Source organism: Trachurus trachurus, assembly GCF_905171665.1.
Source record: "Trachurus trachurus genome assembly, chromosome: 5".
Taxonomy (NCBI): Eukaryota; Metazoa; Chordata; class Actinopteri; order Carangiformes; family Carangidae; genus Trachurus; species Trachurus trachurus.
Window position 1 is genome coordinate 7,367,241 of NC_139896.1, and position 142,854 is coordinate 7,510,094.

At 41.3% G+C, this 142,854-nt stretch overlaps 7 protein-coding genes across 8 annotated transcripts; 3 read left to right on the forward strand and 4 right to left on the reverse strand.

Moving 5' to 3' along the window:
* Nucleotides 1-558: 558 nt before the first annotated feature.
* Nucleotides 559-40,853, reverse strand: camk1b (calcium/calmodulin-dependent protein kinase Ib). Of its 2 annotated transcripts, XM_083972742.1 has the most exons (13): nt 40,722-40,807; nt 39,217-39,229; nt 33,756-33,869; nt 15,520-15,651; nt 8,748-8,822; nt 6,718-6,856; nt 6,465-6,591; nt 6,219-6,294; nt 5,928-6,040; nt 5,142-5,220; nt 4,901-4,988; nt 3,670-3,757; nt 559-2,069 (listed from the first exon to the last, which is right to left on the reverse strand). In XM_083972742.1, exons 2-13 carry the CDS (start codon nt 39,225-39,227, stop codon nt 1,972-1,974), a joined length of 1,140 nt encoding a protein of 379 aa, XP_083828868.1. In that variant the 5' UTR covers nt 39,228-39,229; nt 40,722-40,807; the 3' UTR covers nt 559-1,971. The 2 variants fall into 2 exon arrangements, with proteins under 2 accessions (XP_083828868.1, XP_083828869.1); XM_083972743.1 differs by lacking the exon at nt 39,217-39,229 and having other exon boundaries at nt 40,722-40,853.
* A 2,791-nt stretch (nt 40,854-43,644) lies between these two features.
* nek4 (NIMA-related kinase 4) lies at nt 43,645-53,016 on the forward strand. The gene is made up of 16 exons (XM_083972059.1): nt 43,645-43,918; nt 44,685-44,951; nt 45,032-45,229; nt 45,311-45,418; nt 45,821-45,975; nt 46,202-46,349; nt 46,686-47,369; nt 47,460-47,510; nt 47,614-47,745; nt 48,637-48,801; nt 49,045-49,111; nt 49,290-49,408; nt 49,509-49,600; nt 49,684-49,874; nt 49,968-50,101; nt 52,740-53,016. Exons 1-16 carry the CDS (start codon nt 43,832-43,834, stop codon nt 52,836-52,838), a joined length of 2,697 nt encoding a protein of 898 aa, XP_083828185.1. The 5' UTR covers nt 43,645-43,831; the 3' UTR covers nt 52,839-53,016.
* A 421-nt stretch (nt 53,017-53,437) lies between these two features.
* On the reverse strand, nt 53,438-54,637 carry spcs1 (signal peptidase complex subunit 1). Its single transcript, XM_083971334.1, has 4 exons — nt 54,458-54,637; nt 54,029-54,088; nt 53,818-53,904; nt 53,438-53,716 (listed from the first exon to the last, which is right to left on the reverse strand). The coding sequence occupies exons 1-4, from the start codon at nt 54,491-54,493 to the stop codon at nt 53,591-53,593; spliced, it is 309 nt and encodes a 102-aa protein (XP_083827460.1). The 5' UTR covers nt 54,494-54,637; the 3' UTR covers nt 53,438-53,590.
* A 395-nt stretch (nt 54,638-55,032) lies between these two features.
* glt8d1 (glycosyltransferase 8 domain containing 1) lies at nt 55,033-59,309 on the forward strand. Its single transcript, XM_083971322.1, has 9 exons — nt 55,033-55,364; nt 55,584-55,682; nt 55,832-56,045; nt 56,142-56,259; nt 56,376-56,460; nt 56,713-56,825; nt 56,914-57,080; nt 57,186-57,298; nt 58,295-59,309. The coding sequence occupies exons 1-9, from the start codon at nt 55,349-55,351 to the stop codon at nt 58,477-58,479; spliced, it is 1,110 nt and encodes a 369-aa protein (XP_083827448.1). The 5' UTR covers nt 55,033-55,348; the 3' UTR covers nt 58,480-59,309.
* A 204-nt stretch (nt 59,310-59,513) lies between these two features.
* gnl3 (G protein nucleolar 3) lies at nt 59,514-65,014 on the reverse strand. The gene is made up of 15 exons (XM_083971457.1): nt 64,945-65,014; nt 64,662-64,720; nt 64,351-64,491; nt 64,070-64,189; nt 63,903-63,983; nt 63,659-63,794; nt 63,447-63,550; nt 62,965-63,115; nt 62,271-62,358; nt 61,957-62,134; nt 61,730-61,872; nt 61,369-61,505; nt 60,418-60,596; nt 60,139-60,205; nt 59,514-60,041 (listed from the first exon to the last, which is right to left on the reverse strand). Exons 1-15 carry the CDS (start codon nt 64,955-64,957, stop codon nt 59,941-59,943), a joined length of 1,698 nt encoding a protein of 565 aa, XP_083827583.1. The 5' UTR covers nt 64,958-65,014; the 3' UTR covers nt 59,514-59,940.
* Nucleotides 65,015-68,880: 3,866 nt separating this feature from the next.
* On the reverse strand, nt 68,881-70,116 carry LOC310985625 (nuclear factor 7, brain-like; the record flags this gene model as incomplete). The annotated part of the gene is made up of 1 exon (XM_083971244.1): nt 68,881-70,116. The coding sequence occupies one exon, from the start codon at nt 70,114-70,116 to the stop codon at nt 68,881-68,883; it is 1,236 nt and encodes a 411-aa protein (XP_083827370.1).
* Nucleotides 70,117-72,233: 2,117 nt separating this feature from the next.
* Nucleotides 72,234-79,024, forward strand: LOC310986698 (uncharacterized protein). The gene is made up of 2 exons (XM_083972741.1): nt 72,234-72,453; nt 76,412-79,024. The coding sequence occupies exons 1-2, from the start codon at nt 72,273-72,275 to the stop codon at nt 77,398-77,400; spliced, it is 1,170 nt and encodes a 389-aa protein (XP_083828867.1). The 5' UTR covers nt 72,234-72,272; the 3' UTR covers nt 77,401-79,024.
* The last annotated feature ends 63,830 nt before the right edge of the window (nt 79,025-142,854 follow it).

Here is a 142,854-nt window from a genome sequence, read left to right on the forward strand (position 1 = left end):
TGTGATCGGGATGGAGCGATTGGAGGATGGATGAAGCTCGTGGAAGAGTCCAGACATTCCCTCTAACAGGCCTCATAATAAAGTACAGACGATTCAAACACCTGCACCTAAAGCTCCTCCGCGTCTTTTACATGATCCAATAAAAAATTTACAGCATATGATTCTTAATAAAATCCAATAAAAGAACCAAGACTGTTGAGTGTGTGTGTGTTTCCCGACACACACCTTTAAGTAGGGTGAATAAAATAAACACAGAGAACATACTCTGTCTCTGCGTTGATTCATATTCATATGCTTTTAATCCAGGGTTTTTGTGAACAGGCTGCACGTGGAGGAGATGCACCTGCAAACGAGTGTAAAAAGAAAAAGGGACTAATGATGGCACAAGTACACAACATGGTGACAGATGCATATCAAATTCTGTTTTTTTTTTTTGCATTGACACAACCCAATCCTGCTGCGTCAGCCAGCAAGTGTTGAGAACAGCTGAGCACGCTGATCGACGCTTTTTCAGGTTTGCAAGTTTGTTTGCAAAGTTTTTTGCACAAAATGTATTTGGATACATGAAAAAGTTTTTTTATGGAGGGAGAAGGCAAAATACTAGAAAATATTTCTGAAAAGAAGATTTTTTTGATGGATTTAAAAAAAAAAGAAAAAAAAGCTCCCCAGAAAGATTTTCAAAATATCATTGTTTGCTCTAACCCATTTCATTATGTAACTGTAATGTAAGTAGTCGTTAGTATGTGTTACTGTATGTGCACAGGCCTCTTTTCAGAGATTACAGTACTGTACTTTGAGCATAAAATTCTTTTTAAAGCTGAAAATGTGATACATACAAAATATGAAGTTGCAGAAAGAGTCTGTGCTGCAACAGCTCTGCAGAAAAAGACAAAACCATGTCATCAGAAGCTATACCCGAAAATAAACCCACCATACTATATATATATATATATATATTTATATTTATATATCCTAAAGGCACCTTAGACAAAGATATATCCCTGTGCTCAAGTGGATGAAGAAGTTTGGGGTTGAAATTTAAAAAACAAAACAAAAAAAAAAACAAGAGGTAAGCCTTTGACGTTCAAAAAGCTCAAACCACTGTTTGGAAACTCTAGATCGCCACCAGAAAGGCGACATAGTAGATTGATGGAGTTTTGTAATTGCATAAACTATTGTGTCACTGATTGTCTAAAAGCACGACTTAAAGACACAGAATCCAAATCTGTGAAAACTACGAGATTTAAACCGGTTTCATTTTAAATACTGTGACAAATTTAAAATGCTCTCCGCCGTTCTGTCTCGACAACGCTCCCGTCGTTTGCATGGTGCTGTGATGCTGCATCTCTGCAACACATCTGTGTGTTTTTAAAGATAACAAAAACATGCATGGGGAAAGATTCTCTCCTTGTCATGCAGATATTGTTTCTGGATTTTACACTCCAGGAGGAGGAGGAGGAGGTTAAACAAGACAACACAAAATATATAAAACAGTAAACAATAAAACAAAACAAAGAGACAGGTTGAATGAAAAAAAAAGAAAAAAAAAGAATGAATGAATAAAAAGTGTCCAACAAGCTCTGTCCTGCTGCAGCAAAAACAATCCACCTGACAAGCTGGTGGGAGGAGGCCGTCCGTCGTCTTCTCCCCTCCTTTGAATCCTCTCCCCTCTCTTAACTCATCCCAAACCAGCCCAGTCTGTAAAAACCATCTGCTCCGGTGCTTCATCATTATCATTTTCATCAAGTCCTCCTCCTCCTCCCTCCTCCTTCTTTTCATTGCATTTTGTTTCTCGATCCCTTCTCAGGCTGGACAGGCTTGCTCCCCCTGCAGGTGAGAGGTTGGAATGACGCTGTATTCCTAACCAGATAATGGGGGGGAGATGGTTTTGCCTCTGGTTCCACCGAGGGGTTAAAATTGGAAAGTCACTGGGATTGATTAGACAGGTAAAAGTGGAGCAGGCGGCGGGCGTCACACCCTGCTGGTCGGGTGGCAGCGGTAGGTGCAGTTGGCCAGAGGATCGGCGCCGCCGTCCACGTTCGGGGAGCAGCCACCCTCCGAGCAACCCTCTGAGAGACGGAGAGAGAGAGAGTGACAAGAAGATGAACTGTCAGTCAGTGCTTTTTTCAGGACATTTTCAGCGGCTACAGTCTGACAGACATGTTATTATACATCCTCTGTCCCGTTCATGCTTTGGAGAAGTGTTCTTTTCGACAGTCGTACCTTATTTTGTACATTTTTGTTTCTATGTTTCTTCCTCTCCCAGCCCCAGAAGTCTGATTTAAAAGAATGGTTCACCCAAAATTCAAATTGCACTCATTATCTACCCACCCTCATGTCGACTAAGGGCTGGGAGAAGTTTCAGAGTCCTCCGTGGCTTCTCCGAGTTACAGGGGGTCTCGGCGTAGCAGTGCATGTCCATATAACGGTTGCAAATGGATACCAACTGTCTTCGTAACAAAAAGACACACCAAAAAACATCCAAATACCTCCATGCTGCTCGTATGTAATGTCCGTCTTGTATTGAAGCCCCGAAATGCGAAATTGTTCCGAAAGACGGACATTACATACAAGCAGCACGGAGGTATTTGGATGTTTTTTGGTGTGTCTTTTTGTTACGAAGACAGTTGGTATCCATTTGCAACCGTTATATGGACATGCACTGCTACGCCGAGACCCCCTGTAACTCAGAGAAGCCACGGAGGACTCTGAAACTTCTCCCAGCCCTTAGTCAACATGAGGGTGAGTAGATAATGAGTGAAATTTCAATTTTGAGTGAACTATTCCTTTAAAGATGTGCAGTCTGTGGCTCTAAGTTATGCAATATCCTCTTACAGTTACAGGCTTAGAAATTCCTATGAATTTATCATAGAACAACACAAACATGGGGTCCAATACTGGAAACACTCATCAACTCAAAGTCTCTAGTTTTCTCACTAGGCACTTTTTTTTTAGAAAATAAATCCTGAAAACGGCAAATAGAGCTCTGGTAGCTGATGTGGTAAATCATTTTCCAGGACAACTGAAGCTTTTCCAGGACATTTGACTTTTTTTTTCTCATTTTCCATGTGTTTTCCATGAGTGGAAAATTGGCCAACCATTTTCCAGGTTTTCCAGGATAAGTAGGAACCCTGACTAGGGGTTGCACAGACTAGTTGACTAGTCGATTAGTCGCTGATCATGTGACAGTACAGGAGAAGAGCTGCTTGAAACAACAGCTGAGTGCGCTGAATGAAAATATTTATATAGGAGTGTATGTTACAAAAAAACACAACTGATTTACATCTTGTTGTTTATATAGCCACCTGCTGTTCTGTGAAAATATGAATGACTGCTGAGGACACAATAGTGGAGTTAGAGCACGCACATCCAAACGCACTACAGGTGCAGGACCAACAAACAAAATTGACTTAGAAAAACGGAGTTAAGTCCGCACACTGTATAAAGCTCCTCTAGTGTTTATTGTGGATCAACGTTTCAATCACGGTGGATCTTCATCTGCGGACTTCACTCCTTTTTTCTAAAAATATGAATGACGTCATCAGCGACTAGTCAACATCGACTCGACTTTCATAACATTAGAGTCGACTTTAAAAAATCTGAAGTCATGCAACCCCTAGTTTACACTCCTTTAAAGCTGTGTACTTGAGATAACAACAGAACACACACCTGCCAGGGTGGGGCTGGGGCCTTCATGACTGGTTCCCAGCTGGAGACGCCGCATGTGACGAACCACCGCTGTGGCGTTGAATGCTTGCTGCAGAGGGAAGGAAAGAAGAAAGGAAGGAAGGAGGGAGGGAGACCAGAGATACAGGTGAGCATCAGTTACTGCACACACACATCTCATCATGTGACACAAACTACATCTTATTCTGGTTCCTCAATTTGTTGTTGGGGTCACGTACTGCCTGTGTTGCTTGGACTTTTATGGTACTAGGTTCCTGTGTGTCCCTGTTTTTTTGTAAAAGTTTGTAAAAAGTTTGTAACTCTTGTTTTTGGTGTCATATACACTACTCACAAAAAGTTAGGGATATTTGACTTTTGGACTAAATTTCAGAATGCAGTTAAAATGCACTATAACCTTTGCAGGTGAACTTAATTTAACCTTCTCTAAACTTTTGAATGCACATGTCCAATTGTTCAATGTTTCAGTCCTTATTGAATAACATGCTGTTCTCTAACAAGGTGATTAACCACAAAAATCACAAGCACCGTCTGATTTAGTGATTCAATTGAACCACTAAATGTTCTGGTTCAATGATAATCTGTATACAGTCCTCTTCTCTCTCCCTCTCCCTCTCCTCTCCTCTCCTCTCCTCTCCTCTCCTCTCCTCTCCTCTCCTCTCCTCTCCTCTCCTCTCCTCTCCTCTCCTCTCCTCTCCTCTCCTCTCCTCTCCTCTCTCTCCCTCTCCTCTCCACCATGTTCACATGTTGACATCATGGGACCAAGACAACACTTTGATCAAATTGATCAAGTTATTGAGACATTGAGATTTTTGTTGTGCTATAGCCACCACTGTTGTTAGCTTGTGTTTGAGATAAAGAAATGACCATTGCATCCTTCTACTTCATGATAGAATATCACTGTAGCATGAACTTTTTATAGGGATATTCTTGTCAAATATCCCTAACTTTTTGTGAGTAGTGTAAATAAAGTTATTGTCATTATCAAAGATCTGTGGTGCTTTTAAGTTCCACATACATCTGTACGTTAAAACACAACAACTTTAAAAACAAACTCTGTGATTCCTGAGGTTCAGACCAAGACCAAACTTTTTAAATGTCACTACTAAACAGTATCTCTGTGTGTGTGTGTGTGTGTCTGCTGAAAGGGAAGTTAAAAGTGCAGGACATAATAAGCACAGAGAGGAAAAACAAAGTGAATCCAACCATGACTCACCTTCCACTTGCTTTTAGCGAAATTCTTTTTGATCTGAGCGCTGACAGACTCGTGGATGTTCTTGTCCAGGGCGGTGTCTCCAGCAATCCTGACACAGAGAGAGAGAGGAGACAGGGAACATTTCACTGGCACCGTGGGCGACTTCACTTTGTTCTGCTTAATCGGCACAAATCATGATTTTAATTATAATTGTGTTAATGTTAATAATAATAATAATAATAGAGGAGTGTAGGAACGGTACCAGGGATGCTGCAGGGCCTGGTCACAGGTGTAACGTACGTTGGGGTCTTTCTCCATCAGGTGCACTATAAAGTCTTTGGCTATAATAAAATAAAATAAAATAAAAAGAGAAAAAACTCATTAATTCAAAGCAACAGCTGCGATTTGACACAGTCCATTTATTCATGAGCGCCCCAGGCTACAGACTGGATTCAGTTTATTAGTATAATAATAATATTTCAGTGTCTAACTGCTGAAAAACAACAAGATGAAGAAAAAAAAAAAAACATCTTCAGGTTTTTTTTTCCTATATGCAAGGAAACTGGCTGCTGCATCAGCTGCATAATTTGTCCTAAACGTTGGAGAGAGGCCGAGGCCGAGGCCGAGCGGGGAAACAGGGAGAACAGGCAGAGCGCCAAGACTGGATGGAAAAGAATCAGCGTGGTGGGATCGACGCCACCGCCACGACTCCGTGGGCTCAACACCTGCAAGGTGATCGGCCGGTGGACGGACAAAATATTAACTGTGTTGGAAAAACCTCATTCTGTCAAAACAAGACGGAGCTTAAGGAAAAAAAAAAGAGAAAAAAAAAGAAAAATTTACCTCGCCACTCTGTTCCCTGTTGCCACGGTGACCCTCTCTACAATACGCAGCTCACAAAAAGCTCATTTATTAGACACTATACTGTAGGTTGCGTAGTTTCTGACGAGCGTCACGAGCACATCTGAGGTCGGAGATACGTTATAATACTTGTTTGTCACATCTGGATTAATTAATTATATTAAACCGTCCGTCGATTATTAACAACCTGAGTCAGAGATGTCGTCCCAGTACGGAGAATCAAACTCGTATTCTGCCTTCAGGATCTGCTCAAACAGTTTGGCATCGTTCTCGTCGTAGAAGGGAGGGTAACCGCACAACCTGAAGACACACAGGAGAGGAGGCAGGTGTCACGTTTCCATACAGCATTAACATTAAACATCTGGATGCAAAACATACACACAGTTATGACAAAATAAAGATAATTGAACTATTAAAATATCACATCAATGCAGGATTTCTATGTATTCTACATTAGGCTGGGTGTGTGTGTACTCACAGAATATAAGATATGACGCCAATAGACCAGCAGTCCACTGCTTTGCTGTAGGGTTTCTGAGCCAACACTTCAGGGGCTGAAAGAATAAACACAAACACAGTTGGTCCCCATTTTCCAAATCTGAGTTAGTTCCAATATGTCTGACTTATTTAAATCTGTAAATTAACACCAGCAAAGTGCAAATTCTTTTTAAATCTGATCAAATACAAACAGATTTAGTAAATTTCAAGCCAGTAGCTTCTTTACCAACGTATCCAGGGGTCCCACAGGCCGTCGACATCACGCTGCCGGAGCCCTCGATCTTCGACAGACCAAAGTCACTGATCATGATTTTGGAGTCTTCGTCCATGCTGTAGTAGAGGAGATTCTCTGGCTGCAATGAGAAGAGACAAAAGAAATGGGTGTTTAGATGAAATAGTATCTTACAAACTCCTCCAAACTCCTGCACTACCGCCACAAACACACATGTAAACACACAGTATCAAAGACCTCGACCGACCTTGAGGTCGCGGTGAACGATGCCCATGTCGTGCAGATATTTGACGGCGTCCAGAATCTGCTGAATGAGCTTGCTGGCGTCTTTCTCCGTGTAGAAACCCTTCTCTATGATGCGATCGAAGAGTTCCCCACCAGACACGCTGCACAGAGAGGAGGAGGAGGGAGAGAGGTCGGTTCATAAAGGCTGAATGAGCTTAATGAAGACGTGTTGATTTGTTCAGGGACGTAAAGAGAGGAGAGAGAGAAATATGAAATGTGACGATATTAAATTGAAAGTTTGCTTGTGTGGCGCGCGCCGGCTTCTAGCCATCTTTAGCTGCTGTCCTTTTGTTTCTGGGGTTCAAACACAATAACTTTATTAACCCTAAGGCACAGAATCCACTTAAACTTTCACTTTTATTACAAAATAACAAAAAAACAGGAGCCTGTGGTAAAAAAAACTGCACTGCTTCCATTTGCTCACTTTTTATGACATAATTTCCTGGCATAAATATGATAGTTGAAAACCTCATCACTAACATAAAATATATCTAAACAGTTCAATCAAATCAAATCACCCAGTATCTATTCATTCCATAAAATTCATTGTAAAAGTCTTTCGATAATATTTTATCTTAACAAAACAGAAAAACTGCTTCAATAGCTTTAAAGTTGTTAAAAATCCAGATTCACAGAGAGAGAGACTGCTTCTGTTTTTGCTCAGATTTCAGCTTTAACTTTTCAATAATTTCATTTTGATTTATTCCATTCATGGTTTAAATACTTCACATGATTGCACATATTTACATTATGTAAATAGTCTATAGTTATAATTGCAGTAGTAAAGTAAACAAACAAGCTAAATAGCAGTGGACACAGCTTGTCTATCTTTTCTTTTTCTCTTTCTCCTTCTTCTTTTTTGTAGGCACGTATTTATTTATCTCTAATAGTTGACTGTGTAAAGACAGAGAAGTGTGAGTGAAACCGGAGGAAAGTGAAGCCGTCGTCGTGTGCCTGATGTTAAACCCTGAAGCCACTAGATGGAGACTTCACTCTACACACACACACAACATCTGCTTAGTGCTAACTGGGTGTGTTTCTTAAGCCTCCCACATCAGTCACTCTCTTACACACATACACACTCACTGGCTGCTCTTCATATATCATAAGCCGCAGACTCAATTCAGAGGAAAAGGGAGGGACAGGTGAGCAACAGGTGCAGATGATGAACAATAAAGGAAGTAAAAGTCAAATGAAATGTGACACTGAGCATTAATGTGCATTTGCGTGTTGTTTTTTAAAGCGACTCTACCTGTGTGAGGCTGATCGTCCACATACTTTTAATTTTTCTCATGATGCTTGAACTGTCTCTGATTCCTTGAAGGTTTTTTTTGGCATCTTGTTAAAATGTCATTCTGTTCTTGTTTGGTCATATTCATATTAAATAATAAGAATAATAATGAAAAAAACTGACTCATGATGTGAAGGAGTGTGGAAACCTTGAGTTAGAGGCAACACAAAACACACTGAAAAGGTCACGTCCAAACTATTATGAGGAAACACAATCGTGTTGCAGCGTTTTGGCATCGGAATTGAAAAAAACAACTTGAGAAACTAAAAAATCCTTGGCTTCATAAATACACGCCCACCCTCCTCCCTCTCTCTTTCTGTCCATGATTTACCAATGACTGTGATTACTGTATTAATAATTGATGTTTTCAGTGAATCGTGCTGATGATCCTGATCCGTCCTTCCTCTGGTTCCCTCTCCCTCTCTCTTTCCCTCTCTCTCGCTGACATTTCAGGAGTTGAGGTGGGTGGGAGGCCGACAGGCTGCAGGTGTGAGGGCGAACTCCCCACTGGTGCTCGTGAGTAGGCATAGTACAGTCTTTGCTTCTCTCTGTGTGTGTGTGTTGAGGCGCATGCAACTGTGATACAGAGTGCAATTAATGGCATGTGACATGGAGTGCGTGGGAGAGCACGAGCAGGGAGTTTGAGAAACACACGACGAAGACAAATCATCACACAAACCCACACGTATGTGAATACTCACAGTTGCATGACAAGGTAGAGGTGTGATTTACTCTCAAATATGTCCTCCAGAGACACGATGTTGGCGTGTTTGATCCTGTGAGGAGGGAGAGAGCAGAGAAACACGATGAGAAACCAACTCCTTCGTTTCATTTTTATTTTTTTTTCCTCGATGCACACACATACACACACTCGTCGTTTAGCCGCTTGTGTGTCCACAGGCAGCGTGAAACCCTCTCCTCTCTCTGTGTGTGTCGTTAAAATGACTTTAATCATGTCCAGTAGATGTGACGGGGTCGGTCGGTGTGTGTGAAGCCCCCACACAGCTGTTTCCTGGTGGTGCAGGAGGCTTCACATGCAGCTCTCTAATTGGCTGACCTCTGACCCCTGAGACCCGCGGATGAGACGATGACTCACAGGATCAAGACCGAGAAGCCTCGTTCTTCTCTGTTCAACCAGTGTGACACTGTGATAAACCTCTGTCCCACACACACACACACACACACACACACACACACACACACACACACACACACACACACACACACACACACACACACACACACACACACACACACACACACACACACACACACACACACACACACACACACACACACACACACACACACACACACAGTCTGTGTTTTTAGTGCAAGATGCGAAATAAAATGAGCCCGAGGTCACATCATGAAATTAACATGATGACATTAGAAACATTTTGTTTATTTATTATTTGCAGATTTTTACTTATTAAGAGCCACTGTGATGCATAATGAGATTTTTCATTGTCATCTTGCATTAGAAGAGGAGATCATGACCATTTAAAATGTTTATTTAATGATAGTTTCTAGTATCAATCAGACTTTAGCCTATAAAATGATGTATTGAAAAGCTTGTTTCTATTTAAATGTCATCTTTACACATAAATAATGTTATTTTCTGCTTGTGTTAAAGCCCCTGTATGTAGGAATTACCCCCATCTAGCGGTGCGGTTGCATATCGGAACGTATTCTTGATGTTGCATTCATGTGAAACCGGGCAGACGTCAGACAGACAACAGACGCTGCATGTAACAGGATAAACAAGCGTCTATGTAAACAAGTGGTCCGCCAGCACGAGGCAAAACAATACAGGCGTGACGTTTTACCGTCTTTCTCTCGTGGAGTAAAATGACATCCGGTTGGTTTGCCGACGGCCGTCTGCCTGACTGCACCTGAATGCAACACCAGTGCCTCCGTCCTTCCTCACACTACACAGTGGTGACAGTTTTAACAGGCCGAGCCGACAGCTCCGCTGAGTTTCCGTGGTTACCTACGGTCACGCTGCCACTCAACGTAAAAAAAAATGGCGATGCAACATGGCCGCCTCGGTTCGGTGCGTCGCCCCTTGTATATTTGTAACGACTTCTTTTCTTCTTTTGTAAACTTTGCAACTCATTCTAAGGTACGAGAAAGCTTTCATTTGTATTTCGGTGTGATTCGACTTCAGTGAAATACGTATTTATGAAAGCAATATTTGATTTTTGCTAATAAAAAGCCAAATAAGTTATAACTTACTATACATACTGCGACTTTAAGAGTTTTATAAAGAAACCATAATCAATAGTTAAAACAAAGATGAAGTCATATTTTATCATATCAAAACTCAAGTCACGCATCAGCATTAGTGTGAAAAAATATTGTAGGTGATAAACAGCACTTGATACATGTGTGTCTGTGTGTGTGTTTGTGTATGATTTGAATGTCATGTCCTGTGGCGTGTTAGAGTGAACAAACAGAGGTCATGTTTACTCACCAAAATGCTCCATGGGTGTAAAAACAGTTTCTTTCCTATGATGCAACTAATAATTTTTGAAAATATTTTAAATTGCACATCCATGTTTGTAATTTTCTATAAAAAGAAAGAAAAAGGAGACTCACTTGTAACAAAAACCCTGTTTCTCAGCACTATTAATCCATATTTTAACTGTGGGGTTATTTAACAGTTTGCATGTGACCACTTCCTTTATTCAACAACCTCAGCACCTGGACGTAGCTGAAGGTTACCGAGTTGACGGGAAGACAAAGACAAACACACAAAGCCACGTGTTTGGAGATGTACTGGAGGTGAGTGTGTATGTGTCGGCCTCAGCTCATACTGGATTACAGCAGCAGCAGCAGCATTGGCTCTTATCCGGATTGTAACTATGCATGGACACCTTCATTCATCTGCTTAGCTCGGCGCGGAAGGAGAGATGGACCCGGTGAAGGATGAATGATGGATTAAAGCTGCCGTGTGAGTGGACACGTGTGAACGCGTGTGAGCTCGGGCGTGCGCTTTAAGACACAATAACAGAGGGTCGGATTCATGCAGTCAAGTTGCTGCAATTTTAAAGGTGGATTTCTGTGCAGGTGTGTGTTTGTGTGTGTGTGTGTGTGTGTGTGTGTGTGTGCGTGGGCGATGAGAATAGAAATGCTGGGCAGTGGTCATGGTGACTGTCAGAGTGCTGGGAGGCTGGTGAGTCATTTTCTGACCTCTGTCAGCACCCGTAGGTCTCGCAACACACCAGGAACAGAGAAGTCAGCAAATTAGAGAAGAGTGTAAAGACGACGAGGTCTGACGGACCGACTGACTAACGACTGTGGCTGAGAAGCAGGTCGGGTTTCTCAAACAAAAAACACGTTTATTCATTAACGACCTGTTTTATTTTAACAATTTAACAGCCTTAAGGTGATCTGGCATCTCTGCTCATGTGACATTTTGAATATTATTTGTTTTTCCTTACAGCTGTGACACACTGAGTTTCTACCCCCCGAGAGCAGTTAGTGGGCTTTGAATGAATGCATGAATGAATGAATGCTTCTCACAATATCTGCAGGATCTTTTAAATTCCTGTGGTGGCGGGAGAGGAAATTTTTCCCCCTTAGGTCATAGAGGAGGAGGAGGAGGAGGAAACACATCCATTAAAGTGCAGAGAATGTTGCTTTTCCTGAAATTAAAAAAAAAAACGAAACCTAAATTTACATGCAGAAAGCGGTAGTACGGGTACAAAGGTGCTTTTGCACCATGAACACAATGATGCAGATGGTAAACTAGGTAGGTTCACCACCACATTTTCAGGATGTTGAGTAATAAATGCCCTCTGTTCTACAACCTACTTCCTAAAAGTCAAGTGTCCTGTCATGCATGACTTTTTAGAGTCAGTAAAAGTGGACATTTGGTGTTTTAAGGGGAGACACTACAGGTGAATAGGGTAAAAATCTTAAATAACAGATATCACCATGAAACTTCCCAAGTTTATGACTTACATTAAGACAAATATTTTTTGTATTACAAGTTATATCAAATTTGATGTTTAAATATGTAAATGAGGCAATATCTGATGAAATATGCCCTAATTTGCATACATTGCCAGAACCGAAATCTGAACAATGGATAAAGCCACTTTCAAAATTCTTGTTTTATTTTGTTGACATATTAGAGTCAGAAGTTTTTACAGAGGGGATTTTGGATATCTCCTTTTATCTCTCTGAAAATGAGAAAATACTGTCACTAGCCCAAAAAAATCCAATTTCGCCATGTTTTTAGGAATAAAATGTTATATAAATCAGGCTTTGAATGCTATATTGACAATCCCCTCTGTAAAAACCTTCAGAATATAGAAAGGAATAAAACTGGAAGGTTTGGTGTCTGTAAGTGCTGCTGAAGTGGAGATTTCGGGTTCAGAGTCTGAGGAAAAACTAATTTAGAGAAAACGGCCTTTAAAGACTTGTACTGTAAAATCCCATTGATTGTTAATGTAAATCGTACTTTTACGATTGGTTGCGGACACAGCACAGTTTGTCACAGTAACTTTTGGCGAGTTTAGGAGAAATATACTGATGAAAGGAGACAAAATGAAGTAAAATAACCACTTTATTGTGGATTTTCTACCATTTCTTTTGACTTTTCTGAAAGAACACATGTTAAGGAAGAAAAATAGCCCAAAATCTCAAAATTGATCAGTGCATGAAAAAACTGTGTTTTTGCCTGAGGTGTCTCGCCATAAGCTAAGAAACATTATGAGCCGTCGTCCAACATTAAATCCACTTTACATTTCCAGCACAGAAATATGCTTCAGATGTGTTTTATATCCATGTTTATGAAGCTTTTTTTCAGAAGCCTGTGCAGCCAGCAGCGTCACCGACTCTCCGGACTGGCACGGCGACAGATGACTTAGCAGAGTGTGATTACTTAGTCACTGTATTTGCAGTTGCACGTCTGTGTTTGAGTAAATGTTTGCTCTAGATAAAACAGGGAAGAGGGTGAAGAGCCAGCGAATCATCTGATCATGGTGATGATGATGATGATGATGATATCAGAAGGCTCCAGTTTACCACGGTGGCACATCCAACTACCATTAAAAAAGCCGGAGCAGGAGCTGAGGAGGACACAAGTTGAGGGGCCGATGGACTCTAGTCTGAACTGATAGTAAATTCAGTTTGTTTACATTGTTATATAAATTCTTTTACATGTTTAAGTAAATAATGATTAATCTGCAGAGAGAGACATGAAAGAAATGTCTGGATGACAGGTTCTGGCTCTGGGCCTCACAGGAAGCGACAGAAGAGACAGTCAGTGCTTCTCGTACAACAACATTAGTGTGTGCCAGCTGGAGGTTCACTGCACTGTAAATCTTCAGTGTCGTACCAACGCACACACTTCAAACAACTACAGATTAGAAAAGACAGAAGTAGAAAAGGGCACTGGGATGAGATACAGTTTCAATTCAATGTATTTCATGAAAATCCTCTAGTCACCTATTGAAAGTAGCACTCTGACCTCGTCCTGTGCTGTGTGTGTGTATGTGTGTCTCAAATACGAAGTGTTAGACTGAGTGATGACACCCTTGAATGCGTCTACACACACAAACTTCAGACGACAGCGACGACTTTGAGGCCAAGTTCGCCTCGGTTTACTCTATTTGTCAAAATTGTCACCAAAGTGCTCACTAAACTCCCACCCGCTCTCATTCCTCCATCCAAAAACCTCAGGAGGGATCATCATAGCTGTATATTGGCAAGAGTTGTGTGTGTGTGTCTCCTGTAACCCAGGCAACAAGAGGTCTAAAAATAACTTGGGACCCAATGTAGATCAGCCATTTTCACCACCGGCCTGTAAATTCCCCGTATCTAAAGAGAGATGTACGTATGTTCTAAAGCACTGCACAATTACCAGGAGAGAAATGTATTGTCTTAATATAATAATAAAACATTATGTCATCATTTGCACAGGTAGAGAGAAAACTTCTGCAAGTGCAAACGTGTGCAGCCGTTTTTGTAGGTGTGAAAATGACTGGATGTGATTAAAAAAAAAACCCATACATTTATTTCCACATGTTAAAGAGATAGTTCAACATTTTGGCAAACTGACCCATTGCCATAATCCCTATAGTCTTAGGATTACGTTTGTTAACTTTAATTGTTGGTGCAAGCTATTTTTAGAACAGCGGAGCAGAGCCGCGAGCTGCTCAGAGCTACGCTACGGAGGCTAATGGGATATCTTGGTTTCCTTCATCAAACTCATCAAATACACAATCCAACAACTCCAAAACGCTCTGGTGGACAAGTTGTGAGCTGCACATTCACCACGCTATGAGATAATAACAGAACGTTACCAGACGGAGTTGTTTTAGAGGGAAATTCAGAGACTGCTTGATGAAAAACTGCCCCCGATGGGAACGCGCATCAGTGGTTTTGCATGAATTTACCTCTAAAACAACTCTGTCTGGTAACATTCTGTTATTATCTCATAGCGTGGTGAATGTGCAGGTCACAACTTGTCCACCAGAGTGTTTTGGAGTTGTTGGATTGTGTATTTGATGAGTTTGATGAGGGAAACCAAGAAATCCCATGAGCCTCCGTAGTGTAGCTCTGAGCAATTAAACAATTAAAGTTAACAAACCTACTGCTATGACTATAGGGATTATGACAATGGGCCAATTTGCCAAAATGTTGAACTATCCCTTTAACTTCAGAAAAAAGGGTTAAAAGGTGTATTACTTGTGTGTGTGTGGTTTTTTTTAAGGCACAGCACTTTAATCTTCAAAAGATAATCTTATAAAGTTGATTATACTCAATAGGCTGATTAAAGGGATTTCATCATTATTTGTGTTAAAATTAAAATAACCAGATCTCCCAAACTCCAATAAGTAAATAAACATTTTGTCAAACTAACACAAAGGAGCTGAAAACTACTCTGTTTAAAGCAGCAGCAGCAGTGGCGGCTCTGTGCAGAAGCTGCTCGTCAGGTTAATCTGCAGAACGTGTGATTAGTTAGAAAGTAGTTCAACTGCAGCGTCTGCATACTGTAGTTATATCTCTGGTTTTTCCAGATGAACCAGGAACTTGTTTCCTGAAACTCAAGTTGTTGAAATTTTGAAAAAGTAATTTGAGCGCCAGGTGAGAAAAAGTGTAACTCACCTTTAACACCCTGAAAAAATACAAGTAAAACGACCTGGATGAACTACTGTAGACGCCAATAGTTCATGTCATTTAGCACTGGCCCTTTAAATCTATATCATGATGCAAATATGTCACATGCATCACATTAGATCATATTACAGCGGTCATATACAACATGTATGATATCTAGTAATGTGATACAACGTATATGATGCAGTAACTGGGATCCAGTGATGAAAAATTTACCATCCTGAACCTTGCAGATTGGATTTCAGATGCAGGCTGATGCTGCGGTTTCAAAAACATTTCACAGTCACAGTCTGTTACCGGTCAATTTCTCAAATCAGAAACCGAGTCCAGTCCACTTACTTGTGCAGGACTGCGATCTCATTCTCGATGCTGTTCTCTTTGCCCTCCAACGCCTTCTTGGGGATGCACTTGATGGCCACCAGCTTCTGCGTCCTCTTCTCCTCGGCGAGGACCACCTCGGAGAACGCTCCCCTTCAAACACAAACACACACACACACACAGGTCAGCCGGTCAGAGCGCAGCTGTCCATTTATCACCGGGCAGAGCGCTTCATCATGTGCATCTGTGACACTGTAAAGACTTAAAAAAGCAAACTGCTGCTTTGATGTTAAATTGGCGAAAACGTTTCTGATAACTTGGCGGCGACTTGCAGCTAAGTGCTGCTGGGAGAAATTCTCACCCGCTGATGCCAGATAAGGTTTATTTTTAACCGCAGCCTCCTCCTGAAGTCGTTGGGTTGCTGCTGAGTCAAGTTTTTGGAGATGCGACAACTTGGTGGGATGATGATTTTTGTTTTTTTTTGTTTTTTTGGGAAGAAAAACTGATTTCCAAATACTGCAGCTTTTATCTCGGAGACAGATTTTGACACCGTTTCAAGTCTGAACCACGTGATGCCCATCGATCATCGTCACTCTCTTTGTGTCTCACATTAGTTTCACTGAGGAAAATGTCTAAGATTTAAATTTAGAAGTAAATTTTTACCAAACTGCTAAATGAATGTGTGTTGTGTATGTTTTTAAACCAGCGTGTGCAATTAATTATTCATTTTCAGCACATTTGTACACTAGAAGTTCTAATAAATTCAACATGATACTCTTTTAATTTCCTCATCTAGTACTGTGTGTTGTCACATGTGCAGAGAATTTTATGCCACAGTGAGGCTGAAGTATGCACAGATGTCACGTCTTCCCTGATGGCTTCGTGATAAACCGCTTATCGTTCTGTTTTTACTCTATGTGTCTCGTTTCCCACTACAAAAAACAAAAAAACTAGTAAAGCAACAGCAGATCTCAGAACAGTTAAAAGAACTTCAGCATTTTCCCATGACCCGCTTTTTAAAAGTAGAGACAGACATTTCTTACAGGCTCTCTTACAGCGTTTTTTGGCCGAGGTCCAGAGATTTCTTTTTTTTTTTTTTTGACTCGGATCCAAATAACTGAACAATAACTACGTAGCCTACTTGTATTTGGGATTTCTGAGTCACAACAAGGAAAAGCGTTTCACAGGAAAAGTGTGAAAGCAACGCTGCTGTTTATGGCGAAGCGGCATCACAGTTAAGTGTCCCAGTTCTGCTGCAGTGTCACGGGTTCCCTCTTGTTTTCCACCTCTCTGTGTGTTTCTGTGTTTCTGTGTGTGTGTGTGTTTCTGTGTTTCTGTGTGTGTGTGTTTGGGGCACAGCGGTCTCCTCCTCCTCCTCCTCCTCCTCCTCGCTCTCTAAATCAACCCACATACCTGAAGCTCATCCAGTAATCAACGTCTACAAAAAGACCCGAGCTCTGATAACTCCTCTGCTGTAACAGAGCCACATACAGACTGACTGACTGAACCGGGTCTCGGCCTCGGCTCCAATCCCATTCACCCAGCTCCTCATCCATCTCCCAGTCCAGTTATATCCTGTCTGCCTCCCTCGCCTCATCTTATCCACATCCCCCCTCATCCCTCCCCATTCTTCCCTCGGCCTCCCGACCCGGATTTCTCCCCCCGGCCCTGCGCTCTCTCTATTGTTCTCTCTGGCTCGACTCCGAACATTTTCACCTGTTCATGTTTACAATAAATCCCAGTTTGAACTTTTTACCTTCACGTCCAAACTACGGTGGTCTCTCAGATTAATAACTTTATGGATATCATTCTTTTGTCTGCTCTAGAGGAGGAGGAGGAGGAGGAGGAGGAGGAGGAGGAGGAGGAGGAGGGGGAGTCTCCACACAGCTCGCTCTTGTTTTATTACACACATAACACTTTTTTGGCCTTAGACCTCCTGAGGCATTCAGGGCAAGCAGAGGAAAAACAAACGACCACGGTGCGTACTGTACTGTATAAAGTAATGAGGCCCAATGCAAAACATCTGTGTATCCCCACAGACAACACCTTATGTTGCAGCGTTCACGTCATTATACAGCTGGAACGTACAGATGGGAAAGATTTGTATGTTCATGACTCGCCAAACATTCATGTTGTCAGTCACCACTTCACTGGAGCTAGGTTGGTTGGTTGTGTAATTATTGCAGCGATGCCCATGTGAGGGTTAAAAATACTGTGAACCGGCCGCATATTTGTTTGCTTTCCAGGCACTTCCATATTAGTACTAAGCCGGATAAATCGAGAGATTTCAGGAGGAAAATCTCAGTCAGAAATTACAACTTAGATGTTAAAGTAAAAGCTATTTATAAGCTGGACACGACAGAGTGTGGGTGTGAGACTCACTAACAAGGAACTTAGATGGGATAAAAGTGATAACACCAAGTCAGAGTGAAGGAAGATCATTTTCTAACATAAAAATAGCAACAATGCCATAAAAAATATCATATTTCACTCAATAGATATCAATAAATCACTAAACTGTAACTGTATGACATTTACTATTTGAAGTGTACATCCTCCTCCATAGGTGCCAACCACAAGGCAAACTAATTTATTATTTACAGTACAAAGATTTCCTGCACTGGATCGATTCATAACACAACACAACTCCTGGTTTCATCAAAATCAAATGAAAACTCCAGTATTCAACTATTTAAATACATTTTTTGAGACAACTTCCCTCCCATCGAAACTTCAGGTTTGTCTCTGCTGCCAGGAGAGTCGCTGAAGCTGAAACATCAACGATCAAGTTCCTGATCATCCGATACACAAACAGGGAAGTTTTTTAGTATCAGATCTTACTCGTACTTCCTTTTCACTGTTTAATGTTCATTCTACATCAACTCGTGATGAACAGATGCATGTTTGTTTTAAAACAGATCCATTGATCGTATCAGTATTATAGGAAACCGGTTTTGCCAGCAGATGTTGGCAGCAGCAGCAGCACATTCAGACACGACTCTGTCTCCGCTGGGAAAAGTGAAGTCACAAAGGAAAGTACCGGTACCGTCATGTGTAGAAACAACCACAAAGTTATGGCATGTGCGTGTGTGTGTGGAGTTGCTATATCTATTGTGTGTGTGTGTGTGCGTGTGTGTGGGGCCTGTCAGCTGTCAGTTTGTGCCATGTTTTATCTCTGTGGCCACAGACAGCTGTACGTGTGGGCAGAGAGGAACCACAACCGTGCATTCACGAACAAGGAAGAAGTGCCAGTGTGTTGAGAGATGGACGGACGTGAGCTGATCACAGTCTCTAGCTGGTCACATATAACTATAACAAAGGAGAAAGTGATCAATATTCAGTAAAATACAGCTGAGAACAAACAGGATATTAAACTCCAAACAGCTGCAGCGACTTTTTGAATCTGAGCTAGTTCTGAACAATTTGCATCTTGTTTTTTGTTGTTCTTATTTTCTTTTCTCTACAACCATGTTTAGGTCCAACAACATGTTTGACTGCTCGTATGCAAATCATATATTACACACCGGTGTTAAACAGCTCTGAACTGGAAAATGTACTCTCTGCTCCTGGGGGCCTTTGTGTGCTTTAACAGGAAGATAAACACGTTTCAGAGCAGCTGGATGTACGTAACGCACACAATGTACATTTCTTGGTTCATTTACAGGCTTGTGTTTTAGTTCAGAGTCACTCTAACAAATTAACTAAAGTTGGATTTGGTTATTTTATAGATAAAACTCATGAAATCTATTCTTTCTTGTTCTGTTTTGATCCTCCAGTGCAGCTCAGGTCTGAAAGGTGCCATAACACAAACAGAAAGCAAAAGTAATTTCATTACTACACTAAACTTACAGTATTCAAAAACATACCTGACCTACATTTGGTCTCTGTGAAGTAATTAACTTTAAACCTGAACCCGCTGTTTGACCCAAACTGAACAATTATCCTGGGAGTGAGGCCGGGACCTCGTGGTCACAGCTAAACAAGAAAGTAAAAGTGCCACAGAAACAGAAAGGCCATTAGCTCTGGCAGGAGTCCAGATGTGTGTGTGTGTGTGTGTGTGTGTGGGGGGAGGGAGGTTTGGTTTGTCAGCGCGGCGACATTCCTCTGCAGCATCTGGAGGATTTCTCTGACATTCTCCATGCGCCCACTGACAGTGACAGGCCGAGGGGCTCTGGGGAAGTGTCAAACAGTGGTTCATGCAAACATTGAGAGAAGATCTGAGAAGGCTAATGTGTCGTCGCCTGCAGATCTGTATCGTTATTTTTTTTTTTTGCACGGAAACAGCTGCAAGAGTCGAATCTTTGTCAAGGGACATGATGGATTCCTGTATCAAATTTCCCCACGTGAAGTTTATTTTAAACATTTATGTGTGGGATCCAATGAAAAAAAAAACACCTGCCTCGTTATAATAAAGTGGGATTAAAGGGGAATTGCCGTTTTTTACAATCTGGACCTTATTTCTAACATAAAATACGATCATTCACTCACCCAGATAACTTTGGTGTCATTACAAGTCGTTCCGACAGAATTGGATCCAGCCGAGAGCCGCGTATATCCATATAATGCGAGTACACGGGGCATTCAGAGATGACATCATCCAGGTCAGAGGTTAGTAGGTCAACCTACAGACCCTGCACTAGCGTATCATAACAAAATATTGGTGAAATGAACGAGTTTCGCGGTACGACTTGTAATGACACCAAAGTTATCTGGGTGAGTAAATGATCGTATTTTATGCTAGAAATAAGGTCCAGATTGTAAAAAAACGGCAATTCCCCTTTAACTTGCAAATCAAGTGAAATACAGTAGCTATAGTTGAGCTGAACAGGAAATAATAAACAGTTTAGGTCTCGGAAGCTAATTTCCCTTCACACACTGCACATCAGAAACCTGTTGGTGAGTTTAATGCTTTTCATTTATGAGACAATAAATAATAATTACAGTAATGAATGATACTATAATTGACAACCATCTGCTCAGTTGTGCCGTCAATCTGAGATGAGAATGATTTTCCGATGACATTGATGGAGAGGAGTTGAGATGTTACAACAAAGATGTTGCTTATGTTGGTGTGGGTGTGTGATCGTGCGTTACACACCGTCTCTTCGTGGTGTGATGATGAGTTTGCCGAAAGCTTAAATCCCCCAGCAAAGGTTTCAGATGGATTAAATAGTAAACAACTCTGTTTACTGAGCTGTTCCTGCTCCTAACAGGACATTCTTATCTCCACCATGGGACCTGAGTCCAGGAAGTGGATGCAGACATACAGACACACACACACATACCACAAACACGGTATCACTGTACAGTTATTAGCCACTAAACCCTCAATAAAGACTCGGGCTTACTGCGACTATCCAAACAGAGGGGTGTGTTCTCCGAAAATTTACTCTGCAAATACTTTTTACTCCAGAGTTTAAATATTACTGTAGACACGCAGGGACCAAATTCAAATGCGTGGCGCCTCAAACTGAGTAAATATTTACATAAAGTGCAACCGCAGAAATATTTTCCTGATCAACATTGTGCTGCTTGTGTACAAAATGTGTACCTAAACACTGCGAGCCCAAGTTTCTGAGCTGCTTATTGCTGCAGTTTCATGTCGCCACAAGCAAAACTTTTCATGATCAGGGCCGTTGTATAGGGGAGAAAGGTGATGATAATTCTAGGGGCCCAGCGCCCAGTGGGGCCCATAAAAAACCCCAGTAGTCTAATCTTTGTATGACTGAATTATTCTGCGTAAGACCCTGACTAATACTCATAGTACACTGTAAAAACTCAACATCTTTCCAAGAATTTTTGTCTTATTTCTTGTCCAAATGTCTCATTTCTAGTCAAAACTAATCTCTTTCCACTTAAAATAAGACTCATCACCTAACAAATTTACTTGTTTTTAGATCATTTTCACTTGTTTCAAACAAATTTTCACTTGAAATAAGTAGAAAAATCTGCCAGTGAAAGCATGTTTTTTGTGCTTGTAATAAGGAAGAAAAACTTGTTCCACTATCAGATCTTTTCTACTTATTCCAAGTGAAAATATGCTTGAAAGGAGTAAAAAGTGTCCAAAAACAAGCTACTTTTAATATGATGTGTCTTATTTTAAGTATAATGACATTTGTTTTGACTAGAAATTACATTTTGACCAGAAATAAGACAAATATTCTTGGTAAGATACTTGAGTTTTTGCAGTGTAATGCTGCATTAGCATCAAAACAAAGTAGGCTAAATCTAAGAAAAGAAAACTGGAAAAGTTAGGGGGAGGGGCCAACTTTAGTATTCTTTAAGGGGGCCCAGAATTCCTAGCAACAGCCCTGTTCATGATGCTTCACTCATCTAGGGAGTTTAAAAACAATAAGTACATAACATGACGACATCATGCCTCATTTCCTAACAACACACACACACACAGACGCACATGATGATAAGCAAACATGTCGTAACAGACAAGTGACAAAAGACTGTGGTTACTGCAGACGGATCAAACCTGCTCAGGTGGAACCAGCGCTAATCACAACATAAAAACAGGTGTGACAGATTATTTCACATGAAGCATTCATCAACGTTTTGGCGTGCAACCACAAATTTAAACCACAAATTCAGTGCGTAAGTTTAATCATAATAGCATGAGACAGATGCAATTTTACTGATGCAATATATCACTTTTTAAAGGGATAGTTCACTCAAAATTTAAATTTCTCCTTCTCTGAGTTACAGCAGGGCTCCGTGCAGCACTGCATGTCCATATGACGGTAGCAAACGGGGCTCACTTTTCTTCGTCCAAAAAGACACACCAAAAAACATCCAAATACCTCCATACTGCTCGTCTGTAATGTCCCTCTTGTATTGAAGCCCCGACATGAGAAACTGTTCCGAAAAAAAATTAAATAAGTCTATATTTTAAGGTTGTTTGAAGCTGAATATGCAGAGCAGTGAACTGAGACACTGGGAGCTTCCACTACAAACAAGCTTAAAATCATAGACTGTAAAAAGAATGGACGTAGCGTCCGTGACGTCACCCATTGGTTTGGGGGAGTCTGTTTTGTGTCTCTACTACGGGGGTTTGAGCCGCGCCATGTTGGATTCTACTTGCCATATTTGGAGCGGTGCGGCCGTTGGCCGGCCGAGGCCCCGCCCACTGGCCTCGAAGCAGTGGTCGCCGGACCTGTCACTCAACGGTTCTGCGCCCTAATTGGCCAGAACTTTAAACCTAATAATAGTAAAACGGTAGAGTTTAAAAAAAATTCACCCCCCTCAGAGTGTGTGCGGGGGTAGAAACTATCGGTTGAGACCAAAAAAATAAGATGTACCAGGCTGTAAATATGTTTTTTTAAGCTGTAAAATCGGCTATTTTAACATGGGGCTCGATTGGAGTTGCTCCCTTCTGGAGCCAGCCCCCAGCGACAGCCGAGGGGATTGCAGCTTTTTGAACGCGGAAGTGAGCTTCACTTCTCAGACCGACAACTGCCCCCTTGCTTAAAATATAGACTTATTTAATTTTTTTCTGAACAATTTCTCATGTTGGGGCTTCAATACAAGAGGGACATTACAGACGAGCAGTATGGAGGTATTTGGATGTTTTTTGGTGTGTCTTTTTGGAGAAAGAAAAGTGAGCCCCGTTTGCTACCGTCATATGGCACTGCAGTGCTGTTGACAGAATGCACTAATAAAAGCAGGGATCAGGAGCGCCAAATCATGTGTGTGGTGACATGAACATGAACCAACATCACCCTGAAGAGACCAGGACCCGCAACACAACGGACGACAACTTCATCACAGCGTCACAGAAGCTGTTTGCTGCAAAATCAAACCAAGCTTGAACTATCTTCACATCTATTGGGACGTTTATCGCTGCAGACACACGAGGCCACACTGCACAGTGGAAGAGCCTCAGAATTACACAGGCACAAATAGGGTGCAAAGAACATTTTTATTTTTCATTTAACACCACATTATCTAATTAAGCTTTATCATAAACATACAATAAATGACTAACAGCATCTACAGATATGCCAAATTAAAATAAACTGAAATATGAGCACACTACATTTAGGAAAAATAAACAAGGAAAGCATTCCTCATATGCTGCAGTGTTTCTCAGAGGACAACCCCTTCCTTGAATGTGTATGTGCACAGTATTTGTTCTCAAAAATCCCACGTTTCTCAAACTCCGACTGATTTTTTTTCCTGTCCTGCTGAGAAATCGGTCATGAGGCTATGTAAACAGATGACAAAATAGTAACTGTGGAAAGGACAGAGAGACATAGGGAAGGACCATCTGGTCCAATCAGAGCTGAGAGATGCCCAACTGTGATACTGGCCCGGAAAAAATAGAAAGACCATCTTTTCTCTGTGAGCCCCCGAAACATGAGGCATAATTTAGTTCATCTGAAAACTCACTCGTTCTAGAAGCAATTATGTGAAAGTGCTGTAAGAGAATAACATCTTAAAGCTGGTAAGCAACGTTTTTATATTAACAATCCATCAAATAACTGTGTAATGTGAAAGGGGGCTGCTAGTTTAGATAATTATAAATCCAACAACTCAAACAACTCAACCATTAACTGAGCTCTTTGGGGCATTTTTTGTGTTTTTCATTTGTAACTTTACCGTGTTGTTTCCATCTCACGAGTCACGACTTTCATCTGCAGTTGCCAGACACGACGAGCTGCTGTTTTCTGGGAACAGCTCTGAAACTCACTGTGCCCAACCTGCATAGCAACAACTAAAAGACCCAAGACTCCTCCAATGAGGGCAGAAACACCCCATATTCCATATTCAGTAAGGTGAACGTACTAAATGGACAATTGCACATTTAAAACTCCCAATCCTCACTGGTCGATCAGCTTACACATTTGTTTGCAGGTGATATATCAAGTTTACACATGTTTTTACACACAAACCTTCAGTAAATGAGATCCTAAACAGCTTCTGCACCGGCTTCACTTGCCAGTCCTGCAGCCAATGCCACGTCAAGTCAAGTCAGGTCAATTTTATTTATATAGCGCCAATTTAAAACAAAGTTATCCCAAGGCAAGGTGTAGAAGACCTTCTTTTCATAACAGTATTCACAGACAGAGACCCAACAGTTCTCACCAAGAACAAGCACACAGAAGGAAAAACTACAACAGTCTGTGATCTGAAGCCCCACAGAGAAAAACTGACACATGTCATCACCTGAAGCGTTATGAAGCAAAAAGGGGGGATTAATCGAGTTAACTGACAACAAATATAATCTTCTGGCATCATAATGTTTTTGTTCACTTTCATCTTAATAATCCCTTAATAATAGGGGTGTTGCCATGGCGCTGGTATGTTTGACTCCCTGCCAGGAAGACTATTGTTTGGCCGATCTCTCCACACTGTTCCTCACCAAGAGGACATTTCTCAGAAAACTGAAGATCTACAACCTCCCAAACCTCCTGCATAAACATGTTTATGTCTGAATGTGTGTGTGTCACAAACAATTAACATATGACACATCTTTACATTTTACTGTGCAAACACCTTTAAATCTACATATTGAGCAATGTTTGCGCAGTGTGTGACAAAAATTGTTGTCGTGATCTGCATGCTCTACAACCAAACTCTCAGGATGTTTCAGGATGCTACTTAGGGATCCGCCCAACAAAAAAATGGAAGAAAACTGATAATGTCCAGACAACTGTCTGCTCAAAACAAAGTAGAGCTTAGAGGCCTGAGGTCAGTTAATGCAACTGGAAGTGGTTTAACCTCCATGTAGAAGAGGAACAGATCTGTCTTTCCTCTGCTTATTGAGAGGATTTTTGGTAAAACGCACTTAAAAAAAAGAAAAAAAGACTAAACCAGACCCCAAACCAATTTGTACAGTGGATTGTAATTAAGCTGCAGAGCAAAGAGCACGCTTCCCTGAGGATTTCTGGGACCAGAGATAAAAAGCACCGGCTGGGCTGCTGATATGTATGTGGGCAGCTTGTCGAGTTGGGAATAATATGGGCAATCAGGGATTTTAACAATGGAGAAAGACTGTGGGAAGATGTACATGATAAACACACAAGTTTACTTCAAACTGTCAGGAGGAGGAGGAGGAGGAGGAGGGGGTCGTGTTCCTGTGTGCAGATGGAGATGCATAAGTGGGCCAGACAGTGGGCATATATGCGTTTGTGTGCGCATGTGTGTGTCAGTGTGTGTGTGTGTGTGTGTGCATATTCCAGGAAACTGCAGGCTATGCCATGCTGAGCTGTGCTGTGCTGTGCTGAGACGAATTAGGTCAGGACAGGGCTGAAGGGCTGAGGGCGCTATAAGCAGGGATGGATTTTCAGGATTGGGTGGAACTCGGGAAACGGTCGAACCTGGACACAGTCACACAAGTTGTCATTTTTCAAAAGAAGTAGTTAAACTCGGGCCCGAGTGTCAGAATGAGTGTGTGTTGAATCGGTAGCTCTCTGGGTTGTTATTTCTGGCATGTGTCTTTATTACTCTATCTTGACAATTTAAAGCTTTAAAGGTGCAGCAGCAGCAGCACACGGCAAAAACTCAAAATCTTTCCAAGAATATTTGTCTTATTTCTTGTCAAAATGTCTAATTTCTAGTCAAAACTAATCTCTTTTCACTTAAAATAAGACTCATCACCTAAAAATGAACTTGTTTTTAGATAATTTCAATTTGTTTAAAACAAATTTTCACTTGAAATAAGTAGAAAAATCTGCCAATGAAAGGAAGTTTTTTTGTGCTTGTAATAATAAGAAAGAAAAACTTGCTCCACTATCAGATTTTTCTACTTATTTCAAGTGAAAATATGCTTGAAAGAAGTAAAAAGTGTCTAAAAACAATCTACTTTTTAATGTGATTAGTCTTATCTTAAGTATAATGAGATTTGTTTTGACTAGAAATGACATTTTGACAAGAAATAAGACAAATATTCTTGGTAAGATTTGGACTTTTTGCAGTGTAGTGGTGTCTCTGCTGCTGCACACAGGTCTATGTGCACCGCATCAAACAGAGGACGCGAGAGGAAGACAGAGCAGCGAGCGTGCCACGAGCTTTACTCCTGCACGGTCTTATCAGCGGCTGAGACAGAATTACAAGGGCAGGCACAGTAACATGTCGTTCCCGTGCAGGACAGGAGCACCGTCTCCCTCCCCCTGTCATGAGGGGACGTCTTAGCTCTTCCTTTATCCTGCAGCTTGGACACAATGAAACCTCAGCTGAGCAAGGAAAAGGGTGATTTCTTTTCCCCCTGAACTGTACAGACTAGAGGCCATTGTAGTGGTGGTGTTGTATACAGTAGGCTACATGCAGGACAAAGCTGGAGGAGGAGAAACAGAGACATGATGATTACGGGAAGATAAAGTCAGCCGAGACTGTAATGAGAGAATTCACAGGGAGGCGATGGGATAAATATGATAAAGTGTGTGTTGGAGGGGGAGTTACTGTAGGACAGAGACAGAAAAAGAGAAGCCTGGAGTGAGACACAGATGAAAAATAGATGAGGTGGGACAGCTCTCACGCTGGGAGACTCATCTGGTTCATAAAGGTGGTCGTTTCCTTTTGTGTGAATTACTGTTTATAAATCGTCATTTGATTCTCAGAGTACAAAACGCCTGAATGATGAAGTCAGGGTCAAAACAGTAAAAAAATAAAAGTCTGAATTCCTCCAGGGTTCGTTTCTAAACTCTACACTGAGATGACACCTCAACAAAAATTTTTTTTGAACTGCATGTTGATATTAAAACGTGGTGACAGGGGGACGGACCGGTGGCCACGGGCTCAAAAAAAGAGAAAAAAACGAGCAAATACAGCAGCAGCATTTTCGAAAATAATGTAGTTTGAAAACACAGCAGATGCTTAATAATTAAATATAAGCCACAGTAGCTATAACGACTTCTTAAAACTTGCTTCCAACGGATAAAACTGAACGAATGTGGAACTGTGCTGTGCTGTCACACCTTTAATATTTGACGTGTTGCATAATTTGCGCTCGTCTCTTTCCCAGAGACTCCAGGCGCTCGGAGATGGTGCAACACACTGGTTTTAATGAAGTCAAATGTAAAACGAGGTCAGACACAGACCCAGCTGCATTAAATACATCACAATTCTCCTTTGAAGATTATGTGACTCACTGCAAAATGCTACTGTCTTGCACCTCAGCTTAGTGACTGTAACATCAAATATCTGGTTGTTTTCATGTATTTTACATAGTTTATTAAAAAAAAGGACCCGGGTCCCACAGCTTCAATAAACTTTCACAACACTGGCAGCTTTTATAAGATATTTTTTTCCCTGGAGTCTCTAAATAATGAGTCATGTTCAGTTTAATTCAAGTGCATTTGACACCGAAGCAGCTTCACATAACCTATAGCCTTTCAAAATGCATCTGCAATTCAAGCACACATGCCAACACACACACACACACACACACACACACACACACACACACACACACACACACACACACACACACACACACACACACACAGTCCAGTGAGTGTGGAGTTATTGAACCTTTCCACTTAGACGCAGAGAGCCCTCAGACAGAGTGGCAAATCAGTGTTAAAACCCATGTAATGTAGCCGAGAGCCACGAGTGTGAGTGAGGGAACAAGTGGAGCAAAAGGTTCATGGTTTGACTAACAGATTGTTGTTCCCCTGGCCCCCCCCCCACCCCCAACCCGGCCCACCGCCCACAGCCCGAGCTGCAACAACAACAACAACTTCTGTATCATGAAATCAAGAAAAACATCTATTTACATACCGGTGTGGTGATATCACGGCGCACTAAAGTATTTCATCTTTGTTGTTTGTTTTTATCCACTGAATTATCACTCAGTCTGAAGTTATGAAGAAGGCGAGACGGCTCTTTGCCTCGGATAACTTGGTTTTATCATTCAAAGTTTTTGTGTTTGTGTGTTTTTTCCACTTCTGTGAATGAAACAAGGTGCCGATTCATCTCGTATCTCTTCCTTTCACTGCAAAAACTCAAAATCTTTCCAAGAATATTTGTCTAATTTCTAGTCAAAACTAATCTCTTTCCACTTAAAATAAGACTAACCACTTAAAAATTGAACTTGTTTTTAGATAATTTTCACTTGTTTCAAACTAATTTTCAACTGAAATAAGTAGAAAAATCTGCCAGTGAAAGCAAGTTTTTTGTGCTTGTAATAAGAAAGAAAAACTTGCTCCACTATCAGATTTTTCTACTTATTTCATATACTTGAAAGAAGTAAAAAAGTGTCTAAAAACAAGCTACTTTTTAAATGTGATGAGTCTTATTTTAAGCAGAATTAGATCTGTTTTTGACTAGAAATGACATTTTGACTAGAAATAAGACAATCTTCTTGGTAAGATTTTGAGTTTTTGCAGTGGAGGACAAGATACAAGATGAATCGACACCTTGTTTCATTCACAGAAGTGGAAAGAACACACAAACACAAAAACTCTGAATGATAAAACCAAAACAAGTTGTTATTTTTGTTCTTCACACACATGGTTCTCTCCAAATCAATATCGATCAATAACTGGACCATATGACCACAGAGGGCATGGACCACTGGGCCGGGCCGGGGCCGATCCATCAGCCCTAATGATTTTAAACGATTACGTCACACCCGTCCCCCTCTACTCTTCCGCTTGTTCGCTCCATCCCGTCTGCATGTTTTGCAATGCATTGTGGGCCGCCCAAAAAAAAAAAAAGTAGAGAAAGAATTTCCCCTTTGCTCGTGACATGAGCTGCTCTGCAAAAACTCAAAATCTTATCAAGAATATTTGTCTTATTTCTAGTCAAAATGTCATTTCTAGTCTTGAAATAAGTAGAAAAATCTAATAGCACAAAAAAACTTGCTTTCACTGGCAGCTTTTTCTACTTATTTCAAGTGAAAATTTGCTTGAAACAAGTTGAAATTATATAAAAACAAGTTCATTTTTAGGTGATTAGTCTTATTCAAAGTGGAAAGAGATTATAGTTTTGACTAGAAATGAGACATTTTGACAAAAAATAAGACAAATATTCTTGGAAAGATTTTGAGTTTTTGCAGTGTGAGCTTGTGTGTTCACCCATTTAAATGTCAGGCAAGACAACGTGGCCCCATTTGTTGCAGTTTGTCATCAGCAGAGAAAAATGTCAAAGCCGCGGCCGCAGCAGCAGCAGCAGCTGAGTGTGGGAACGGTGGGGGGAAAAAAAAAGCATGATACTGTTTCCAAGCATTTAAAGTAAAAATACATCGACCTCTACACATCGGCAATGAAACACAAATGCCAAATAATCTCAGTCCGAGACACACAGGGGATAATATTTTGCAGATTTACTATAATACGGATTCAGAAATGATCTAATCATACGCTCAAATATCTCTGTGGATGCTGAAGATTGTGTGGAGATAGAACAGAGCTGCATTTATGAGGAAAATATCAATATCAATTTTCCAGATTCGTGACCTGAGCAGCTGTAACCTGCCAGGTCTGAGTGATGACACACTGAACAGTGTATGTTGGAGTGAGTCAATATCTGAAATAAAGCCAAGGGAAGCACCAGGGAAACCAAAATGATCTGGACAAGTCGTGTGTGTGTGCGCGTGTGTGTGGATAGCATGCTAAAAAAAGAAGAAGCTATGTTTATCTTTTATTTTTTAGATGCTTTTTTTTTACTTTGCCGGTCTGGGGAACAAATGTCACTGTCAGACTTGTTTGTTTTATTGACAATAAACCTCAAAGAGGAGCAGAGGGTCAGCCTGACACTTAGCTGTGTGTGTGTGTTCTTAATTTTGAAATTGTATATCCCTCTATAAAAAAGAGAAAGCTTTAATATCATCTGCTATAATCAAAGGGCGGCGAGACCGAGACTGTGATGCCAGGAAACAGTCAGAGAGCAGGTGACAGGGACGGAGAGCCAAAGAGTATTTGGGTCTCTGACAATTGGGGACGTGGTCGGTTATGATCTGGACAGAGATGAATACAAAGGGAAAGACTGAGAGAGAGAGAGAGACAGAGAGAGAGACAGAGAGAGATGGGCAGGATAGATTAACATAAGTAAGAGAAATGAGAGAAGGAAGGCGAGCGAGAGAGGATTTGAGTTGATTGCAGTGAAAGTGCTGTCGCCTGTTTGTCCATTATTAATCCCCCATCTGGTTTAATTACAAAAAAGATTGTTGATGTTGCATGTGAAGCCGGGGATTCACATCACATGGATGGACGTCGGAGGAAAATAACTATTACAAAACTATCTGTGACAATAAAATGTTCTAGATAACAAACCTCATTCTTTTGTTTGCAAGAGGCCGATAAGTGATAAGAGTTTGAAAATGCTCATTAATCTGCTGCAGGTCTAATATACAGCAGGTTTTTATGCATTTAAGAAATGAATTGTTTTCGTTTGTACAGTTTGATGCACAATATGGTTAAAATCTGATTCAGTCATGAGACAACTGGTATCATCTACAATATTTCCTGATCAAAATAGGCACATTCACAGACTAATATGCATATATGTGTGATTGTATGCATTTCTTTTCTTTTACAGTGTTTTCCTGTAAGAGAGAGAAAGAGAGAGAACGGGTTCACAATGCACACATATGCACCCGGCGGTGGATTATTAATAGCAAATCAAAAACTTTGTTTCCATAGTGACTGTTTGAGTCCATTATGGAAAGTGTCTCCTGTTGTTACCAAGACAACAATCCAGCAATGGCAAACGAATGTGGCACACACAGCTGAGTGATGCGGCGGTGAGCTGGTGGTGATTTCTCCATAAACAAGCTTCAGCATCAAAAACCGGAGGCAGGTGGAGGAGACGATGACGGAGAACGGAGGCGATGAAAGAACGGCAGAGCGGTTTTCATGTGCGCAGCTCGACAGATGAGCTTATACACTGATTCAGCTTCAATTTGGTGTTGTATTTCTTATATATGATATTTATTTTTGTTCATGTGAATGTGTTTAGCATACATTTTGAATATAAAGTGGAAATATTAATGCATTTCTGAAGTTAGATCCTTGAATTCAGCCTTGGCCTTTTTTCATTTTTGCAGCAATGTTTGCAATTGTGATTGAGGTACTTAAAGGTTACAAGTTAAGTGCTTACAATATATTTCCCAACAAGGCTTGGTGAGGATTCATAAACCCACAAAACAAGCTCTGGTTTCATCTCGGATTTCGGTTTAAGTGTTCGCACACACACACCTTAATCCTGGAGCGACAAGGATGTGCATGTATGTAAAAGGTGCTTCAAGTGCGACACCTTGGATAAACATCCTGTCTTGTGACACTGTCCCTGCATCATTAACAACCATAAAACAAAGAGTGGAGGGATTAAACGTGTTATTTAACTCCTGTACACTCTCGGAGCTATTTGTTCTTTGAGAATGAACAAGGATCCAAATTGCTTCTGCCAATTTGTTGGAGAAGCTGGGCACCGGCTTCGCTGTGGGATGGAGAGCAGGGCCGATTTTGACAGAAGGACCAAGTCGACCCCAGGAGGAACCGCTCCCGTCTTGGTGATGGAATATGCTCTATTGTTGTGTGTGCCAAATTACATTTGAATTTAGACAAGTGTGCTGTATAGACCAGAATTATGTTGCCTCATAAATACAGCGTAGAGCGCCGTATAAGCCCAACTTGGCAGATGCAGGGAATTACTCCAGGTTCTACAGATGTCGAGCAGTAAGACTACCATCACTCACTCCACAAATGGATAATAAACACACACATACACACATGTCCTCAAAACGTAAGAGGTTTAACAGAGATTCAACGGCACCAAGAAAAACAGAAACAAGGAAAGCAAATAAGGAAACGCAGCACAAAGACTAAACAAAAACAAAAATACCACAACTGTATCTTGCAGTACTGTAATTCACTTCTCAGAAGTGTCTCATTCATTTCAACACTGAAACCCTCTGAGTAAAACGAAGAACTCAACCACATCTGAGCCTGCGCTGGTTCCAAAATAGTCCTAACTAGACAAGACATCATTAATACGAGGCTTTTACTGTAAACTTAAACAGGAGCCATTTATGCAGAAGGAGTCCCAGGACTAGTCACAAATACCAGGGGCCTTTTTAATGTGTTACTATATTCAGCTACTCCCCAACATTGCTGACAGATTGAGACTACCAAAGCAAAAAAAAAAAAAAAAAAAAAAAAGGGAAACTCATCCTTGAAATAAAACTCATCCTAAAAATAAAAATAAAATCCCAGCTTCACAGTGGAAAAGCAGCCGTTCCCTCTCACCCCGTGTCTCCCACTCAGCAGCTACACAGACATAAACACTATGGAGGTGCTGCAATCTGAGAAGTCACAGAAAATCTCACTTAAAGGTGTGGAAATGTAGAGAAATGATTAGCACAGACAGACAGGAAGCAGCATATTCCCTGTTTTCATGTTGGCAACAGCATCACAAACTGTTATTTCATCCAGTGGAGCTTTAAGAATCAATGTTTACTTGCCCCGGTCTGATTAAATGTCTAAACTTTAGGACGTTATCCTCGAGAGTTATCAGTTTAAATACACCTGAAAAATCAAATATATAATCCAACACAGGGCATCAGCATCAACTCTTATCTTTATCTAAGTGCGTCCTTGACACTGTGTCAGAGGTGTTGACTCAACTCCATGTTAATTTATGAGGCTTTGCTGCTTCACAGTGAACTGCATTTTCTAACGAGGCGTTTCTAATGCTTATGCAGGAAACAGGATATTCAGTATATATATAAAGATATATTACACTCAATGTAAAACTTCCCAAACTTTGCCGTCAACAAACTTTTGCACAAAGGTAGTCTACCAGCGTGAAGACGGTCTTAATGGGATTAAATATTGAGTTTTTAATGTGGTCTGAGGAGGAAATGAGTCAGGCAGCAGCTCATTTCCAACAAATATACCCGGACCTCATCAGGAGGAGGCTCCATGCACAGCGATAAATTCCTGACCAATTCCTCTCTCCCTCACCAAAAACAGACTCGTATCCAATCCAAACCCTTCAGCAGAAACAATTATCCATCCAAAATACTCGCATTATAGTGATTTGAAACATTCAATTCGACACAAAAGCTCCGGGATCAGAAACAAAACAAATGCAAATTGTTCTCTCTCGTCTTTTTTGTCCCATCTGAGAGAACAAATCGAACAAACGCACATTAAATGCGTCATTAAATATGTAAAAAAAACACACACACACTTTATTCAAATTGTGGCAGTGTTTCCCAGAGTGTGAAAAAGCCATCGTGCAAAGCTGAAACACAAGATTTTTTTTTCTTTCTTTTTTTTGGCCTTTGGCGCTGACACACTTACGTTCCCAAGACGTCTTTGAAGTCGTACTTCTCCTTCACATCTGTGGTCTTCTTTTTCCAGGAGTGGCAATCTTCACCCAGCGGCATCTTCTTGTGGTTACGGTCAGAAACAATACTAGTGAGGGGGAGAAAGAGGATAAGGAGGAAACGATGGTTAATACCAACACTTTAAATAAAAAAAAACAGCGTCCACTCCGCTCCACCTCCTCCCCGTCAATAAAACCAATGACATTGGTGGATTCCTTATTGCCTTTTCCATCCGTGTTGACACATTCATAATGTGTAATATATGACGGCAGCTGGGGAACACTGAACTGAAGCCCAAATACCATCCAGTATAATCTACATTGTCAGATAAGACAGGTTTATTTGTAAAGCATAATTCAAACAGAGGTAAAAGGTACTTTACACTAACCATGTGTGAACTGTGAGATAATGGCAGGTCCTGGGTCAGATCACTGTGTGGCCATTCTTGTGTTTTTCTGTTTTAGACTAACCTATAAGCTTTGTTAGTATATAAGTCCGGTCTGGGGTGTGGTAGGAGAATTTCCCTAACGGTTAAGATGATCTGTTTCTCAGTTTCAGGAATCATCCATCCTAAACTTGCCGTCCTAAACTGCTCACTTTTTTTTTGTTTTGACAACCTGAGAGTAGCTGAGAAACAATAATGTGTCTCTGAGGTGACTGAAGAATGTGGTGAACCCTGCTTCCTCTTAAACACCACCTTCACACACTAAACACATTGTATGACACAGGATGTTGAAGACACAGGCTCAGGCTGCATTTCATCCACCCAGGGTCATCTAGTTGTTGTTTTTGTTTTTGTTGTTACATGTGAAGAGGGTCTGGTGTAAATGCAAAAAGGTTTCTTGTCTTTACAGTCACTGACGGTGCAGGCGGCTTTTATCTAAAGCGACTTGTTTTAAAAGTCATGTTCAAGTGTCTTTATAGGCGTTTATGACAGAGAGGGTCAACATATCTACGAGGTTAATAAGTAAACTACAGTTTCACTCTGTACAAGTGTATAAAAGCTACATGTGTGAAGCTCTTTGATGTGAGTCTGCATCACAAAACTCAGGAAGACAAATTCCTAAGAACAATGAGCTACATGAGCTTATGTAGAAGCACAATTAGACAACTATGTCAGCTTCTGTGTAATGCGTCTGCAACATTACTGTAGCTTGTTGTGGTTTTAGTGCGGTTCTTCACATTAGCTAAGGCCAACACATATTACAAAAAAAAAAAAAACACTGCTGCCTTTGAGAATTGGAAAAAAACAACACAATAATTCTTCGGTCGCTTCCTGTTCCCTCGCCGCTTGTTCGTTATTTCTCAGGAGAAGTTAACATTCAAATGTTTGTCCTCAGCAAACACACAAACACACACACACACACACTCACAGACACGCACACACTGAAGGAGTGGGAGTGATCACAAGGACCCTGCTGTCACAGCTATCATCATCTAAACCCAGAAAGTGCCTATAACTCAAGACCTCCAAGACTAAAATAGCCGCCGTTCATATCAGCATGCCTCACTCCTCCTCTGTTCCTGCTGCCTGCCTGGCAACTTCACAGTTTGTCCGTCTGTATGAGATGATGTAACATATTGTTCTGGACTTGCACACGTTTTCTCATATACAATAAAATGTCACAGTTGAACAAAATATCAGCTGGTTCACAGTCGGCTCATTTAAATGCTGAACTGTGTGTATGTGTGTGTGTGTGTGTGTGTGTGTGTGTGTGGGGTGGTGTTAAGTGACAGACAGGGGTTGGCGTGAACGCTGCAGTTCAGTTATCTCTGAATAAATGTTAATAGGACACGGCCTCTTCCAGTTGCACTGAGCTGTATACACACAAACATCCATGCACGCACACATGCACGCACAGCACACACACACACACACACAAACACACACACCGGCCCTGTTGCTGCCTTCACTAATGTCAGAAGTCGGCTTCATACGCGTCGTCATGGAAACCCAAAGGAGCTGTGTTATTATGGTATCTGAGAGTCTACATTGCTTTAGTGTCTAATGGCAGGTGGCAGCTTAAGGTGGCCACTAATTTCAAAATAAAAGCGTAGAGATAGAGATATAACCTGATCAGGTAGGCTACTAGTGTATATTACATGCAATACATTAGCTGCCATATCAATTTACAGTTTATTTTGGTAGTGGTGCGTGCAATGCATGTGATAAAAAAAAGAAAGAAAAGGAAAAACCCTTAGAATAAAGCTTGTGGTTACCATCTGCGTCCTTCTCCCATACATCACTTCCTCTGCTGTATCTTCTTAAACGCCATGTATAGCGTTTGAAGCAGAAGGAAGTGTCTCTACATTAGGCATGAAAAAACGCTATGCAAAGTAATGTGTTTAAGGGAAGCAGTAAGAGGAAGTCCAGTTAAATGTGTGTGTGTTTAACAGCTTGTGCCGGTAAATCTGCTGCGGCTGCTGCTGTGCAACAACAACTTCTGTTAGGGGGACAAACAACAACAATACATAGTCGACTGTAACTCTATTCCTCAGAACATCTTCAACTTGACACCAGGGGATCTTTCTTTGGAAATTGAGGATCTGTTACCGAGCATGATTTCCTTTTTCTTTTCTTTTTTTTTTCCCCCTTCAATGTTTTCACTGAAAAATGATCTGGAGGAGGTCGAGGCGTGGTCGTCATGATGTCTGACCATACAAAAGAGTACAGAGCAAGAACAGGGTTGTTATTGTGTCACTCTGAGGTTGGTTAACTGATTAGCTGGTCAGGAAAGACATATTTTAAAATAAATATGCAAACCATCACTGATTAATCATTTACTTCAGCCAACGATCTCCATCGTTTGTTAGTTTTAGCCTCTTCAACCTGAGGATTTGCTTCATTTTCTCTATTTCACTTTCATTAAACACCAATGAAAAAGCTATTTTTGCAGTTTCTTTATTCGATAAAATGATAAATTATTGATGCAATGAGAAGTTGTATTACAGTTTTTCTCAGTCGCTTTGGTGCTATTCTCAGATCAGAATGAAAGTTCTCATAACTATTAGTTCAACCTCCACAACATGTCGTCATTTGTCCACATCATAGTAGCAGTTTCTCCTTTCTCTGAACAAATTGCAAATGCTTTTGGACATGTATCAGTTGCTCTCATACAATTCTCTGCTGTTTTACAACATTATCATTTGTTTATGTCATGTCAGTCAAAATGAACTATACTTTTGAACGCTGAATAGTCTTTCCCTATAAAACTAATAGTCCTCATTTCATTGCTTGAGTCATTACATACAAAATTGTTGAACTAGTTTTCAAAATCTGTCAAACTAGTTTTACGTAAATGTTGGGAGAAGCACTGTGACTTCAATGATTCAAACATTTACAGTAAGGAACAACAGGTATGTATGGTAACAATCTGCACTGCTGTCATTGTGTCAGGCATTACTGTAAGATACAGTGGGACAAGAACTTTTTTACATTTACATTTAGACTTACAGCTTCACTAGAGAACAGATTTACTGTATTGTAATGTATTACAGCAACCACAGTAAAGATTTCCCATCTTTACAGTACGGTACTGTACTACAGCATTTTACAAGTAGGAAGCACTTTGACAGTATTGTACACTACAGTAATAATGGTTGATGCAGTACATGTACTGTACATTACTGTAATTTTACTCTGCATCACATAGGATTACAAGACAACCTCACAGAGGTGGAAGAGACTAAGCCCTTTTTACTCTGCTACAAGAACAAGACATTTGTGCAATGGTGATTACAAACAATGGCATCAGGTTGAAAGAGATACAATGTAAGGATGACATTACTGTATCTTTGGGAATATTGAATCTGTTTCAATCGCTACAATTGACAGAGTGATGTAGATGAAAATGTGACTGGAACGTCTGGATGTGCAGGAATGATTTACAGTACTCTGTAGGTTCAGTTACTATATGTACTGCAACATTGTTTACGTAAAGTTGTACCCAAAGAGTGCTTCTTATGTTTGTTGTAGATGACTGTAGTGTATTTTTCCTTTGCACAATGCTGTGAACAAATCAGAATTGCAAAGAGCATATGCAGTAGAAATGTGAAACATACATATTCAGTATCTCCACTAAATACAGTAATGTGTAACTTTACTGTAGTTTTCACATGGCTGTACAAGTAGTGTATAGTGCTGTCTTGAGCATTTTCAGGTAGTATCATCACTTTGTGCATTGGAAAACACTTAGAGAATAAAGTGTCCTAATGAAAACATGACAAAGCCATTTGACTATCTTGTTCATAAACGATGGTGTCAGGACTTCTCATTTTGACGACACTGACAGTTTCATTGACATGAATACTTGCTTTTGAGGGATGGACAATCCATTTTGAGCAAGTGACGCACTTTTGCAGGTCATCCACTAGGTTTTGCAGTTTGTGATAATTGTTCTGAGAAATGCACTAACTGTTGTGCAAATGTTAAGAGTGATGTGAGAATAGCACCAAAGCGACTGAGAAAAACTGTAACATGGATGAACCAAACATATTTAAAAAAAAGAAATAGCTGCAGCTTCAGTCTTATCTCCACTATATCTGATCGGCGTTATTTCAGCAAGGACACATGACAGTCGTTGTGTTTAGAGTATAGTTAGTCACCTTTAGGGCTAAAAATAGCCACAACAGCACACAAGACCATTTTTGGGGAAACTGAAGCTGGAGGAAACACCTCATACACACTGCGTGTTTGTAGCATCTCACCTTGCTCGTATGGAGATTCATGGAGATTCATGTAAATTCATGCACTGAGAATGGGTGATACTGAACATCAAAGTCAATTAAAACCTATGAATGCACCGGCCCCCCCTCCCACCTTTTTTTTTTTTTTTTTTTTTCTGCTTGTGTTGTGGTAATTTCAGAAAATACCAACATGCATCTAAAAAAACAACGTCCCTCAACAGCAGGATTTCATTTTCAATGGCACAAAAACACATGGATGTGGTTCATATCGAGGCGACTTCATGTCACTTTATGTTGAGCAAGGAGGTCTGTTTTCATCCAAACAGGTAAATGCTATAAACAGCAGCACAAAGGTTCAAGTTGAAGACACGCAGGGGGAGATAGGGGCAAGTTGTGTTTTTAAATGTGGGAGAGAGAGAGAGAGAGAGAGACGCATGCATATGCAGGTATCAGATGAGCACGCAGACGGCCAAAAACAAAACTCCTCCATGTCCACGGGCGACATGAGTTTTGGCCGGTGGGTGAAGATAAAGCTGCTCGAAATTCAAGGAAGCAACAGGATCGAGAATAAGGCTTGAGATCAAGGAGGAGGGGGTGGGAGGAGGAGGAGGAGGAGGTGGAGGAGGATGAAGAGGAGGAGGAGGAGGGGGATGAGAAATACCATAACCACATTCCCTCAGTACTGTGTGACATGCAGCATTCAGACCTTGTTTAAGGTTTACACACAGACAGAGAGTCGCTGTACTCACTGGTTTCCCATTCCTGTGATGTGCAGTGGACAGAAGAGACACACATATACACACACACACACACCACTACAGTTAAATGCGACAAAATGACATGTGGTTTCTTGTTTTTTCTTTCTTTCAAAGTGTGAAATTCAGTGCAGCGGTGTAAAAAAAAAGTTTTTGGCAACAGTTGTACAGGCTGAACAGAGAATCAAACAGACAAACAGACAAACATCTGCAGCTGAAAAGACGTCTAAATATTGGATTAAAACACCATCAAACTGAGCTCATGAACAAATTGTGTGTTTTCTCTAAACTGTGTAGGAGCTCATGCACTGATGATGACAAACTAACGCACTTACAATAATAGTTTCTCTCTCTGGGTCTTTTTAAACACTGACAATTGTTGAGTTTGGCCCAGCCTCCGCATGCTGCATCTGTTCAGTCTTAGCTCGGGCTCTATTGTTTCTTTGGAAATCTAAATCTGCAGGTTTCTCTTGAACTTCACGGACAAGTACAGATATGCCCGGCGGCGGCAACGGCGGCAGCGTCAAACAAGATGAAATGCAACGAGAAATGCCATTCACACTTTTAGCAAAAACAATTAAAAGTGAGTGACTCATGGAGGTCATATGGTTTGTGAAGCTGCAGATCTCCACGCACAGTGGGGAGCGTTTTCTATTTCTCTTTTATTCCCACGACCTGAATAAAAACTTGTTATAGGCTATATCAACATGAACTGTTAGAAGAAAACTAATCTGTCTAATCTCCACCATCGCTGCTTTAACAGATGCCAACTGTGATGATGATGATGATGATGATGGTCCCTCTCTTCTCCCAGTCGACCCCCCCCCCCCCACTCCCCCAAACTGGCTGACTGGTTATAACACTGGAGAGATTTACCAACATGCAATCTGACTGGTCAGCTGCTGTCAGTGACGCACAGCAAATCTCATCTCAAAGTGAGCTTATTAATTGATAAGCAGCTACTACCCATAGATGGGGACATGGTGTGATAGTGTGAGAGGGGGAGAGACAGAGAGAGAGAGAGAGAGAGAGAAACAGAGAGTGGAAAGGGACAGCAACAGAAATAGGGAAGGGGAAATGAGAATTGATTTCACTTGCATTTACAGAAAAGCAGTGGAGAGTTACACATGATATCTTGTTTACTGTGAAATATGAACAGACTCTCTCTCTCTCTCTCTCTCCTGTGGTGTTGCATTCAGGTGAACTTATATCTGCAGTAATTCAGAGGACAGTATATCCTGTGGTTGGTCCTCCTACCTGCACATGCCTCACTCAGTAGCTAAACTCGGGTTATTATTATTTTTGTGTGAATGAAAAGTTCCTGTGCAGCTGATCTCTCTCACTCCGGCAGCTCTGAACACATTTGTAGTTTCGAAGTCATTGAAAAAACGTTTCTCGAGCTCTACTATAATAGCCTTATAGTGTCCCTGTGGAAACAAAACATGCAGCGACTCTTGTAAATGTAAAGTTTGCGGTGCAGCAGCAGCAGCCGCTCGTACCTGAATCGAAGTGGGGGTCCAGCAGCTGTGTCCGGGGGTCTAGTGTCCGAGTCCGTGTCCGTGTAGTGTGTTGAGTGTGTGAGCGTGTGTGTAGCCTATGTGTGTGTCTTTGTGTGTGTGTCTGTCTCTCGGAGGCTCTGTCACACCGACTGGCTCTGTGCTGCTGCTCTGCAACCTCACCAGCAGCAGCGCCGCTCCTGACGTCACCTCAGGGCAGGGCCGGGCCGGCGGACCAATCAGCAGGCAGAGCTGCGGCGCACAGGTAAAAACAGCTCTGCGCTGCCATTGGTCACTGTTCTGCTCACCCCCGTGACTCCTCGTGCTGTGGTTACGATGAGATGAAAGCCTTGGAGGTGAGTGCGGATACTGTACATACACACACACACAGTGCATGTGACATGTAGGCTATGGAAAACAAAACAAAACTGTAGGGCTACCAGGACTATTCATATCTACGGTGGCCCTGAAGGCTCAATGAGCTGCAATTTAAGAAAACATTATGCAAAGACTCAAATTCTGCACATTCAGAAACAAATGCAAAATTCACAACAAAAAAGAAGAGTTTCAGGGGACACAATAAAAGTGAGGGACTTGGCCAAAGACCAATGCTAAATATATTACTGTAACTGTAGGCTATATTACTGTAGCCTATAAAGCCAAACAAACTCACCTTAGTTTTAAACACCACAAACAAGTAGCCATCACACAGTCCATCAATTTTTCTTATCTTTTTAGTCTTTGCATATGTTTTCAGCACTTTGACCTCTCACCGTACTTATTGGCCTGTTATCACAATATATTGCTTAAAAGACTGGTGATGGACCAACAAATGGATCCCTAGTGAGTTTTATTCACCTTACATCCCACAACACAGTCACAGTGACTCTTGTCTATTCAGCCACAACATTTTCATCTTGTGTCATGCTTTATTTTTATTCCTGTGTTAGATTTAATTCAGTTTCATTCACCAGTGTGATTATATTTGCATTGTTTATGATGTTCACATGTCCATGTTCTGTTGAATCTGCGAAGGTTATCAATGGGTTTAATGGTTTTAATTGTGTTTATGTGCATGTCAGAAGAGAATAAAAACTAAACCTGGAGCTGAGCCTATAATAAACCCTCCATATCCTTTCTTCTAACCACACAATCATTGTTAACCACAGGGTTTTCCAAAGTGTGGGAAAGTAAGAAACTCCCCTGAAGACCTTTGGCGCCCCCCAGAGGTCCAACTATCACAATTTGAAAACTGCTGGGTTCTATATTTGTCAGTTTCTAACTGTCCAGTGATGGGTTTTGTGAATCGTATCAGGTGCATGTTTAGGTTGAGTAAACCTATTGGTCAGATCTAACAAGATACATGACAAAGTGACAGTTCACTCTTCACTTGAAGGTATTTTATAAGAGTTTATACTCTGACATCTTTTTGATTAGAGGGGTAGATAAACTGGTTTGTCTGTGATACTCAAAACGTAATTTGAGGTGAGCTCTTGCTTCTTTCCTCATATTCATGTTGCTTCTTTCCTCATATTCATGTACCTGAGAGTTTTACTTCAGATTTTTATCACTGACATATCAGAGAAGAAAGAGTAGCTACAGGTATTTCATGCGTCATTGAAAAGAATCACACCTGTGTTACTCTTACGACGACAAGGCGTCTTACTCCCTTCCCCTCAGCAATTTGGCAGTTTTTGTACAACTCTTGAAAATTTCCCAAGTAAAACGATGAAACATCGCTGAGGAAGTGACAAACCTGTGTACGAAATGTCTGGGGGAAACACCTACTTTAGTTGGCATGTGCAACTAAAGGTGCCATGCCAACTGAGCAGACGATTGATTACATGACGCAAGACAAGAAAGATTTATTTGCGGGTTAGTTTACTCACTAACATTAAAAAAAAAAAAAAACTCTTTTTAAAATGTCACCTTAAGCCCCTTAGACGACTAGTGTTGCACCTATTTTACATATTCTTTATTTCTGTATTGGACTTTTTATACTGTAAGTTATTGTTTTAAATACCATGGCTCACAGGATTTTACTGTTTGTTTGGTTTTGTTGTTGTTTTCTACTGTTCTTCTTGTTCTTTATTTGCAATTGTATTTGTAATTGTAAAGCACCTTGGTTAAAGGTGCTATATAAATAAAGCTTGACTTGACTTGTCTTTAATGCATCTTATTTATTTATTTATTTATTTATTTATTTATTTATTTTTAAATCTGTACCAGCAACTTGTATCTTTGTATGGTGTATAATCATTGCTGTTGTTGTTATTGTACAGTTCACACACATCAGGGTCCTCTATACTTGCTCTAAGCAGTAAAAACAATCAAAGCAAAACAAATAAAATGTGTTTATAAAGCACATTTAAAAACAACTGAGGTTGACCAAAGTGCCTTAATTTGATAATCAAAGTGCTGTACAAAGTAACCCTGGCCAACACGGCCAGGAAAATCAAGATTAAAAGGAGAGGACATATGAGGAGCTGACACATGAGACCATTAGGGACACTAAAAGGCCTGAGAAAACATAAAAGTTTTAAGGTGGGCTACAGAAGAGGAACATCTGATTGAGAATGGATGAAGTAAAGGATGTATAGCTATAAAGGGTAAAATCAGTTTCTCGAATTAAAAATGTACTATTGAAAAATGGGAAATGCAGACAAAGATAAAAGTTAAAATATTGTATTTGATATAAAGTCGATAGCTCCAAGTTTGTGCTGCATGCTACTATCACCAGAGACTTTGCTATCACTGCCTCACAGTGAAGAAGCAGCTGCAGTGCGCATGTGCGGCCGCTGGGTGGCGCTGCGCTGTGGCCGCTGCAGTGTCTCGGTCCAGTCGGACCCTCTCGTCGTCATCGTCGACGCTGAGCCGCCAGTTGCCTAGTGACGAAAAACTCTGGACTGCTCCTCCTGATTTCCTGCGTTTTCAAAATCTCATCATCGCTGCCACTCAGTCAGCTAGCGCCAAGTTGTACCCAAACAACACATTTCATGAGTTTGTTTCGCCTTCACAGCAGAAAATATGAGGCAAAAAAGACACCGTTAGTCCTGCGGGGAGTATCGTGTAACGTTTTTTTCAGGTCGCGTTATGACGAGTTTTGATGAGTGATGAATAATTATATCTTCATCAGGGTCGTTGGGAAAGGGAGCTACGGAGAGGTGAACCTGGTGAAACACAAAACAGACCGAAAACAGGTGAGAAACCAGAAGCGATCGTGAAGTTATACTTAAACCACAGCTGTTAAAAATATACTAACATTTAGCTTTGGTCACAAATGCTTCCTCTTACTTTGCAACGATCAGACTCGAGTTAGCTTAGAGTTAGCTGAAGTTGGCTACAAGCTGTGATTTATTTACGCTCTTGTACGTCATGATTTACATTTATAAAGCACAATAATGTTTTGACACAACGTAGCAAAGTCATAATCAATAATGATAAAGATTTGTATTGATTATTGTAGGGCAGTAATACTTTGAAAGCTGATGAGAGTTATTTTCTTATCTGTTAGTATTCATCTAAAAGTTCAGAAGGGTTTGACTATTGACTATTTTGACTATTTAAAGCTGATTGTATTTGCATAATTGATACTGTGGTAACTGTTATCAAGTTTCGTAATTAATCCTTCAAGCAACTTAAAATATTCATTGAAGAATGACTACATGAGCATTTTATGGCTCTAGAAATGTATTAATTCCCAATACTGACATTATTTATTAATCCCTAGTCTCTAACGCTCATTAATTATTGCTGAAATAATATAATTACTATGTTTATGTGATTTAACCTGAGTTCAGCTCATTATCATATGTTTGGACCATAGGGTTGGACTTGTTTGTCATTCAGATGTCAACCTTACATGTTTTTCTCCTTGTGTTTTGTCTTTCCGAGTTTTTCATGTTAACAGTAATATTGAGTGGTTTCCCTAATTTCCAGTGAATATATGTTTTGCCTCTGTTTCAGTATGTCATTAAGAAGCTGAATTTAACCACCTCCACTAAGCGGGAGCGGCGCTCTGCAGAGCAGGAGGCCCAGCTCCTGTCACAGCTGCGACATCCCAACATTGTCACATACAGGGAGTCATGGGAAGGGGACGACCGGCAGCTGTACATCGTGATGGGTTTCTGTGAAGGTGGTGACCTCTATCACAGACTCAAACAGCAGAAGGGGGAGCTCCTACCTGAGAGGCAGGTGGTGGAGTGGTTTGTCCAGATAGCCATGGCACTCCAGGTATACAGTATAATGCAATATGTAAAATGAGGTTTCAGGTGTAAAGTAAATCTCATATTTAAAATGATTTTGCTTTTCAGTACCTTCATGAGCGGAACATTCTTCACCGGGACCTTAAAACACAGAACATTTTCCTGACGAAAACCAATATCATCAAAGTTGGAGACCTTGGCATCGCACGAGTATTGGAGAACCAGAATGATATGGCGAGCACGCTGATCGGCACACCTTACTACATGAGTCCTGAGCTCTTCTCCAATAAACCTTATAACCACAAGGTATTTGGTTTCATCTGCTCTTCAAGTATTTCTCAATGAGAAGTCCTTTACAACTGATGTTTGTTTTTTGTTTTTCTCCAGTCAGATGTGTGGGCCCTGGGCTGCTGTGTGTATGAAATGTCCACACTTAAACATGCCTTCAATGCCAAGGACATGAATTCGCTGGTTTATCGCATAGTAGAAGGAAAGGTACGTTTCATCTCTCGAAATGTATTTTTAAATGTAATTAGATTTTGAATCAGTTACACAGGGAGTTTAATTTTCAACAAATGGTGTCTGCTTTTCTATGAAACATATAAGTATCTGTAGAGTTTGGTTAGTTTTCTGAATCTGTGCTTTGTTAATCATTTTGTGAGCATGTTGACAGAATTCAGGCACAATTTAAGCTCTAAGAACACACTGTAGATGAACATAGTCCTATTCCTGCTCCAAATAATACATGTGAGAACTATTGATAACTTCAGTCAACTTGTCCAGGATTCCTATGTAGCATATTATTTTCTGAACTATAGTTACGGTATCTCATTATTATAAGAGAATAGTAGATAACTTCAATAACTCATGACATTTTTCCTCTGGTTTTGTCATCAGCTGCCCCAGATGCCCAGTAGATATGATCCTCAGCTGGGAGATCTGATCAAGATCATGCTTTGTAAGAAACCTGATGACAGGCCCGATGTCAAACTTATACTGCGGCAGCCGTACATCAAAAGACAAATTGCAATGTTCCTGGAGGCAACTAAAGAGTAGGTGTCACCGACAGCAAACCTCCTTCCCATTTATTATTATTAATTTCTTTGAAATTAATGATTTTAACCCTAAACATTACAAATGTTTTTTTTAATTTGACATTTACTTAGATTTTTCTACTGGGTCTATATTTATCTCTATCTACCCCTTTCATCTCTTGGAAAACAGATTAGAGCTGATGGCTTAGATGCTTTGTGGTTGTTTGGTTTCTTTCCACACCAGGAAAACGGCCAAGTCTAGAAAGAAAGCTGTGAGTGGCAGTGGTGGTGATTGTAGAGCCAACAGCGCCTCGCCGGTGGCATCCGCTCAGCCAAAACCCGAGAGGCAGCCTCCAAGTCCTCAGCCTGAACCTTCTGCCAGGGTGAAACGAGTGAGTAACTGATGAATAGCAAAGCTGATTTTACACAGAAAACACTCCCTTCAATGACATTATTCTTTCTTGGTTTCAGAAAACAGAGATGTTTAAGCATTAAATTGCGTTTTTTACAGTTTTTTATTCTGACACTAAAGCAGAAGAAAATATATATAATACATATTCTGAGTAATAATGTGTATTAATTCACAACAAGCATGTATAGATTTATTTTGATCTTGTGGATTGCTCTGATTGCTATACTCTTGTTTACCTCGGCCTCCTCTGTTTTCATATCAGGCAGTGAATTGATAGTGTTCCTTATGGTTTGTGTTTTTCCCCTTTCATCCACAGAAAGAAGATAAATCACAGCCACATAAAGCTTCGAATGGCATCGCTGACTCCACTCCAGTCCGGACGCCTCCACCAGCCAAACCCTCTTCACCCGATGCTCTTAAATGCAGCCTCGAATCCATGGCAACCGCCAGCAACATCAATATTGATATCCAACCGCAGGAGGATGAGGACGCGTTGAAGAGACAAGTGCAGAGGCCCCAGTCGGTTGTGTCACAGCACGGCACAGGTGACGACCACGTGACTCACAGCGGGCACAAAGACAGCAAGGGGAAAGGGAAACCAGATCCTTCCCCTGCTCGTTCCCCTATTAAGCCCCCTCCGAAGGCTGTATCAGGTGTCGGCCGGAGGGGAGGAGATGAGAGAAGGGCACCCAATGGATCGTTAGACTTTCAGCCACAGGCCACACCAAACCCAGGGGAGACGTTCTCTGTCTTTGGGGAGAAGCAGATGTCAAATGTGGATGATAGGGATGATACCATGGAGCTGCTCCACGAGGCTAACATGCAGAACCCAAAGCCAGGAGCAGAGAAACTTTCTGCTCTTCCTGCTCCTGAGAGGAACCCTGCACACAGATCTAATATAGAAAATATCAGTGTGGTTGTGGAGACGAATATGGACAATAAAAGTGACACCGTTACCCTTCTCAAGGGCGCACCAATACAACATACCTCAGACATCCAAGTAAGTGGTAATGACAGCTGAGTGATACATTTGCCGTTTGTTCGTTGTGTGTTCTTGTCTGTTTTTATGTGTGAATTCATCTCTTTGTAGGATGACTTAGAATCTACTGAAAAGCTTTTAGAGCCACTCCCTCTAACACAAGTAAGAATTAAAGTTCTTGCTCTTTTTCTGTCACTAATACCGAATAGGACAAAAACATATTTTTTGTTCTTGAGAAATAAAAAGTTTAATTTTATTTGTCTAGGAGCCTGATCAGGAGGAAACATGCCCACCGCTCAGTGAGCCGGGTCCGACTCCACAGCTTTCATCAGAACCTTCGATGTCACAACAGAACAAAGTGAGGGACAAAAAGTTGACACATGGGGATCAGACCAAGGTAAGATCAATGCAGGATTTAAGTCATTCAGGAACTTGTAGACTTAAAGGGATATTTCACCCCAAATTGATATATCACGGATTTTCTACTCACTGTCATGCCAAGGAAGGGTTTGAAGAACTTTCAGAGTCATCAAAACGCTTTAGGAGTTCCAGGGGGGGTCCGGCTGGCAACGGGTTTTCATATAATGGCGGTGGATAGAGTTCACTTTTGAATCGTCCAAAACACACACTATGAAACATCTTAATACCTCCATACTGCTCGTCCGTACTGACCCAAGTCTCCTAAAGCCGCCACATGAAAAAGTTGTTCAGAAAAAATTTCTTTGATCTCTGTTTTTAGCTTTGTTGTAGTAGTAGCTCGCAGTGTCTCTGTTGATGTTTGTGCGCGAGATTTGCTGCGAGATGTTCGTTCCTTGTTGAAAACCATTGGCTGTATGATGTAAACACGGAAGAACATCTCGCAGCAAATCTCATGCAGCCACTGGGAGCTACTGCTACAACAAGGATAAAAACAGAGATCACATAAATTTTTTCCAAACAACTTTTTGATGTGGTGGCTTCAGGACACTTGGGTCAGTACGGACGAGCAGTATGGAGGTATCTGGATGTTTCATAGTGTGTGTTTTGGACGATTCAAAAGTACCCCCCCTGGAACTCCTAAAGCATTTTGATGACGCTGAAAGTTCTCCGAACCCTTCCTTGGCATGACTGTGAGTAGAAAATTGGTGAATTATCGATTTTGAGTGAAGTATCCCTTTAAATACACCTTAGTCACAGAATTCAATAATGTAATATTATTATGATCATGTAACAAAATGAGAAAAGACAATTCTCAGATCCATTGAGGTTAACTCAGGTCAGCTTTCATGCTTTTGTTGTCTTCTTATAGTCCAAGGTGGCTCCTCCTCGACCTTTACCTCCACCTCCTTTTGAGAGCAGAGCCACGGAGGGAAGGAAGAGGAACAAGAAGAACACTGAGAGCAAGAAAGCTGCTGTGGCTGCGACCTCCACATCAGCAGGTTCCCGTAAGGAGTCTTTGTTACCACTGCCACAGGTGAGACTGGAGCCGAGGATTCCTTCACTCATATACATTTCAGAATAATCATATTGCCCTTATTAAAATCCAAAGTGGAGATCAGACACTTTTATCAGAGTTGAATGCCAAGCTCCTCCATCTTCTTTACATTTTAGGTTGAAAATTCATAGAATCCCAATATTTTTGCACATTATTTAAAAAAAAAACTATTGGTCATTGATGTGGTTTGTTCTTGCTGAAGTGGGTCTGTTTTATTTTCAGGATCGTCCTCTGTCTGCCAGAGAGAGAAGGAGACTGAGGCAGTCTCAAGAAAATGCTGGTCAGCCAGGTGACTACCGTCTTACTAAAAAAAAAAAACGCTCTTTTCAGTCACTTATAAATTTGATTAGACTGAGGAACAGAGATGCACATACAAAATAATCAATTCGTTATTTTGACTTTGTAAAAATAGAAAAGAAGATGATTGTGATATTTTTTCTTTGATTCCTTTTGTGCTTTTCTCTCAGGTGCTGGTGCTGTAAGACGAGCCTCTTATGATGTCACATCCACCAATGCTGAACACTACAATGGTCCAATTAGTAGATCTGTTTCCGACTCATACGCAGTCACTGGGGCCAACAGTAAGGTACTGGTACCTTTTCATCATCTATATGAATATGTGAGCATAATCTGTTAATGTTACGGTCAAAACTTGTGTCACAACAGTGGGATTTGTTTTATTACAGCAGGATAAGTTGCTGGAGCGAAGGTCGGATGATGAAGAGTGCAGCTCATCCACCAGTTCTACAGAGCGGTCAGAGGGAGACTGCAGGGAGAGGTGAGAAAATAACAAGTTCAGCTCACGTCAGCTCAAATATGGTCACTTTACTATATAATTTTTGATTTATGAATCATCTGCAGGAAGACTGAGTCCAGTGACATGCAGGATTTGGTCCACATGATGACCCAGACATTGAGGATGGATGTTGGAGATGGTGGCTCTACTGCTCTGCCAGAGTTCAGACTGAACAGGAAGTACAGAGACACCCTGGTGCTTCATGGGAAGGCTCGGGAAGAAGCAGAGAACTTGTCTCTGGGGGAAATACCGATAGGTGAGAAGATGCTTAGATAATCAAACTCTGCAGTCATCAGTCAGTCAGACGGTCTTTATGGAGCTTCCTCGTCTGTGTATGTCCTACCTATAGGTTCAACATCTGGTCCAGCTAAGGTACGGAGAGCTATAGAACAGCTGCGAACAGATGTGGTGAAGGGCCTGGGGGTCAAGCTGCTGGACAGAGTGCTGGAAATCATGGAGGAAGAGGATGACACTAAACGAGAGGTATGGTCTTAAAGAAGTCATTATGTACAGGGATGCAAACAGCGCGCCGAAAAGCGAAACTCGCTTTTTTCATGACCAATTAGGTGACTTGTGTGAATCGTTCAGATCCGAAGAGTTTTTGTTTTTGGGAGGGGGGGGGTCTCAGCTGGGGTCAGTAAAATGTTTTTCTAACAGGCTGACAGTGACAATCACGTGAAACTGAGGCGAACTCATTCATGGTTGTCTCTGGTTATACTGATAACTGCCGACCTCCAATGTTGACGCGCGTGGTATCCGCGTGGTATCCGCGTGGTATCCGCGTGCATTCGGTGCGACGGCGCCGCCGTTTTTCCCCCGTGCATGCCCGTTGCTGTGTCAGGCAGGTGTTTCCCACGGAGCTCTGCCCCGTTTCAGAGGTGAAGGAGAGACGTCGCCTCCGCGATGTAGAATGTGTTCAATTAAAGCAGAAGTAAGTGGTCCGGTCGTTTTCGCTAATGCTGCGTTCCAGGCAGGCTTTTGAAATCGTAAATTACAGCTTCAAGTCACAACTTACGACTTTGTAGCGTTCCAGGCAACCCACTCGTGTTTTTCCGACCTGTTTTACCGGTGAAAGTCACTATAACGGCCACTCGTAACTTCCGACCGGTGAACTCGTACCAGATCGAACTGGTACGACTTCACGGTCGGAAAAATACGAGTTTCCTTGAACGCACCAGAACAGTCCTCGTCGCTACGTCACCACATTCACGGCGTCCCTTGGCTGCACACACAGCCCTGCATGCCGTTCTCTCTCCTCATTGGATAAAAACTGTAGGATACGATAAATGTTTTCTCCTCGGCTCAGAGCAGAGCAGAGGGACTGAGAGACCCGTGTTTCAGACCAAACACTCTATGTAAGTGATTGCTGTCGGAAGATATAACTATTTAAGACTTATATTAACACAAATATATCACTTACTTCTGCTTTAAAGTGAAACTAACACATTATATAGGCCTATATGTCCATTACACACTTTTAGGCCTTAAAATGTCTTAAATTTGTTGAATTATTGTGTTCAAGACTTAAAGCAGATATCAGTGGAATGTTTTTGTTAATATAAGTCCTAAATAGTCCTATTTTCCGTCAGCAATCACTTACATGAAGTATTTCAGCCTAAACACGAGTCTCTCCGTCACTCTGCTCTGCTGTAACCCGAGGAGAAAATTTTCCTTGTGGGATACAAGTGTTATCCAATGAGGAGAGAGAACGGCATGAAGGGCTGTGTGTGCAGCCAAGGGATGCGCGTGAATGTGGTGACGTAGCACGAGGACCAATTGATGCCTGACAAGGGCGGGGGCTGCTAACTCATGGTGCGTTCAAAGAAACTCGTACTTTTTTCCTTCCTGTGAAGTCATACCAGTTCGATCTGGTACGAGTTCACGGGTCGGAAGTTACGAGTGGCCGTTATAGGGAACTTTCACAGACAACAGGATGGTAAAAACACGAGCTACGGGTTACCTGGAACGCTACCAAGTCGTAGTTGTGACTTGAAGCTGTAACTTACGGTTTCAAAAGCCTGCCTTGAAAGCCGAAACGGCCGTGAAGCTGATATCTGCTTTAAATAAGACAGCTCTTAAATTTTCGTATGCCCACCATGGGCGAGCATTTCACTCGCATTTGCCCCTAAAAAAAAAAAAAAAAATCACAAAAAAGAAAGAGCACAACCTGCGATTGGTCAAAAACTACAAATCCCACAATCCTCTGCCTCAACAATAACAGTAGTTAGTGTAAGTAAGGGAGAGTGGAGCTGTCTGTGAAAAGAGGAAACAACGCCACGTCTGGTCCTGTTCTATGTTGTTCGTTCACACCGTCACCGTTTATTCGTTACGTCCGCGGTGTAAAAGGCCGTGACGCAAAGACGCGATTAGGCGCGAGACGCGATTAGGCGCGAGACGCGGTAGACGCGACTTTTTTTTTTTGCGACGCAATACACCCGATTCTTTTATGGCGGCGGGACCTTCGCGTCTTCGTCTATTTCTACGCTTTTTTTTCGCTCGAGTTGTGACGCGCGACCAAACGCGAGATATGCGATTTATCGCTCCTTTTGACTCGTGTCAAAAAAAAAATTCACCAGCCCGCCAACAACTTTTTTTTCAAAGGAGGTTCAACTGGACTTAGTTATTTGTCTAGGAAGACGTTTCACCTCTCATCCAAGAGGCTTCATCAGTTCATGTAGCATCTGGCCTTCTGAAAACTATGTCCATCTATATGCACTCAATACTTGGTTGGGGTTGAACTACTGGAAATAGACTTTTCTGTGATATTGTTAATGGTGAGCCCCCCCCCCCCCCCCCCCCCCCCGCCAGACAATTCCTCTCTTTTTTGGTCCTGACCCGTTTGCATCCCTGTATGTAACTCCCCTGATAAAAACCCTCAAAAATATTATAAAGAGGGAGAAGTAAATGCAAATAGGGACTAGGAATGTGGTTTACAACCAGTTAAATGAGCCACACCTTTGAACGTGTTTGCTGTTGGATGGTGGCAAGGTGAACAAGTGCATGAACTAGATATTTTATATCACATGCAAACAAAACTTGGTTTGCTCCGAATTCAAGAAATTAATTCACATACTATTTGTTACCTAATTAATGTCGGTTACTATTCTTGTTCTCGCTGCAGCTGTGCCTTCGTGACCAGATGGGGGATGAGAAGTACCAAGCTTACGCTGTGATGGTGAGGCAGCTGAAATTCTTTGAGGATATGGCCTTCAAGATTTAGAGATCAACCATGTACAAAGAGGGAAATATTTCTATTTTCTTGACAGCACTTGCACACAAATTGCAGTGATTGACAGATTTCACATAACATGATACTTTGAAACTTGCACTTAAGTGAAAATCAGCTGATATTGTTCACGAGGATGAATTTATCGTCACCAAAAGACCACCATGTTTCTGTTGCATTGTAAAAAGACATGTAAATATAGTTTACCTCATTCCTCTGCAAACACAGAATTTGAAATGAATCCTGTATTTTTCAGGAGTCCTATGCAAAATCTTTTTTAGTAATGTTACAGCACCATGTTTTTCTACTTGCTGTTCTGCATACTCATTTGTTTATTTATGATGCAGGCCAGAATTTCCATAGTTGTCAGTGATGTCACTCCTGCTGTTTTACTGTATTTTCTTCTCAACAAAATAATGTAATGTAGATGTTGTAGATATTAACACTCTAATTATTTCTAATAAATCCCAAATATGTTCTTTGTATAAACCTTTTTTCCTCATATTGTTCTTTGTCAACGCAAAACAATGTTCAGTACCTCATTGAGAAAGAAGAATCTACAAATGAAATCCCATTTAGAAAACATAGACAGCATTAGATGTTTATTTGGACACATACGTATTTCATTACTGACTGATAAACACTGTAACAAAGTTTGCTTTCTAAACGCTTCAGTTGTGAATTGTGAGAAAAATAATTCCCAATATAAAAAGGTGTATGAACAGAAAGGCAACAATAGGTCTGACTTATTTGTGCTTCTTCTTCTTGAGGCTTTCCTGAGGTTTTGGGCTCGGCTCTGCGCTGATCTCTGGTAAAGCTGGCTGCCACGCCAGAGGACTCTTTCTGTACATAGGCCAGGGGGGCAGGGTCAGCTAAGGTTTAGGACAGAAACAGAAATAAATTAAATAAATGTTATTAACTTCACAGAAAATCTTTTATCTATAGGTGGTGGCATAGCAGAAACAAATCTTACCACACAGGAAATGGCGAAGCCGGCCAACACTATGTAAACTGTCCACCCAAACTGTTCAATGATCAGACCGTACACAAATCCAATAACCTGGAAAGAAGATGCAAAATATATCACCAACCACCACTGGTAAATAAAAAATAAAAAATACTGCCATTCTGGCTGTGATGTTTTGAATTGCAAGTTTGCATGTGTCATGGACATGGTTAGTTACCGCAGAAATGAGTATTATTCCTTGGAAGATCTGTTCAGCCAACTTCTGACCTTTGTAATCCTGCAACACAATTAAAAAAAACACATTAGTTCAACTCTTCACATCAGTTTAGTCCAGTAATGGACTGGCTTCATTTACAGGTGCACTTGACTCTGCAGACGATCAGGACAACTATAACACAGATGACGTTGCATGTACTACACAGCTTCTTCCATTATTTAGTGAGCATTTGTATGAATATCAGCTTTTGTATAAATGCAATATGACTTGTGCATAGTTTTTGATTAAAGGTGATGAAATTAAACGTTGTCCAGCAGCTGTTACCCACAACACAACATCCGCAGGTTAGCGTTAGCTTGATGGCTAACATGAATGAATCGCGGGTAGCATTAACTCAAATCACTCTCCCTTTAAAAAAAAAAATCTTACCATGTGCGTGGGAATGGTCTTGAATATAGACAACATCTTTGCACTTGAAATGAAGAAGATCGATCAGACTGATCAGAGTTTGGAGCTATAACGGTGACAAACCAAAACCAACAGCAGCAAGCAGCAGCAGAAGAAACTCCACTTCCGCTCTCCAAAAAAGATACGTCGCTGTTGTGAAGGACCCATCCGGGTACTTCCAGGCTGTCATAACTTCCGGTAGCTGCGCAGGTTCCCGGATGTATAAACAACATGGATGGGGTTAAGCGCTGGCATCGGTTGGGAAATGTACTTATGTGTTAGTGAAACGGTTAGACTGCCTAAAATACTCGCCTGTTTGTACGACTGGCTACTTTTAGCTCGTTTGTTTTAAGCGGACACTTAGTGCGTTATATCTCGGGTCATTAATTCATATCTATACAATGAAATGTAACTGTAATGATCGTTTGATAATGTTTTAATGAGCAAGCTAATTACATTTAAGGACCAGGCAAACGCGTGGACGGCTATTACTCCGTGCAACGGCGACAGATAAACTTGTAGATGTTGAGTTGGCAGTTTGGCTGTGGAGTCAAGTGAATTACTTTTCTTTTCTTATCTTATCTGTGTTTGTTTTTTGTTTTTACGAGCCGACTGAAGCAGCGCTGGTTTGTGTCCGTGGTTTGTGTTATAAACCACCGGGCTCGGGTTAGACGCTTTTCATTACCCCGGCGGCGGTGCAGCTGCTGCAGTCCTGGGCATCGCCTGCCTCCGTCCTAAGTCAACACGTCTAAACCAACACATCTGGGACCACATTGACATCAAGTTTTAGGTGTTTTTGTGTGTGTGTGTGTGTGTGTGTGTATATTCTGGATTTTCATCAGAGGGACTGGAGAGGCGGATGTGGCCGTTGTCATGACACTGAGGAGAGGTGAGTCAGTCTGGATGATGAAGTGGTGGTTGTTTATCTGCATCTGTACTCTACTCAGATTTGTAATTGCATGTCTGAATGTAAAACAACTAAACCCACTATTACTGTTCATATCTGATATATTTTTTCGTTTATATTGTCTGTCTATCCCTGTTGTTGCCCAGTCAGTCTACCTCTGTGACATATATTTAACATCAGCTGTTCCTCTGTGGCTTTCAGTAAACGTGGTCATCCTCCTGCTGCTGGCTGTGGCTTTCCTCATCATAGTTCAACGAAACCTCCTCAACCTCGGTGACTTTTTACACAAGGAAAACCCAGGTACCTTCATGTTTGTCCCTGTATCCCAACTACACTGTATATGTATATATGTTGGGTGTGTCCCATTAGACAAATGCAGTGCATGTAAATGAAACCATGGAGGCACACGCCACACGGTGAACTCCCGAATGTCTCTTCTTCACACCCAGATGCAGGTGTTGTTCTCCCCTTTGAGTCGGAGCTGACCCCAGACCTCAGACCGGAGTCGGCGGCGAGGAAAGGAGAGGAGATCCCCGTCCTCATCACCGCTGCGGAGGAGAGACTCGGTGCCGTGGTCGCTGCCATGAACAGCATCTACCAGAACAGTAAAGCCAATGTCGTCTTCACCATCGTGACCTTGAATGAAACAGTGGACCACTTGAAGTAAGACACTGAAACAGGCAGGTAATCATACTGCAGGCCAGATTTGATTTAAGTAACCTAACAGGGTTTCTTTTTCTGTTTTTTCTTTAACCACAGAGCGTGGCTGAAGGAGCCGAAGCTCAAAACTATCAAATACAAGATAGTTATTTTCCAACCTGAGCTCCTCAGTGGTAAGACGCCTAAAGATTCACAGGCGCTGGAGATTGTAAAACCGGTAAGACGACAGACTGAATGTACTGTCACTGTCCCAGATTAGATGTTGAATATTCATGGTTCCTCTTAAACTATAGTCACCTCTCGCTAATCACACTCTAATGGTCTATTTCTCAGTTGACTTTTGCCAGGTTTTATCTTCCCACGTACATACCCGAGGCAGAGAAAGCCATCTACTTGGATGACGATATCATTGTACAAGGTAAAAAATGTTTTCCATTTACCATGATCATAATAATAGTTCCTTTATCTATACAGCTCCTTTAAAAACAAGGGTGTGCAAAATTATAAGAATAAGACGTGAAAATGTGATAAAAGGAAATAAAAACAGCACAAAGAGACTGAAGAAACTAAAACAAATAAAGAAAGTTTCCTTAATTATTCTCAAAGAAAGAAAAAAGGTTTTCTGAATGAGATCTCATGAATGGATTTTGCTTGTTCTGTGGGATCTCAGGGGACATTCAAGAGCTCTATGAAACCAACCTCAAACCGGGACATGCAGCCGCCTTCTCAGACGACTGTGACTCAGCTTCTGCCAAAGGCATCGTCCGAGGGGCTGGAAATCAGGTGCGAACCAACCAACTGCATTTATTCTTAAAAAAGAGATTTGGATGTAGAGTATTTCTTGAATCTATAATTGACCTTTTTTCAACAGAATAACTACATAGGTTTCCTGGACTTCAAAAAGGAAGCTATAAAGAAGCTGGGGATGAGAGCCAACACATGCACCTTCAACCCCGGCGTCATCATCGCCAACCTGACTGAGTGGAAGAACCAGAACGTCACCCAGCGCCTGGAGCACTGGATGGAGCTCAACGCACAGTAATTAGACTTAATTGCTCATTAGTGTCACGGAACAAACTTTTAATCCTGTGCACTCCCCTCTGTTAGTAGTATTGAGCTAAAAAACTTTGTTTGTTTCCCCAGGGAAGATCTGTACGGTAAAACACTGGCAGAGAGCATCACCACTCCTCCTCTCCTCATCGTTTTCTACAAACGTCACTCCAACATCGACCCCATGTGGCACGTCAGGCACCTCGGTAAGAAAATTAGAAATAATTTACACATCTTGGTATCGGCCACAGTTATTGTCCGTCCTTTTCATAAACACAATTTCTCAGGGAATTTCTTCACATTTGGCATAAACATTCACTTGGACTCAAGAATGAACTAATTCGATTTTTCAAAGGTCAAAAGGTCGCAGTTTTTGCCTTGTGAATACAGAATCTCCAGGAAATTATTTAAACCTTGATACAAATGAATGAACTGATTAGATTTTTCTGGCCACATGTGTCTCACTTCAGCTTAAACTGCAGAATGTAACATGAATGTTTAATAGAACGAAGAAGTGAAGTAATGACATTTAATATCCAAGTCGTCTAAAGTGAACCTCATGACATCATACTGTCCTGGAAAAACACTTCTGGCCATTATTCAAGGCTGTAACTCAGGAAGGAATAGGAATAGTGAGTGTATTTCTAACAACTTGGCCTGACGGCAGAGTTAAACAACCACAAATCAGTTACCATATGCCTGTTTTGTTTCTGTTCTTTTTAAATGACTGTTGGCTGCAGATCAAATTATTTTCACATCTGGACAACCCTGAACAACCATTGCTTATTATGGTAGATTGTTTGATACTGAAAAAAAACAAAAAACAACCTTTGGTGCTAAAAAGGAATTGCAATACCTTTTAAGTGGTATCAGTGTTTACAACATGAATGTCAATGTTGTGTTTCATGACACTTTGGTCTACTTCTTCATGAAATCTTGAACGATTTCTGATGTAATTTTGCTGTTATTAAACTTGTCTGCTCAGTTTATTTCCACCAGAAATTAGAGCTGATGTTGAAAGCTGCATTCTCTGTAGATGAGGCAACTTGTCTAGTTATAAGAGTTGATGATTGATACAGAGTTTGTTTCTTTAACAGCAATACCAGCAGGTCATTCCTGCATAAGTCAATGTTTTGACAGAAAATAAAACTGACAGCATGGTGGTGTACATGTAATAAGTCACATGACCTTTGTTTTTCCAGGTAATGCAGGAGCTGGAAACCGCTACTCGCCCCAGTTTATAAAAGCCGCCAAACTCCTGCACTGGAACGGACACTACAAGCCCTGGGGGAGAGGGTCGTCTTTCACTGATGTGTGGGACAAGTGGTTCATCCCTGACCCCACAGGAAAGTTTCATCCAGTGCGAAGACACGCGGGGGACAAGTAGACTGAAGGAATAAATTAAAAAAAAAAAAAAAATTAAAAAAAGGTTTCAGGAAGTTAAACCAACCAAACCAGCCCTGACGCAGCAGGACCTCGTCATGTGATTATCTCAGGAATGGAAAGGCTCCACCAGCCAGACCTGTGTCTGACATCTGCCATACTGTCCTCTGAGCATGCAAACCTGTGTACTACTACAGACTTGCCATCATATCGTTCCCCTCGAGTGCCCCTGAGGTCGCTTTGACCGGCTTTTCTCTGTATATTCTGATTAAATTCCGACTTTTTCTAAAGAGCTATAGACTTTATTTTTTATTTCCCTCCCTTTAAGAGCATCGGAGGTGTGACACTATGACCTTACTCTGAGATGAGCTACTCTGTGATAACAAGATGCCAGGATCACCATGTACAACTTAAGCCATCATTGCCAAAGTCATTGTGACTTGAGTAGGTGTGTTTACATGCAGCTAAGTAATGACTTTCATTAGCTTTTGCTTTCTAATACTAATTGGTTGTGTATAGTTTCCTTGTGTTAGTGTAGCACGGTTTAGACGTGCTTCAAAACCGTTCCCTTCAGAGATCAGTTGTAATATTTGCCATAAAGATGTTCATGTTTTTACCTCGGTCCTTCCTGTGGATGGAAAAGGGATGATTTCTGTTATCTATTGCGCCCATTTCAAACTCTGGTTTTCTAGTTTTTAATACTTCAGTTCCATCATTAGAGAAAATGTTTTTTTTTTATTTTACATGCAGACCACTACATCATCTGCACCTCTGCAGAAACAGAAGAACCTAATGTTTGCACAAACTCTCCCACTTCACTGTCAGGATTTTTATACAAATTAAATGCATCCAATTTGCTGGTGTAAATACTTTTGTACAGTGCGTGAAATAAAACTTACATTTTTATCATTTAAATCTTGTGACTTCATGTCTATTTCATTTAAACACTGTTAAAATGTTTGTGTCTCAGCTGTAGTGGCTCTCAACTGTTTGAAATTCATGATGTTGGAGAAAAAAAATAAAATACAGGTTTTATAGAGGGTTTATTACATTTATAGAAAGTCATCTATATACATTATTCTGCATTAACACAACATATTACAAATGACCTGTGGATATTCTAAGGTGAAAGCTGTTGGTGATTAAATAACCACACATTACCATCCCACAACAGATTCAGAGTCCATTTCCTGGACAGTGATCAGCCTCCAGACAAACAGGATTCAGTGTTTAGCTGAAAAATGTGGTTCTGAGTTCAAGGCTCAAGTCCTCGTCTGGAAAAACATCCCATTGTCTTCCAGGTTTAAGCAGAGAGGGAAGGCCACACATTAACAACAGGTCTGAAACCAGTCAAAGGCCTCCTGACAGTCGTTTCCATATGTTCAGCATCTGTACAAGTCCGGGTCTGCAGTGCGTTCTGCATCAGACCACCATGTGAGTGCAGGTGCTTGTTCAGAGACGATGCTCATTTAAAATCTGTGTTGAAGTCGTAGGCGTCGTCTGTCGCGGCTGTGGAGAGGCTGATGTCGATGGGGACAGACTGGAACTGCACCTTGTTGGGCTTTTCTGCTAAGAGGAGACGAAATAAAAGTCAGAATACGACCTACTGGGTGTAGATGTAAGCGATAAGGTTTTTTTTATTTTCAATAAAAACACGTTTTACCTTTAAGCGACTCTTTCTGTGGTTCCTCCGGCTCTGTTTTATCTGGCTCGGCGGCTGTTTGTTCAGGCTGCGAGAAGAACAGATGTTCAAGCTATTAAAATTCCAACTATCCTCCAGATAGAGAGTGATTTTATAAATGTACAGCCAACAGGATCAGAGTTGGATTAGAAGTCTTCACAAACAAATCAAGACTTGCATTTTTTGTCCTCATATCCATGCACATTATTCGAAGCAGCTGTATCGTCTGAACGTTCTCCAAGAGAGTCGGTGTGTAATTACCTCATCGTCCTGCGCTGCCTCGCTCTCTGTGGCGGCGGCGTCAGGAGGAGCAGCAGCAGCAGCAGCAGGAGGAGCATTAGGAGGCTTCTCTTCTGTGACGTCGCTGACGCTCAGCAGGCCGGCGGTCGGGCCTTTAGAGAGGAAGCTGATGCTGCTGGCCTGGTTTGGAAACTTCACACCTACAAGAGTAAATATGGTGGTTTTATTTATTAATTAAATCATTGTGTTATTTTTTATGTCTAAAAGCAAAGTAGTGGTCCAAACTAAGTCATGAATGTGTGATGCAGACACAACATGTTCACAACACTCCACATGCTTCACTATTAAATTAACATATCTGCTGTTTTTCTATGCACAGTGTGTGGATCAGCGTTGGATTAGAAGTCTTCATGGTGAAGTCAAGACTTGCATTTTGTCCTCATTTCCACACTGGTGCACTGCAGATGCTTTATGTTATATGTATTACAGTTTTTCTTAGTTGCTAAAACACTAATCTCTGTTGTGTGAATCAGTTGCTCAGTTGTCTTAACTCATTCACTGAATTGAACATCCTTTTGACAAAACCATAAACAATCTTTACCTAGTGTTTGCAGATCTCAGTCATTCCTTTTGCAAAACACTGAACACAATTTTGGTGCAATAAAACACAGTTGTCACTGTGATGCACGCACGATCTGATATCACCAAGTGAGCAACAGCCCAGGACTAACCCTAAACCTAACCGGTTGGTACAGCGCTCCTGGGCTGTTAATTACTTGGTGATATCAGATCATGCGTGTTGCACTTTATGCATAATGGTAACAAGTGGAAAAACGTCAAACACAACGACTCAAAATTGATCAAATGTGTAAACATGAGAGAACAAATATATGAATGTGTGAGTAAAAATATATGAATGCTACTATCTTTATTTAAAACTCTAAATAGGTAATCCAACTGACATCCCGGTACCTTTCAGAGTTTCCTGGTTGCCCGTTTCCAGTTTGCTCAGATCCCAGCCTTTCTGCAGCTCAGCGACCACGCTGTCAGACAGGTACGCAGGGAGACTGTGTTTCTCTGATGATTTACAGTGGTAGCTCACCTTGGCTCTGCAGAAACAAATGGATGAACACAGATGAAGATTAAGAAAACATGTTCACAACACTCCACATGCTTTAACATATCTGCTGTTTTTCTATGCACAGTGTTTGGATCAGCGTTGGATTAGAAGTCTTCATGGTGAAGTTAAGACTTGCGTTTTGTCCTCATTTCCACACTGGTGCACTACAGATGCCGACCCTTTCCCCGACATGTCAGGTAACTACAAACTCACCCTGTCCAATCAGCGAGGAACGCTGTGGCTGCCTGCTCCGTGTTGGCGACTCCACCCTTCTGCAGATAACCGCGCTTCTTGGCGAACATGGTTAAAAACTCCAGAGAGTTTCTGAAGTCTGGGACCATGTACTGAAGCATGATCTGAAACGGCGAGGAGAAATGACGTTATTTTCCTTTATCAGTGTCATTTCATTTCCTAGAGAACACCCTGAGGCATCTACGTACATGGGTCTTGTCACACTGTTTGAGCAGAGTCCTCACGGCCTCCAGCACACTCTCCTGACCCTCCTCCAGCTGCAGGCTCCTCAGAGCCATAGAGGCCGGTGGGTTGGACGGCGACGCCACGATGCCAGGGCTGTCGATTAGCTTCACGGTCTTCGAGATGTGAACCTCCTGCATGCATCTGCACGGGAGGAAGAGTGAAGAGTTAACAACCGACCACGGGCATAAACTGTAAGAATGCAAACCAAAATCTAACATTAATCCCAATATGCAGCGTAATCGAGAAAATGTGGTTTTCAGCCTTGGTTACGACTCACTTTGTGATGCCTCTCTTGACTCCACTGTTGCAGGCCAGGATCCCCTTCATGGTGTTGATCAGGCTGCTCTTTCCCACATTAGGAAAACCTGAGGGGTGGAAGAAGACGTGTGTCAAACTGAGGATTCATACAATCAACAAAAGAAACCAGAAAACACAAAGTTGCACTGGATAGATTAGAATTTGTGTTAACTAGAGCACTGTAAAAGAGAGTAACGACACGCATTGGTTCAATGGAAGCACCCCCTGATGGCGGAATATGGGTATTGCAAAAGCGCCCAAGAACTGACATCTCTGCATTGAGCAAGTGTGGTATTTTCAATAATTTAAGGACATTTATAGATCACCCACATTAATAGCATCATCGTGGATCCTTTACAGATGAACATTAACACATAGGCTAGTAAAAAAAACAAAAAAAAAAACAATTGTCTACATTCATGTTTCAATCTACATTTTGGAATAAACAAATTATAAGTATAATTTGATATGACCAAGACACCTAAAAACAAAAACACGGCCGTTTTCATCAATTTACAAGCACGTGGGCAACACACATACATTGGGGTTTTCTGGGTGCTTTTGCAATACCCATATCCTGCCACTCGGGGCGCAAAACCCTTAACCACGGGAGTCATTGGTGGTGTCGTTACTCTCTTTTCCAGTGCTCTAGTGTTAACGTAACTGCTGCTTACCAACTACTCCCACTTTGAGTGAAGTTTCCTTCTCTGTGTTTGCTGCATATGTTGTGAGGAGCTCCATGAGGCAGCTGTTTCCAAAGCACATCGCCGCTCTGGATTTGTCCAGGACGTCATTAGAGGCCACGATCCTGCTCTTCTTAGCTTGCTGTACAAGTACAATAACTTTTAATTGGGCATCCATGAATAAAGTAGCTTTATATATGAGAAAATATGTACAGTATCTGTTGATCTAGTTAAAGTTTTGTCCACAAACACACACATCAGCTCTGATTATTATATCAGAGCCAGTAAAAATGGTGATTTGTCTGTTGCTTTCGGAGGCATTAACCAGTTTCAGCAGCACAACACAAGCTGCTGAACCTTCTCAGTCCTCCATATTTGTGCAGCACATCTTGCAAATCTAATTTGTGCTGCAATTAATTCAGAGTTTATATCCTCAAAAGTCTAAACACTTGTGTGTAAAATGCACCTCCTACCACAGTTTTGTCCTGAATCTGTGTTGATGCTTTAAACGCCACGACTGGAAACTCCTTCTGTAAACACTGTATCCACTTCTCCACGTTCTCCTTTGGTACCAGGTCTACAACAGAAAATCAAACTAATTATTTTGAGTACAGTTAATCTATTAATTAAAACCCAGAAATAATTTAATCAGTGTGTGCACTTTAACAATAGCATCTTTATTTACCTATTTTGTTCAAAACAAAAAGCAGTTTCTTGTTGCCGTCCCTCTGCAGCACCGCCTCCTCCAGCTGTGGACACCTGCACCCCAGAGGATCACGAGCATCAAGGACTTCTATCACTACGTCAGATGCATCGATTACCTGAAGAGGAGGAGGAGAAGATCATATCGAGCACCGATGTCAGTTTCTTGATAGGTTTTAACAGTTTCTTTTTACTCTGAAGCACTGAACAGGATTGGGTTGTCCTACCTTGTTTAATTCACCACAAAGGTACTGTTTTGAGCTCTTGTCTGGACCAGCTGCTTTCTTTAATTGTTTTGCATTTTCATCCTTTGGATATGAGAAAAAAAAATGTTAGCAACCATTTAGGTAATTAAAATTGGATTTAACAAATTACAACATCGTTGTCTTTTCACCTGTCGAGCTTTCTTGGCTTTAGGTTCAGGATCTTTACTCCCAGACTCCTTTTCCTTCTTCCTCTTCTGGGCTCGCTCCTCTTTTTTGGCTTGTTTCTTCCTCTCTTTTTCTTCTTCGACCTGTGGCACAAGTTTTTGTGTAAAGTTTATTGCGAAAAACAACGAGTGGACACAAAAACACACTTTCTCAAGGCATCTTAATAAGTTATATTAGATTAGCTCCATGCATGAATATAGTAATTATGATATGATGCTGATATATAGCTTGGACAGGTGCCGACCTTTAGCCTCCTCTCCTCTGCCTCCCTCAGGACCTCCTCTTTGAAGGGAGCACAACTGGGAACTCCGATGTCCTTCTTCACACGTTTACTCACTCCTTTCTTCTTGGCTTCTTTTTTTACTTTTCTGTTGTGTTCACGGACCTAAACAAACACCAAACACGAGGAAAACAAGTTTAAATCCACATCATGGACCGTGAAATGAGATAGACAGAAAAAACACACCATAACGCCATAACGAGCTCGTGGTGCTCACACGGGCCTTATCCTCCGTGTAGCCTAAAAATGTTAAACGTGACTTCAGAGACACTCACCTTCTTCTGTATTTTATACTTTTTGGCACATGAGAGCCGTTTACTCGCTTTCCTTAACTCTGCGGACAGAAATAAAACAGTTTAATCGTTAGTTGAACAGCTGGCTAAAGACGAAGCTAATTAACGTTACAGTGGATTAACGTACAGCGGCGACTGTTAGCGGTTAGCTTTCTCAATAAAGTACATCAACCGAACTATAAAAGTCTTAATAAAAGGAATAATAATTTCTTTTCTCCTAATAAACTCGCATATTCGGGTAATTTAACTATTTGTGTTTACTTACTTGGCCGCTTCATGGTGCTCGTGCGGGAGCTGCCAATGTGACTGAGTCCCGCTCACACGTGGAGAACTCAACTGCACGAGTGTGAGGTGACGTCACTTCCGCCTGTGTCAGTGAGGAGCTGGTGCAGCCGCAGCGCCCCCTGCCGAGCCGGAGGGACAACGACCCTCACTGGTTAAAGGGATAGTTCACCCAAAATTCAAATTGCACTCATTATCTACTCCCTCACCCTCATGTCGACTAAGGGCTGGGAGAAGTTTCAGAGTCCTCAGTGCGTTCTCTGAGTTACAGCGGGGCTCTGTGCAGCACTGCATGTCCATATGACGGTTGCGAACAGAGCTCACTTTTCTTTGTCCAAAAAGACACACCAAAAAACATCCAAATACCTCCATAGTGCTTGTCTGCAATTGTTCAAAAAAAAAAAAAAAAAGTATATGTTTTAAGCTTGTTTGTAGCGGAAGCTCCCAGCTCTCGCGTGATTTGCACTGACACCCAGTTCACGGCTCCGCAAATCGCGCGAGATTCCGGCAGAGCAACACTGGGAGCTTCCGCTACAAACAAGCTTAAAACATATACTTATTTAATTTTTTTTCAGAACAATTTCTCATGTTGGGGCTTCAATACAAGAAGGACATTACAGACGAGCACTATGGAGGTATTTGGATGTTTTTTGGTGTGTCTTTTTGGACGAAGAAAACGGAGCTCCGTTCGCAACCGTCATATGGACATGCACTGCTGCGCCGAGCCCTGCTGTAACTCAGAGAAGCCACGGAGGACTCTGAAACTTCTCCCAGCCCTTAGTCGACATGAGGGTGAGTAGATAATGAGTGAAATTTGAATTTTGGGTGAACTATCCCTTTAAAGCATTGCACTGCATGAGATGATGCTCCTATTTCATATAGACCCTTTCAGAGAGTATAAACAAAGACAGGTGTTACCAAGGATACTAATTAAGGCTCCATTCTATTTAGTGTAGCAGAGCGTTTTCTAATGAGCCACACCTGTCTTTGTTTATACTCTCTGAAAGGGTCTATAGGGCCTACTGTATTTAAAAACTTTGACTCTGAAAAAGTAAATAACTTTGTTATTAATTAGTTAGAATCAAATTATGTGAGGTTCTCCGATAAAAAAAAAACATTGAAAATGATTCAAGGTATAATTTGTTGAGTTTCTTCTTCATCTCCTTCTTCTTCTTCTTATACATGTATTTATTTAACACAGGGACAATGCACAAAGAAACATTAATCTCGTAGGACAAGAAAAGATGTCTTGAGCCAGGTAACATCATTTGCTAATGTCCACCTGTAGTTCCAGGTAAGAACAGATGAAAAGATAACAATATTAAAAACGGTAAAATATGACAGGAAAAAAAGTATATGATGGCCATAGTGTTTTATATAAGGGGTCGTACAAGACAGAACTCATTCTGGCCCTCTCACACACATTTATTCTCCTCTCCTCTCACGTACATAGGCTACATTCTCACTCTTACACACATGCATTCTCCTTTCACATACAAGCTCTCACACACATAGGCTATGTATACTTCTCATACATACCGTATAGCTATTACTTTTCAACACATGCACACATTTTCACTCTCACGTGTCGTACATGCATTCACGCTTACACATGTGCATTCTTTAATTTCACTCACATACATTGTAACTCTTACATTGATACAGTATAGTGTCACTTTTACATATCTATAGCCCACTCTCATTAGGGTCCGGGCAGCATCAGCTGCCAGGACCCTATTGTTTTTCTCAGTGTTCTTCTTTCTTCTTCCTAGGAAATCCTACTTCCCATGCATAATCAGTGAAAAAAACTTCACAGAAATGTTCGACCCCATGCCAGATTTACTCAACTCCAAGGACATGTGCCCCCCCCCCCCCTCTGTAAAACTTATAAAACCTATCTCCTCCCACAATTTTTGCTTGATTGACACAAAACTTGCTAGAGAGCATCTTTAGACTGTCCTCCACAAATGATCCACACAGATTTTTGATTAGGCAAAAATTGAGCCTACAGTGCATGAAAACGTTTGACTGTAAACAGTACTGTAAACATATACCATCCAATTCTTGATAAATACATTTTCAATCTTCCTGAAAAAAATTGACAATATTTTGGAGTCATGGTTGATGAAGTTTGGCAAATATCAGAATTTTATCTCAAAATCTAAATGTTTGACAACATTTTGAATTCTGCTCTCATGGGAACAACTGCAGTCAATGTAAGAGTGACATTTTTAAACATCAAATTTTCTCTTATGAAGGAAGACTCCATTTCCCATGAGCACCAGCGCGTAGCGCCGTAAACATCCTGATCTGCCGGTGCATGGACGTTAACAGAAGACGTCCAAACTAAGTTTCTGTTACCAGCGGATCATTTCACAGTAAACACACATACACAATCCGACGGAAAAGTGCCGCATTGCTGCTCCCTCCTCGTCGTGACTCGTGAAAGTGAAACTTAAGTGAGAGCCGGGTTCCTACCATGCTCCTCAAAGCTGCTTAGTGCCAGTGAAGGCGATACAGACCATAATGATACAGACCCCCTCAGGCCATGACAGAGGTGTCATTCAACCTGTTGTAAGTCGATGTAGCTACCATCACAAAAGTTATGAAAATATTATATGAAGGTTGAAAAGTTCCTTAGTGTTGGTTTAACTCATCACTCCACACAAAGTCATAATAACGAATGTAATGTGAAATATTTTACACATGGAAAGTAGTAAAAAAGGCGCCGTTTAACAGGTTCAATTCACTGACTTTTCCCTTTAAGAAATAAACAACATTATAAATATGATCATCCTCTATCTATAACTGCTCTGCTCCACTGTCACTGACACCTTCCCTGGTAACAGCTGCAATGGGAGGAGATCAGCAATGTTAATGTATGGAAACATCTTCTGAGTGAAAGTGTGTGTGAACGTGTGTATATGTGTGTTAGTATCAGGATCAGAGAACGACAGTTTTCCTCTGTTCAAGTCCAGATTCACTCTGATCCTCTGGGCCCAGTTGTTCAAAAGGTGTAATCTGGATAAAAATTATCCGGATTTTGAAATCCCCTTTTTTGCTATCCAGGATCACGTAATCTGTTTTACTTTTATCCCAGTTGTTCAAAGCAAAGTTGGATTGGATCAGTCTGATCCAAATCCAAATTTTCAAGATTACCAAATCCGGATAAGGAGTGCTCTAGATGGGACTGTGCATCACACTGAAGGCTGATTGGTCTGTTAACAACAGGTAGAACAGCAGCATGAGGTCTCTCAAAGTGTGTTTATTTGAAAACGGAGTGTATTGTTTTCTGTGCTCTTTTTTGTTTCTTCAATGTCTTTTAAACAGCCAGATTCCATCTGGTTGGGCTGTTAAAATAAATTTAAAAAAGCAAATATACAGTTCATTAGTGAAATTGTGAATATTTCCCCATGTGTTTCAAATTCAAACTTCAAATTTTAAAATTCAAACTTCAAACTTCAAATTTTAAAATTCAAACTTCAAATTTCATTACATTCAGTTTGGGGAAAAGTAGTTGGGGAAAAGTTTTTCAGTTGTAGAATATTCAAAAGTTAACATTATTTACTAATCACTGTTGTGGTTTAAAATTAGGTGCAAAATATAAATCAAGAACTGTATATAATACTACTTTATGAATATTGTTTATTTGACCAGTTTGAATTTAATTTAAATCACATTTTGTTCATGTAATCCCCCCTGAATCCACCCAACTGCTGGGATCAGAATAATCCTGATTTTTTGGATCAAAGTTATCCCGATCCTACTGAAAAGTTTTGAACAACATAAACTGAGGGTTTTATCCAGATCAAAACCAAGATTGGATTACGTGATCTAATCCGATCTCAGAATCTGTTTTTGGTTTTGAACAACCCATTTTCAAGATTTGATCCAATCCATTATCCAAAATCCGATTGGATTACCTTTGAACAACTGGGCCCAGGTGCTTCTTCTGCTCCGGGAGATCAGTCCACGGAGTTGATGGCGAACCTGCTTCGTATTTACCTTCACTGAACCATAAAATCCACAATCCAGACCCAATATGATCTCCCTTCCTCTGCACAGACTCTGTTAACACACCCAGTGCCCACCCTGTATTGTCTCCAACCTGGACATCCCAGCTGTGAGTCCCTGAGGTAAAACCCTCAGAGCCCAGGACAATGAAAGAATCACACCTCTCTGGATTGTCAGGAAGCTGCGACTGTTCATCTCCTCCTCTCAGACCGGTCAGATCTGCAGACAGGATGAGATGTGGATCAGCGGTGTTTGGGTCCAGAACCACAGGACTGTAGGAGACCATGTCCTTCATCTTGTTCCAGATGTTGAAGGCCAGGTTGCCCAGGTGTTTGGCCTGGTCTATCAGAGCTCCTGAGTCCAGCTGTGGATCCTCCAGCAGGGGGCGCCGCTGCTGGACTCTTTCCACTGCAGCCTTGTAGTTGAGCAGGAATGAGACGTCTTCGGCTCTCAGCTCGTCCTCTGTGGCTCTGACTGTGTGTGAAAGAGCTGCTCTCTTTCTGCTCAGAGCCGCCGTCTTCTCCTTCATCCTCTGACTCTTCTGCTCCTCTTCCTCCCTCAGTGCAGCCATCCTGGCCTCCTCTTCCTCTTCTAGAAACCGGTGAAGCTTCTGAAACTGCTCCCGAATCTGCCTCCTTGTGTGTCGGGCCTGGTCCTTAATGTGTTCTGCTGTTTGATCAAACTTCACTTGAACTTTTTCAAAACCCTTTAACTTCTTCTTTAAGGGCTCCAGAGTTTCCTCAAGTTTCTTCTTGAGTTGTGAAGCAGCTTCATCGATGGGTTTGATTCTGTGGTCGGTGTGTGTTTCTGAATCTCTGCAGATGAGACACACTGGCTGCTGATGGTCCAAACAGAAGAGTTTGAGTTTCTCAGAGTGCAGACTGCAGAAGAGAGCCTCTGAAGATCTCTGCTCTCTCTGCTGTAAGAAGCTCTTACACTGGTTCTTCAATGCCAGGTTAAAAGGTGGTTTATCCTTTGAAGACCTTCTCTTACAAATTGGACAGAGTGGATCTTTTTTCTCCTTCCACCAGCTCTTCAGACAGGCTTTACAGAAGCTGTGGCTGCAGGACAGAACAACAGGATCTCTGAAGACGTCCATACAGACCGGACAGCAGAGATCCTCCTCTGGTCTGGAAGCCATTTAGTCTGTGAGTGAAGCTGAAAACACAGCAGACAGGAAGTAGAGTCAGTCATGGCTCCCCTCCCTCCTCTACTGAACTGACTTGACTGAAGTTTACTGTGACTCTGAGTCCAGGTTTTAATCAAACTCACCTTCAGTGTGTGGAGTGTCAGCAGGTTGAAGCAGCAGTGTTGTAGCTGGACTCACTCACAGGAAGTTGTTAGTTTTTGGTCTGAAGCTGAATCTGATCGTCTCTTCCTCAGTCTGCAGCTCCAGGACTGAAGTGAAAATGCAGCAGTTTCCTAGTTTATGAGTCATGTGAGGGGGCGGAGCTTTGAAAAGTGACTAAATGTTGAACAAGTCCAGATGAATGTAGAGGAGCAGTTCCAGGCACGAGCCTCATATTAAAAAAGGTATTTTCATTTCTTTTTAATAAATAAATAAATTTGTGTTGTGCATTGGGATGTAAAAAAAAAAAGGTTATCTACCGTACACATTTCTTTGTAAAACCGTGTCTTGTGGGAGTTAAGACATATAAACTCATGTGAATAACACAGGCATTAGCTGCCCGGCCCTATTGTTTTTCCCAGTGTTCTTCTTTCTTCTTTCTTCTATAGGAAGTCCTACTTCCCATGCATAATCAGTGAAAAAAACTTCACAGAAATGTTCGACCCCATGCCAGATTTAAAAACTTTGAAAATTTCTACCAAAGCAACGGTACATGCTACAGTTTTGAAACTTCACCAAAATGTTGCCCCAATACTGCTGAAACTTTTGTCCACTTAAACTCATTACAAATTATGAAGTCCATCACTCACAACAAATGTTGGTGATTTGTTGGTCACAAATCACCAACATTCCCATGCTGTCTAAATGCAATTAATGTATTGTTTTTTGTTTAGATAACTGTATTTCTGACATTTTGACAGCTGCTGCCTGGCTTGTGACTCCCTGAGTCTATTTGAGAAGTCACACACCAGGACTCACTTCCAGACAATTAGCTCAGTGAGTTAGGAGCTGGTTGTTGGTGCCAGAGGTTGTGGGTTAAAGCCCCAGCAAGGGTAATGATGATGACATATCCTGATGTTGTCAACTAGTAACACAAGACAATAGTCCTGATGGTGGCCTTACAGCATCTATCTAAATTTTTAAACTTAACAACTTTAAAATAAATTCATAACAGATAAACCATTTGTGCTACGGCTTGGCAACTTTCACTTTCAAATTGCCCAATTTTGTCTATAAAAAAATTGCCCGGCCCCGACCACTGAAGTGACTCTTGCTCAGCTTATCCTAGCTTTATGTTATATATTACAGTTTTTCTTACGTAATTGCTAAAACACTAATTTCTGTTGTGTGAATCAGTTGCTCAGTTGTCTAAACTTATTCACTGAATTGAACATCCTTTTGACAAATATAAACAAACAATCTTCACCTAGTATTTGCAAGTCTCAGTCATTCCTTTTGCAAAACTCTGAACACAATTTCCGTGCAATAAAACACAGTTGTCACTGTGATGCACTTGATGCATAATTGATGCATAATTGATGCATAAGTGCAAAAACATAAACACAAATAAAACACACGTGTCATCCGTCAAACACAACAACCCAAAATTGATCAAATGTATAAATGAGAGAAAAAATAGGCTATATCAACGTGAGAGTGAAAATATAGAGTATGTATGTGTGAGGAGAATAGGCTATATGTGTGTGTGTGTGTGTGTGTGTGTGTGTGTGTGTGTGTGTGTGTATGTGAGGGCCAAAATTAATTAGGCTATGTCTTATAAGGCCCCTCATAAGAATGGATTTTGTAGCCTACGGCCCCTCATACTTTTCAACACCACTGCATATTGCATTATGCATGTTGTATATGCAATAGTGCATTGCATCAAGATAAACTGTGCATCACATCTGATTGGTGTCTCTCCACCTTAACCTGAACTAACCCAAACCTCCACTAACAGGGAGTTAGTCAGGTTGATGAGTTATGGGAACCAGTGGGGTCACAGCAAATCTTCAGGGGGAGGGGGGGCAAAATGTGTAAAGTGGGGGCGAAGACGAAGGAGAAGGAGAAGAAGAGACAACTCCGGGTCACGTGATTGGGTCGAGCATCTTTTTTTGGTCCATTTTGGATGTGATAGCTAAGAAGAGGAGGCTCCGTGCGACCTAAAGAAAATGACCAAACTGCAGTTTTTAAACGTCTTCCTGACTGAGCGCCTCATGCTTGCTGCCCAGGAGATTTACAAGTCTGTGGAGGACACGATCTTGGAGTACCAGGAGGAGATAGCGATCAGAGAGCGGGAGAACGACCATCTGAGACGCAGGCTGCGGGACGCTGGGATTGAAATATGGCCAGGTTAGTTGGTTAGCATCGGGTTAGCATCGGGCTAGCTCCGCTGGAAGCTAACGGTGCACTTCACCAGCCGAGACCCAGCCAACGGCTTGTGTTTGGGGGCTTGGCATTGGCAGGTGGTAGCGGAGTTGGAAGTGATTAACTATTATGGGATAGTTACAACGATTGCAATAAATGCACACGATGTTGCTGCAGTTAACTTTAGCCGTTAGCGAGCTAGCTAGCGGCTAGTTGTCGTTAGCCGCTGCTGCTGCTGTTGTTGTGGAGGAGCGGCTAACGCGTTAGCAACCTTTGTTCGTTAGCCGACTAGCCTACACCCGGGTTAGCTTCCATATGAAGCTACATCTGAATGCTAATGGGAATATTGATACACTTTTCTTTTCTTTTTTAAACTAATTCATAATTTGATTGACACCGGGAGATGGTATTGATCACCAACACCACGCACTGTGCAGCGTTGTGTTAGGATATGTGTTGTTTACTTCTACTTGTAAAACATCCTTCTCCTCGTAGACCTGCATCTGGAACTGTTGCCATAGTTTACTGATACTTTATATATATATATCTCTTTATTTGCACTTCAAAGTTAGGGATTGGTTGTTATTGTTAAATAAAGTTGTATTATTGTTGAAAAGGCCCAGATGCCATAGTGCCAGTGACTTGTTTGTTTCTGCACGAGTTTCTGCAAACTCCAAACCGTCCTGAGAAACATAAGTTCATCCGCCGTTTAATTGATTTTGACAATGAAGTTGTTTTGGTACAGTGCAACACGCTGCACATCTGAGCTATGGAAGCACTGGTACAAATGCCATTTAAGTGTGAAGTGTCTTTTTGTTTTGTTTTTGTTAAGTCTGGTTTGTTTTCATATATAAACCCGGAGTGTGGAATAAAAAGTTTACAGGGCTCGAGACAATGAAAAATATTTATAGAATGATTAATTAATTCATAGACTAATTTTACTAATTCATAACTTATAATTTGATTGATGCAGTGTTGATACCAACAACACCCACGTTGTGTTATGAGGTTTGTTGTTTAGTTTAAAACATCCTTCTCCTCCTGTAGACCTGCATCTGCAGCCAAACTGTTGCCATAGTTTATATCGGGGACTTTCAACGTTTTTCAGGCCAAGGACCCCTTAAACTGATGGAGAGATGGTGGTTTATACTAAACTGGGCCTAGTACCTTGTTATTGTGCATTCAACACTAATCTAATGTTCATAAATTAAGCAGGTACAGTGAGTAGGGTTGTTAACTGATACCAATGCCAGTATCAACAATGTCTGTCAATTCAATTGCATGATAATCATGCAGTATACTAGCTATTCAAATTGATGTTTTTATTTTCAACTTAAATGTGGAAACAAAAATATACAAATAATTGTCTAATCAACCATAAATTGCACGACCAACCTGCAGCACTCCCTTACTTTACTTTATATGTTTCTCATTTCAGTCAGTTGGTGCAGAGTTTCTTCATTTGCACCTTAAAGTTGGTATTATGGCTTTATTATTAGGCTATTATTGAGTGTGTCAAAAAAAAGCCCTGCAATGAAGCTACATCTGAATGCTAATGTAAATATTGATAGACGAATTTTACTTATTAATGATTTGATTGACACAGTATTGACCATCAACAACACAGCGTTGTTAGGATACTTGTAAAACATCCTTCTCCTCGTAGACCTGCATCTGAAACTGCAGCCAAACTGTTGCCATAGTTTGTCATAGTTGTGTGTTTAAACTTTATATTTTTCTGATTTCAGTCAGTGATCGGTGCAGAGTTTCTTCATTTGCACCTTAAAGTTGGTGTTAGGCCTCTTTATTATTTTTGGGTGTGTCAAAAAAAAGATCTTTGCTGTTGTGAGTCAGTGTACGGTAATACAACACTTAAAGGTCCCACAGGGTGCACACTTTATTTAGGTCTTGGTACACTGTGTGATTGACTCTTAAATACTTTACCCAGGGTCTCCTGGACTGGGCCGCCTGCCTAAAACCAAGACATCCTTATATAACGGCGTCCTAACATCAGAAAATGTGGATTAAAGCATTAACCCTCAGGAGATAAATGTGTCTTGAGCAAATGCCACATATTTAATGAGTGTATTTAACAGTTTCCTAGAGGAATCACTGGCTCGACTTAACTTTACACATAACTTTTATTTAAAACATGTTCTGTTAGTTAATGTTAATGAAGCAGAGAGTTTAGCTCCTTAAATGGAAGAAGGCTGTCTGGTAAAATAAATTTTTACAGGACATGCAGTTGCCATTGACTCTAGTGGTGTAGGGAAATAGAAAGTCACCAAATGAATGCTATAACTTAAGTTTTGATACTTAATCAAAGTGCCGTATTCAATATTTTATCAATAGTTTACATGGTGACAGTAATTTTGTGTTATATTGAAGCCTTTGACTGATGGTGATCTGATGTCTTTGCTCAGATTGTGCAAAAAAAATGTTGTTGGATGTTGCAATGACAAAGTTTATTGTAATAACACTGTTGACAAACTTCATCCTTCCCATTTGCACTGTTGACATTTGTACAGATTCCTCTTTTCAAGAACTCACACTGTGGCATCATATTACAGGAACTGTGAAATACAAATACAGGTCCAACTGTTCTGAGTCTGAATAGAAAATATTAACTTTGTGCATGTAATATTATGCTCTTTATACTATGAAACTTTTTCTAAAGTTAGACTACAGGAAAAGAGAATCGTCAAGCTTATATTGCAATATATCTTATCGTCACATCCCATAATGATTTGTATTGTATTGCCTGATTCTTCCAAATAGACAGACCTGATTGACTCTACAATAAGTTTATAGTTTCTTCCCAGTGTATAGAACCACAACTAAGTTTAGATTATAACTCAAGGCATCTTTATTTATAAAACGCATTTCATACCAAGGCAACTCAATGTGCTTTACATAAAGACAAAACATTTATAAAGAACAGCATAAAACAGACATTTTTTTAAAAATGAAAAAAAATTGTAAACATTAAGCATAGAGTTAAAGGGACTACGAGGACTTTCGGAAAGCAAAGTGTTTTCACACTACATTTCCCATGAGCCTCCGCGCGCACGGTGAAATTCTTGGACCGGCACAAGACGGACAAAAGCGAAAGCATTTGCCAAGAATGTTTTCATTAATCAAGAAAGTTGGAGGTTCCAAGACGATCAGATACCGTCGTAGTTCCAGCTATAAACGATGCCAACTAGCGATCTGCCGGTGTTATTCCCATGACCCGCCGGGCAGCGTCCGGGAAACCGAAAGTAGGAAATGCTGGGCGAGTCGACCACTAAATAATAATAAAGACAAAACCATATATTTATCGAAAATGTTCCCACTAACAAGTGTGGCTAACGTAGATTCATCCACATGAATATGAGACTCTTTTATAACCAAAAGCAAACTCCTCGGGGTCTCTTTAAAAGCAAGAGTAAAAGAAGCATAAAAAAGTAGAAGAAAAGAAAATAGATGAAGTTTAAAGTTCTTAAAAAGAGCTCAACCATAAGCACATGAAAAGAGAAATGTTTTACATTTCCATGTTTCCCACATTCTGTGTCATAAACTATAAACAGTTTTCTTGTATGTAACAACATCTATTGCACGTGACGTCTGTCCGTCCTGGGTGAGGGATCCCTCCTCTGTTGCTCACCCTGAGGTTTCTCCAATCTTTCCCTGTTAAAAGGGTTTTCCATGGAGTTTTTCCTCGGTCGATGTGATCGTCTAAGGACAGAGGATGTTGTTATGATGCCATGTAAAGCCCTTTGAGACAAACTGTTTGTAAAAACGGGCTATACAAATAAAATTGCCTTGCCTTGCTTTGCCTTTTTAACAACACAGTTAAAAGTATAAAGCAAACTGTTATGAACTGTACATGCCACTGTGTTGTTTGCTACTGGTGATTTTTTTATTTATTTCTTAGCTGAACTTCTCTCTGTTGTGTTTGTAGATCGCCCGTCCATGGCGCTGCTGGACGAGGAGGACGGTGAACACCCGAGGCGCGAGTGGAGCCCCAGCATGGGCCACGAGGAGCGCATCCCCATCCAGATCAAGGACAAGAGGGATCTCCGGCCCAACCAGGCGGACGAGCAGCTTCGCGGCCACGGCTCCTGCAGCACACCGGAGAACATGTTCACTCCTCCGCGCGTCGCGAACCCCCAGGAGTACCCCCCTCAAGATGGCCCCCACACGTCCACCCTGCCCCAGCCCCAGCCCCAGAGTCAGAGTCAACAGAGCCAGAGTCAGAGTCAAGGCGTGGAGAACAGAGAGAGGGACCCCGGCTCTCGGGGATCGTCGAGGCACGTGAAGGCGGAGAGCGGCGGCGGCGGCGGCCACAGAGGCTCCACGTCGTCCAACAGCGGCGGCCAGCCTCTGGCGCCGGTCAACCCCAACTGCTCCAACGAGAACAACATTGACATTATCGGGGTGGAGAACGGAGGACAGATGGTTGGTGCTAAAGGAACTGGAACGGGAGGCAACAGAGCGCAGCAGCAGCAGCAGCCGTCGCACATGCGCAACCAGGGAGCGAACGCCGGCGTGGACTGCCCCCATCAGAAATCCCCGCTGCAAGGCCACATGTCGTCGTTCTGCTGCAAGGTCTGCGGCGAGGCCTTCAGCCACATCGGCCACCTGCACGTGCACGTACAGGTGCACACGCGGGAGAAGCCGTACCGCTGCGGGGTGTGCGGGAAGTGCTGCAGCTCCTCGGGCCGACTGCAGGAGCACCAGCGGAGCCACACGGGGGAGAAGCCGTTCCGCTGCCAGATCTGCGGGAAGGGCTTCACGCAGATGGCTCACCTGAAGGTTCACATGAGGATCCACACGGGGGAGAAGCCGTACAGCTGCCCCGTGTGCGGCAAGTGCTTCAGCCGCTCCGACAAAATCAAAAGGCATCTCCAGACCCATAGCCGCGAGGGATCGTACTTCTCAGGGCAATGATGCACGTCGCGTGTTGTCAAACAACTCCGTCGTCTGTGAATCATGTTGATGTGGGAACCTTTTTCTACAAAAAGCTAAAATCGCTGCCATCAAGACAAAGCTTTTTTTTCTTTTTCTTCCTCCTTCCCAAGAACAAAGGGATTCTGCAGCTCTTAGAGAATTTTTATTTTATTTTACCTAACCTAATACTTCTCCACTTCGCCATAGTCCCTCAATAGAATTTGTATTAGCCAGTTTAGTACGACATTTACTTAATTTTTGTACTTTGTCACCGAGTATTAAATCTCTGCGACACAATTTGAGTTATTAGCTAGCTTTTCTGAATAATCTAGCCTTTCCTTAGTCATATAATTAGCATGATGAAGTCTTCCACACATACTTTGAAACTGAGATGCATTAATAAATGCAACAATGTTCAGCACAGTCACGTCTTTGTATCAGCCAGTCACCTCACACATGTGCAGAAATTCACACACAAAACATTATTTTTCAGACCTTAAAACTACGATATGCATGAACATCATCTTTATTTCCTAACTTGACTAAGAGGATCGGTGGCCTGATGTGTTTTCTGCATTAATCTAACACTGCCAGTAGGTATTTTTATGTAGCAATTTTTTAAAGATTTACACAATAAAGGTCAATAAAAGTTCCCTCACTCACTGTGGATTTGATTGGTTTACAAGGAGGAGTCTGATCTGGCACTTATCGAGTCATTATCTTCTTTTTTTTTTTTTTTTTACTTTTCTCAGTGCTGTTACATTGTTGCAGAGCTAAAATACTGCCATCTCACTTCGTCAGTGCTTCATGTCGTCCATTGACATAATGGACAAATCTATTGTGAGACTGCTCCACTTTTTTGTGAAATAATGTGATGTTCTGTAAAAAAAGAAAAGAAAAAAAATACCACTACTAGTCTCAATCTTACCATACATTTAGGAAAAATATTGTGGTGTCTTTTATTTTTATTTTTTTAAATGACATGCACTACTATGGCATCTATCCAAGACGATGCAGAGATTCACTCTATACTAGGGCCATACAGTATTAGCTTGAACGTATCTGTGTTTTTTTTTTTGTTTTGTTTCTTTTTCCATGGGTCTCAAAGTCTGCAAAGATTTAATGTTCACCTGTGTCTCTTCCGCAGTCGTCATTCGCATACGAGATGTTTTCATGAAGTGGCCTCAGCTGTGGTTGATTTTCAGAAGTGGTGGTTGGTTTATCACGGAATCAGGTACTTCCTCTGCAAATCCTGGACTGACCCCACCCTCGAAACACTAGACCCTACAGTTTAAGAAAAACAACCTTTTTTTCTCTCCTCTCAGGACTAATGCTGCATTCATAACACGAGGGCACAGCAGAAATACAAACGTCTGACTTTTAAACTCAGCTCATCGCACAAGTCAGAAAACTCAGGGTTTGTGAGTTCCTCCTGTTTGATTTGTAATTTCTCTGCTTCGTGGAGAGAGAGAGGGGGGGGGGAATAAAGATTAAAAATGAACTAATAAATATATAAATAATAAGGTGCCAAGTTCCCTGCCCAGGTTGTCCCTCTGTCCCTCTGTATGTGATGAATGCAGCATGAGACAACGACAGCAGCACGTCCTCACAGCTGACCAGCAACCCCCTTCACTCACAGTCTTCTCTCTGGGACGCCTTTGTTCCCCCTGCACACACTCTACTGTACAGTGTTGTATCATTGCGTATTAAATGTTATTTTTTAATAAAGTAGTCATTGAGTATCTCTTGTTATTGTCTTAGTGTCTTAGTGTCATGCATGAATGAGTCTTGACAAGAAGTGGAGCTGTGTGAGTGCAATAAGTCTCTTCCACTGTCATTAATATTGGAGGTTTAGAAATTAAGTTAGAAATGTTTCTCATAAAAATCAGTTCATTTTTAAGTGGACAGTAAATTGGCTGTGACAGTTTTATTTCATATGGGATGTAATGTACCAAAATCTAAGAGCAGAGCTTCATCTCTATGTATTTCGGGAAAAGCACATCAATAAATATTATTTATATGAATAATACATATTAATGGCACTTATCTGACAAGTCAAACTATGAGTTAATTAAGCAAAAAGGCCGGTTACTTGACAGTTTATCAAGAAATTTCATTCATTTCGAGCCATTATTTTCAAAATAAGACTCTTCCTGTGTTGCATTTTGTTTCTAGTTTTACAAGTAATTTTAATGAATTATCAACACAATTTTAATCTGGTAATAATTTAGCGAAATTGGAAAATATAACATTTTAAACAAGAATGTAAGGGAGGTGCGCAAGTGATAGTATTTTGCATGTGTGCTCATTCTCATTGGGTGAAGAATGCATGTAAATGATAGTGACAGCTGTGATTTTCTGCTCATAACCATCTGAAAAAGGCCTGTTGCATGTGTTTTTCACAATGACTGTTGTACCCCCTGCTATGCAAAAACAAATCATCTCATCAAAGACATTAAAACCACAATAAAATCTGTGTGATGAGTAGAGAAGCTGCTTCATGGTGCAGGATCCACTACGTTTCGTTGTGTAGTAACAGACATACAACACCTGGTGGGGTACTTTCTGTTTTAATGGTTTTCATGAGTGCACTTGACTTGACGGTCAACACAAGTGCACGAGCTGAGGTCATTTTTCTGCAACATTACATTTCACAAATTCATGTGTTGAATTTGAAATTGCACCCGAACCAGAAGTAAAAAAAAGAAAAGAAAAAAAGTCAGTGTTAATGTCTTCTATTCAAAATGAAAATCAAACCAAATCATTCGCAGAGGAACCAACCAACCAGAAACTAATTTGTAACAAGATGCAATTTACATTTATTAGGTTGTAGAGAGCTTTGTACTGGAACACTTCATTACTGTACAGATGGCTGCCTGCTGGTTTGATATCTCCGAGTGGGGGCACATCAGGGAGAGGCAGACAGTCATTGACACACTCTGCATGCTTTATGAAGTGGTTAATCATTTTTGTAATATTGCAATGTGTTTTCCAGCAAACATCTTCATGATATAACAACGCCTCTGGAGATGTCGATGGATACTCAGTCAGTCACTCTCCTGATATTCATCACGGCTCTAACAACAACTGGGGTTTGTTTCTGTGCTCGATAATAAAGCCACGTCGTCTCGTCTGCCAACAGCCTGCACCACTTAGACTGAAGTTATGAAGTGAAATGAAGGATATCGAACGTGCATTTGCAGCGAGGTGCAACACAGCAAAAAAAAAATGTCCAGGATGTCCAATAAAATGAAGCCAGAGCAGCTGAGGGAGATGTATAGCTGATTAACTATAGGCTATCTTGTCTGGTCATATCAAATAAACAGAGGCCACTGAGGCAACCGATGCAGATCAATTCTCTCTATCTGCTAAAAGCCAAGTGAAACATGCAACCTGCACTATTACTGTATGATCACATTACACAGTCACGGGCAATCAGACCAGACCCCCCGTTGCTGCGCAATTAGACATCAGAGTCGGCTGCATCTGAGAATTTCTGTTATTGACTCAGTGCCAAGTATTCGCTCTTTTTTGCCATCTGAGAATCATATCTGAGATTTATGTCCCTGTGTCTTGGAGGCTGTTAATGACAACGTGCAGCAGATGAAGAAAGAATCAACAGCTGCCTTCTATTCCCAGAGTCTGTATTTATAATCAACCTCAGTGTTAACAGTTAACATCTGGATTTAAAGGGATAGTTCACCCAAAATTCAAATGGACATGCACTGCTACGCCGAGACCCCCTGTAACTCAGAGAAGCCACAGAGGATTCTGAAACTTCTCCCAGCCCTTGGTCGACATGAGGGTGAGTAGATAGATAGATAGATAGATAGATAGATAGATAGATAGATAGATAGATAGATAGATAGATAGATAGATAGATAGATAGATAGATAGATAGATAGATAGATAGATAGATAGATAGATAGATAGATAGATAGATAGATAGATAGATAGATAGATAGATAGATAGATAGATAGATAGATAGATAGATAGATAATGTATTAGTACAGACTCTGGGTCCAGTTAAAAATACAAGACAGGACAGGAAAAAAAACAACAACAAAAAACAATATAGATAATGAGATGAGTGCAATTTGAATTTTGGGTGAACTATCCCTTTAAGCAGCTCCACTGGAACCTGTTTGGCATTTCCACATCACCTTTTCGCTGCGTCTCTGCAGTCTGATGAAGTTGTGTGTGTGATCCTTTTGGAGGCTTGATGCCCTCGGGGCTTTCACACAGTTGTGGTGTTTCAAAATCTATTTGTAGCTTTAACCCACTTTCATCTTTTGGAGATATTTGGAAAGAAAATCCATTCAACAGCGAGAGAACAGCACCTCCAACAAAAATAACAAGGGTTAAGAAAAAAAAGAGAATTTAATTACATTTTCTGCTGTAACTGAGGTCTATTGATTCACGTCTGCAAGTCTTAAAAGGGCAGATTAAAAACGACGACGCAGACTGTGGTTTTGTCCAATTCCAGGAACACAAAGTGGTTTCCTATAACTTCCTATGACGAGGACATTCTCATCAGCCCATATCTCAAAAATAGCAGAAAAAGTGTGAATAATTTATGAAAAAAGAGGAGGGTTTCACTCTCTGACAGCTGCTGGTTGATTGAGCGAGTTCTCCTGGGATCTCACTCAAGTGTTGATGGATCGCCAGTTTAACTATTCAGTGAACCAGGTAGCTCAAAACACACGAGGCTGGAATAAAAATGAAGTTTCATAAATATGGTTTAGTGGCTTTTAGAAGCACCATGAACATCTGTCACCAAGAGTGTCGTCTCTACTGGATCATTGGGATTTTAGTTTCACTTCTACACGCTGTAGTTGATGGATATTGTGTGTACACATTTACATGTTGGTCTGTTTTTGCATACGTGAGTTGTTTTTTTTAGATATCTGTTGACTTTTATGTGTCTCTCAAGGGAAGCAACATCTATTTCCTTACAATTATTCTGCATGGGGAGACATATACAATATGTTCCTGTAGCCCTGCTCTGCATGAAACCACTCTGAACCTGCCCACAATGGAGGAACTTTCTTTCTACCAGCTCAGTCTGCACTTTTATTTACAGGAGAAAATGGCACTGCAAATTCAATTTTATAATCTGCTTGATGCCCAATTAATGTTCAAAATGGTCAAATAGCTATGGTAACAGAGGAAGCAAATGAAAGGATACACTTTAAAGGAATAGTTCACCAAAAAATCGAAATTCAGTCATTAGGGCCCGACACAAAAACGTCCATAAAACTACACAAAAACCATTTAAAGCAGAAGTAAGTGGTCCGGTCGTTTTCGCTAATGCTGCGTTCCAGGCAGGCTTTTGAAATCGTAAATTACAGCTTCAAGTCACAACTTACGACTTTGTAGCGTTCCAGGCAACCCACTCGTGTTTTTCCGACCTGTTTTACCGGTGAAAGTCACTATAACGGCCACTCGTAACTTCCGACCGGTGAACTCGTACCAGATCGAACTGGTACCACTTCACGGTCGGAAAAATACGAGTTTCCTTGAACGCACCATAACAGTCCTCGTCCCTACGTCGCCACATTCACGGCGTTCCTTGGCTGCACACACAGCCCTGCATGCCGTTCTCTCTCCTCATTGGATAAAAACTGTAGGATACGATAAATGTTTTCTCCTCGGCTCAGAGCAGAGCAGAGGGACTGAGAGACCCGTGATTCAGACCAAACACTCTATGTAAGTGATTGAAGATATAACTATTTAAGACTTATATTAACACAAATATATCACTTACTTCTGCTTTAATATTCCTCCACACTGCTCGTCCGCTGCAATCCAAGTGTCCTGGAGGAATATAGTCCAGAGTTTACTCGAAACGATGTCATTTAGGACATTTTTACAGCCTAAACAGTCCTGTATTGAATTTGCCTGCATGGTTCACACTCTCACGTTCACATGACGCACGCGGACGAGACCGGACTTGCCTAAATTACGTTGTTTCGAGTAAACTCTGGACTATATCCCTTCAGGACTCTTGGATTGCAGTGGACAAACAGTGTGGAGGAATATTTCAAGGTTTTTGTGTCGGGCACTTTACTCTATAAAAATTACTCTGGAGTATTCATCAGCATAAGGGTGAATCACTAATGACTGAATTACATTTTTTGGTGAACTATTCCTTTAATTTCATTGTTTTTGACATGTGCATCGTTCAAATTTCAATCCAAAAATCTAAACCATTTGTAATTTCTGCCATTAACCGACTAACCAATGATCTTTTCAAGAGTTTCGGCCATTGTAGTGTTAATCCTTCAGGGCAGACTGAACGCTGCACTGCCTCGGTATCGGAAAATAACCTGACGGTCTCTGAAATGTCGAAGAAATGTTTGATAGAAATGGAAGGAAGCAGTTTCCATGGATACTGCTTCCCACTCACTGCTGGTGACAGCTCATGGTGAGTAAAAGAATGATTGCGTCTGAACTTTGAAATGTTCATTCTAAACTCTTGAGAACTAAGAGCTGCTTAGACTTATTGAGTCACTTAAAGCAGATATCAGTGGAATGTTTTTGTTAACATAAGTCCTAAATAGTCCTATTTTCCGTCAGCAATCACTTACATGAAGTATTTCAGCCTAAACACGAGTCTCTCCGTCACTCTGCTCTGCTGTAACCCGAGGAGAAAATTTTCCTTGTGGGATACAAGTGTTATCCAATGAGGAGAGAGAACGGCATGAAGGGCTGTGTGTGCAGCCAAGGGATGCGCGTGAATGTGGTGACGTAGCACGAGGACCAATTGATGCCTGACAAGGGCGGGGGCTGCTAACTCATGGTGCGTTCAAAGAAACTCGTACTTTGTGTTTTTCCTTCCTGTGAAGTCATACCAGTTCGATCTGGTACGAGTTCACGGGTCGGAAGTTACGAGTGGCCATTATAGGGAACTTTCACAGACAACAGGATGGTAAAAACACGAGCTACGGGTTACCTGGAACGCTACCAAGTCGTAGTTGTGACTTGAAGCTGTAACTTACGGTTTCAAAAGCCTGCCTTGAACGCAGCATTAGCCGAAACGGCCGCGAAGCTGATATCTGCTTTAAATAAACCAACGAACAAGTGTATTTCCCAGAATCGCTTTCCCCAGAACAGACAAAAACAACAACTACAACAAGACAGTAGAACTACTCAGAAGAAACTCCACCCAGCTCAGTGCCAGGCAAGCGCATCTGTGAAACACACCGAAAATAAATGATCTTCCAATTACAATATTGATTTTACTGTATCTCCCGTAGTTACAAGCCAAAATTACACTTAGACCAGCCATTTCGCCATTTTGCAACAGTTTTGGCCGACGTCTAATTCAAATATTTTCTTCTGGCCAATATTTATGGAGCTGGAGCCAGAGGAGTAGGTGTTTTTCCAGCAGCTGTGGAATTTCAGCTCAATGAATTCCTCATTAAACATATAGATGCTGACTTAAGTTGCACCTAATTGCAAACATAAGGGCCAGTACTTTATGTTCATGTAGGATGTTGAAGGATCATAAATACACACACATACACACACACATCCTGTCTCCATCGGCTGGTCCAGACCGGAGCGATCAGCGTCCCCTCCTGGCTGTTAACCGAGCAGATGCTTTTGGGGAAACTTGATGAAGCAGACAGACATGACAAACTGCCTCAGGTTAAAAGGACGCTGCTGCTGCTGCTGCTGCTGTCAAAACACTTTAGATCACAAACTCTCATCACAGTTTTATTGTTAAGAAAACGTGAAAAGACAACTCACAACTGTATCTGCCCCTCTGTGACAAAACGATCATTACTCTTCCTCTTATTGATGTACAGTTAAGGTCAAAATTATTAGCCCCCATGCAACTTTTTAACATTTCCCTAAAATAATGCCCAATGTTAGCAATATTCATAAAATTTTATTTAGTAAATCATTCATCAATGATATGACCCCATTTTGGTACACTTTGGAATGTGAAATAAATATTCAAGATTTATTTATGAACAATTTGGTAAAAATTGAGATGGTCAAAATTATTAGCCCTCTATGGGATTTTTTGCTTGCTTTTTCTGCTAACTCGGTTTGAAACTACACCTGAGCAGTCAAAAAACACAAGATTTCCAAAACTTTGGAGCGCAAAATAATCAGAGATGTCAACAAGAAACCCTGGAGCTCTGCAAAGACGATTGTTGCTGAACTGGCTTCATCTGGACATGATGTTTCATGCAAGACTGTTGTGAGGGATCTTCATCGTGGTGGACTTAATGGTCATCGTCCAAGAAAAACCCCTTTGCTCTCACGGCAGCACATCAAAGTCGGACTGAACTTTGCCAGAGACAATTTGAAACATTAGGGTGAGTTTTGGAAGTCTGTGCTTTGGTCTGATGAAACTACACATGAGCTGTTTGGTCATGCACCACGATGAAGAGCCCTCACAACAGTCTTGCATGAAACATCATGTCCAGATGAAGCCAGTTCAGCAACAATCGTCTTTGCAGAGGTCCAGGGTTTCTTGTTGACATCTCTGATTATTTTGCGCTCCAAGGTTTTGGAAATCTTGTGTTTTTTGACTGCTCAGGTGTGGTTTCAAACCGAGTTAGCAGAAAAAGCAAGCAAAAAATCCCATAGAGGGCTAATAATTTTGACCATCTCAATTTTTACCAAATTGTTCATAAATAAATATTGAATATTTATTTCACATTCCAAAGTGTACCAAAATGGGGTCATATCATTGATGAATGATTTACTAAATAAAATTTTATGAATATTGCTAACATTGGGCATTATTTTAGGGAAATGTTAAAAAGTTGCATGGGGGCTAATAATTTTGACCTTAACTGTATGTATACATTTTGTGGCATTGATCCCCAATAATAGGGATCCAGGCCTCAAAATGACATCATCACATACTGACAAAATATTACAGCAAACAGTAGTTTTTACAATTTCCCTTTTCTGGTGCGAATAAACAACTTGTCAGTGTCTGGACTGATGATAAGAACTCAGTCGAACCAGAGGAGAACATGATATCTCTGACTGGGGATGTTTTCATTTCTCTGATATCTCTGGTCCTATCCCAAACACACACTTTTACACACACACATACACACACAAAAAAATAAATGATAATGACACACCATTAATTTCTCACACCTTACATATCCTGCGGCTTCTGTCTGGCCGCTCGCTCGGCTCTTTGACACATTGTTCTGCTCCTCGCCGAGAGGAGACGGCTGGATTACGCCTGATCTCTTGTTTTATCTCAAGATGCCGGAGCTGCCTCTGGAGGAACGGTGGAAATTAAAGCATATATTGTACGTTGGCAGCAGCTTAAGCGATTTGAGGGGCCAGCCAGAGCGATGCACCTGCAGGAGTGATAATACTTCTGCACTAACAACTAATGTGCACTACTACCAGTCAGTGTGTAGGCAGCAGCAGCATAATGTGCTGCCTCCAAGCAGGATGCTGCAATGAGCTGGGTCATCGGTCAAAAGTCGAAGAGTCTCTGCATCGAGTGTTATAGATTTTTACACACCGTGAATTACACTTTATCTTAAAGATGGAGATACGATACACATTATATATGATATGCAATAACATCATCATTTAAGAAAGTGTGTGCTGTATGGATTTAGGTTTTCCTAAATGAAAATGCCCCAGGTGTCTCTAATATCAGCTTCCCACAGAGAGAAAAGTTAATGTGCTTGCAGAGGTGTGAGGGATGTGGGGACAACTCTAACATAATCACCTTTTATAGGATGATATCACATTAACAGCTGGCTTATTAAACATCCTGCAGTTACAGAGAAGCATCATCATTTATTTGGTGTCATATATTCACTGTGGTTTTATTCTCCATCAACTCCTGAAATAAAGCTCCAGCTCATTGGCTGATGCTCCACTATGTTGCTGTTGCTGGGCAGGTAGTTTACAAAACAGTGAGGTAATCAAACATTTTAATATAAATTTTTTTTAAAAAAGGGTAAAAGAAAGAAAAAAACTTGCCATAGTTGATTAAATTCAACTCACTTCACACTTTAATTTCATGCACATGGCAGACTCAATGTGCTTCACTACAGATAATTACAATATAATTAAATAAATCGCAAAGTGCATGTGCAGACGGTATACATGTACAAAATAAACAATGTCACAATGATTTCAATACACTAAGCGATATTTTTGTGTTAATATAAGTCTTAAATAGTTATATCTTCCGACAGCAATCACTTACATAGAGTGTTTGGTCTGAAACACAGGTCTGTCAGTCACTCTGCTCTGCTCTGAGCCGAGGAGAAAACTTTCCTTGTATCCTACAACCTTTATCCAATGAGGAGAGAGAACGGCATGAAGGGCTGTGTGTGCAGCCAAGGTATGCGCCTGAATGTGGTGACGTAGGGACGAGGACCAATAGATCCATGACGAGGGCGGGGGCTGCTAACTCCATCGGCTGACAAGAAGTTATGGTGCGTTCAAGGGAACCCGTAACTCATGTTTTTCCGACCTGTGAAGTCGTACCAGTTCGATCTGGTACGAGTTCACGGGTCGGAAGTTACGAGTGGCCGTTATAGTGACTTTCACAGGTAAAACAGGTTGGAAAAACACGAGTGGGTTGCCTGGAACGCTACAAAGTCGTAAATCGTGACTTGAAGCCGTAACTTACGGTTTCAAAAGCCTGCCTGGAACGCAGCATTAGCCAAAACGACCGGATCACTCACTTCTGCTTTAACTAATGCTTAATAGTGTGTACTTATTATAAAGCGTTACCCTTTTCTTTTTACAACAGCGTCCGGTTGAGTTGCGTGTGTGCGTGCGCATGTGTTTAAGTGTTACCAAGAAAAGTTTTTGATGAAATGAGTGAGAGGGGCGAAAAAAACAGGAAAGTTATTGACTGGAAAACCAAAACAAAGAGCTCAAAGATGCTAAAAATAAATAAAAAGATCAGAGAAAACCGGAGAAAACTGGTTGATGTCTGCACTTTCATTCTGTTTTTTTTTCTTTCTTTTTTTAGGTTTGCAATTTTTCCTTATTATTGTAATCTATCATGTCATTATTAGCATGCAGCATGTGAGTCCTGAGATCAGCTTCAGTTAAAAATAAAACTGCTGCTCACATGACTGATCTGTAATTTGTAATATCATCAGAACTACAGCATGACATGACAACTATAATTTGATTATTTGTTATAAATACATATTAATTAATCAGTGTGATGATACATATGATAATGATTACTTTAATGAGATTATTTATTTATTTGAATTATGTTATGATGTAGCATTTTGGTCAGTCAGCTGATTGGCATGTCATTCATCACCATTCGGGTGTGGGAGTGTTACAGTAATAGCTACATGGGAGGCTGGAAAAGTCACTCACTTGTAGCTATAATGTTTTTTAACCTCTTGTATTGTAATAAATGTGAGTGCAATTCTTTCTTTGACCTTTTAATTTAGCGTGCCAGCCCTGCCACAGTAACAACAGACAATAAATGCAACAAGAAAGGGAAACTTGAACTCTGTGCACTGTACGATGAGTGTGTCAACCTAACACACAAAGGGGACTATAAGCTGTTTGAAAGCTGCACTTTTTCATTTTTAAGATTCAAAATCTAAAAACAAAACAATGTTTATTCTCTGGTGCTAAGGAGGAGTTTTGGTTTTACACTAATGCGCTTTGCCATGTGGACTAATTACTGTATATAATCCCTTGGAAAAAAAAGACCTTAATAAGCATTACAGGAAATTAATTTGTCCATAATAGGATTACAGACCTCGGTCACAAATACCATCAACAGTACAGCAGCTCCCACTGCTTCACCTCTGTTTCCTCTTCTTTATAGGAGAAGAGCGGTGAAGGTGAATAAAATGCAACTAGAAATTGAGTTGTTCAGCAGCAGCTCACAGGGGTGAAACAAATAAAATGACAGAGGAATGGAAAGGAAGAAGTACATTGTGAACGAATTAATCCACCCTGTCAGATGGGATTCAGGAGACGAGAGCATCAATCACCTTCACCACCTGTCATGAGAGAAATCATATGGGTCCGTGTGTTGTTCATCTACAGTCAAATTAAAGGGATAGTTCAACATTTTGTCAAACTGGCCCATTGCCATAATCCCTATAGTCATAGCAGTAGGTTCGTTACCTTTAATTGTCGGTGCAAGCTATTTTTAGAACGGCGGAGCAGAGCGGCGAGCTGCTCAGAGCTACGCTACGGAGGCTCATGGGATTTCTTGGTTTCCTTCATCAAACTCATCAAATACACAATCCAACAACTCCAAAACGCTCTGGTGGACAAGTTGTGACCTGCACATTCACCACGCTATGAGATAATAGAGGAAACGTTACCAGACAGAGTTGTTTTAGAGGTAAATTCATGCAAAACCACTGATGCACGTTCATGTCGGGGGCAGTTTTTCATCAAGCAGTCTCTGTATTTACCTCGAAAACTAGTCTGTCTTGTAGCGTTCTGTTATTATCTCATAGCGTGGTGAATGTGCAGGTCACAACTTGTCCACCAGAGCGTTTTGGAGTTGTTGGATTGTGTATTTGATGAGTTTGCTGAGGGAAACCAAGAAATCCCATTAGCCTCCGTAGCGTAGCTCTGAACAGCTCACGGCTCTGCTCCGCCGTTCTAAAAAATAGCTTGCACCGACAATTAAAGGTAACGAACCTACTGCTATGACTATAGGGATTATGGCAATGGGCCAATTTGACAAAATGTTTGACTATCCCTTTAAAATGAGTGTCTGTGCACAGCTAATAAAGCTAAAGCTGATTTTGAGTCTTGAGCTTCATCCTTTCACTCCTCTGTTTCGTCAGTTTGACCTCATCTCCACCTCCTCCTTACATAATACTGCTGATATCTTTTTTTATTTATCCCCTCTCTCTCTCTCTACCTCGCTCCCTGTTCTGTTTTCCCACCTCCTCTCTCCCATCATTCATCACTCTCCTCCTCCGCGCTCTCTCTCTCTCTCTCCTACAGTCGGGTCGTCTCTCGGCCCCTGTCACCATATATCACAGCCGTCTTTTTAACGCTCCAAAAGAATCCTTGTTTCTTCAAGTAGAAATAATAGTAACACTTTATTTGATGCCTATTTCTATAACACATTATAACCATACTTATTATGAGGTATAATGCAGTTATAGCACTGTATAACTATAGTTACAAACACTCAGAAATGATCATAATGCTTTATAACAATAATCATTCGTGACACACTATAAAGCATTTTATCATGAGGTATTATAATACATTATAATTGTTAGTAACTCGCTGACAATGCCCACATCGATAATGCATTATAAATATAGTTATGTGTTATAATTGTCTCATAAACGTGTATAACTATCATTGTAAACACTCATACATTTTCATAAAAGTTTATAACAATGAGCATACCACATCATAGAGCATTTTATAATGGCTTATAAGATCAAGTATTATAATAGAGTTATAATTGCTCTATGATGTGTTATGCTCATTGTTATAAAGCCTTATGATAATTTATGAGTGTTTATAATGATAGTTAAACACGTTTATAATACAATTATAACACATTATGACGTATAATGCATTATCGATGTGGGCATTGTCAGTGAGTTACTAACAATTATAACATATTATAATACCTGACCTTATAAGTCATGATAAAATGCTTTATAGTGTATTATGATTATTGTTATAAAGCATTATGATCATTTATGAGTGTTTATAACTATAGTTATACAGTGCTATAACTGCATTATAACTCATTATAAGTATGGTTATAATGTGTTATAGAGAAAGGCGTCAAATAAAGTGTTACCGAAATAATAAATGTTTGTGAAATTGGTAATACTTCAGGAGGGGAGGGGTGGGTGGTCACAGAGTCTGATCGACCTGCGGCAGACACACCTGTACTTTTTTTTTGGAGATGTTGAGAGTTGTTGTTGCTGTTTACGCTGAGATTTATTGTGCTGTTATTTTTGTTAGTTGTTCAGTATCAACATCTCGAACTACAGGTCTTTTTACAGTCGGTCCACCTGAAGTTGATGTACAGGCTCTCAGCGGTGTTGGCGTTGGCCACGGCCGCTGTCTGTCTGTCTGTCGGCCGCAAGTCTCCAGGATTACACTTCATTACGCTTCATATTTCTGATCCTCTCATGCATCCCCAGTCCAGTCCGGCAAAGTGGGGAAATTTGTGTGTCTTTCCACCCACTGCCCAGCAAACATTTTGACGTCTATTTCACGTCTAATTAACGTCGGTCAGGCAGGTTGATTCGACGTCGATCTGAGGTGCTCAAATGAAAGTTTTTCTGACGTCGGTGTTATGACCGACGTCATTTCGACGGCTAATAGACGGCATAATTTTACGTTGTTTCAACGTCGTTTAGACGACTTATCAACGTCTCACAGAGCAGGCTACTTCATGACGTCTATCTCACGTCTAATTAACGTCGATCTAACAGGTTGATTCTACGTCTATTTGAGGTGCTTAAATGAAAGTTTTCCTGACGTCGGTGCCATGACCGACGTCATTTCGACGACTTATCAACGTTCACAGAGCAGGCTACTTCATGACGTCTATCTCACGTCTAATTAACGTCGATCTTGGAGGTCGAGTCCACGTCGATATGAGGTGCTGAAATTTAAGTTTTTCAGACGTCGGTGCCATGACCGACGTCTTTTCGACGGCTATTAGACGGCATAATTTTTACATCAACATTTCAACTTTTGTCGTTTCGAATTGCAATATAGCTTACATTTCAACCTTTTTGTCTACACATGTAATGTATTGCATTTCAAAAGGTGTCTATAACTGGCATTATCATATCTAGAAATTCTATGAAAAGCACAGATCTTGTGCTGCATATCCTATGTGTAATTCTCAATGCTCTAATCTACACATACTTGAACAAACTTCTCAATTTTAGCAAAAAAAAAAAAATCTCAAGCTGCATTGACTTCAAAAAGACATCAAATCACATCAGCATTTTTGGAAAAGTGAACCTGACGGAAACTTTGATAGCAAATAAACCTGAAGGTTTAAAATATCCTTGTGATGTTCACCTAGGCTATACTGTAAAATACAAGTGGTGCATGGACTAATAGGTAGAATAATCAAAGGAAAGCATTCAGGACAAGATCTATTCAACTGGTTGTATTGAAAACATATACAACATATTTATTAGAGAACAAATTTTTCAAAGCCAAGGAGGCTTAACAGTCAGCGACGAGGATCTTCCCCCCGCTTCTGGATGGCGCATGCTTCAGGTGATTCATTGTTGCATTATCTATTTCCACATCTGTGGCCTGAACGCTCCATCTTTTCACAGCAGCTGGAGAGAGGACACAAGAAAAAAAAAATTATAGAGCACCTATTCAGATGTAAAATGCACTTTATAAATTACAGTAAGACTTTGTCCTGGGATTTGAAAGAGTAATGACATAACCACTTCTTAGACCCACACAGTAGCCTGAATCTTCTGATGGTTCCTTATAAAGCCTATAGGCATTAGTTACAAGTCATTGATTTAACCAGCATTAGGACTCTGGAGCTAAGGGACACATGGAGCAGGTTTGAGGATGGAATCCTTAAGAGTTCCTCTTTAACCATCCTGTTGTCCACCTGGGTCAAGGAAGGAAGTACAAAGGGAAAATGTAGATCATTCATGATGATCCCTGTTGTGCCCAGTAGGGGTCGCGCCGCCTGTGTGTATTTGTGGATGTTTGGGTTCAGTTGTTTATGCCTGCTAGGCTAAAAGTAAGTCTGCCACTCCATGCTCTCGGAGCTACAATAAAAATACACTCTTTGGAGATGATGTATGATCATTGAACTCACACACATACATGCGGAAGCATCTACAGGAAAGAAGGAATGACGAAGGGAAAGAAGGATGAAAGATAAAGGGAAAGATGGGAGGAAAAAAGGGAAGGAAGGAAGGGAGAGAGGGAGGGAAGAAAAATGGAGGGTCAATTGGATCAATAGAGGAGGAAGAAGAAGGAAGGAAATAGGGAAGGAAGGAAGGGAAAAAGATTGTGGAAAGAAGGAAGGATGGAGGAAGTGGACAGATTAGTTCAATTTGACCCAGAAGGCCGACAGGAGAGTTAAGACCAAACCCAGATAAGTTTTTAGTTAGAGCTGCACATTAAAAGTTCATAGACCTTTTCAAACTGCTGTACTGTCTTTGGGAACTGAATTTGCTTTGCAGGATCAATCTCGAATTAAATAAAATAAACAAAAATGGGTTTGTTTGCATTAATCGCTGTAACACCAATGACCAAGACAGGGCCTCACTTGAAAGTTGAAGGGCAACTTCAGTTTATTTCAACCTGGGCCCTGTTTTCATATTTTTTTCTGTATATGTGAGTGATGGATAATACTTTTATTGAGGTCGCTGCAGTATTGAGCTGGGCAGGCAGCCTGCAGCTAATGCTCTTCCATTGGGCAAGTGGCTCCCATCAAAGTTCGCCGTATAAACAGGCATTTTTTTTCAAACTAACAGGCTCAGATAGTTAACAATATAGACTACTCTCGGATCAGGTCCATTTCGTGGTTTTCAGGCATCTCTCAATAGTTAATGTTTTCATAACTTTCATTTTATATGTGGACTGTGAGTTATCAAGAGAGAAAGAGAAAAGACACTGCACGTACTCCGGATTTTACATGATTACAAGCAAAACCTGAAAAGAGCCTTTTATAGAAGAAGCACAAACAAACTGGGCAGTCCACATGTCAATCTGCCCAAAGAGGATGTATGTTTTCTGGGATGTGTACTGCAGCTCTCATACAAACTGTTTAACTGCACTGCCAAGCACCTTGAATATCAAGATCGATCCACTGCTTTTTTTAGATATAATAAATTGTGTGTTTTAGGAAATAAAACTTTGTTAGAAGTCTAGGAACCAACAAGGAAATTAATAATAACAAATTCCATATTTTTCCATACTTGCATAGGAACACTGATTAAAAGTCTGTGCCATGGAAGCCCAGCTGAGTCCAGGATAGCCACATGTAAATGAAACCCATTCAGTAATTTCAGTTATGTCAATCTTAGTTTCTTACACTTGATGAGGTGATACATCCGTGTGACCTTGAAGGCCATTTTGTCACGTTGTCCCCCTCCGTGCATGTTGTATTTGGCCATTACAGCATTTGTCATGAGCCTGTATGACAAAATTCCTGTTAGTATTTTGTACATATAACAAAAGAAAATAAAAACAGTACCAAAAGAGTTTCAAAGAGTGTTATTTACACAATTACTCTGGAGGTATTAAAGGGCCAACGAGGAGTTTCTATTCGGTTATAAAACAGTCTCACGTTAATGTGGATGAATCTACGCTACCCACACTTGTTAATCGTTCCATTTTCGATCAATATATCGTTTTCTCTCTATCGTTATTTTGTTATTATTAGTGGTGGTGGAGATGCTGGTCGAGCCGACCAGCGTTTCCTTACTTTCGGTTTCACAGACGCAAATGAGAATAACGGCGATTATAGCAGCGTTATGGTCGGAACTACGACGGTAACTGAACCTCTTTGAACCTCTGACTTTAATTATTAATGAATGAAAACATGAGTCCGTCTTGCGCGAGGTGGAAGAATGCTATGGTCGCCGCCGCCGCCGCCGTGCACCAGCTGCCGGTGATGAGGCGGTGTGCCAGTACCGTCGTCGCCGTCCCCGGCAACGGGACCACGGCGACCGGTGGTACGAGCAGCGCCACCATTAGCAACCATTAGCACAGCCTCATGCTACAGGGAGACTCCTCGCGTTGGGTGACCGGCCACAGGGTGCTGTGTCTGGGGAAGAGGAGCAGGAAGACCGGGGCCTGGAGCTACGCAGCACCGCAGTGCAGAGAGACCGGTCAGGCTGCGGCTGGAAGCGGCTGTGTGTCGGGGAGAGGAGGAAGACCAGGAGCTTAGCAGGGCCGCGGTGTGCAGGGTGCAGAGCACCCCGGTCAGGCTGCGGCTGGAAGCGGCTGTGTGTCAGGGAGAGGATCAGGGAGACTCGACGCGGCACCGGTAATATAGCCTGGCTCTCGCCAGACCCTTGTAGTTCCGCAAAGCTCCACCAGAGGCGCTACGCTCAGCTTCACACAAGGGTCTGGACTCGAGGCCAATGCAAACTTCTTCCCCGGAGCAAAAAATAATGAACCAATCAGGATCGCCGGGCGGGACTTTCTGAGGTGTGACGTAGCGCTGAAGCGACTGTTTGAGTCAAACAACAATGGCGGCTCGCAGTGAGTGGCTGAAGTAGCACGTCATTCAAGATAACGGACAAGTGGTTTATCCAATCACATACAAGATTTTTTTACAAGGCCCCGCCTTCTGAAATGAATCGCCTATGGAGCAGTCCCAGACCCTTGTGTGGAGTCAGCGTAGCTTTGCGGAACTACAAGGGTCTGGCGAGAGTCAGGCTACCGGTAATAAGGGCAGCAACACATTCTGTGCTTCTGTACTGTGCTTCTCTGAATCCTAGTGGGGCTTTTTTTCGGCAGACCGACCGGGGGTGGGGGGCAGCAGGTGCTGAATTGGTGGGTTCATGTGTCTGTGGCTGAGCAGCTCAGAGCGGTTACAACTACTTGTAGTTTCTAAGCGGAGGGGGTGGGGACGAGGCAGGTCGAGGAGGAGCAGGCGAGACGAGGGGATTGGATGGAGGATACGAGCCAGTGGGAGCCGGACGGGGCGCTCGGCGCCCATTGGTCAATTTCTATGCAGGCCCACGGCTGATAGACTGAATGGATTTTTTTGGTTCTTTTTGCTATTTATATTGTGTATATCGGACCACAGGACCATAATCGCTGTATAAACAATGTTAATAATAATTACCAATGCTCCAAATCGTAGGCCATAGCTTTAAAACGGTCTTTGTTCAGACACATACCTGTTCATGCACTTTGTGGTGCAGTCTTTGACGTTCCTCCCCCCAACTCTTGACAACAAGGTTATCTGTAATGACATAACACAAATGCTTTACCTTAAACAATACTTCTCTAATCCTGAAAAAAATATGAAAATCCAAAATTGTAATAACCATTGTTTCCATTGTTTTTTTTTGTTTGAGCTGATTTTCAAAGTCGGCCACATCATTTTCATTTTGAATTTTCTTTATGGTTATTTCGTGATCTTGGATAGTGCCCACAGAGGCCTCAATCCTCTGGAGTTGGTCTTTGATGTCCAAGAACATCCCAACCACCTTCCTTTGGAATCCTGAATTGATAAAATAAATACAAAACACAACAACTACTGAGCCAAAGAAAAGCTTTTGAGATTATTCCAATATTGGTAATGACACGGCAACAGTGTGATTAACAAGTTTGACTTACGTTCTTGCGACATTGGGTATGGGTTTTTTTGTTTTGCTGTGAGACACAGGCAAAGCATAATTAGCAAAAATTTGATTTCTTAAAGATGCATTTATAATTATAAATTATAAATATTCATTAAAAAACAGAGTACAATTAAATGCTGGCAGAAGTCTTGATGAAAAAAGTTAAGTTTAAACTACTTTTCTTTTGACTTTTTGCAGAAACCCTGGGGGATGTGGTTTCACAGGAGTGAATTTTGCGTGGTGAACGCCTCACTTGATTACCTGCAATACAAAAGGACAGATTGCTGATTTAACAGGGCAAGACAACTAAATGCTGCTTCAACATCCCGGTCGGTCGCACTACAGTCTCCTGAAATCCTTTTGGAAACACTGCTGGCCCGTAAAATTAAAATGCAGATGACCAGTGAATAATGAGTCAAAAACCTGCAGACTGATCACTGCCTGAAGAGTTTGAAATTATAACTTAATCACATTCTTACAGTGAATCAACATCCATCAATATAAACTTTATATAAACTCTGTGTTCAGACTGTACAAAGCTGTGATTGTGGTATTTTTATAAAGTAATAAGATATAGTAGATATCAGAGTTAATGTCATCATAATAGTTTAGTCACTGGTGACAGGAGACCAATTCCCCAAATATTGTGTTGGTCATGAAATCCCTAGAAATAGGAAGTTGATGCGTTTAAAAAAAAGTTTAAATATTTCAATTTCTGATATAAGTCAACTTTAACTCAAACATAAAATGTTGAAGGTGTTTCATTGTTCTACAATGAAAAAATGGGTCATGTTTGAACCTCGACATTATTCAAGGCTGAAATACCTTGCTACTTGACTATAATGAGGTCCTCGGGAAAATCACAGTATATCAATTACAGAGTGATAAAAGTCAATTGACTTGTGTTGCTGTGTGTCTACATTTGTGTCCATTTTAATGAAAAGACCTCTGGTGTTTCATATCCATATAATAATAATAATAATAATATAATAATAAAGTTTATTTATATAGCACCTTACAACATCGGACAGATGATCAAAGTGCTTTACAGAAAAGAAATAACATTTCAGGTGACAAATGGCATGGAAAAAACAAAACAAGAAAACACAACAATAAAATACATATCAAAAGGCAAAAGTTAATCAATATTAAAAGCCAGTTTAAACAAATGAGTTTTAAGACGTGCTTTAAAAAGTGCCAAGTCATCAATAAAATATAATTCAGGGGGTAGGGAGTTCCACAGTTTTGGTGCCGCTATTGAAAAGGCCCGATCCCCCCACTGTTTACAATTAGAGAAGGGGACCTCTAACAGGGGCTGTTCTGAGGACCGGAGGGCTCTACAGTGTCGTCTAAGTTTTAAACAATCGGACAGATACTCTGGAGCAAGACCGTGAATAGCTTTAAAAACAAATAATAACAGTTTAAAAGTGATTCTAAATTTAACCGGGAGCCAATGTAGTGAACAGAGCACGGGAGTGATGTGACTGTAACGGGAGGTGTTGGTTAGGAGGCGTGCTGCAGCATTTTGTACCAGTTGAAGGCGGGAGAGAGATGATTGCTTAATGCCAAAGTACAGGGAATTGCAATAATCTAACCTAGAACTGATAAAAGCATGTATAGCCGTTTCAAGATCGTTCCTGCTGAGGAATGGTTTAACTTTACTTAAAAGGCGCAGTTGAAAGAAACTTAGCTTCACTACTGAGTCAATCTGCTGATCAAAACATAGGCCAGGGTCTAAAATAACTCCCAGGTTTCTTACAGCAGGTTTAAAAAGAGAGGCAACGGAAGAGGAAACACAGCTACTAATCACATTTTCGCAAACATCAGAGGTACCAAAAACAATACATTCCATTTTTGACTGGTTCAAGTGCAGAAAATTTTTTGTCAACCACAGGTTAATATCTTCTAGGCAATTGAGGAGGGATTTTAGAGCAGCTGGAGCATTTGGGATGATTGGGAGGTAAACCTGAATGTCATCAGCATAACAATGAAAATGAAGATTATGCGTTGATATGATCTTTCCAAGAGGCAGTAGATAGAGGGAGAAAAGAAGGGGGCCGAGAATGGAACCCTGTGGGACCCCACATGAGAGGGGGGCACAGGAGGATGAGAGGTCTCCAATCATAACGGAGAAAGACCTGTTTTTGAGGTAAGAGGAAAACCATTTAAGAACTGGACCCTGAATGCCCACGTGATTGGACAGACGGGAGATGAGAATAGAGTGGTCTACTGTATCGAATGCTGCTGTGAGGTCTAGGAGGACTAGTATCATGGGGGTTTTATTGTCAGCTGAAAGGAGGATATCGTTGTGGATTTTAAGTAGAGCCGACTCAGTGCTATGGCGGGATCTAAAACCAGATTGAAATTTTTCGAAGATGGCATTTTCTTCCAGAAAAGATTGTAACTGAATAAAAACAACCTTCTCTAAGACCTTAGATAAAAAAGACAGATGAGAAACGGGCCTAAAATTAGATAAAACTGAGGGATCCAGGTGAGGTTTCTTGAGAAGTGGTCTGACCACAGCATGTTTAAAAAGATCTGGGACAGTACCTGAGCTAAGGCACATGTTGATAAAAACAAGGAGGTAAGGTCCGACAGTATTAAAAACCTCTTTCAGCACCTTAGCGGGAACAATGTCTGAGGGACAGGTGGTTGCCTTTAGCTTTTGCACGATCTCAGAAAGGAGGGAGAGGGAAACAGGCTCAAAATTATTAAGAACAGCAGTTGGGTGCACAGAGGCAGAATTCAGCCTATTATCTGCGACGTTGGTGTTAGCAGTAATCTTTCCCCTAACAGAAACGATTTTGTCAACAAAGAATTTTAAAAACTCTTCACAAGTTGCTGTTGAAGCATCTAGAGGGCTACTAGTGGATGGATTAATGACAGAGTTTATTGTACTAAATAATACCCTTGGACGATTGCTGCTCGTAGAGATGAGTCTGGACAGATAAAGAGATTTTGCATCTCTCATAGCTCTCTGATAAGTAGCTAACCTGTCCCTCCAGATACCCAGCAAAATGGGAGATTTGTGCTTCTTCCATTTCCGTTCTGCCAATCTACAGTCTTGCCTAAGAGCGCGAGTGTAATCATTCAGCCAAGGATCAGCCCTGGACTTTGAGGATTTTATCCTTAGAGGAGCTACAGAGTCAAGAATTGAAGTGCAAGTAGAGTGGAAGGAGGAGATGAAACAGTCAGGTGAGGCAGGATAACACAGGTTGTCTAAGGTAGTGGGATCACTATTTTGAAATGCTGATGCAAAATCACTGGCAGTGGAAGAGGTGATAATGCGGCGACGGCAAGGAGGTAAGACGGGCTTAGTTGCAGGAGATGGTACTCTTAGGTCGAAGAGTATGGGAAGATGGTCAGAGAGGGGAGTGACACTGATCTCTTTGACTGACACCGAGAGACCATAGGTGATTATTAAATCCAATGTATGGCCAAGATTATGTGTTGGTCCGGCCACTAATTGTGTGAGATCAAAAGAATCTAAAAGATTTCTGAAGTCATTTCCCAATTGATTGGCTGAGCAACAGACATGTATATTAAAATCTCCGCAGATTAGAATTTTGTCAAATTTTGGTAAAAACTCTGCTAAAAACTCAGAAAATTCAGAAATAAAATTCTGGTTTGCCTTAGGGGGACGGTAGATAATGGCACACAGGATGGAGCAGTTATTATCTAGCACAAAAACCTGGAGCTCAAAACTAGAGTAAGTATTTGTTGTGATGAGCCTGCATTTGAATTTATTTTTGAACACAGAGGCTACACCACCACCTCGACCAGTGGCTCGTGGACAGCTGAAAAAAGAGCAGCTGGGAGGGAGGAGCTCAGAGAAGGCACTGACATCACCTGGCTTTTGCCAGGTTTCGGTTAACAGCAAAAAATCCAAAGTGTGAGCAGAAAAAAAGTTTTTCAAAATAAAAGTCTTATTATTAAGAGATCTGATATTGATCAGTGCCATCTTAACAGTCGAGGGAGGGGGAAGTGAGGAGGGGCGTAGTGAACGCAGGAGACATGTATGGGCCCCATGCTGGTGACTTTGAGCAGGACGCCGTCTATGCGAGATGAAGACAGGAATGACGAGTGGAGAATTGCATGGTGTAAAGGCTGTGGTGAGGGCGACAGAACCAACAGTTGGAGTGGTTATGGGCAATGAGTGGAGATGGCTAGAGATTGGGAGAGTCTGTTGACGTGTAGAATCAAGGGGGGGAACGGAGAGGGAGAAGGAGGGGGGAGCTTCTCCCCTGCAAGGGGTGGGGGGGGCTGATTCAGTCGTTATCAGTCATGCATTCAATACCGCGTGCTGGAGGTTGCCAGAAAGTACGCGGCTGCCCAGCCTGTTTGGATGGATACCATCACGCTGGTAAAAAGAGGGACGGTTCCAGAATAAATTAAAATTGTCAATGTAGTTGATGTCCTGCTCTCTGCAGGCAGCCTGGAGCCAGGAGTTGAGGGACAGGAGTCTGCTAAAACGTTCTGAGCCAAGGTTGAGTGTGGGAAGAGGGCCACTGATGAAAACTGTTTTACCACACGTTTTCAAAAACTCAAATAGATTGTTGAATCTGGCTTTGAGCACCTCAGATTGCCGGTGGGCAGTGTCATTTGTCCCCACATGGACAATAATGCGGTTAACAGAGGGGGGAGTAGATTGGAGCAGGTCAGGGAGCTTGTCTAATAGTGAATTGACAGTGGCACCAGGTAGACAGTGTGTAGTAGAGTTATGCAGACGGATGTTTCTAGTGATGGAGTCGCCCACAACTATTTCGGTGGGTGGAGAGGGACGGGGGAGAGTTGAGCGGGGGGCCAGGTGACAGGGGGGGGGGTTAGTGTGTTGTGACCTTGTGTGACCAGAGGCTGGGAGCCTGGCAGGGCCTGTCCGGGGTGCCCGGGGTGCAGGAGTGAAGCAGGGTGTGGAGCGACGGAACCCAGGGGGAGGCTTAGGCACAGTGGGTGGAGGGGGGGGGGCTGACCTGGTGGGGGACCTGAGTTGAGAGGATACAGGCAAAGGAGGAAAGTCTCCCTGACTGAGGATGTCATATCTGCTTTCAAGATGGAGATTAAAAAGAGGTGGAAGAGGTGGGGGGGATTTTTTCCTTCCTTTTCCACTGACCAGGGACCAGTTTTCATGGTGGAGGGGGGTTGAGCTCATCAGGCCCTTCGGTTTGGCCCTAAGCTGTGGCCAAGACTTCTCCAGGACAGGGGGGGGAGGGGGTGCGGAAGTGAGAAGCTCTGGGGCAGAAGGGGGCGGGGCAATATTTGAGGGCACGGTGACATCTGACCCCAAGACTCTGTTTGGGTCCGATTGGGCTGGACCGAAGACAATGGTGTCCAAGAATTTCTCATCTTCCTGGATCTGGTAGAGGCGAGAGATTCTTGCTTCCAGCTCCAGGATCTTTCCGGACAGACGGGTGCAGCTGTCACAGCTGGACGGCGAGGTGAGCGGAGGCATGGATGTGGATGCGATGCACTGAAACAGAGGGAGAGAGAACAGCAGCCAGCAGAGCAGACAGCCAGAGAGAGCCAGGGAACGATGTGCAGGTCGAGGTTACGGAGGAGAGAAAAGTGCCGTGCAGGACACCTACCCGCCAGGGCTCCGTCCTGGAGCCCACAGCAGTGCGAAGGCGAAACAGCAAGACAGCAGCCGGAGGCAGAGGATGACAGCTCGGCCGGGGCACACAAACCGTGCCCGCTGGAGGAGACGAACTCAGGTGGGCTTCCGCTTGCGGTGGCAGTACTCTCCAGAGTGCCTGGCTGCAGGATTTGGTCGAACTGGCTTCAGCCCTCGGCCGAAGTGTTCGTGGGGAAACAATCCACGTACTAGCGGAAGGAATTGTCCATACGGTGGAGGTGGAAACACACAGAAGTGAGTAAAACTTAAAAGCCGGCCTTACTCTAATGGCGTCTCGGAGAATGGCGGCGGGCTGCAGCGAGCCACCCAAATTCTGCTTGAAATGAAGCGATCAGCAGAATCGATCATTAAAAACAGTAGTCCGGCTGAAAGAGCCACTGCTTAGGATGTGGCTCGTAGTCTTGGATCAAATTAAAAAGCCGTGGAAACGAATAAAAAAGGGTTGATTCTGAGAGCCGAGATTCTGAGAGCCGAGGTGCTAAATTTAATTTTGATAAGGCACAAGTAACTGATGAAAATTGTCATAATATTCATACTTTATTCCTTTTACAATGTAGTTGACATGTAATTCCAAAAAACTTAAAATTATAGAATTGAAGGAACAAGCTTAGCACTTACGTCTCGGTGTCATTTCCTGGGGTGATGCAGCAGTTTCATCCATTGCCACATTGGGTGAGGTCATGATTGATACTTTGAGGAAAAGAAGCAAAGAGTTACCCGGCTGAAAGACACATTTTGAAACCATCTAACTGCAAACGTTAGATCGCTGCAATATCAATATAGCAATTTATATATGTGAAAAGAAAATTCAGTCATCTACTCGCTGTCAAGCCGATGAGAAATATGTACGATGGGGGCAGAGCTTCAATTATTTATCCACTAAACAGAGAAAACTCTAAAGTGCAATTATGCGAGAAGCTGTCAGCCTGTGATACTCAAGCAGTGTTTTCAGGATTTCATAAATGCTTCAGCTCGATATCAATTAAATGACTGAATTTTCTGGTGGTGGCTGGTGAAAAACTGTAGATGAGCAAATAGTGTCCTGCGTACAAATACGAGCCTGTGCTCTAATAGCCGCCAGTAAGTACATATTTGGGGGGCTAACTCTTTTAACTGAAAGCACAGTCAAGACAGGGAATAGGGAGGTGGGAGGGACCGAGCTTCGACCGGAGGTAAACACCCACACATTTATCAATTTTGACCATTTTTAATTCAAGCATTACATGGCATCCTCTGTGGAAGACCAAATGTAGAAGGTGTGATAATAGTCAATAACTTTTAACACCTATTCACTTGACATGGTAATACATTTCTAGTTTGCCTTGATAAGAACTCACAGGTGGGTGTGGCACTGAATTGGCTGGACTGCAGTTCCTCATTTGTCGTTTCCGGACTCCCTAAATTACAGATTGTGAAAGATGACTCCAGCCATAATTACAACATTACAACTTCAAGCTTCAAGCTTCATTATAAAAATAATAACCTCTCAGATTGTTGTCAATTGGTGTCGAAGTTCGTCTCACCCGACCTATGAAAAAGATCAGATTAATCATTCAAAACATCTCTGAAAACACATGGAAAAAAATAACTATATATATATATATATATATATATATATTTACCCTTTGGGTCGTCCACCTGTACAGGGCTCAGGCATGGTGATCCTGTCATGGGCGAATCCCTAGTCAAAAATCTTGGTGATCCTGACAAAACATACATATATAACTGCAGTTATAGAAATACACTACTCATAAAAAGTTAGGGATCTTTGGCTTCTGGGTGAAAAGTGAAAGTTAACACTACAGTGTTTCAAAAGGAGTTTAAATCGAACGCAACTGGACTTGGTTTTGTCCAGTTGCGTTCGATTTAAACTCCTTTTGAAATACTATGACCTGGACAAATGAGAATATCCACAGGCTAACACTACAGTGATATATCATGAAAGTAGAGCATGTCAGTAGAAGCATGCACTGGTTATTTTCTCATCTCAAATTATTTATAGAAAAAAAAAGCAAACAGTGGTGGGTACACCACAAGCACAATTCTCAGTAACTTTACATGTGTGAAGTTTTAACAGAAACAAATTTACTGGTTGATTCATGGATCAAACTCCTGTTTTATAATAATAATAATATTGCCGTTATGCTCTTTGTCTGAGAACAGAAAATAGTGCAAAAACGATTGAAAAAATTATCAGTTGGACATGTGCATTCAAAAGTTTATAGAAGGTCAGTAAGTTCACTTGTAAAGGTTAGAATGCATTTTAGCTTCACCCAGAAATTTCACCTTGAAGTCAAATAGCTCTCATTTTTTGTGAGTAGTGTTATGTGTCTTAATGAGATAAAAAATAATTAAACTATGTGGACAGTTTGGAAAAAGCACCAAAATTACAATTACTTCTTAAATCGACTCCCCCACGAATAGGTGGTGATGAAGTTTGTCTCCCAGAAGCAATTGTGCTGGAATTTGCGAATGGCATCAGAGTCTTATCTGCATAAAAATCCAAATACAATTTAAAGTAAGTACAGTTTTTCAAACTCCAAATCTAACATGATTCCTGCAGAATTAAAGCAGAAGTGAGTGATATATTTGTGTTAATATAAGTCTTAAATAGTTATCTTCCGACAGCAATCACTTACATAGAGTGTTTGGACCGAAACACGGGTCTGTCAGTCCCTCTGCTCTGCTCTGAGCCGAAGAGAAAACATTTATCGTATCCTACAGTTTTTATCCAACGAGGAGAGAGAACGGCATGCAGGGCTGTGTGTGCAGCCAAGGAACGCCGTGAATGTGGTGACGTAGCGACGAGGACTGTTATGGTGCGTTCAATGAAACTCGTATTTTTCCGACCGTGAAGTGGTACCAGTTCAATCTGGTACGAGTTCACCGGTCGGAAGTTACGAGTGGCCGTTATAGTGACTTTCACCGGTAAAACAGGTCGGAAAAACACGAGTGGGTTGCCTGGAACGCTACAAAGTCGTAAGTTGTGACTTGAAGCTGTAATTTACGATTTCAAAAGCCTGCCTTGAACGCAGCATTAGCGAAAACGACCGGATCACTCACTTCTGCTTTAAGTGTAATGAAATTCTGTTAAAAATGATACTTTGAATTTACTTAGTTATTTACTTACGGCCTCTATGAGATGAATGCCTCTTCAGTCCTTGGTGACCTGTGTATTTACATTTGTAAATAACATTGTCCTTAAATGGAGACTGTTCAAGTCTTGATGTGTGTCACAAACAGAGCATTACGATGATTACATTGGCACTTGCCTTTTTTGGGTGGAGGCATCTGGAGGGCCTGGAAAGCTGTGTTTATATAGATAAATGTTTGTAATTTCTTAAAGGTACAAAAGTTCTCCACATTTTGATTTCATTCAAAAGTACAGCTTTCATTCATCGACAACTACCCATATTAAAAAAATAGGTGTTCCAGTAAGCTCTGAATTTGCCGTTCATATCATTCATTACAATGAATACACTTGCCTTTTTTGGATGGAGGCATCTGGAGGGCCTGGGAAGCTGTTGATACACAAATGTTTTCAATTTCATTCAAAATTACAGTTTTAATTCATCTATAATTATGGTGCGTTCCAGGCACCCCGTAACTCGTATTTTTCCGACCTGTTCCTATGGTTACCCGTTAGAACGTACAGTCAAACTTGTAACTTCCCACCTGTGAACTCGTACTAGATCGATCTACTCCCAGTTCCCAGTTCGTAACTCGTAACTTGCCTGGAACGCTACAAACTCGTAACTGGTGACTTGAAGTCGTGACTTACGGGTTAAAAAGCCTGCCTGGAACGCACCATTACACTCTTCTAAAAAATGAGGTGTTCCAGTAAGCTCTGAATTTGACATTCATATCATTCATTAGGATGAATACATTTACACTTGCCTTTTTTGGGTGGAGGCATCTGGAGGGCCTGGGAACCTGTGGATATATAGATAAATGTTTTTAATTTGTTAAATGTGTACGTTCTCCTGTTATATATGCACGGAAATCGACCATTTCATTCAAAATTACAATTTCTATTCATCACTAATTATCCATATCAATACAAATGAGGTGTTCCAGTAAGCGCTGAGTTTGCCGTTCATATCATTCATTAGGATGAATACATTTGCACTTGCCTTTTTTGGATGGAGGCATCTGGAGGGCCTGGGAACCTGTGTTTATATAGATAAATGTTTTTAATTTGTTAAATGTGTACGTTCTCCTGTTATATATGCACGGAAATCGACCATTTCATTCAAAATTACAATTTCTATTCATCACTAATTATCCATATCAATACAAATGAGGTGTTCCAGTAAGCGCTGAGTTTGCCGTTCATATCATTCATTAGGATGAATACATTTGCACTTGCCTTTTTTGGATGGAGGCATCTGGAGGGCCTGGGAACCTGTGGATATATAGATAAAATGTTTTTAATTCGTTAAAAAGGTACACTGTGTATGTTCTCCTGTTATATACTCACAAAAATTGATTATTTCATTCAAAAGTAAATTTTCCTTCATCAACAACTACCCATACAAAAATATGAGTTGTTTCATTAAAGGACAATTCCAGGCAAATTCAACTTGGGGGTGTATGTTACTATCATTTTAGGTCTAAAAGAAGGAATGTGAAGATTTTCAGTTTAATCGCTCCTGTTTTGCGGTAGTCGCGTGTGTCCACGGATCGCAACGGCAGCAATGAATGGAGTGGATGCGAGTTCCGCGGGTTAGCCTGTTTACATCCCTCAAAGCCGCAATTTTTTTCCACAGACAGCGTCAGATGGTGACTCAAACATGTACCGAGAAGTTTATTTACTTGAAGCAAGCCGACATGCTTGTAAAACTAGATCTAATTCAAAGTCTCCCCGAGTCTCGCGTTGCCGTGCTCGGTGCATTCAGGGGCAGTTAGAGTTCTGCTGTTTTTGTCATAAACACAGAAATATCGACTCTTGACTTGCTTCAAGTAAAGAAAACTTGTCGTTTGAGTCGCCACCCAACGCTTTGTTGAAAAAAATGTACACTTGAAGCAAGTAAAGAGTCGATATTCCTGTGTTTATGACACAAACGGTTGCTCCAACTGCACCTGAATGCACCGAGCACGGCAGCAGGGTCTCGCACGAGACTTTGAATTAGATCTAGTTTTACAAGCATGTCGGCTTGCTTGAAGTAAATAAACTTCTCGGTACATGTTTGAGTAGCCATCCGACGCTATCTGTGGAAAAAAATTGCGGCTTTGAGGGATGTAAACAGCCTAACTAGCGGAGCTCGCATCCACTCCCATTCAATCCTGCTGTAGCGATGCAGGGACAGACGCAGCTACCGCAAAACAGGAGCGATTAAACTGAAAATCTTCACATTCCTTCTTTTAGACCTAAAATGATAGTAACATACACCCCCGGGTTGAATTTGCCTGGAATTGTCCTTTAAGCTCTGAATTTGCCGTTCATATCATTCTTTACAATGAATACACTTGCACTTTCCTTTTTTGGATGGAGGCATCTGGAGGGCCTGGGAAGCTGTTGATATATAGATAAAATGTTTTTAATTCGTTAAAAAGGTACACTATGTATGTTCTCCTATTATATACTCACAAAAATAAATTTCATTCAAAATTACTGTTTTCATTCAGGTCTGTTCTGGGCCGAACCGGCCGGTGGTCAGATTTTTTTTTTTTTTTTTTTTTAATGTAAAACGGGGCCGCGGCCCGCGATTAAACAGGCAGCCTGTCCTTACAGCCCTTGTAGGTGGCAGATTGGAACGCCAGACTGGGTCACTCTAATATCTTGCATTTTAAGGGGGGATACGAGCGGCCCCCCCTCTCAATTTGAGCTGATCCTTGTTCCTATTGACATGTGATTGGCTCAGCCGCTCAGTCAGAAGAACGGCTGGTTTTCCTGTTAAAAAAACAGAAAAGGAAGGAAGGAAGAGGGGCAGGATCGCGATGATGAAAAGAAAGAAGCCAGAGAAAGAGACGGGTGGAGCAGAGAAAGTGAGGATGAAAAAGAAAAGAAAGTTGATAGAAGACGCAGCAAAATGCGCGAAATTAACTGATATGTTCCGTCGTGGTGGGACCAAGGTCGGCCAGGCCGGTGATGACGACACGGGTCCGAGCAGCACGGCCACAGCAGGTTAACAAGCACCGTCTACACCGCGCCATCATCCCAGACCCAGACAATATAGTGTTTGTGTTTCAGGACACAGACAGAGCTATCAGTAAAGTTACACAATAAATAAATCATTAATTTGCTTTGTCAATTAAAAATAAAATCCATAGGCTACCAACTGACCATAAAACACTAAAATTCATTGCAATAATAAATAAATAAATAACATTCTGTTTTAAAGATATAATTTAAAATTATAAATATATATATAATATAATACGGCTATATTTCCTGTTATGTTTCTGCATTAGTGTGTGTGTGTGTGCGCGCGCGGCACTTTTCTTAAATTGAATTTTAGATTTTGTTTGTGTTCTAACACTGAATTATTTGCAAAAGTACTATAAATGTTATCATTGTTGCTGTTAATGTTAGACACAGATAATGCCAGTCATGAGAGTGAGGAGGAGAGAGGGACAGATGAGGAGGGACAGGAGAAGGAGGAGAAGGAGGAGGAGGAGAAGGAGGAAGAGGACGAAGAGGAGGAGGAAGAAGAGGAGGATTAAACAGGGAGGAGAAAGAAGATGAAGAGGAGGAGAAAGAAGAGGAGTAGGAGAAAGAGGAGGATTAAACAGGGAGAGGAGATAGAAGAGGAGGAGGAGAAAGAGGAGGATTAAACAGGGAGAGGAGAAAGAAGAGGAGGAGGAGTAGAAAAAGGAGGATTACACAGGGAGAGGAGAAAGAAGAGGAGGAGGAGAAAAAGGAGGATTAAACAGGGAGAGGAGAAAGAAGAGGAGGAGGAGGAGAAAGAAGAGGATGGGGAGAAAGAGGAGGATTTAACAGGGAGAGGAGAAAGAAGATGAAGAGGAGGAGAAAGAAGAGGGGGAGGAGGAGAAAGAGGAGGATTAAACAGGGAGAGGAGAAAGAAGAGGAGGAGAAGGAGTAGAAAAAGGAGGATTAAACAGGGAGAGGAGAAAGAAGAGGAGGAGGAGAAAAAGGAGGATTACACAGAGAGAGGAGAAAGAAGAGGAGGAGGAGAAAAAGGAGGATTAAACAGGGAGAGGAGAAAGAAGAGGAGGAGTAGAAAAAGGAGGATTACACAGAGAGAGGAGAAAGAAGAGGAGGAGGAGAAAAAAGAGGAGGAGGAGGAGAAAGAAGAGGAGGGGGAGAAAGAGGATGATTTAACAGGGAGAGGAGAAAGAAGATGAAGAGGAGGAGAAAGAAGAGGGGGAGGAGAAAGAAGAGGAGGAAGAGGAGTAGAAAAAGGAGGATTAAACAGGGAGAGGAGAAAGAAGAGGAGGAGAAGAGGGAGGGAGGGAGAGAGAGAGAGAAAGGAGGAGCAGCAGTTTGTACAGTATATTGAACAGGTATTTTTTCACACACACACACACAGTAGTTTTGTTGGTTGAAAATAAAGTATTTGTGTTTAAATTAAATTACGGTTCTACTTGTGCCCTTCGTGCGATCGGATAAAAGGCCTCTCCAAACCAAGCTCCCGGGCTGAATTTCAACCCCAGCCCGCCCCTGTCTATAATTACACTTTTCTAAAAAAATGAGGTGTTCCAGTAAGCTCTGAATTTGCCGTTCATATTATTCAATACGATGAATACATTTGCACTTGCCTTTTTTTGGTAGAGGCATCTGGAGGGCCTGGGAACCTGTGGATATATAGATGAAATGTTTTTAATTTGTTAAAAAGGTACACTGTGTATGTTCTCCTGTTATATACTCACAGAAATTGATTATTTCATTCAAAAGTACAGTTTTCATTCATCAACAACTACCCATATAAAAATATGAGTTGTTTCATTAAGCTTTGAATTTGCCGTTCATATCATTCTTTACAATGAATACACTTGCACTTTCCTTTTTTGGATGGAGGCATCTGGAGGGCCTGGGAAGCTGTTGATATATAGATAAAATGTTTTTAATTCGTTAAAAAGGTACACTGTGTATGTTCTGCTGTTATATACTCACAAAAATCAATTTCATTCAAAATTACAGTTTTCATTCATCTATAATTACACTCTTCTAAAAAATGAGGTGTTCCAGTAAGCTCTGAATTTGCCGTTCATAGTATTCATTACGATGAATACATTTGCACTTGCCTTTTTTGGATGGAGGCATCTGGAGGGCCTGGGAACCTGTGGATATATAGATGTTTTTAATTCCAAAGTTCCGCCGGGAGGGCCATGAAAAACACTGATCCATATACAAGGCGCTCCAGATTATAAGGCGCACTGCCGTTTATTTGAGAAAATGTAAGGCTTTTAAGTGCGCCTTATAGTGCGGAAAATACGGTACATGTCCACCCAGAATAAATATTTACCTTTGCTGGGTTCCACCTGCTGCTTGAACTTTTTGGGTGGTACCGGTAATGGGTTACAAATTTGTTTTTCTGTGTGGAAAAAGTTATCTTTCTCAGTCATTATAATAATTTGAAAGTATGTAATTTTTGCATTTTATTATGTGTCATAGGGGAATGGGTGTTTCCACTTAAGACTTACGAGAAAGAGGTGGAGACTCTTCTGTTGAAGTCACACCTGCATATATCACAGTGTAAAAAATTACATTAAGCCCTAATAAGTGACTGCCAATACTACAAACACTAAAATGTTATTTCTCACCTTCTACGAAGTCTTCGAAAATTCTTCTCCGCCGAATTCTTTTGGGCCTCTCAACTGGCGAATCGAACAGATCTTCGCTAAATGCTTGTCTGTCCGACTCCATAATTCAGCCTGACAAAAAAACAAAAAATAGCGTAGAAAGACAGTGAGCACAGACAACATACGACAACCAAATTACTTGATAGGTCTATCAAGTAATCTGTTAACAGCAGCAAGCCGTAAGTACACCACCATCAACGAGAAAGTGCAGTGACAGTGATTAATTATCAGTGCCCAACACCCGTGGTCGAACCACCTACTGACAGACCAAAACAATTCACCTACAGATGCATTACATTAATTATGTACCAACCCCAGATAGCCAAGGAGCTACATAGTGGTCCAGAAGAATTAGTTAGGATTAGGATTAGTAGGAGGAAAAAGTGAGTTAGTTACATGATAGACTAAGATTTTAAACCAGTGCTGTCAGTCGATTCAAAAAAATTTGAACCTCAGAGAGTTAAACCAAGGCTTATTTATTATATTATTTATTTATTAAGGTTTATCAAGGTTTTAATCAGGCTTATTGCTTTGTTTCTGGGTTACAGCCGGATCTTGTATTTTTAATTTCTGTAGTTCAAAGAACATTAAAACCGGCCATTAAAAAAAATTGACACTGTTAAAATGTATTTATATTTTTGACAGCACTAATTTAAACACAAAAATACATGCAAGGGTAAGGAATGCACATCAAATTAATGAAATATGCTGCACGATTTAACATACCACACAATCCAAGGCTATTTCTCCACATCATGAAGAACAGGGAAGATAGCAAAACCATTTTGATGGGGTAGGCAAACCGCTTTCCTTTGCAGATTCTCTATTTTCAACAATTGGCGTTTGGATCTTTCAAAATTGTCCACATACGCAATGTTTAATAGTTTGGAACTGCAAGGATCCTTGAATAGATCGGTGGTGTCATCTTGGCTCACAATGTCAACAACGAGTGTTCCATCACCTCTTTTTTCTTGCACAAAGGCAAAGTCCTCGTTTTGTAGCAGAAAGCATCTGTCTTGTGGTTTTGAAGAGATGACAGTGGATGTTTGCAGGCGCTGCTTTCGTAATTTCTGTGTCTGGGCCTTCTCAGCAAGCCGTTTGGTGACTTGAACTACAGGATTGCGGCTGCTTCTAACCATTTTTTTAATGACTTGCAGATAATTCTCAAATGGGAAGCATGACAGCTGATCTAAAGAGCATTTGAAGAATTTGACATCCTCATGAAGGTGCTTTAATGAATGTACGTTGTACGTGGGGAAGATCTCTCCATACAAGGCAGTGCTTGTATCAACGAAATGATCCATGAGATCCTTTGCATAATCCAGATATGCATTTCTCTTCTCTGTATCTTTTTCCAACAGAATGGACATACTGACTGTTAATGTTAAGAAATGACTATACAGTGGTTGTGGTAAGACACTGCTCAAGACTACTGGCCCTGTGTACAAGAGAAACTGACGGAATTCTGTGGCCTTCCAACGACCAATCTCATCCAGAGACCGGGGTTGCCTTACAAATTCACCTGGCATCGCTCCCTTCAGGCTAACCAGCCTTTCTGACAACTCCTCCTGCCGTCTCCGGTGTAATTTGCAGTTAGACGGTCCACGAATGAGAAACACCAGGATGCGTTTGACAACACCAAGGCACACCAGGTGCATGTAATCTAGAGGAAACTGCTCAATGCACCTAATGCCCAAATTAAGGAGAGGAGATGGCATCTTCTGATGATTAATATACTTGAACTGGCTGAACATTTCATCAGTTCTGCTGGGAGCGACATCTGTGGCTGTGTAAACCATCCTACTGTTAATGCGTAGTGATGTTGCCTCACATCGCTCACAGCCTTGGCTGGCATTGTGGCCTTTGGTGCACTTAAGAAAAGCTCTTGCGGGTGCATCACAGATAAATGCCCTGATGCTCACTTTGTAAACTTTGCCCTGATACTCAACTCCTCTTTCCAGCAAACCAGCTAAATCCGTAATAAAATCTTCAATGAATTCTGATAATGGCTCAGGTTTGCCTGTTCCATAATACAGCGCCACAATGAATGGATCACCATTAGCACATGTGGCTAAGATGGGCCAAAAATGCTTCTTGGTTGACTTAAAAACTGGAACACCATCAATGTTGAATGACAATTCAACATCTCCTGTGAAGGCTAGATTTTTTGTTAGAAAGTCAAGAATGCCCGACTCCAGACCATAATAGGCATATTGACCATTGCACTTCAGCTGGCACTGAATGTCTTTTGGAGTTTGGAGAAGAGTTCGTGCATCTTTTGGAAGACGATGGCCGTGTCTTCTAAGAACACTCAACAAACCATTAACAGCACTTAGAGTTTGATTGCTGGTCGTTGCCCATTGAGCCAAATCTCCAGCTAGAGTTCCTGTCTCATTGTCAGAAGTGTCTGCCTCGGCCACGTGTTCATCAGATGAAGTTGAATCAACAATGTCATGCTCAAAATCTAGGGTTAGCTCTTCGTCAGAATCGACATGACTGCTTGTGTCCATTTGCTCATCTGAATAAGTACCATGCAGTTCTGAGGTATCATCTGTCAACACTTGTTCTACCAAGGACTGCTCTCCCTGCTGTGAGGTGGTTGCTTCCTGTATTTCATCAGACTCATGCTCCTGTGCAGAAGCATCTTCAGCGTCACTGTCTTCAGCTTCAGCATCTGCTCTCGACCTTCGTCTTCTCCACTCACTCAAGTAGTTAGAAGCCATCGGGCTGTTTAAAGCAGCAACAATATGGTTACAATACTGTGAGAACAATCAATGTAATTTAAGGCACATGAAGCACGGAGATTCCTATTCCTGTTCGATTCATAGATCTGGCACGTCTTTCTTTTTTAAATTATTAATAGGTATATTATTCAAACTGCAATAAATGACAGGAATTGCATCCAGATACAGAGAAAGAGTTTGTACCATAATTCTAAAACAGTGCGAATGATGAGTAATTATCCCCTTTGAACACAACACACTGAAGCACCACAAGTCATATTTTCCCCGTTTGCGTGGTTGCCTGGAAGTTTACATCCAGAGCAAAAAAGAACATTAAAAGGTATTTCATTAAAAGGGATAGGAGCATTTTTTAAGTGGGGTTGTATGATCTCCAAATAGCCCCTAAGTACTTTAATTGCAGTAGAAGACTCAATGCACTGCTCCTGTTAGCAACGCCAGCCCATAGCCCTGCCCTGAGATTTACAACATAAGGTGCATTTCCACTGAAGGAACTTCTGGGTAATTTTATCGATATTAATCTGAACTTTTCCAAAATTAAAACATTAGTTGCATCATTTGATGTCTGAAAAATGCCATATTAAATAACTTATATAACTTGTCCATATAATGTTGTCAATGGGGACCAGGTTTCTTGGTCCAAAAAGACACACCAAAAAACATCCAAATACCTCCATACTGCTGGTCTGTAATGTCCCTCTTGTATTGAAGCCCCAACATGAGAAATTGTTCCTTAAAAAGTGAAATAAGTCTATATTTTAAGCAGAAGCTCCCAGTGTCTTGGTACACTGCTCTTCCTCTGTCAATGGAATTCTCACATGATTTGTACTGACATGCGGAAAAATTTCTCATGTCGGGGCTTCAATACAAGAGAGACATTACAGACGAGCACGTAGATAATGAGTGAAATTTGAATTTTGGGTGAACTATCCCTTTAAATACTCTAAGAGCCGCCCACCCCCATTTTAAGTTTCTGTGCTGCTGTGGGGATATAGATAGGCATACTAGGCCCTGTGTATAACAAGAGCAATGATGGTAAAATCTTCACAATCATTCAAGCCCCCATCACCCTTAGTGTGTGTATCTTACCTGGTATGCGTCTCTTATCACAGCAATACACCTGTAAAGTGAGATATTGAAAAGATAGTTATCAATACAGGCCTATGGGAGAGGGAGAGACACAAAAATATAGTCCTGTTTCAGGTAGAGATAGCTAAATATGACATCATCAAGCTCAGTAACGTTAGTGTGTCATGACCTTAAAATGTTTGTCATACTGTTAGGTCATAGCCATGCATGTTGCTTATGATAAAAAATAATGCAGTGATACAGTTTTCACAGCAGCAAACTTTTCTTTTTCTAAGAGGTTACTCTGTTTCCTTGGTATGAATTTGAATTTAAAATGTACATTTTGTGAACATATACTCGGTGTAACATCGATGCTACACTCGATGTATCAGGGTAGGCCTTGCTATTTCGCCTGCTAGCTTACTGTTAGCCGCCGCTCGGTTACGAATAACATGCAGCAGATATCTGTAACATTACACGATGCAGCAACAAAATCAGATCTTTAACATGTAACTCATGAACGTATAATGTCTTACCAAGCACATTTTCATTTTAAATTACACTATTTTTCGAAGCTCACCTTTCACACGCGTCTGTGACCTCTCCTCGCCGACTCAAAACTTCTTCTGCCGCCGCCGCCGCCGCACCGCAGCTGAAACCAGGTGCGTTCACTACGCGAGGAAAATAGTTCCTTGATGGATGCTAGAATAACAAACATTTAAGCCCACCCCGCCAATACACTTGATGGTACTACATTGTTTTCTCCCATTCACAAACATATTTCCATCATTTTGAATAGTTTTTAACAACGTAAACCGATGCCGTCTAAACGCCGTTGAAATGACGTCGTCATCCGCCGGTCATCTCACCCCTCAGATAGACGTCATATCAACCCGCCTGCCCAACGTTAATCAGAGGTGGAATCTACGTCCTGACATGACTGGACGTTGACTGGATGTCTTCATCTCCACACAGCACTAGACAGCAGTAGATAGAGGAAATCATTCTTGGCAGTGTTTTTTTTAGTTAAATATGTGTTATGTGAGATCGTATCCCCCCTAATGTTATCATGTCGAAAAAAAGTCTAAATAAAGTCACGTCGTGACGCAACGTCTGATGGATGTCGTCATCTGGACGCGGATTGAGAAAATGTTTGCTGGCAGTATTTAACCAATTAATCCGATCTAAAATGACTCATTATGTATGTCATATTTACTCAGATGTTATTTTATCATGTTGAAAAACTGTCGAATTAAGGTCACGACGTGACGCGACGTAGATTGGACGTCTCCATCTCGACCCAGGTCGAGGAAATGTTTGCTGGGTGGTATAGTGATCGCCTATAAGTGGCGAAATAAATCAGCCAGCTTCAGTGTTTTATGATGCTCTGAGGGATGACAAATCAATAGGGAGCAACAAAAACAAGCATGTTGGAGGTGGTGTCGGGCGGCGGGCCGTGCTCTTTTATAGTAAGACGCCTCCTGGGACTATTGGAAAATAAATGTCTGGAAATTTATATTTTATTTATAACTCCGCCACATAGACTAGTTCTAGGTTATGTCCCTGATTTATCCAGAATCAGACTAAAATATTGACCATTTATGTGAAATTTTGTCATAATTGGTGTTTCAAGTCTTGATCTGAGTGAAAAAAGTGTTTGATCTTTGACCTTCAACTCCTAGAATTATGATCACCTTTCTCCTCTATTTCTCCCTGATTGGGGCTCATGTATGTGCATATGGATGGATGGAAAAAATGAAAACATAACTCCTCTGACTCTAACTGTCACTGGCATTCAGGCGTAGAAACGCACATATTTCAGTGAACCCTGAAATGCCTGAAGAGCCACCGCTTAGTCATAGGTCAGACCCTGGAACATGGCACAGCTGCAGGGCTCTCAAGTTTTGAAGTGAGTTCAGAGTGAGATTTTACCAGCGGCAGCGGGGATTTGGTTGAAGTGGGGATGGATGTCTGACAAATGACCATAAATTCATTCAAACAAAAATATTTATGATTTATGACTGGAATAAGTTAACCACGGGCGTCATGCAACCCAAAAATTGGAGGGGGCACAGTGAATGCGAATGTGCTATTGCGCGCACAGCGCGCACAAAATTTTGGGGAGGATGCCCTCAAATCACTTATTTTGGGCACTTATACAGGACTCTACACTAGTATTTGTTAGTTTATTTTTAGAGCACAGCACAATGAAAAATGTTTAAGTAGCACATAAATTAACCTTTAAATAATGTTGAGGGTCTAAACCATTTTTCCTCAAGTTGAACTTGTTCAACACAATATTTGATACAGATGCAATGGTCTTTCCTGCCACTAAATCGCAGTAGCATTGACTGATTAGTTGAGCCTGATGTAAACATTAAAACTCAGTAACCAATCACACAGGCAGCTCCATGTTGTCCCTGTGTGATGTTCAGGGACAGGTCAGGACAGTCTGAAGACAGAGCTCTGAGGTTGAAGTCTATAATAATGAGATGAGATGAGAGACACCTGTGACTGTGACAGGTCTACTCTGTAGCTTCGTCTTGACCACATGTCATGACCACAGGAAACTCCGCTGTTCTCCGCTCCACCGCGATGAGCGCTTTTTTTTTTTTTTTTTAATTAAGCTCCTACTGTAAACTGGCGCGGATCCGGTGTGTTTATCAAAGCTTGGTCGCCGTGCTGAGGCACCAGTGGTCGGTTTGAGCTGCGTTCATGAAGTTAAGAGGCTGCTTTCAAACTCCTCAGGCAGTGATCAGTGTCGGCGGCTTTTTGACTCGTTACTCACTGGTCGTCGGTGTTTTAGCGATGGTAGGCTACAGGCTCAGGCCAGTAGGCTACAACAGGTAACAGTGTTGTCTCTTCACCTCTCTCGTGTGATCAGTGCGCCCTCAAATCTGTTCCACTGTTAAAGCGACTGGTGGACGTCACCGTGGTAATTTAAATGCGTGAGAAATACAATGTGTGGCGTGTGAGCGTGTGAACGGGTGGGAATGCGTGTGTCACACGCCAAATGCGTGAGACTTGAGAGCCCTGCAGCTGTTAAAGAGGAACTATGCAAGATTTTTAGCTTAACTATGCTACATTTTTTTTTACCTTAATCAAACAGCTTCGGAGTAATTGTGATGGTTAAATAAATGATTTGTAACTTGTTACAGTGGGAATGAAGGCTCTCTGCCTTCAACGTGGTGTCTCTTTTCTGAAAACCAGCCTTGCAAGACCAGTGGCACCGTCCCAGTGTCCCAGGTCTCATCTCTGCAGCACTGCGACACAAACACAAATATCTTGTTTAAGACAGATAGGACTACACAAATATACACATCATATATGATATATAACATTATTCACCGCACCATGGATTGATTTCTTTCTCGCCGGCTTCGTTAAAAACAAATGCACATGGAGGGTTAGCAAAACAATGGAAAAGCGGGCTTGCATAGTTTCCCTTTAAACTGTTGGTTTATCCATGTGATGACATGTTGTTGTTGGTCTGTTTAGTCGTTTTCCAAAAAAATTTATAAAAACGTCTGTTAATCTTCTCCTAAATCAGAGCATGCTAGGCTAACAAACATGCAACAGTAGTATTGCTTCCAAAAACCAAGACGCATATTATTAGAAAATGACATTGTTTAGTGCGGTCACAGGTTATGTAACTGAAGCCATGATAAGACGCCAATATGTTAAGTCTACTGTAGCAGACTTTTGCAACAACAGCAGCTTTGTCTATTTATTTGATTTACTTGTGCTGCTGCAGCTAAACTTGTGTTGTGTTTTTTTTTTTTTTTTTTCCAAATCCTTTTCCCATGTTGAAGTCAAACACACTGATAAAGGAAAAATTACAAACACTGAGACATAAATCATTTGCTTATCTAAAGTTTGGTTTTCAAAGCATCCAAAACATCCAGTTATTCCAGAAGAAGAGGAGGAGGGAATAACATTTTAATTACTAGTGGGGCTATAACCTGCTTTAACCTGCATACATGGACAATGCTCCATTAACTGCTGAGCATGCCAACCTTTAGCCTGGGATAAATGACTTTGGCCTTTTTCAGCACTGCATTGTGTGTGAAGCTGTGAAAGGCCTGTTAAAGGTCTGGAGCTGGACACGGCTCCATCTGCCAACTCACAGAGCTGCTGCTAAAGCACACTCGTTATTTCAGAGGGACATTACAAAATAAAGTCTTCAGGTGAAAACGAGAGGATTTCCTTTGTTTTTTTATGATTATTATTATTATTATTGTGAAATGCCATAACTATATAAAACCAATCTGCCACTGCTGCCATCGTAAACTGACATGACGGTGCTGCATGGAGAGGCGTATAGCACAACAGTGACGGAGTATGAGGCTTCAGCATCATCGTTTTATTGGTCCGTACTGGAAATGTTACACCATCTCATCCTGTTGTCGCAGAATACAGATTTTACAAGATGGTTTACGGCCTCTCTCTGCCTCACTTGGTTTGATTTGAAAAAGAGGCAAGGGACGAGTCGGTGACACACATCATACGTGTCCGACCGACGCAGAGGCCAGTCATGGGGTTTGCAGTGAAAACCACCCTCTGTAAATGTTTGCAAGCGGTTTAGAGGCTTATTTGGTATCAGATATGTGCAGATGATCACTTCCTGCATGATACTGATGCTGAGTTTGGCTTCAGGCAGCACGCTGTTTAATTTAAGATGGTTAGCATATTTTAATGTGTTTATCGTTAACTTTTATGAATAGTCAGTTTTTCCCACGCCAAAAGTTTATTTTTAGTTTTGGGAATTACAGGAATTACTGTAACGCTGTTTTGTAGCTGTCTACTATTTTGTGTTTACAGAGAAAGAGAGGCAGAGAGAGAGAGAGAGAGAGAGAGAGAGAGAGAGAGAGAGAGAGAGAGAGAGAGAGAGAGAGAGAGAGAGAGAGCAAATGAGAGTGTGAGGGAGTCTTGGTTCACTGGGCACTGGAGTTTACTGGGCCTCATTAGAGATGAAGCTTCATAATAGAGGATACTCACTAACGACCCTGCTGCTTTGACCCCGGTGCGGTGGGGCGACGAGGTTCAGAGAGGACAGGCCTGAATGAATACAGCAGGATTATGGGGGTGCCCCACTCGGGTCGCTGGGGGCTCCGCTGTTGTTTCTGAATAAAAGTTATTTATTCAGATGAAGAGAATCCACCCTGAAAATCAATAAGATTAATAGACTCAGCCATTAAATGAACTGGCCTGGCTCCAGGAGGGGAGAGAGAGAGAGAGGGACATACAGTAACAGATAGAAGTGATATACTGCACACTCTCTCCTTAAAAGCTCGGTGCTTTAAAACTCCTGGGAGCTGAGCGACGATTAGAAGACAATACATATTTAAAAATTGATATCCACCCATCTGCATAAAACCATTTTCTTACTTTTGCTACCATAAAAGAAAATTGAAATGCAAAATGAGGATGATACCTTCGCATTTTAGGAGATTTATCTCTGAGAACAGACTCCTCTCTCTTTTGAAATATGGATACCATTAACTTTACCCAATAGTTAATCCTTCAATATTAGCTATACTGTCTTTTTTAAACCATTTTCTTAGAGACCACACTGCAGCTTTTTTCCCCACTGCCGTGACTTCATTTTTAGTCAAACCTGCAGGGAGGCTTCATGCAAGTCGCACATCTGTGAACCATTAAAATGGAAAGAGAGGCCACTTAGAAAATATTCAAAAACATCTGATAAGATCAATAAGCTCCACTTGAGTGTATCATCAAAGCTCATCCTCCTACACCCAATATCAAAGCAACGGCATCATCATCATCATCATTGCTGCTTCATTTCCAGTCATGCAGGCCTTATTCCTGGTTATTCTCTCCATTCTGTTGAGAAAAAATGATAAACTGGCCCACAACAGGTTTGGAGTGACCTTGGGCTCAGGACGGAGTCGAGTCCTCAGACAACACGAGTGGAGATAATCCACTTTGGTTATGCTTTATGCATTCAGCCTCCGTGCTGCTGTTATCCCTCGGAGATCTCCCGTCTTCCTCTTCCTCCTCCTCCTCCTCCTCCTCCAGCTGCTGTGTGAGACTTCATCTGCAAACCCTATAGCTACACATATATCACAATGTACAAGCATCTGTTTACTGCAAAATTAGGTGTAAGAATGGGACTAAGAAAGTAGATTTTGTACTTTTTGTTTTCTAGTTGAACATTTTTATAGTTTTTCTTTTAATTGATAAATTTGAACTAAGGAAGCAGAAACAAACACTTCAACATGTCTTATCAGTGTTACTTCAAAGGCTAGATGACCTCAAAGAAAAAAAAAACCCAAAATGTGACAGTGACATCTGATAAAGATTATAGAGTTGAAATTGTTTCTTTGACATGAGATTCACCACTAGATCATGATGAGTGTACTCTCAGTTATAGGAGATACACCCGGCGGCACCAGCTGAGATACACACCACTCACAAAAAGTTAGGGATGTTGGGCTTTGGGATGAAATTTCAAAATGCATGTAAAATGCACCATAACATTTACAGTTGAACTTAATTTGACCTTCTCTAAACTTTTGAATGCACCTGTCCAACATTTCAGTACTTATAACATAACGTGCTGTTCTCTAACAAGGTGATTAATGTTTCATGTTTCATCATCTTTAATTTTTTTTTAAATAGTGTATAATATTGGTGCTGATATTAAGCCAATGCAATTATAACTATAGAAAGGGGCAGGTACGATAAGTATTTCTTCATCCTGCTCCTTTTCATTTATGATGATTATATACATCACTGTTGTTGGCTTTTGTTTCAATTGTTTGACATGAAGAAATTACTACTCCACACTTAAAGGCCCCATGCTGTGCACTTTTCTCTGGGTTTATTTACCTGCTGATATCCCTAACAAGATGTGTCATTGGTTTTGAGTACCTGTGATCTGTTTAATATCGTTTATACTGCCCCTTTCTGTTGCCTCTTTCTGGAGTTCTAGCAGGCACAGGTCATTTGGCCAATCAGAAGAGAGAATGAGAACCTCTCCTCTGATTGGCTGACTGTTTTTGAGTGGCATGAGGTCGGGCCAATCACAGGCAAGTAACTGAAACCTAAGCTGCATTCATAAAAATTGAAAAAAAAAAAAAACTGGTCACGGTGGGCGGAGTTACCTTGTGTGTGACATCACAGAAAGGAGGAAGTGCTATCTGCTCGTCTTAAAGGGATAGTTCACCCAAAATTCAAATTTCACTCATTATCTACTCACCCTCATGTCAACTAAGAGCTGTGAGAATTTTCAGAGTCCTCCGTTCCTTCTCTGAGTTACGGGGGGGTCTGCGCAGCAGTATTTGTCCATATAATGGTTGTGAATGGACACCAGAGCTCTTCGTCCAAAAAGACACACCAAAAAACATCCAAATACCTCCATACTGCTCGTCTGTAATGTCCCTCTTGTATTGAAGCCCCGACATGAGAAATTGTTCCGCCGGTCAGTGCAAATCACGTGAGATTTGCACTTACACAGGCAGAGCAGTGAACTGAGACACTGGGAGCTTCCGCTACAAACAAGCTTAAAATATAGACTTATTTAATTTTTTTCGGAACAATTTCTCATGTCGGGGCTTCAATACAAGAGGGACATTACAGACGAGCAGTATGGAGGTATTTGGATGTTTTTTGGTGTGTCTTTTTGGACGAAGAGCTCTGGTGTCCATTCACAACCATTATATGGACAAATACTGCTGCGCAGACCCCCCCGTAACTCAGAGAAGGAACGGAGGACTCTGAAAATTCTCACAGCTCTTAGTTGACATGAGGGTGAGTAGATAATGAGTGAAATTTGAATTTTGGGTGAACTATCCCTTTAAAGAGACAGTTCCTACAAATGGGCGGTGTATGTTTCTCCGTTTATGACCAGTTTGATGCATGGGGCAGCAGCCTATATACGTGGCCCAGAGACCTCCCCAAGCACGAAAAAATAACCAAAATCACATTTTTCATGCCATGGGGCCTTTAAATGCCCTACTTTCATGATATAATATCATTGCGGCATGAACTTTTTTACATTTTCCATAATTTCATCCAAAAGTCGAATATCCCTAACTTTTAGTAGTGTATGTTGTTGTGCACAGAGCCACCAAAACAATCCAGTATCTGTTTAAACATTAGCTTTTTTGCATATTTGTCTTCCTATGAAAACAGCACTTGCCTTTGGCAGAATTGGTGCATATTCTGAAGCACAAGCACACAGGGGAACTTTTTTCCTGGTGGTCCCCATGCACAGCAACACACAGATGTTTTCATCTGCACTGTGATCTCAATCGCCGACCCTAACTGGAAGTGATTATGATGACTGATTATAATCTATCTGCCAGTAACATACTGTCTATGAGTACGCCAATGAAGAGCACACAGTGAAAAGATGACAGGTTGACAAGTAGAAAAAAATATTTTGTTAACAGGGTCACACCGATAGAAAAATATCCCTCTGAGGTCTCTACATTCGGTCCGGTCAGGCACTGAGACGGGTCGATCAACATGTCAGGGTGAAATCTGAGGCAGACACACGAGGGCCTCTGAGTCTCTGCTGCTCTGAGAGAGAGAGAGAGAGAAAGAAGCGCTCAGTCGTGGCTCTGTGTGTTTCTGCATGAATGGCCAGGCTGTTGTTTGAGGCAGCGGCGTATCAAACACATGTCAGAGCACCGACCACCGCACGGAGTGGCAGCAACGCTGTCGGAGCCCACAGCTGTCCAAACCCTCCACTTCCCTGACACATGCTTCAAACTGCACAATGTGGATGTGCACAGTCACAATATAAAAAAAAGTTTTTTTTATTCCCCCAGTTCTCAAGAACTTGTTATGCAAATGTCACCTTCATCTACATATGTATAGATAACCCCCTTTTTTTTGTGATGGCACGCTGATAAGATAAGACATGAATACATTTGGTTTCTCTTTCCTCTTTCAGCCTTTTCAAATCTAAAGGTCATGTGGATGGATTACATGTATTTTTCCTTCTTCTTGTCCTTTTTGCAAGTTTCTTTTCCCCAGTCTGCTTTTTCTATCACCAAGAGTGAAATCATGACAAAAGTGTCTTTGTGCTAAGCTACGCTACGTCTCCTACAAATACAAACACGAATATGAATTACTAATCCCCGAAGGGAAATTAATTTGTCTGTCAGCTCATCACCATTTACAGAAGAATCAAAAAGCCCGATGGCTAAAGGTACAAGGGATCCTCTATTTTCTCCATCCTGCAGCAAAGAGAGAGGAGCCGTCCACCATTGCTGCTTTCCTGGATGTAGCTCCACATTTTACTTACCTATGCTAGATTTTAATTTTTTACCTTAATTTAACAGCGTCAGAGTAATTGTGATGGTTAAATAAATTACTTGTAACTTGTTACAAGGAGAATGGAGGCTCTCTGCCTTCCACGTAGCGTCTTTTGGCCGAAAACCAACCTTGCAAAATCCGCGCCTCCATGACACATATGCACCCCGTAACCCGTAAACTCTTCTTTATGATAGGTAAGAATACACAAAAAATAAATAAGAAAATGGGAAATAAGAAAAGTAAGGATGCATAGAGCCATAAAATCAAACATACAGTGCAACGCCATTAAAAAGAAGAAAAAAAAAGAAAGAAAAATGCACAGACAACAGAGCGACAGCACCCAGATGATTACAGAGTCGGTGTATTCAAGGGTCAAGGGCACACTGCAGATCCGCGCTTTCAAGAAAATGCAAGAAAAGCTCCAGATTTAATAGAATTCACAAAGTTTATGTTTAATACTATAAGTCAGCCTCTCTAAAGCCAGACACAATGATCATTCTTTCAGCCAATGACTAATAGGGGGACATGATATATTTTTCCAGAGACGTTTTGAATGGACAAGGCAAGAATGACTTTCTTGCTGATGTATCCATGCATCCACCAAAGGTTTAGCTTCATGCCTTTATCGTTAAGCTATAACTGTGGCTGCAGTGACTCAACTTCATTGTGAAGCCGCAGAAAGACATGGTGGCAGCAGAATGTCAACATGCCAGAAATCCACTTAGCTCAGATGAGCTCTTAGCCTGAGCAGAGTCCGTATGGTGACATTTAGGAAGGTCCTTGGAAATATAAAAATATCACAAGGCCTCTCTCCGATCGCCACCTCCTCCATATACCGTCAGTGGAGGTATGCTGTTAGCCAAGCTCACTTTACTGAGCGGCTAAATAAATATAAATACAAAAAACACATGTAGCCTATTTTTAATCTCCATCCCTGACGCTACAGTACGTGAACATATTCACATCTTGTCTGTTTTCATGAAATTCAAGGTGTGCAGTGCACATGAGCATCTGTGTCCAGTGGAATTCAGAAATCTGTGATTAAATCGACTTCAAATGTCCAAAAGTATCAACACACACACTGCAGATCTAATGTAGAGGTGACTCCATACCAGTTCGGTTAGCAGAGACACTGTGCTGTTCCTGCACTGTGGGCTGCATTACAATGAAGCCTCGGCTCTCAGTCAATACTTGGGCCATAGGGAAAAAAAAGAAATAGACAGAAATAGAAGAAGCGAGGAGTAAAATTAAGGAGGAACAGGTGAGAGCGGAGATGGTAAATTGATATCTGAGGGAGTTGAGCTGAGGCAGAGAAAGAAACCGAGGGGCTATTTGTTTGTTTACCCTCTACCTGACCGCTGATCATTTATTGTATTGATCATAAATGTTTTCATTGTTTTATGAGGTTGTTTTCACCCCTTTATTGAGAATATTCCCAGCAATAAAGGGGATAAAACTAAATGAAGAGACCATTACATACAGAGATAAAGGCAGAAATAAAATCGCTTGTAATATATTAACCAATAAATCACATCACATGACGACACAACATTATTTTTGACGACTTAATTAAATCTCCTTCCAGTTCACAGGTCGTTTCACTGTGTCGGATTCGACGACACACATGTTCTTCCGGCTCTGACAAGGTCTCGGATGTGGGTGGACCCCACTGGAGACAGAAACCGTTCCAGTGAACAGCCATAACAAAGCCTCTCTAAACTATCTGCTGACATAATCGACTTGTGTGGGCCGAGGCTGCCAGACGTTTGCATTACAATTAATCTCACATGAGAGTGGCCATAACGTGGTGGTGGTGACTCAGGGCGGGCGGGCGGCGTGTTGGTGCAGGCGGGCGCTCTGAGATAAGCAGTTTTCTCTTAATGAAACTGACCTTCAGCAAAAAAAAAAAAATTGCCTTTTTTGTCCCGAGCCCCACTGTTTCCTCAGCGCGAGGCCGGTGAATCAGTTGGACGGCTGTGTAGAGAGGGTTTTGAGGAATAACTTCACATTTACGGAAATTGGGGCGAGTGCAAGTGGAGCAAGGGGTCACGGTGAGCTCTGGTGGTCATTATTACTGTATAAGGAAGAAGTTTTTAAACAGCAGAGATTAAAAGCTGAGCTGAAGAGTTGGAAAATACCAAAAAAATATCCACTTGAGCATCTTTAACCTTTCTTCGCAATATGTTTAGACTCTCACAGCCCTCGGGTGCGGATGTGGTCTGGTTCATCACAGGTCACGGACACAGCTACAGCTCTTCTTCCTTAACATTAAACAAAGTGCTTTTGTTGCCTAAATTTAACCGACTAAATCCGGCGTGACTGTCATGCACTTTATGCCCAGAAACAATGTTTTTTTAAATATTCAGTTTCACTTATTTAAACTCTTTCTTTGTTTTGCACCAGAACATAATCCTGCAGCTAATGATGACTTTTTCCTCACTGCTACAGTTTTGTTGGGTATAAACAGATGTTTTGCTTTAGTGAGAAATGAGCTGAATAAAAGGCTGCAATTGAGCAGCGGCGATCCAGAGCACGAGGCCAGGACTCTTTTTTTTTTTTTACATTTGGAGAAGAAGAGAGCCACGCTGGCTCTTGGCCACTTGCTCCAGCTTTAATGTGCAGATATGAGAGTGCTATCGATCTTCTAATCTCACCATGACAAAAAAGATGAATGAGCCTGTTCCTAAAAATGTCAAAATAAGGTCAGAAAACACAGAGACACTCACAGAAGCTGATCCATCTGGTCCTTTAATAACAAACGATGTTCAACTGGTTTCTCTTTGAACAGACAAGTCTGCACGCACCTGAACCACTAATCCTATTTTCTCCATGATATCTCACTTTTCTTCTTTAAAATCAAAGAGTTCACGTCGGTTGATAACTTGATATTTGACAAATTGCCGTATCTTTACCTTTTGGATTTCACTCAGATTCATATTTGTGGTGTGTTTTGTAGCTGGGAGCTGTCAGTGAGAGATAGAGGGAAGAGAAATGATTCAAAGCTGCATCCGGTGAAAAGGTTTTGGATCACATGGAGTGCAGCCTTTACAATGATCAAAGGGAATGTCACTTTGTGTACTAACACGCGTAATGAATGGAGGACGAGCTTATTAATCTCTTCGATCCTGCAGTATCTTTTAGAGGGATATATAATACAATCAAAGGATTTTTTTTGGGAGGAGAGCCTGACTCATTTATTCCCTGGCAGCTCTCAGTGGACTCGGCTAAAAGCTGCTGTGCATACAGCGACCTTGTAAGGTGTGATTGAGTGGAAATGCATGGTGACTAAATCTGTGACATTAATTTAAGCAACAAGAACAACAAAGATTTGTCTCTGTGAATGCAAAGTTTCCAATTTACTGATTTAGTTTCAGTCGTGTTTACCGTGTCTTTACAAGTGGATGTTGTATCAGCAGCAGAGCTTTTAAGGAGCAATCTGGTGTCTCAGCCTTGTTTTTTATTGTCCGGACCGGTCGTGAATTACAACGACAGCATTCAGTCTGTTTCTTCTCTGAGGATTTCAAGCTTGTCAGCGGCACGAAACAGTCAGCTGTGATGGTCCCAGTAATCATGTTTGCTGTCTTGTTTTATGCACCAGTGCTCTTCCAAATGAATTAGCAAAGCAGGGACAGCACAATGTTAAATCTGTTTGCTCGGTTTAATAGACAATGCTGTGACTTCATGAGGAGACATCGAGCTTGGATTCATGTTTTTTGTTTTTTTTTATCATGTAGAGTGGCATTAAGGAGAAGGACGGAGGCAGGAGTTCATCCTGAGCCAGGAGGCAGCGTGTTGGAGCAGCAGCAGCAGCAGCAGGGCTATAAAAGTGCACCACTGGGAGGGAGCACTTTTGTGATTTTGGTCTTAGGCAGAAGAGAAAACAGCTATTTTTAGTCGTGAGTGAATCAAACAAGCAGCATCAGATAAGAGAGAGAGAGCTCGACTGCTAATCTCCTGTTTTTATACAAAGATGAAAGCCGTCACAAAAAGCAACATTATACGATTAAGATGATCTGAAACATCTGAATGAATTTCTCAAGTGGCTTTGTTTCATTTTCATTCGGAGACAGTCGGATTGATGCTTTAAACACATCAGTCACGTTAATTCGAGACTATAACAGCACAAATTACATCGCTGACAATCCTGATTTGCCTAATTGCGTGTAAATGATCTGATTCTTGTCGGCTGCAATAATTTCTTTGTCTTTTTAATTTGAACCTATTAGAGGCGTCTTGGAAAAAAGAAAAAAGAAAATACCCTTGTGGCAGTTTGGGGATGAAGACTTAGAGAAGCACAAAATGAATCAGAATATAAATCTATTTACATCCCACTACTAATGCCCAGCATCCTTTATGTGAGGAATGTCATTTCCCTGGGGACTAATCAGAATGATAAATGGACAGTGCCAAGGTAAAACACAGCGCCATAGCTCACTATGTGTGTGTGTGTGTGTCTGTGTGTGTGTGAGGACAAAGTGGTACAGAAACTGCCCAGAAATCTATTTCAGACTGCAAAAGCATAAACTTTGCTTGGCAGGGTGGGTGGAGGGCTTGGCAGCGGGTATTTCTTGTTTTATGGCACTGTGCTCTAATACCAGCTCAAAAAAATAAAAAAATGAAAAAAAGTACAGAAAAAATAAATAAATAATAAAAACTACCGGCTGCTTTGTGATGATTGTCGAGGTCAAAGGGTTCCTCTGGCTTCATTAACAGCTCAGGCTTCAGTCAGATCTTGGCTCAGGTTTGTGCAAACGTGCAACACATGCAGGGATCCTCTCTTGCTTTTATTCCTGGTGCTTTGAAAAAAACACATTTATTGCCTCATTATAAACACAGCCATGGAGCCATATCATATAGATTAGGTAATAATAAAGCAAAATGCGGCGGGGTGGAGGATGTCTGCATAATAAGCAGGACATTTAAATGTATGTTTGTAAAAAAAAAAAAAAAGCCTCGGGAAAGCAGAAAACAAGCCGACAGGAATAATCATTTCACTTCATCCTCCTCCAATCCGACTGACCAGACGCAGATACTGAAGCCGTTCAATTTTCCAGGACACAGCACAGGAGCAGACCTCATATTCGCCACGTACTACAAACAAGAAGGAGGCTGGCAGGTGTCAGAGAGGCTTTTCAAAGCCCAGCAGGGCCGAGCTGCAGGGCTGATTGGCCAGCTAGGGCCAGTTTCCCCCCTTCACCCCCAAATGAGCCAAACACAGATGATGTAATGGGCATCATCAAAACCAGCATTGTTATTGCACCTTTATAGTTTTTCCTTCAATGATGTTAATTGGCGTAGGGAGAGAAGCCGGGCAAGTCGCTGGTTCATCACACTTACCCGCACAGCCACAATAATAGCCATGGGCATTTATGAGCCTCCAGATTGCACTTACTGTAGGGAAAAACATAAAGTTGGTGTGTGTGTGTGTGTGGGTTTGTGTGTGGGTGCTGACCTGACCGACTGTGGCACCATAGCAACTCTCCAAATTAAAAGCAATCAGCATAATAGATGCAGCCCTGTGAACCGCCGAGAGGTTTTGAAGGAGCTCACATTTTATTTTATCTTTGTTCTGTCTCCGTTTCAGAGCAGCGAGACGTCGACTCTCCTGTCGAAACGTCAGAGGGAAAAAATACACAAAGTTCAAGGATATGAAAGTATGAACTCACTGTCAGGAGAAAATCACGAGTGCTGTGACATTTCAGCTCTGACTTTTATCCACACTGAGGATGGAAGTAGCCAAGAATACGATGGCCCTAGAGCTCAAAACAAAAACACATGCACAGACACAACAACTCATAACACAACAGAAACATTTCTAGGTTGACACAAAGAAACAGTGACGGTTGTTATGAAGTCGTGCAGACTATTTGAAAAATATTTTTTGTGTGTTTTGGTTTATTACAATCATAATATTCAGACATTTTTGCTAATGTGGCTACTGGTAGCTTTGCATTAATCTTTAGCCAGGTCCGTTACTTTTTGATGATGGTTTACAATGACGAATGAACATCTCGCACATGCGCACAAACATCAACAGAGCCACTGGGAGCTGCTGCTACAACAAGGCAAGACTTGGCATGACGGTGAGTGGAAAATTGGTGAAATATCAATTTTGGGTGAAGTATCCCTTTAAGTTGCAGTGTGTTGAGTTTTAAGGACCACTGTACTATATACATATACATATAGTATACATATGCATACACATTATATACATTTCACTTGATTTGCTCTACAACGTTATAGCTAACTTTAAAAAAAATCATTTTGATGAAATAGATTCATAAATCAGTAAATCACAAAATGTAACTGGAAAATAATATTGGAGACAGAATCTGGCATTAGAAATACAAAAAAAAAATATATAAATTTACTATTTTATCAGAAACATACAAGTGGAGTGATGACACAACAGCCCAACTATCACAACAAGAAAAACCCACAACAAGCTGTTCAGATTCATAATATGAACGACAAAAAAATGACAACAACAATGAATAAATATATAAATAAATAAATGTAGAGAGAAATATTTAACTTAAATGCATAAATACATTTAAAAAATCAATACATTTTTGTTGTGAAAAGGGCTATTTCTATATTTTTACACTTATTTATTCATTTATTTATATATTTATTCATGTATTTATTTACTTACTCATTTGTCTTATACATTCATATATTTATAGATTCACGTTGCAGCCTGTGACATTTCAGGCTTATCAACAATCATCATCATCATCATGTTATGTTGATGATGGTGATATGATGATATTTCACCTGCTGTGAGAGTCTTGATGTGAAGTATGTGTTAATCCCACAGCACATGATCCTGCTGGGACCATCAGTGTCTGATTATTATGTATTCTGCTGCTGCATCCGTCAGATGTTCATCACCTCAACAAGGTCTCTGCTGGACTGGACTGAGACGGTGGAGACGGATGGACGGGTCATCGACAGTGCACTCAGCTCAGCTCAGGGGAGAGAGGACACACACCCGAAGGCCCCTCCATCACACCAGGAGAGCAGCTGACGGTCGGTGTCTGAATAAAGCTCAGTTCTGTCAGGTCGCTGTGACACAAGAGGTTGACTCAGGTGAAATTATATTCACCCTCTATTGTATGGATTTTTATTTTTAAGGGGGGAAAAAATCCCTTAAAATAGTAAAAGCATTGATTGTGCATGTTGCATGTTATCATCCAAATAGAAGTGGTCCAACTGCACAATGTTTCCCTGTGTCAATGAAGGAAAAAACACAGTTTCAGTATATAAACAGAGCCTCCATGGGGCCCTGAGCGATGATCACGAGCTGATAGCTGTGTTTACATATCGGATCATGTCAGGAGTTTTTTCACCAGACACGTGACAACAGATTTAAAGGGATTTAAAGTTCACCTTTTCACGCTCTAATGGTCCAAAACATCAGGTTTTCATGGTCCAGAGAGGTTTCTGGTGGATTTCATTAACAGGTCAGAGACTGCACTTACTCACAGCGTGTCATATTCTGCAGTGCACGACCCGACCCTTGTTACGATGGATACTGGATGGATACGTTTGTGTTTTCACGATATATTCACGTGGGTTAAATGAAGTGATTAAATTACACTGATAAATAGTTAGAAGCTCAATACTTTGGTTCCCAGCGCTCGGCAGCCTGCCAGCTGCTCCTTCCTTAAAACATCAATTACCTCGCTCGTGCAGATGTTGCTACCTCTGCTCTGCCTCCAGCGACGCCTCCCTGCCTGTCTCCCAAAAAGCAAATTAAGCACAAACAAATGAGTGGTTTATAACGAGGAGATGGGGCTGAGAGAGGAGACCTGTGGTGCGTGAAGATGTGAGAGAAATACAACCTCATAATTCACACATTTTGTGTTTATTAATTATTGTAAAAGATCTCCTTCTCCTGAAGACAAACAGCACGGCTCAAAAACACATTATTATGGTTGCTACCAGAACCTGAGACATGAAACAATCTGTGTGTGACTGATGTGAAAATGTTGGAAATGCCAAAAAACAGACACTGTACTACGTGCAACTAAACACATCCAAACACCTGATTGGAGTGTGATTGCACATTCTGAGTAGCATCACTGACTATTCAACAACTTGGCTGGAAGAGCGTCCTCGTCCTTGTCCATTAACTGTGAGAAAGTTGCCAAAAACGAAGGAACAAAGACTTTGATTTAATGAGGGTTTTGTCAGAAGAAGATGTTGAATATTTAACTAGTGGACGAGACATTTCAGACACTTAATTATAGTACAACTGATCTAAATAACATTAAAACCTGACCCAATACAAGAGGCTGCCTACAACCATATAATTTAAACTCCTGTCCAATATTTGAGTATAATGTAATTATCCATCATGATCAGGGTCACATGCTAGTCGTGTCTGGAGTCTTGTCCTAACACGAACTGGAGGAGACCGGAGCTGCATTCGCTCTGGTCAAGGTGCCAATCAATCACAGCACAAACACATTCACATTCACATTCACATTCACACCCTCAGACAGTTCAGGGCCTCCAGTTCACATGTGATGGGACGGTGGTGCACGGAGGAAACGGAGGCTTCTGCAGAGACACAGCGAGCATGTGCATGCACACTCTTTTATAAACAAGAAAATTAAAGGGATAGTTCACCCAAAATTGAAATTTCATACTCATTATCTACTCACCCTCATGTCGACTAAGGGCTGGGAGAAGTTTCAGAGTCCTCCGTGGCTTCTCTGAGTTACAGGGGGTCTCGGCGTAGCATTGCATGTCCTTATAACGGTTGCAAATGGATACCAACTGTCTTTGTAACAAAAAGACACACCAAAAAACATCCAAATACCTCCATGCTGCTCGTATGTAATGTCCGTCATGTATTGAAGCCCCGAAATGCGAAATTGTTCCGAAAAAAAAAGAATAAGTCTACTTTTCAAGCTTGTTTGTAGCAGAAGCTCCAATTGGACGAACCGGGAAGAGGAGCTTCGAGAAGCTTCCGCTACAAAACAAGCTTGAAATATAGGGCCCTAATTTCTTGGCGCAACTCAGGGTGGCGCAGCGAAGCGAGCCCTGACGCAGCTGGCGAAGTGGTATTTTCGTCCAGTGCAACAAGGTGCGCAGCGGATTCGGTAAATTGGCAGACTGCTGTGCGCTGAGATGGGAGTGGTCGCGCAGCAGGGGGAGGTGTCGACAGATTCGCCGTGGCGCAGTGACAATTTGTTGCCGATAGACCGCGCGGAGAGTGCGCCGAAAGCTCGCCAGCTCCAACCTGGTCTAATGTCAGCGCAAGGCGAAGCGCAGCCAGCGCAGTGGCAATTTAACTGACTGGCAGACACGTCACCAAGACCCCACAGGCAGATTTCCACACTTCCAGGCACATTTAAATGCAATTAACAATAATAATAATAATAATAATAATCACAATAACCCCTATTTATTGTATCTGAATCAGCACATACACCTATATCTATATAGATTGTCCCGTCACACTGATGACCATCAAAGGCTTGCGTAATGGAAACTCAGCCTGACTGAATTAACACAGATGAAACCAGGGAGGGACTGAGACAGCCGTGGATGTCCCAAGAGCAGGTGTTGACACTACACACTGTGCCGTTGCAGATTATCAGCTATTTATTTATTTATTTACTTATTGATTTATTAGGGGCCAGCGCCGCATCGTCACGCGACCATAACAAATAAAACTGAAATGCCTCCGTTACGCACAGCTGTTTGTTTATGCTGTGATCTGTGCACACGTGTTTAAATATAGGTTAGATAGATAGATAGACCTGCTCCCTCCTCCTCCCTCCTCCCTCCCAGACTACTTTTGCATCATCAGCCCGTGAGGTCTGTTCGCGCGACCGGACACTGCCAGCTTGGACCGGACCAGAACATCAGTTTCCTCCCGTCTCACTTGCTCTGACAGATTGAGAGCTGTTGCCCAGTAAAAAAAAACAAAAAACAAAACACACACACCCCTTTTCCATTAATAAAGACACTCATATTTAGTAACCTATATTTAAACACGTGTGCACAGATCACAATATAAACAAACAGCTGTGCGTAACGGATGCATCGCGGAGCGTCTCTCTTTTTCTTTTTTCTTTAGAATTTACCTGAGATGGATATGTTAATATCTGCTCACTATGATGCCAGGCTGATTGTGGTTTGCTGTGAGAGATGATAGTTTATTTGTTTTCAGTTTTATTTGTTATGGTCGCGTGACGATGCGGCTCAATAAATCAATAAGTAAATACATAAATATAGCAGATAATCGTGTAGTGTCAACACAGCAGTAATCCATCCTCATCTTTCATCTGTGCAGCCTTTGATGTGTCATAAGTGTGACGGGACAATCGATATAGATGTTCTGAATGTCTATGCTGCAATCTGTAGGTGCTGATTCAAATCTTCTCTTCCACGGTGAAATCAAACGTCCGCCTTGCGCGCGCGGCGGATTTAAAGGCGAGGAGAGGAGCTCATTTGATTGGTGAAGATCTGACTCGGCTGTGTCAAACCCACTCCACGCCTTCTCTCCTCCCTCTATGCCATTTGCGCCGGTGGGAGGGAAGTAGGCGGGATGCGCTCCGCTGCGTCTCGAAGGAAAATTGCAATCTACTCCTGACCACTCCCCGTTGGCGAAGCGAAGGCGAGGCGCAGGCCTGATCCGCTCCGCCTGCACCTAGTTCACGAAAGTAGAGCCCATAGACTTATTTAATTTTTTTCAGGACAATTTTGCATTTCGGGGCTTCAATACAAGACAGACATTACATACAAGCTGCATGGAGGTATTTGGATGTTTTTTGGTGTGTCTTTTTGTTACGAAGACAGTTGGTATCCATTTGCAACCGTTGTATGGACATGCACTGTGAAATTTCAATTGTGGGTGAACTATCCCTTTAACATACTGTCTGTGTGTGTGTGTGTGTGTGTGTGTGGTATGCCAAGTGCACAGTAGCAGAGAAGGTGGCGCTTCAGCGGGTCATAATAACCACTGCTCAAAAGATCGTCGGCTGCATTCTCCCCACTTTGAATGAACTTTATAGCTCCCGCTGTCTCACAAAGGCAAAAAAATTTCCTCAAAGACACATCCTGGTCACTGTCTGTTTGAGCTGCTCCCCTCTGGCAGGAGATACAGTACAATTAAAGCCACCGCAAACAGATTTAAGAACAGTTTTAACCCCCAAAGCACTGATTACACTTAATGCTGAGTAGCCTAATGATGAGTGGTTAATGTGTGTTTTTTTTTTTTTTTTTAATGTTTTAATGAATTTTTGCACTGCAGGAGATGCACTTTCAATTTCGTTGTTGTGGAAATGACAATCAATCAATCAATCTATCTATCTATCTATCTATCTATCTATCTATCTATCTATCTATCTATCTATCTATCTATCTATCTATCTATCTATCTATCTATCTATCTATCTATCTATCTATTGGCTTTGAGGATGGTAAAAGTGTGTGAGACGGTGAAAAGAGCTCAACAGTCATTTGATGGGCTGACGTTACGTTAAATCTTATACCAGACATTGATGATTCACAGAAAGATCAATCCTGGCGACTCTGATGATCCCCTGACTTTTTCCTCCAGCGCCACTGAGGCTGACATTTGTGGTTTATGAGTAAAATGTCTTGACAACAACTGGATGGTTTGTAAAAGAAAAAATGAAATTATGGAGCAGCATGTCGTTAAGTCGACATTTGAATTTGCTCGATATCAAAGTTAAACTCTAAATGACTTTAAACAATTGACAAGGTGAACAACATTTCTTAGCATGGCTCCAGACTCTTTCTTTTTACAAATTCAATTTGCGTTTTATGGTCTGTCTGTTTGCGAGGCCTTCAGTACTTTAACATGGACTTTTTTCTGAGTGATGCAGTTCAGAGTATACCTCATGTGACACACTGGAAAAAGTTTTTAAGGCTGAGGCCTGTGAATGTTTATGCAAAACGATTCACTGGAAGCCGTGTAATACTTTTGTTTTACTTAGATTGTGGTTTGAAATCTGATAGCTGCAGATGTTCAGGATGTGATCATTCATTGCAAAAACATTTTTTTTGCAAGAAAACATATTAAATTACTGGAATAAAAGATGAAGAACAGAGACAGAGCCCAAACCACATCCTCACTCTGGTACATTGCTGCTTTTATAAACATACTTTATATATAATATTTATTGCCTGGGTTATTATACTTTATTACATATGACATAATTTATGGACTTTTATGTTTAGATTTCTTTGTACGTGTGGATCACTTGGGTGAAAAATGTTTACTTACAGTAATACATGCAGAATTGATTCCACATGGATCAGAAAGAATTAAAGTATATGATCAGGATTGTATTGACGCATTGCACCGTTGGATTTCTGGGAAAGTCTGATAAGATTCAACTGTATTAGATGCTGAGGCCAAGAATCCAGGGATTGTGTTAAAGGCGTCACATTTCTCGTAAGAACTTTGGCATTTTCCTCTTCCGGTCATTGATTAGTAGCAGCACCTAGAAATGTTCCAAGTAATGAGTACAGATTTAGTATTGTGTATTGTGTTGCAAAATACAGTCATACTGGTGTTAGGGCGTCCTGGGAGACAGATGTGTCTTCAGTGGAGACTCTGATTCTGTCTGATGTCTCACAAACTGAACAGAGAAACAGTGACATTTTAAAGGGATAGTTAAACATTTTGGCAAATTGGCCCATTGCCATAATCCCTATAGTTTTAGGAGTAGGTTCGTTACCTTTAATTGTCGGTGCAAGCTGTTTTTAGAACGGCGGAGCAGAGCCGTGAGCTGCTCAGAACTACACTACGGAGGCTAATGGGATTTCTTGGTTTCCCTCATCAAACTCATCAAATACACAATCCAACAACTCCAAAACGCTCTGGTGGACAAGTTGTGACCTGCACATTCACCACGCTATGAGATAATAACAGAACATTACCAGGCGGAGTTGTTTTAGAGGTAAATGCAGAGACCGCTTGCCGAAAAACTGCCCCCGACGGGAACGGGCATCAGCGGTTTCGCATGAATTAACCTTGAAAACAACTTTGTCTGGTAACGTTCTGTTCTTATCTCATAGTGTGGTGAATGTGCAGGTCACAACCTTTCCAGGACAGCGTTTTGGAGTTGTTGGATTGTGTATTTGATGAGTACAGGCTGACCTCTTTTAAAGCCACTAAATATAAAATTCAGCACATTCAGTTTCCTTGTGCTTTTATAATAAGTCCTCTGCAGCTCTTCTTTCACTTGCTCCTCTCAGGATTATCAAACCTCTCTTTGCTTTCTCAAACATTCATGCATCACCAGCTCCTCTGCTAACAACATGCCACTGTTTGATGCACCATGGCTGCAACAGATGGTTCACAAACAATCAACCGCACAAACAAACCTCTACAGACACTGAGCCCTTCACCACTTCACTGACATTTTCAATCTTCTTCCTCTCTTCACTTTAAACCGCCTTGATGCCACTGTGAGCTCTCCTCCTCCTCCTCCTCCTCCTCCTCCTCCTCCTCCTCCTCCTACTTTCCTTTAATATTGCACTGTGTTTGCTGTGGGCACCTGCACTGGGTATAACACTGGCACTTGACAAATATGCAGTGTTTCTTACCGTAAATGATTTTTACTTAATGTCTCAGCTGAGGGTAAAATGAGGACAAATGGCTATTTTTCATGTTGTGTATGTCTTATTTCGCCACACCTGTCCCGACTGTTTTCCCCCTCAAAAGAGAAAAATGAGCATTTACCGTCTCCATTTGTGTCCCCGGTCACAGTTTCCTCAAACATGATCAGACGTTGATTTATGTTCCCCCTGACGTCCGTCTGCACAGGAGTCTATTAGCTGCTACATGGAAACGGACCTTGGACGTGTTAAGATGAGAACAGTAAATATCATTTGTCACAAATGCGCTGATTCACTCTCTCACAGGACATAATGTTAACATTACGCTGCCTCTATTTTACATACTGTGAGAACATACTGTGTTTATTTATGTGGAAAGCAGAATTGGTATTTTCTCACATGTTTTAGCCAAAACAAAGTCTTTTTCAACAGAATTCCAGATAACAGGGGAACGATTAGGAACACAACTCTGTACAAAATGTCAACACTGACACAAGAGACTGAAATGTGTCCCTCTGGAATAAACCAAGTTTCAGTCTTGGTCAAAAATATTATTTGATGTATGTCATCTATTTCCTTGGAGAATTAACAAGTACAAATCAAATGATACAGAAGTCACGTTAAAACAGTTCTGTGGTTATTTCAGTCCTTCCAGTAAAATAAGATGTTTTTCCCTTTGGTTTGTTTGTTGTAAGTGACGTTAAAAAGAAGTTAATTAGCCTACTGAAAGAACTGTTTCTTGAAGTCGACTGGAAAACATCACTGTGGTTCACCTGTTCCCGATCAAATAAAACCTGATCTGCCGTCAAAAGGTGTTTGTTTACCCTTGATATTTGGTTTCAACCGTGTGTCAATTACATTTGGTGGAAACATAAAAACCCCAGTGTGACCTGCCTGACTGGAGGATCAGATCCAGTTCAACCAAACCACAAGCTCAGCTCCTATGGTCAACACAGAGTTAGACATGAAGTGAATTAGACAGGAACATAGTTTTTACAGTAATTGCAGAAAATATGGTTTAAAAAGGGTGAAATTGTTAAAGGGATAGTTCAACATTTTGGCAAACTGGCCCATTGCCATAATCTCTATAGTCATAGCAGTAGGTTCGTTACCTTTAATTGTCGGTGCAAGCTATTTTTAGAACGGCGGAGCAGAGCCGCGAGCTGCTCAGAGCTACGCTACGGAGGCTAATGGGATTTCTTGGTTTCCCTCATCAAACTCATCAAATACACAATCCAACAACTCCAAAACGCTCTGGTGGACAAGTTGTGACCTGCACATTCACCACGCTATGAGATAATAACAGAACGTTACGAGATGGAGTTGCCCCAGACGGGAACGCGCATCAGCAGTTTTGCATGAATTTACCTCTAAAACAACTCCGTCTCTAACGTTCCTTTATTATCTCATAGCGTGGTGAATGTGCAGGTCACAACTTGTCCACCAGAGCGTTTTGGAGTTGTTGGATTGTGTATTTGATGAGTTTGATGAGGGAAACCAAGAAATCTCATTAGCCTCCGTAGCGTAGCTCTGAGCAGCTCGCCGCTCTGCTCAGCGGTTCTAAAATAGCCTGCACCAACAATTAAAGGTAACAAACCTACTGCTGTGACTATGGCATTGGGCCAATTTGCCAAAATGTTGAACTATCCCTTTAAAATAAACTCGGTAACATCTGTTATTGTGATCAAATAAAATGCTAAAATGAAGAAACTAGTCAGGTGTGATCAGTGCTGTGATGCTAAGACACCGCGCTGCATCAGAGCAACAGGTGGATAAAAGAAAATAATTAAACTTAAGGCTGAATGTTGAAGGACCGGCATTTGTCCTACTCTGTCTCAGCACATGCACATCCTCTCACACTCTCACATTGTAAACAACTGCCCTTAAATGTTGCGTAATACGTATCTGCATGCAGGTGCGCAACAAACCAAATGGCACCAAACACCCCCACTGCTGCAGCACAGCTCGAATATCAACTCAAACACAGACACAGCAGCTTCAGGATGTTTTTAAAAGGATGGAGAGGGAACAAAGGATTCAACTCACAGGGCACAAACAGAAATGGGAAATGCCACAAAATGAGTTGAATATATTGTACTCTATAACATATTTTTTGACTTGAAAATACAAAGCACAAGGACTGGATTTAAAACCAAGCCAGAATAAAAAGTCAAAAACATGCTGTAGGCAAAACAGTAGCATGTTTCACCAAGAGGCCTCATCAGATCTGACTGACTCGTGTTAAGTCCAACTGCATTTGAACGTGTCATTTCAAATTCACTTTAACTTGCTGTTTGGAAACAGTGACAGTCTCAGGAGGAGGCTACTGAATAAAAAAAGTCCCACACACAGTTTCTCATAGTAAAATATAGCTCATAAAGAGACACTGGTGATTTCACTAGACACGTTTTATGCAGGTAAATGTTAACATATAGTGACAGTGGCGGCTGGTGCTAAAATAAATTGGGGGGGCGTCAGATAAATAAGATAAATAAAGAGCATTGCTAACTTCACATCCAGCAGTAAACAGCAGTCAGCAGCGGATCAGCTTATCTCTCCCTCAGTACAAACGCTCCGTTCTGATCCAGCTCCACTGGACTTTCAAAGTAAAGGTGACGCAGCTGAAAATTAGTTAGGCTAAATAGTTAAACAGCGGCGCCTTTATAGCCGATTTTAGGATGAAACTCTGAACATAACCTGAAACAACTGATTTTTCTTTTGCTGCGGCCGCCATTGTCTCCTGTCTTGTTGTTGTGTGTCTGCTCCGTGTGCACGCGGGTGCGTCTGTAGCTGTAGTTTGAGTGACAGGCACGTCGCCGCTGCCAGGGGAGTGACTTTGATTGACAGGTCAGGTATCATGAATCAATCCGATTGGATGAAAAAATGACCCAAACGCGCTGATTGGCCACGGGCGCAGAGAGCTGCGCCCGGAGGAGAATCTTGAAGTGACCAATTAGAGACCAGAATGAAGTCACATGGAAGCCAAAAGTTTAAGAGGCCACATACACACTCATTTGGCCGGCGCCCCTCGCTATTGAAATGTATGAAACAACCCAGAATAAACCCAATATGGAATGGAAAGGCTTACGAATTTCAAAGTAAAACCCATTGTATGAGTGAACACTGAACAGATATGGTAATTACTTTTTATTATTGTGGCAAGGTGAAGAGGGCCCGGGCGGGGATTGAACCCACACCTCCCGGGTAAGAGTCATGCGCGCTTGCCAGTCACCCAAAGGGACATCCCCTTGGCCAAGTAGCCAGGGCACATGATCAATTGGAGGCATAGTGACAGGACCACCACTGTCACATCTCTCCCCCTCTTTTCACAAGCACGTCCTCGTGCTTCCGCGCAGGCTGCCACACATTAGGAATCCATGGACCCACCCCTAGTGCTACATGGATCCTGCCAACAACGCCAGAATGTGGCAAGGTGAAGAGGGCCCGGGCGGGGATTGAACCCACACCTCCCGGGTAAGAGTCATGCACGCTTGCCAGTCACCCAAAGGGACATCCCCTTGGCCAAGCAGCCAGGGCACATGATCAATTGGAGGCATAGTGACAGGAACCGTCAACTGTCACATTATGTTATTTATGTTTACTGTGTCTACACTTTTTTCCTGAAATTTTGATGGGGGCGGCGCCCTAGCGCCCCCTATTGACCGGCCGCCACTATGAACTAAACAATGAAACGTACAAAACATGTACATTGAAATTTTTGGGATTATACAACAAAAGGAAGCTGGAGGCATCAGGATAGCACTTTCCCATTCCAGTTAATATGCAATCTCAAAAGGCATTAATAGTTTGATAATAATTTTATTTATAGAGCACTTTCCAAGCAAATGCACAAAGTGCTTTCCAAAAAAACATAATCAAGAGGCACATAAATGGAGAAAAAATGCATATGCATACAGCCAACACAGAGGTGAAGTGCATAAGCATGCAAACATACACAAAGTGGCATACATTTACTCTTCCACTCAATTTTTTAAAAAGCAGCACACCGTTTTATAAAAGTACCTTTTTAAAAATGGGACTTGACAATCAGTTTGACGGCTACGTGATGAGCAATGTGATGAGATGGTGATTCAGCGTTTAAAACAGCGGTGAGTTACAGTAAAGTATCACTATGATAAAAGAAAGTTGTGAAATATGTCAGTGAACGTGTAGTTTCAGGTTTAGTAATAAGGAACCAGCATCTTCAACATCCCACAGACGAGATCAGCTGTTGACAGAAATCTATCATAAAACAACAGTCAAGTCTCGACGATCTCACACTCGCGTCTGTGTGAGGACGTCGGTGGTTTCACTGAATGACTCAGCTGAGTCTGTGCTGAGCTGAAACCTGTTGAAATCGATAGGAACCTAACGGTGATGCCAGAAAAGCAGAAGATGCTCGTTAACACTGTCCAGATAAATTGCACTGTAGAATTTGTCTGTGGACGAAAAGGTCAATATTTTAATTTTCCTCACTGACTCCGGTTCAGTATCAATGGAGCACTCTAGTGTGAGACTCTGAACTGTTGCTGATGTGAGATCAGAAGATAAAATAAAAACATTATAGATAATAGTTTCTTAATCTAGAACCAACCAATTTTCCTTTGTTAATACTATTAAATTGATTATTGGTTGACTTAAACTTTTCACACAATCTTGCAAACAGTACAGTACAGTACACCTGCCATGACAATTAATTTCACATTTACTTTAAAGAGGAATCAGGTTACAACTCTCACATTACAAATGATTTAAACAGATTTCAAAACTCTGATGATGTAAATGGACCAAACTGGTTTCTTTCTTGCATAAATCGATGCTCACCACCTTGTTGTGATTTATTGACAAACGTGCAACCATATGTGCAGCTGAACAACTTCTTGTTCTGTTGATGTTGTTTGTATTTTCTGCGGTGGAGGTAGCTAACCCTAACACTTTGCTGCCAAGTGCAATATATTCTGTATGTGGATACAAATTGAACGGGGGAATCTAACTTTGAGTGGTCCTAGCGACTAAAAGAACATTATGCAAATGCAAGTCCATTTACCATTTAGTTGT

What these genes read in the sequence shown, in the direction of transcription:
- camk1b (XM_083972742.1), bottom strand. An exon ending in GGCGTCATATCTTATATTCT is followed by an intron (nt 6,041 to 6,218) that starts GTGAGTACACAC and finishes GTGTGTCTTCAG; the next exon opens with GTTGTGCGGTTACCCTCCCT. An exon ending in CAGGCCCTGCAGCATCCCTG is followed by an intron (nt 4,989 to 5,141) that starts GTACCGTTCCTA and finishes TCTCTGTGTCAG; the next exon opens with GATTGCTGGAGACACCGCCC.
- nek4 (XM_083972059.1), top strand. Translation starts at nt 43,832, where the DNA reads ATGAATAATTATATCTTCATCAGGGTCGTTGGGAAAGGGAGCTACGGA. An exon ending in CACATGGGGATCAGACCAAG is followed by an intron (nt 47,746 to 48,636) that starts GTAAGATCAATG and finishes GTCTTCTTATAG; the next exon opens with TCCAAGGTGGCTCCTCCTCG. An exon ending in TCTGGGGGAAATACCGATAG is followed by an intron (nt 49,875 to 49,967) that starts GTGAGAAGATGC and finishes TCCTACCTATAG; the next exon opens with GTTCAACATCTGGTCCAGCT.
- spcs1 (XM_083971334.1), bottom strand. Translation starts at nt 54,493, where the DNA reads ATGTTGTCTATATTCAAGACCATTCCCACGCACATG. An exon ending in AGACCATTCCCACGCACATG is followed by an intron (nt 54,089 to 54,457) that starts GTAAGATTTTTT and finishes ATTGTGTTGCAG; the next exon opens with GATTACAAAGGTCAGAAGTT. An exon ending in GAATAATACTCATTTCTGCG is followed by an intron (nt 53,905 to 54,028) that starts GTAACTAACCAT and finishes TCTTCTTTCCAG; the next exon opens with GTTATTGGATTTGTGTACGG.
- glt8d1 (XM_083971322.1), top strand. An exon ending in TTTACACAAGGAAAACCCAG is followed by an intron (nt 55,683 to 55,831) that starts GTACCTTCATGT and finishes CTTCACACCCAG; the next exon opens with ATGCAGGTGTTGTTCTCCCC. An exon ending in TGGATGGAGCTCAACGCACA is followed by an intron (nt 57,081 to 57,185) that starts GTAATTAGACTT and finishes TTGTTTCCCCAG; the next exon opens with GGAAGATCTGTACGGTAAAA.
- gnl3 (XM_083971457.1), bottom strand. An exon ending in CAGAGGAGAGGAGGCTAAAG is followed by an intron (nt 64,190 to 64,350) that starts GTCGGCACCTGT and finishes CTTGTGCCACAG; the next exon opens with GTCGAAGAAGAAAAAGAGAG. An exon ending in TTCCTCGCTGATTGGACAGG is followed by an intron (nt 61,506 to 61,729) that starts GTGAGTTTGTAG and finishes TTGTTTCTGCAG; the next exon opens with AGCCAAGGTGAGCTACCACT.
- LOC310986698 (XM_083972741.1), top strand. Translation starts at nt 72,273, where the DNA reads ATGACCAAACTGCAGTTTTTAAACGTCTTCCTGACTGAGCGCCTCATG. An exon ending in TGGGATTGAAATATGGCCAG is followed by an intron (nt 72,454 to 76,411) that starts GTTAGTTGGTTA and finishes TTGTGTTTGTAG; the next exon opens with ATCGCCCGTCCATGGCGCTG.